Source organism: Xenopus laevis, chromosome 7L (genome assembly GCF_017654675.1).
Source record: "Xenopus laevis strain J_2021 chromosome 7L, Xenopus_laevis_v10.1, whole genome shotgun sequence".
Taxonomy (NCBI): Eukaryota; Metazoa; Chordata; class Amphibia; order Anura; family Pipidae; genus Xenopus; species Xenopus laevis.
The window spans coordinates 24,772,143-24,916,321 of NC_054383.1; the positions used below are offsets into that span (position 1 = coordinate 24,772,143).

The 144,179-nt window shown below is 39.9% G+C and overlaps 1 protein-coding gene across 3 annotated transcripts; it reads right to left on the reverse strand.

The window, feature by feature from the left end:
- Positions 1 to 21,686: 21,686 nt before the first annotated feature.
- Positions 21,687 to 91,275, reverse strand: trim8.L (tripartite motif containing 8 L homeolog). 3 transcript variants are annotated; one of them, XM_018241673.2, is made up of 7 exons: positions 91,042 to 91,275; positions 88,753 to 89,897; positions 40,080 to 40,175; positions 29,094 to 29,327; positions 28,152 to 28,183; positions 25,147 to 25,262; positions 21,687 to 24,033 (listed from the first exon to the last, which is right to left on the reverse strand). In XM_018241673.2, the coding sequence occupies exons 2-7, from the start codon at positions 89,320 to 89,322 to the stop codon at positions 23,426 to 23,428; spliced, it is 1,656 nt and encodes a 551-aa protein (XP_018097162.1). In that variant the 5' UTR covers positions 89,323 to 89,897; positions 91,042 to 91,275; the 3' UTR covers positions 21,687 to 23,425.
- Between the last annotated feature and the right edge of the window lie 52,904 nt (positions 91,276 to 144,179).

The window sequence follows — 144,179 nt, forward strand, 5'->3', positions numbered from 1 at the left end:
ACAATATATCACTGTTTCCTTGGTAATTAAATATTCTGTCCCAGACAGATATTTTTAGTGTCATGTATGCTGCTAAAATTAGCCCAAATGTCTAAACTCAAATCCTTTTTCTGAAAACACCTAATTAATGCAAGAAACTTCAAGTTCCTCAGTGGTGTGTCTAGATATCAAAGAAGGACAAAAAAGGTAAAATTGGCCTGGCAGTTCTATGGATTTGCTCTGAATTCCTTTAAAAGACTGCACATTGTCCATAGATATGTTTTACTTTTTTGTCTCTATCAAAGGACAACACCCCTATATAATAAAAGGCATTACAGGCCTTAAAGGGATTCTGTCATGATTTTTAGGGTTTTGTTTTTATTTTTAAATTACACTGTTTACACTACCATGTAACATTTCATTTAACCAACAAGTGTATTTTTTTTAGTTGTAATATTGGTGTATAGGCAGCAATCTCAGGTCATGGTGTCTGATCCTAGACCCAGCACTTCACAATGGAACTACTTTCAGATAGCCTGTTGTTTCTCCTACTCAATGTAACTGAAGGAGTCACAGTAGGACATGGATTTTTACTATTGAGTGCTGTTCTTATATCTACCAGGGAGCTGTTATCTGGTTACCTTCCCATTGTTCTGCTAAAGGGCTGCTGGGGGTAAAGGCGTGGACTATATTACTCCAACTTGCAGTAAAGCAGTAAAAAGTCACATGACTGGGGGCACTTGGGAATCTGACAGTATGTCTAGCCCCATGTTAGATTTCAAAATTAAATATTAAAAAATCTGTCTGTTCTTTTGAAAAACGGATTTCATAGTAGAAGTGTTCCTTGTCTATGGTCGCTGTGCAGGAATATTGCTGCATCTATTCTGCCTATAGATATATTTGGAAGTGACATTTCATAATGCTTGATTCAAATTAAGCCTTCGGAATCAACCTGGAAATTCTGATCAATACAGATATTTGTTCTGCAGGTCAAGTTACTGAGAGTCACCACAGCAGTGGTTGTTGGATGTTTTTGGTTCAAGCCCAAATTAGAGGACACATCTTTGTTCAGGGTCTCCCTTAGCTCAACCTGCGATAGTAACCAATCAGTGATATGGTTTTATCAGCCAGCTGCAGGTACAACAATGAAAGCGAACATCTGATTGGCTGCCATGGGTTACTGCCCAGGTGCAAATTTGCCCATTGTTTATAATTTTCCCCCGCTGTGTTGATCCATTTCAAAGGTATATTGGGGATGAGTCTAGATTTATCCATTAGAGATGCTGTTGGCAAATTTTCTAAGATGAACAATTGCATGGATGCTGCTTTTGGGGGTACTGGGTAAAGAAGCTGGGGGATGCTGACTTTAGGGCTTTTAGATTACCATGACTTCCTAAAAGTAATAATACTGACACAAAGACACAAATTCTAAGCAACTTTCCAATGTGTTCATTAAAAAAAATAACGTTTTTAAAGCTATTTGTAAATGTAATAAAAATAGTTTATTCCAGTTTTCTGCTTCTGTTTCTTAAAACAAAGTAGCAGAAACCAGTTCTCCTCCAGGTCTGCTGACTTCTGCTGTATTGTTTCACCAGTCAGATACAGAAGTGCAGAGAATATAAACACACACGAAACCACTGAAAATGTGAATATCGATGGAAAGTTGCTTAGAATTCTGTTTAGTTTCAGCATGAAAAAAACAGTGGCTGGGGAGAGATCCCCTTTAGAGACAAACCTAATTAACGGCCTTGGGGTAAAATTGGGTTGTGTCTGTTATTTTTCCTATAACAGTGTACATACGGCATCTTTCTCTCTTTCTTTCATGTGAAGAGTCACTTTAGGTTACATTATGGCCATCAAGGACGAGGGACCAAGTGCAAAATGTCCTTACAGCTCCTATTATGCCCAAGGCCCTGCTGACATTTTGTGGTACTGCACAATTATTTATAGTAAATATAATCAGCCCTGAGACATATGGTGCGTCTGATAATGTGCTAAACTACACAGGAAAGGGTGGGCAGCTCTGGGCTAAATCGTCCCCCTCTCTGGAGCACAGACGGAGGAAGTCCTGTGCAGTTTCCGGTGCAGTTTTTAGATTATTTATTGGGGGGGGAGTAGGATTTCTTTTCTAAAATCAGTATAAACCCAACCAAAAGCTTTCTGCTGAACTTAAACCTAAATGTGCTGCGTTCCCATTCATAGAGGAAGATTTTCAATATGTAAAATATCTATGTTTCTTGGATATCTAAAATGGTATATGCTTTAGGGTATGAGCAGGGGGCTCACAATTTCTAACCAGATGGGGAGAAGATTGCTGCTTTTCCCTTTAGCTGCCAGAATTAACTCTGTATCAGGAGACAAGAAAAGGAACATTTGTCGATGGCTACGTGTTATGTTTTTTATTCTTTTCTCTTTTTCAGGCTGTAAAATAATATGGATAAGAAGCTGCTGCTACTACTGGACATAGGTAAATTGTTAATGGCAACTGAAGCTTCCCAACACTGACTATGGCTGCTGCTTCTATATGGATTCCATGCCTTCTGCCTCTACAGCAGAGATTGTTGGACTTTTCTGGTTCAATCCCAACTTTTGAAGAATAAAACCTTGCTCAGCCCCCCATACTCATAACAATGTTGCAGATATAGAAAAAAATTGAATTGGTGAATCCTACATTTAGACATAGTTACGAGAATATCTAGCACAGCAAATACGTGTTTTCCTAAAAAGCTCATCCTAACTGACCTTCTAGCTGGGTTTTCAGGTGTATCTAAGAGAGAAATGGCACATTATTCCCCAATCTCACTCTTCATGTTATCTTTGGCAGTGTTGGACTGGCCCGGTAGAATACCGGGAAAAAACCTGGTGGGCCCAACCCTCATGGGCTCAAGCCGGGCCAGATCCATTCTCTGGAAGACCCCTCTCTACAAAAAAACTATTTTGCTGCGCAGCGTATGCGCACCGAGCGGCGCCGTCAGGCATGGTGCCGTTCGCGCATGAGTGCCTCCATGCATGTGCTCGGCACGTCCGAGTAGGAGGTCAGGGTGCCCTTGACCACAGTCCCGATGGGCCCCGGGCCCCCCAATCCGACCCTGATCTTTGGTGAGGGGTATATCTGCTGTACGTCAGGGCCACCCTGAAGCCACTTATGGCATTATATAATAAAATGCACTAAGTTTGCCCAGGTGCAGTAACACATAGTAACCAATAAGTCTATACAATATAATATCTATATCTAGGGATTTATGTTCTCTGAAGGCCATACGTGACACAATCGGACTCAGTGTGCTGATGAACACACATTGTCCATTTCTAGTGTGCATCCCTCTAAAAAACCAGAGATAGCACAGAGATGGCCTGGTAAAAACAAATAAATATAATAGAGGATAGAAGCGCAAACAAAGACTCAGGTTTTCATATAGGGCACAGGTGCAACAGGTGTGTGGTGGGGCGTAATTCAGGCTTGTTATGATGACATGAAAACAGCCATGAAAATGACAAGAACGGAACATTGACATAACAAAAAGACATCCATCCCCGACAAACTGAAACTGTCGCTAAGCAACCGCTACAGGGGAACAAGCTGCCAATGCACAGATAAGAAGAAACCCCTCGATAATCTATTGTAATCTGAGAGATAAAGGCCCAAGGCCTCACAGCCTACATAGTAATGCTATGAACAAAGAAATCATTCACTACAGCACAGATGAATGAACACGAAGCACAGGAACAGAACATTTTAGTCCACTGCCCCAATCTGCATCAAATCCATACTTTTGGATACCTGCAAATGCCAAATGGAACCTTCCATTGCATATTTAAAATGTGATGAAAATTACAGAAACCAATTTGGCATGACATTGAGATGTCCACACACATTTTTGGATTCCGCTCAGGCCGGCCTTCAAGGATCTGGATCTGGTGCATCCCCACCAACGATCCTCATCACCTCATTCTGTAAGATTATACTGTAATTGTGATATCCATTGAAAAGATTAGAAAGTGTTTACTCGTACCTGAATGTAGAATGGTGTGTTAAGAAGTGTAATTTCTGGAAAAATTGTATTTATTATACTTCTAGGGACTTCTTCTTGCATGCTCTCCTAGATTTCATGTCATGGTTTGTACTTCCCTCATGGCAGGGGATCCCCAACCTTGAGCCACATTCAAATGAAGAAAGAGTTGGGGAGCAGCACAAGTATGCACCTGGGGGTGTCAAATATGGGTTATTTGGTGGACTGGCAACCTACAGGAGGCTCTGTTTGGTAGTACACCTGATATTCGTGCAACCAAAACTTGCCTTGCACTTCTGGGTACAGAATTACCACAATCAAACCCCATTTAGAAGCTTGCTTGAGTCTATTGGGGTTATGTAATGAAAGACACTAAGTTTGCCCTGGAGCAGTAACCCATAGCAACCAAAGGTAGAATTTACTGGTCACCTGATTAAAAGCAAACCTATTTAAAATAGGTTACTGGGCAAACTATGTGCATTTTATTACATATGGGGGTATCTATTACTCTTTACTAATGTCAAGCACAGATTGTTTGTGTTGTTCCAGCTATATAACAATGAAATAAGACATTTTGAGTAGAGAAAAAAACATATAGGCCCAAGGAAGTCATGTACTGTCCTTGAAAAGGAGGTAAGTACAGGGATTCCTTTGCTTGCTGAGCCTATAGGTTCATGACACTGCACACTCTGGAATGCCTACATCGGTATCCATCCTCATTCATGAAATACATCAGGTGCAAGGAGTCATGGGTACAAGTTATGAAGTTCTCAAAATGATGTTGCAGAAGTCCTGTTTTCAGTGGCGGAACTAGATGTTACTGGACCCCACAGCAAATTTATTTTAGGGCCCCAACATATCCAGAGGTTGTCCTGTTTTATTCCTGCTCATGGCCCTGAGGAAGCCAAGGAATTGGCGAAACGCGTAGGGCAGGTGGCATAGGTGGACAGTGGGGGACCAATTCCCACTCGCTCCCCACATAGATAGGCATAATTGTGGTGGGGAACGGCTTGAAAAGGAGGGGGTGGTGAAAGATTTCTAACAGCCATACTAAGCTGCCACGTCTACTTGTTACATTTAGCAGTTTTTGCTTTACCCCAACGATCCATTATATGCCCGAGGCAGTTTTAATTATATGTGTTTTAGGGACACGGCCCCACACTGCTTATTAGAGTAAGAAACAGTGGTTTGTTTGTCAGTAAGTGTTTGCAGCATGGATTTTGAATGACTTTTTGACTACTATTATTAAAAGCTAAGTCTTAATTAAGTTAATATTCCGTCAGGGTCTGAACTGGTTAGCTAGGAGACCACTGGTGTTGCAGGATCTGGTTGCAACTAATCTAGTGTATCTGAAGGTGTTTTGTTATCAGTTTGATCTATAAATACTAACCTGCGGATCTATAACTCATGTAAAAAATATTTTTGGCTTATAACCTTGGGTTTAAAGTGATACTGACACTAAAAAAATATTATTCAAAATATTAATATACATCAAAAGTTACCTATAGGTCATGTTGATCGATTTTTCGCTGATGGGGCTGCTTTTGTAAGTAATTGTTACTTGAAGTTCCTAAACCTGACTGTTTTGCCAACCTGGCTGTACCTTCTCAACAGTGGGTTCTGGCAAATGCCAGATGGGCTGCTGTACGGTTGCATGGAAAGTTACCATATAGTGGGCTGTTTGGGTCTCTGTGTACTTGGAATGACAGGGTCCAGACCTACTTCTAAACATGTCAATGAGGCCCCCATACACGGGACGATAAAAGCTGCCGGGAGCTTATTGGCCTGTGTGTGTGGGGCCATCCAACGGGCCTCCCCGACCGATATCTGGCCAGATCTTGATCTGGCAGGTTAAAAAATCATGTCCCGTATCGGATCCATTATGATCCGGTTGTTGGGCCCTAGGGCCCACGATTGGATCAGCCCGATATCGCCCACTTCAATGTGGGCATTTCGGGGAGAGATCTGCTCATTTGGCGACTTAGCCAAACGAGGGGTTCTCTACGTCAATGGCCACCTTTAGAGTTTCTAATGCTAACAGACTGCTGAAGCTCAAATATGGCAGCCCCCCTCACAGAGGAGCATGGGGGGGTCAGATGGGTAATGTAAAAGCATCTGTAAATACTTTTTCTGGCAAAATTATAAATAGCATTCGAAGACAATATTATGATAGATGTAAAAAAAACAGGTTTAATTTCTGGTGTCAGTGAGAGGTGTCCATTTGTAAATCTTGCTTATGGTTTTATCCATGCAATTGGTATCAATGCTGCTGAAGCAAATATGTTCTCATAAATGTCCCCCATTCTCACATTTGGTAGAAAAAAAAAGAGTGAATGTTAGTACAGTGAGGTTTCTGGACTTTACACCCAGTCAATGGCCAGGGTAAAATAACAGGATTTCCCTGCACTTTTTATTGGTTCTCAATGCTCAAAAGTCATATGGATACCTCGCTGTGTAAATAACCGTAGAACAGGATCAGGTTGACGTAAGAAAGCTCAGCAAAAGCCCAGGTAACAAAGCCTGAATTAGTCCGGTCAGGCCCAATCATTTTTGTGGTCAGAAAAGTTAATCCTGTGAGTATGGGACAAATATGGTTTATGCTGCAGACTAAATTACGACAAATTGTGACTATTCGTTGTGACACTTAAGTGATGACAAATGTCGGTCAGTGTAGCATAAGAGCAGCTGGAAACTGCAGATAATGCCCTACTCTGGATCCTTATCAGTAGATTAAGGTTGTAGGAAGAAAAGAACCAGAGTTATACATCATATCTGTGCTCTTTTTGTTAGTCACTGAAGGGCTGAGACCTGTCGTGCTATTTCAGGTTGATGATTTATACATTTTGCTCAGTTTTATTTTTTATTTCTGACATCCCATAAAACCTGGCCCAGATGTAGCTAAAATTATAAATACAATGTAATTTATAGCATGAAATGCAACAAAGTAATAAGAGCTAAAAAGCCATTGCATGCTCCCTATCACAGAAGAAATATGTTTTACAGGAAAATTGATAGCAATAAATTAAAAGGCAATGTAGCTGAGACATACACTAACTTTCCTCAGAATTATTGCTTATTTACTCATTACCTCGCTTTGCACAGAATGGACCAGTACTGCACAGCAAGTCATCTTGGTCATAAACATAGGGGCTCATTATTTGCCCCAGCTAGTAACCCCTAGCAACCAATTAAATGCTTGCTTTCATTGTTTAACCAGCAGCTGCCTGAAAAAGGCCAATCACTGATTCGTTGCTATGGGTTACTGCCCATGGGCAAATTTGACCAGTGTTTTATACATGAGCCCCATTATTGACTTAAGCTCAGCAATATCTTATTTAAAGGACAAGCAGCACATTTGCATGCCAACAGTGAAGAAATAGTTAGACATTGTTTTTGTTAAAGGAGAACTAAAGCCCCTTTAGCAAAAGTCCCCACTGGCCCCCCCTCCCTGTCTCACCCCTGTCTTACCCCTGAAGAGTCTGCGCTTTGGTATTCTTCAGGTCTTCTTCCTTCCCTTCGGAAATTTCCATTACTTTCTGCGCATGTGCAGTTGTCGTGAACCAGAAGACTGCTCCAACTGCGCATGCGCCAATACGGTGCTCACGTTATGAAGAATACCGAATCACCGAAGATGGCGCCTGTGAGCTCCGCTATGCTGACTTTGCATGTGCGGCCAATATTTCTAGAGGGGACCCAATTTAGGGGTAAGACTCATACATGTCACTGTCTGAATGCATCAATGACTGGGTCAATAAGTTTATGGACTGATGAATGCATCGAAGTGATGTCTATGACTATACAATATTGATGAACATTCCTCAGCCAATAGGCCACCCCTAACCAACTTGGCAGCTTATTGAGGCCGTATGGCACAAAAAATATGGCCTCTTCAGCTTGTGGTTGAGGCTTTTCTAGAAAATCATGCAAGAGTCACATTGGGTTTAGGATTGCCACCTGGCCAGTATTTTACCGACCTGGCTGGTAAAAATTTTGGTTGATCCCAATGTTATTAATAGGGAAAAAAGAAAAAAATATAGGTGCTTTTTTTCTCAGAAAAGCTGGCAACCCTAATTGGGCTGTGGATGTGGTCTTCTCCTTGTCTAGATAGACGTCTAGACCCCTAATGTGATCTTAACATGCTCAAACAGTTTGAAGTATCACCAAATGAGTGGATGATTGCAGGTAGGGCCAGCCTTTTACTTAAAGGGCACTTTTCATATTAAAATAGTTTCCCCTACTGGAGGTGCGAGAGACCACAGTCTGGTTATGGGGCACAATACTATTACTCTGAGCCAGCGCTATACTATATGCACCAAGGAAGAGCACCCAGTGTGGGTGGCCATGTTTGGTCAGACAAATGCTTATAATGAGTAACAGTGCCGCTCTTGCCATGATGTAAGATGAGAACAATAGTGTTCTCTGCATTAGCAATGCCACCCCCTTGACCTGCTTGGATGCTAGTGCCAGACAATGCAGAGCTTTTCTCCTCTCCTCCGCTGCTCATCTGCTGCTCCATGTCTCTGCACCCTAATACATTGCCTCGGCTTGGGTGCAGACAGATGCAGCAGATTTCAGATTTAAAAACTGGAGATTTTGCATTTCAAGCCGAATTCTGCTACATCTGCCTGCACCCAAGTCGAGGCAATGTATTCAGGTGTAAACACATGGAGCTGCAGAGCAGCAGCATAGTCCGGCATTAACATAACAGGAGTCAGTTCTCCAGGTCTGGCACTTAGCTTGCCGCATTGTTTCAGCAGCAATTGCATTTACAAATACCATTGGAATGTATACTGGTAAGTATATTTTGTTACACTCCACATTAAACAGTTTTTGGGTGGAGGATCCAAACTTGCACCTTTCTATTGTAGACAAATTAGACTTCATTAGCAAAGACCTTCATAATAATCCTTCTCTGGCTGAGCTAATCAGTGCTAGGGAAACAATAATATTCCTTGCCATTTCCACCAAAGATTCGCAAGGTTCTTTAACTTTTTTTTTTTACTTTGTTCAGTTAAAACAACATCTGTCATTCCAAGGAGTTTCAGTCAACTTCAGTGACTTTTGGCTCCATCAGTCTTTACGGTTTATTTACAGCTTCCATGTTGTCTCTCAGCAAAAGCCCCCCAGGCTCACCCCGAGCCATTAGCCACAGTTTTTATAAGTCACTCATCTGAGAAGTATTGAAAGAATGCAAACATTTGTCAGAATGAAGCTAAAACAAACAGCATGACAAAATCAGACACACCCAAAGAACATAGGGGCATCTGCGCTGTCTTGTTTAAAGATGGCAAAATAAATCAGTTGTAAAGAAAGAAAGAAAACTAGAGAAGGCTGCACTTGCCTTTAGGGAATGTTCTGGGAAAAAAAGAAGGTTAGTGACAGAGAGAATGGGGACTTTTTGAAAAAAACAAATATTTTCAGTCATGTTTCAAAGGCAGTGACGATCCATCATCCTGTTCCTAGAACAAAAGAAGCACCAGAAACTGGCATGAAATGTATAAACTAGAGTTTATATATATATATATATATATATATATATATATATATATATATATATATATATATATATATATATATATATATATATATATATATATGGAATTTCGAATACGCCCCAGCAGTCTCAGCAGTGTATCTGATGTTGGTCTCGGTGTACGTTCCTATAGGGGACCCCGTCACGTCCCTACTTGATATACAAAAAGAAGAGAATAAAGCAGCACATGATTCTTTACAGTGTATATTAAATATCACAACATCAGTACAGCGACGTTCCGTCAAGCTATATGCCCTTTATCAAGCCATATAAAAAAATCAGCCAGGGCAGCCATCAGGGGGGAGAGTTGTAGGGTAAGGGGGGGCCCGGCCACGCCACACTTTCTTGATTAGCCAGGCCCCCTGCTTTCTGAGAGCTGCTGACTTCGGGAAGGCAGGGCGGGAGCAAAAGGGGAGGTATCTTCTGTCCATTACTTCCTCTTATTGGTCACTGAGTTTAAGTCCCAGTTGAGCTGCTCAGGGATTGGATAGCTGAGGTTTGAACTTCTCCTCCAGTTCATCCAATCACCATGCAGCTTTACCAGCTTTACCAGGACTTACGAGGAAACTTCGGGCGACTTTGGAAAACGAATCGCCGCGTGTGATTAGTGCCGGCGTTTTTTTCATTTTAGCCGTCGCAGAGTCAGGGAAGGTGTTTGGGGATATTGGTCACTGCTTAAAAGAGGCGATTAGTCGCCAGGTGACCAAATCTCCCCAAAACGCCCAGTGTGGCCTGACCCTAATGGAAAGGGAGCAAGCAGCAGCTCACAGCCCATCCTCTTGGATACAAGATAAAAAAATGAAGATAACTGCTTTTGAGAGAGGCGAGAAAAGGAGATCCCTTGTCCTGAGCCCTGGACTTTTGCCCTTTTTCTGCCTTTTACTAATATGTCCGTGCATGTGTAGCCTGGATATCAGAGAGAATTCTCTTCTCCTCGTGTTCCTCTTGGTTCTCCTTGTCTGAGTTTTCACATTAAATATCATGTTTTGTTACAAAATAATGACATGATTTCCCTAGGTAAACTTTAAGAGGTCAGCATACCAATATTCTGTATAATCCTATATAATAAAGTTAAAGTGTCTCTGCGTCCAGTCCCTGTGTCCGTGGGATTGCGCTACTGCGCATGTGCCCCACGGACCATCTCTGGCGAATGTTTGACTACATATGTTCTAGCGCCCGTTAACTAACGAGCTTAATGTCTAGTAAATAATATTCTGTAGAACACGCTGCTTTCTTTCCTCACATGAGAAATGAAGAATTTATACCAGCCTTTCAGTTGAAAAGGTAATTTAGCAATCCCTTTAATTACAGCACTTGCAATATACTTATAATTACCGAGATTCCTTTTTATTACAGATGCTCACTCCCTTCTGCACAGTGAACCATGGCAGATGCTGATAAAAAAAAAATCCACAAATCACATTCAAGGTTCTAATGCTGCCCTCAAAGTAAAAAAAACAAAACAAACATACAATATACTATATATATATATATATATATATATATATATATATATTTGGGATCCTATTTGATTTTGTGGATATTCTGATGGGATTTTTTGTATGTTTATTCACCTACATAGAAATGCAACTGTGCGCTTTAGAAGAAAGAAAAATGATCGGCCTAGAAGTGAAGTTTGGTACCCCTAGAACTGCTTGGGTTTTATAATGATAATGCAGGAGAAATTCCTGTGGATGGACATACATATTTTATCTTTCCATTAATTCATGCCCTACATTAGGAAGTGTAGAGAAGCTGCAGCTCCTCTTTGCTCCATCATCTGCCAATAAGTGAGACACAAGCCAACATCATGCATAGACAGGGGTTAAATGCAATCATTTATATACAGAATAATATAACGCTATTTTAAAAAATAAGGATTTTACAATTCACATTGGCGTTCCTTGAACACATAAATGTACAGGTATGGGACCTGTTATCCAGAATGCTTGGGAACTGAGGTTTTCCAGATAAGAGGTATTTCTGTAATTTGGATCTTCATACCTTAAAGGAACAGTAACACCAAAAAATGAAAGTGTTTTAAATAGGGATGATCCGAATCCAGGATTCGGTTCGGGATTCGGCATTTTTCAGCAGGATTCGGCCGAATCCTTCTGCCTGGCCGAACCGGCTCCGAATCCTAATTTGCATATTCAAATTAGGGGTGGGGAGGGAAATTGCGTGACTTTTTGTCACAAAACAAGGAAGTAAAAAATGTTTCCCCTTCCCACCCTTAATTTGCATATGCAAATAAGCATCTTTGCTTTGATTTGTTTACTGCTCATTTAACACCAAACCAGGAATAAGCTTTAGATTTGAATTGTGTGTTTAGAAAAGCAATGCCATCATTGTCTTAAACATGAGCCCTCCCAGTAGTTATACAGCAAACGTGATGATGTTTCCATTGTGTGCTCGAATATTTCCACAGCTTCATTATTTCCACTGCACTTAAGAAAGCGGCCGCGACAGCTTGTAACCTACTTAATACGTTTCATTTATAGCTCTGAGTCATTTATCGATGCACGACTTGCGCATATACAGGTGCAGAGTATTACCAGGGTTGACCTTGCATAATGTAAGTGAGTGAGATTTCAGAAGTGGGGGACGCACAGCTCCTTGAGAGATGAACTGGAAAACGGACGTGGCAGTTTCTTTGTTTGTTCCCTGGTGTCGCAGAGATGTCAGGCCTATGGGCAAGGACACCTGGGTGATTGATTACTGCTTCTTCTATTGGTAATCAAAACCCCAGCTTCTCATTGCGGTTGATTCATATTGACATCAAAGAATAAGTGCATAGGTCGCCCCTGAACAATGAGTACCCAGAACTACACACACTAGTAAAATTCTCAGGCAAAATAGCCAATGTGGCAGTGCCCAAATGCCCTCTTGTTGCTGTTGAGCTCCAGTAATTCTTCTAGACAGACAAAGGATAACTGTATTTTCAAGGCTGATGCAAGAAACACACCTTGACACTGACAACACAGTATTTAACAGATTTTAGAATAGATTTTAAAGAGCATTTGATCTTAGATTTGCTCTCTCTCCTGTTTAAAGGGATCCTGTCATCGGAAAACATGTTTTTTTCAAAACACATCAGTTAATAGTGCTACTCCAGCAGAATTCTGCACTGAAATCCATTTCTCAAAAGAGCAAAAAAATGTTTTTCCCATGATAGTATCCCTTTAAACCCAGACATATCTTAATTTGATATGCCAGAAGGTTAAATTAGATAAATGCCACAGACGGTGCAGCTTGCCTAGTAATTACAGGTATGGGATCTGTTATCCAGAATGCTTGGGACCTGTGGTTTTCCAGATAAGCGATCTTTCTCGAATTTGGATCTCCATAACTTTGGTCTACTAAGAAATTATTTAAACATTAAATAAACCCAGTAGGATTTTTTGTTTTGCCTCCAATAAGGATTAAATATATTTTAGTTGGGATAAAGTACCAGGTACTAGTTTATTAATACAAAAACAAAAATACATTTTCAAAAATTTTAATTATTTGATGAAAATGGACACTATGGCAGCCCATAATTCAGAGCTTTCTGGATAACAGGTTTCCAGATAATGGACCCATACCTGTTCTAATTACCCAGGGTTACTGGATTACAAGTTGATCCAAGGACTGGTCTGATTTCTCTCTAGGAGTCAAGAAGGATTTTTCCACCAAACGAGGCCAATGGGAAGAGGCTTTTTTGCCTTCCTCTGGATGAACGAGCAGTTAGGCAGGTTCTCTATTCTCGCGAATTCTAATGCGAGAAAAGGAATCATTTAGTCTCACTCTGAGAGCACAAGCTGCACAGAAGGTGGTGGTGCAGCTTGGTATTGGTATTATAATAATGGAGATTCTAGAAAGATAGTTTCCATAATATCTATCCTCTTAAAGGGGTTGTTCACCTTTAAATTAACTTTTAGTATGCTGTAGAGAGTTATATTCTGAGACAATTTGCAATTGGTTTTAATTTTTTATTATTTGTGGTTTTTGGCTTATTTAGCTTTATATTCAGCAGCTCCCCGTTTTGCTATTCCAGCAGTCTGGTTGCTAGGGTCCAAATTACCCTAGCAACCATGCACTGATCTGAATAAGAGACTGTAACATGAATAGGAGAGACCTGAATAGAAAGATGAGGAATAAAAAGCAGCAATAACAATACATGCGTAGCCTTACAGAGCTTTTGTTTTTAGATGGGGGTCAGTGACCCCCATTTGATAGCTCAGGAAAGTCAGAAGCAAAAGGCAAATAATTCAAAAACGATAAAAAATAAATAATGAAGACCGATTAAAAAGTTGCTTAGAATTAGCAACTCTTAAACACACTTAAAGTCAACGTGAAGGTTAACCACCCATTTAACCACTTAGAGCGCCATTATGAACAGGATCCTTTAATCTACTTTAAGATGCTCTGCTCAAAGCAGAACGATGGCCCTAGCGTTTGCTTTGCATAATTTTCATATTTAAAAATGTGGGTTACCAGGAATTGCAGCTTGTTGAAATTATTTATATTGAGCAAATGCATCCAATTAGGAGGAAAGAAACAAGTTGATAAGTAGGGCCCAGCTGTCCTCTCGTTAGTATTAAGCAAAAAATTTGCTGCTGATAGATCACTGTATATCTCCCAAACAATGGCTCCATTGTGCTGCATTGGGAAGTTTGTATCAATCAGGCGGTAATTGCTTCACAAGGGCATTATGTGGGGGCTGTATGGCAAATAGATTTATTTGATGAAGCACAGTCGCTCTTCATTTTTGACTTGTTAATCCCTTGAACTTTCCTCCCCTATATTATTAGGAACTCCTCATTAGTGATGGGAAGTGACCAATCCATTGTATGAGCTCTGATACCAAGATCTATAAGAGCAATACTACTGAAGTCTAGTGTTAACAATCAAGTAGGTGGCAGTTAAATGAAAACCTTCATAAAGTGACCCAGGTGATTAAATGAACACCTTGACATTAACAGTATAATATTAGATTTTACAAAAATTTAGGGCATTTGATTTAGGTTACCCCTAGAATTGCCACCTCTCCTGTTTAAATCCAGACATGTTTGTTTCATGTGCTTGAAGGCTGACAAATAAATGAGATGCCGCAGCCTGTGCAGCTTGCCTCTGCACTAATTACTAATTAGTCAGGGTTACTGGAATACAAGTAAATCCAGGGACTGGTCCCATTGTCCTCTTGGAGTCAAGAAGGAGTTTTTTCCTGCCATACCGGGCAAATTAGAGAGGCTTTAGATGGGGTTTTCTTTACCTGCCTCTGGATTAGTTAGCCGTTTCATTTAGACGATTCTCGATAGAATTTTCAATTTAAATGAATAGGCTAGTACAGGTATGGCTATCCAGAAAGCTCAGAATTACAGAAAGCCTGTCTCCCATAGACTCCATTATAATAAAATAATCCAATTTTTTAAAAATAATTTCCTTTTTCTCTGTAATAATTAAAAGGGAACTCCGGCTTCCAAACCAAAATTTGACAAAGAGACCCACATAGCACAGAAACCCCTAATATTCCCATCACAGTTACCTGTTTCTTCAAACAGTATGAATAAATGCCATTTTCTATGATGAAATCCAGCTGTTTAACAGTTCTTCTCTTTCTGCATCATTTGAAATCCTGGCAGGGAAGGAGGGACTAAACACTGATGTTACAAATTGTAACAACTTCTCCACAGCTTACAGACAGCATGCAGGAACTACATAACCCACAATGCATTGCACTGTGATGTTCTGTTCCTTATTGAAATCACGTGTGCAGGGAATTGTGGGGTTTGGAGGATGCAGGCTGAGGACAGCTGGCTGTTGATACAAAGTAAGAGTAGTCAGCCAGCTCAGCAAAGTAGTCAGACAGATCAACAGGAGAGCTGGGGGCTGGGCTCAGGGAATTGTTCCAAACCATTAAAAATCATGAAAAGTCTGCATTTTTTTTATGTATATTGCAAAGTTGCTTGAAATGTACTTTTAAAAAAAGCTTAAGTTATGTTTTTGTGGAGTTCCTCTTTAAATAGTACATTGTACTTGATCGAAACTAAGATATAATTAATCCTTATTGGAAGCAAAACCAGCCTATTGGGTTTATTTAATGTTTACATGATTTTCTAGTAGACTTACAGTATGAAGATCCAATTTATGGAAAGATCCGTTATCTGGAAAACCCCAGGTCCCGAGCATTCTGGATAACAGGTCTGTCTGTATACAGAAAGTGCATCTAGTTTTGAAGGGATGAGGTGTCACCACCAATACAATTTTTCATATTTAATGCGTCTTTATCCCTAATATACATGGTGGTGTTCCGACAGTGTTTGATCTACAACTTTCAGAATCCCATTAGTAGACAAAAGTTGGTTAGCCAAAACCACATTTTAAATGGAACAGAAGACATCCCAAAGCTCCAGTCCATATATTCAGGCTTTTTTATTGAAATTCTGAGATCGATGGGCGACTAATCTCCCCAAATCTGAGCGTGTGTCTCTGCCATTAAACAAATAATTGAAACAATACAATGTTGGGTATTCCATGTAATGCTTGTGCTATCTGTGTATCCAATGGGCTGATTGGCCAGAGATTGCCTGTGTATGGCCAACTTAAAAAAGAAAAACTTACTGTACTGTACCATATATATATAGATATATATATATATAAAACAAGGGAAAGTTGTGCTCACCACTATTTTTTAAAACCATTAGGCGGGGATGCAATGAGGGTGTGACCACAAAATACATATAGACAAATACAAGAGTCCTCTGCACTCAACCCATTATCAATATATTTAAGACAGAGACATTTTGTGCATACTGCTACTAAAAAATGCCTTACCCTTTAAACAACACAGGGATTGTTTGTCCACATATTGCAATATATGGACAAACAATCCCTGTGTTGTTTAAAGGGTAAGGCATTATATATATATATATATATATATATATATATATATATATATATATATATATATATATGCAGTAGTAATGGATCAGCACACTCATTTTAGAAGTGATTAAAGTGTCTTTATTGGTAACACAGCATTGTTATCCGACGTTTCGGTCCCACCTGGGGACCTTTCTCAAGGAAAGGTGGGACCGAAACGTCGGATAACAATTCTGTGTTACCAATAAAGACACTTTAATCACTTCTAAAATGAGTGTGCTGATCCATTACTACTGCATATTATGAACATTTATCGTGCACCTCTACTCTATTGGAGATCGAGTGCGGACACCCAAAGCAACTCTATATATATATATATATTATGTAATATATTGCCAGTAATGCCGCGCTAAGTCAAAGGGAACATATAAAATGCATTTTCCTGCCATGATAAGCTGCAAGCTGTTAGAGGAAATTTACTTCTCAGCTTTTTAACCAGATTGATTACATATTTAGGATGATGGATTTATATTTTTGGGAAGTGAATGAAATGCATTCCAACAAACAGCTAGGTAATCTGTCTAGACATTTGTAATTGCTGGGGCTTTTTCGTTTGTTGTTTTTTGTTGAAACTAATAGTTTGCTTGCTCTCCTTGTGTCACAGTAGAGCAGTGTTTCTTAACCATTTTCTCAGAGGAGCCAAATTAAGACACTGAATCAGCCTCTTGACCCAAAAATTGGATTAGAACCAGTTACATGCCTTATAACAATTACTTGCTCTTTACTGTAAAAAGAAACTTTGCATGATTAAAAATGATCATTCCCTCCTCCCTCTAAACAGCACCTATAGGTAAAGTCTCATTGCAATAGGGTATTATTTAACTATTTTGCCAGGTCTATGGGAAATGGTTCATATTTTTGCAAGAGAACATTTTACTAACCAGTTACACCTTTTGTAAGTATTTAGGCTACTGCAACACCAGGCTGATTGTCACCCTGTGGATGAACACAGACCAAGTTGTGTTGGATTGCAAATATTATTTTAATTATTTTGTGACCCATGCAGCTACATCGGACTTGTAGGAACGTGTTTTGTTGATCCGGCACCATTCTACAAAATCTCCCATGTTGTTTAGCTCTACAGGTTCAGGACTTTCCATAGGCAGCTTCTGCAAATGCTAGGAAATAATTAGTAATCCTGCAAGCACATAACAACAGTGGAGCTTATGTAGCTAAACCATGCTCATCGCAAAATTATTGGAATGTGAACATTTCTAGGAGTACCCAACCTTTCCTGCGAGGAATGCAGTTACACTCACAGGGTGGCATGTATGCATAGAGACAGCAAATTCTCTATTAAATATGCACAATCCTTACAATGTAAGATAGGGGTGTGATGTTTTCCTCTATTGTTCTCTACCCCTTCATGTAACCAACTAGCAAGTAAAAATATAAAAGCTTTGAAATGCCTTGTGCAGGGATAAGTGCGTCATACCAAATCATATACAGCATCGACCTGACTGGCACTAGTAGGATATTGTACCATAGGCCATACAAATTATGACCTCCTTTCTATCGTTCAGTTCTAAACAGCTGGCATTGAGGAGGAGCTGTGGTTTCTCTTTGCTTCTTCATTCACCATATACTACCCAACATGGCGGCCTGTGAAATTTCAGTCCAAATTACCATTTCAACCATTCATTGATTTGAATGAGAGACTGGAATATAAATTGGAGAGGGCCTGAAAGTCATAAAAAGTTGCAATAACAATACATTCAGAGCCTTACAGAGCATTTGTTTTTTTAGATATAAATTTATAAATATAAATTTATGGAATTTGGCTTTAAATGTGTTATATACACCGAGTGCTATAGGAAGGTCCTTTTTTTTTCTTTCCCCTACACTAAAAAAAAAATGGAATTTTTGATTAAAGGAATGGAAGGTTCTGCTATAAAAATCGCATGGAGGGTCACACCCAGGGTCGGACTGGACATTGGGGCCCCCCGCACACATGCGCCAACTCTGGGCCCCTGTGCGCATGCGTGAATGGCGGCACGCGTGTGCAAACACTCATGCACAAAAACCGGCACAGCGTGCAAATGCCGACGCGCAAGGTCCGGCTATCGCCGCCACTGTTTGTTTTTTTGGGGGGCCTAGCAGATCAGGGGTCAAGGCTGGAGCCCACCAGGTTTTTTCCGGGTGTCCCGTTGGCCCAGTCCAACCCTGGTCACACCTGGTCCATGGGCTTCTAGCTAGACAGCCCTGATCTAGGTTACTGAACAAAATGAGAACAATTGAACGACCAAACCTGCACAGTCAAAAATATTCTAAAGATACAGGTGGAATATAAATTGCATTTCTTTGGGTTGCACAAGTAAAATGCATCTTCGCACCCAAATAACAAAGACTCTGGTTGCCCCATACGGACCAAAATAGACTCAAACAAAAACATTGTCCCCTTGCTAACGTTCATTGATTTGAGACAAAGGAATATCCGCATTGCTGCTGGAACTGCATGCTGATGACTGGGTTGTGACCTACCTGAATATTAAAAGAATGACTTCCATAGTAATATTCACTGGTATTTCAATTCCGGAGTACCCCCAGAGGGCACAGCAAAGTAGGCTTAGAAAAAAAAACTAATAAAAATCAGGGCCCAAATTACCCCAGCAACCATGCACTGATTTGAATCAGAGACTGGAATATGAATAGAGAGGCCTGAATAGAAAGATGAGAAATAAAAAGTAGCAATAACAATAAATGTTTAGCCGTACAGAGCATTTGCTCTATAACATACTAATTAACTAAAAGGTGAACTACCCCTTTCACCCAGTCCAGATGATTTTAAACAGCGAAACCCCCCAGTCAATGGTCGACCATGACACTTTCTTATATTCCAGTTCTGGAAGCTATAGAATGCATCTGGGCTGCAAACCTCAGCAGGGGTTTTCTGGATAAATATTTGGATTCTGAAAAAGTGCAGCTACTGCACATAAGGCATTGCAGCAAATACTTCATCTGTTCTGCACAGTTTGACTTCATAGGCTGCAGATTTGATTCATCAGTCTCCCTGCCAGTTATACATTTTGGAAATAGAAAGAGGGACAAAAAAGATTTGTTGCGCAGATCGCAGCAAAATTGTTTTTTGACCACACCCATGTGTATGGCCACACCCCCTAATTACCATGTTCATTTTACAAAATTTGCCAGGTTATGAAAGTTTGAACATATTTCTGTGGTTTTTATGTTATTACAGTTTTGCTAATAAAGGTGAATTGCCCTTTAAGCTGCAAGTAACAGTTTCCCCAAGAGACCTGCTTATCTTAAATTGTTACAATTGCTTATCTTAAATTGTTACAAAAGTATCTAAGTGCACCTGCCATGTATTCGGGGCTCTGCCATAAGCCAATTAAGTTGAAAATGGGGTATCTTACTGGCTGTTCAGTGCAGAAGATCAGAGAAAGTCGACATTTCAGCAACAATCTGGGACTGCAGGTTGAGCTGTCAAAAATTGGGACTGTCCCGCGAAAAACGGGACAATTGGGCCCTTTGCTGTTATGTAGTCTAGCCATTCATACTGGCATCTCAATATCTGACAAGCAATAAGTGGGCAAGAAGAAAGCTTCCAACAGGGTTTATTGTCAGTGGGGCACACATGGCATTTGCCCCTATACTAGTAACACTAGTGACATATCTTGGATTGGTTTCCATTGCAAGTAAACCAATCAAGTCTAATTGCTAATAGGCTGCTGACCAACCAGTGTTAGTATATGTAAGTGTTTTAGCTGGAATGCTGTTGAGGCTGCAATATGCAGGGTCTCAATACTGTATTGCTCATTACTTTCTCATTGGGGGTTAAATAGAGTTGCCTATGGAGGAGTTTCTTGCCTTCCTCTAGAAAAGCAATAGGAATTTGTGCTGGAGGCTAGAACTTGTGGCTATTAGTTCCCAAACAAAATGGTTTACAATTGTAAGTTATTCAAAGCCTTGAAAGTATATATATTAGTGATGTGCGGGTAATGGTCTGAGCTCTTCTGCCTGCTCTCCCCGCCCGCGACCTTACACTGCCGGCTTCCGGCTTTATAGACGCACGCCTGCTCGTCCCGCCCCTTTTATGACATTATCAGCAGGGCAGATTGGCTCTGGTCTATAAAAGTAAGGGGGAAATTGGGCTTGGATTGAGGGAGGTCAGGTCCAGGTCGTGAAAGCTTGACCCACACATCACATATATAGTGAATACAGTACCCCCTCTTGTAAAATATAAGGATATTTTAAGTTACAGAGGAGTTTCATAACCAGATAAAAACACGAGGCCTAAGGCCGAGTGTTTTTATACAGGTCATGGAACTCCGAGGTTACTTCTAATATCCTCATATTTTACAACTAGGGGTACTTTTTTTATTATAATACACAAGTTTTAGTGAGTCATGTGACAGAAATGACATCAGAACTCACTGTTTATAACTGATGACATCAGAACTCACCGTTTATAAGGATATAATTTACAAGATATTCATGGCTTTTGTGTATTATATATATATATTTATTTGATAGATATAAACATATAATTAAACAAAACCGCACATCTCAGGACTTATAAAAAATTACTGTATCTTTATTTGGCACAAGTATGTGCCGGTATTCTAATCTTGCTGTTTAATAGATATAAGATATAATTAATCCTTATCAGAGGCAAAACCCAGCCCACTTACATAAATACCTATACAGAAAGCCTCGCAGCTGCTGGTGGGCACAGATTGTGGGGTTTTACTGCATCATAGTCCCCCAAAATCTTTTACCTGGCGCAGTGCTTGCCTGGGAGGTGTGGTGCGAGCAGGTCGGGGGGGGGGCAGGGGCGGACTATTTTTGCCAGGTCACCTCTGAAGATTTTTTGGTTACGCCACTGACCCAGCCTACTGAATTTAATTAATTTCTAAATGGTTTTCTAGTAGACTTAAGATATGAAGATGCAAATTATGGAGAGATCAGTTATCCAGAAAACCTCAGGTCCAGAGCTTTCTGGATAACGGGGGGGAGGGGTGTGTGTGTGTGTCAATTGTAAATTATGCAATGGCTTGAAAACTTGAAAACAGAAATACATTTCGAAATCAGCCAGTGAACAAGGTTCTATCATAGATACCCTTTAGATTTTCTCTATTAGCCATGCCGCTTGTATTGCTGGATCCATGAGCAGAAGAGATTCACTTACACCTGGGACCGGGTCACCTCAGACGCCACCTAAAGGCTTAGCCTAAACATTGGACCAATAAATCACGTAACCAGGATGAGATCAGGCACCGTTTTCGTTTATAAAAAGAATTTTATTTACTTTTTTTTTTCTTGTTTGTTTGTTTTGACCGAGTAAAGCGGGACTGCTGTTTTCAGAGGAGCATGATATGAGAGAGAGTTTACCGCTAGGTCCAACACTATGAGAGAGGCAGGAGACACAGGATGACGTTACTGCAATTGATGCTGCTGCCATGCAGAACTCTCGAATCCCGTTGTCCATTTGTTCGGTTTGTACCTCAGCGCGTGCCGTCCACTGTTTGTTCTTTCCATTATCGTCCCATAGCAACATACAGTACAAAGTCTTATTGCTGTAATATTACAATATGGCATTAACTGGTTTTGTTTATCTTTTTAATAATGCTGCCAAAATAAAAAGGGAAAAAAAGTGCTTGGACCTTACGCTGTACATACATACATTTGCTTGAAGCTTTTTGTTCCTTTTTTTAGTTGTTGTTGTTGTATAATTATTATTATTTATAACTGTTGTGGCACTCCAGAACTGATAACCTTTATTTATTTATTTTTTTCTATTTTTTTTTTTTTTTAGTGAAGGAAAGTTTGAATTGCACTTTTTTTTTTTACATGGAATGTTAAAAATGCTCTTTTAAATAAAGTTTAAGAAATGATTGCTCTACTATTTTTTTTCTTTTTTTTTAAGCTAAAAGACCATTTACCAATATGGGCCTCATAAATGCCTGCAGGTACATATCGTTTGGTTTTTTTTTTGAATGTAACCTTTTTCCATAAATTTGTATATTGAGAAAGATGAACTTTTTTGCTCTGTTTTTTGTTTTTTTTAAATCTTTTCCCTTTTGAATTTTTTTTTTTTTAATAGTTAAACTACCTTTTAAAGAATTACATAAAGAACTGAAGTAAGAAAACATTACCCTGTAATTCATTTCATGTTATATACAATGTTTTTCTTTTTAACACATCTCCGTGTCCCTGCATTGTTTGGTAATTCTGAACATCTGCAAAAATACAGAAATATTTGTGTGATCGGTTTAGACTACTATTCACTTCCCCCCATGCTCGGATGCAGGAGGGAGAACGGATTTATTGGTTGCCACGTATTAATTCATTCTTACTGCAATGGATCTGTGTTGTAAATTAACACCCGCACCATAAATAGCTTTAAACAAGCAGGAAGTCTGAAATTCTGCATCTCTGTTGTATACCGAGAATTCGCAGGGACAGATTCTCTCCCTGCAAACAAATTTCCGCTTGTTTCATTCCCTTTTTCTTTCGTTCTATAGTTTGCATTATGCTCTGATCATTGTGTATTTACACATCTCTGAAACCCTGGTATTAAAAAGAAAGTGGCTGCATGATAAGTGGCCTTTTAACTTAAAATGCTTATATCACAAATGACAGTTCAGTTATCCCTAAAAGCAACAAAGTAAAATCAAAACGGAAGATAAGAAAGAAAAAAAACACACCAGGAAACATCAAGGGCTGTTTTGCATCAAATGATAGACATCGGCAGAAAAATTACAAAGCATTAAAAGAAGAAGAAAAAAGTAATAATTGGGTTTCGTTGCTAAATGAGGAAGGGAAGAAGAAGAAAAAAATCACCCTCAAAAATGATTGGAATTTAAAAAGAAAAGTGAGAGAAACAGAGCTCCTAAGGTAACCACATTTAGTAGCAGAGTGGCACTCATTAACTAAATATGTTAAGTTTGCTCCATTTCAGTTTTGGGGTGTTTTTATCAATGCATACGTAACAAGCCTAGCTTGCTCTAACTTATGGTTAACTGGTGACATAGTGCTTGGCGGCAGGCTGCCCATACACCCGATAGAAGTCTTGGCGGCCATGCTGTTGGGAAGCATCAATCCATTCTCTGACAGCAAGTCCTGGAAGCGACTGAGTTACTGAAGGGGTGGGAGGAAGAGGATGAGAGTATTCCTGGGAAGAGACTGTCCAGGGGAAGTGGCCAGACCTAGGGTAGGGCTGATGGCCACTATGGTTGGACACAGAGGAACAATAACAGTTGTCCACAGAGCAGACCAGAATCTTACGCCCTCCATACTGGGAGAGCACAGACTGTTGAGATGATGTGCTGTTGGGGTAATGGGATGGATTGAAGACAGAATTAGAGTGGACTGGCTGGGGGCCACTGGGAAGTCCAACTATGTGCTGGGTGGAGCTGCAAGGCACCATGGGTTGTGCAGACTGGCCCTCACCAGAGGAAGAACCCTGGTTTATGTACTGGCCACTAACAGTTCCCGATGCGGAGTCAAGGAAGTTGCCCTCTGGAAAGGCAGCTGAATGCTTGCGTTTCTCTGCACCCGAGCTGCTCACACTGCAAGAGTACATTGGGATGCTCTGTAGAAACGGCACTGGGGTGTTGAAAGGACCTGAGAAACAAAGAAAATAATTATTTTATCACAGATGATAGGGGCTAGAATCATTTTGTGAAATCTTTGTGACAGCACATCATCAGTCTGCAGCTATTCAATCCATAACTTAAAGGAGTTGTTCACCTTCCAACACTTTTTTCAGTTCAGTTGGTTTCAGAAATTCACCAGAAATAAAGACTTTTTCCAATTACTTTCTATTTTCTATGTGTGACCGTTTTTCTAATACTGAAGTGTAAGTCTAAATTTTCACCTTTCTAAAGCAGCTCTGGGAGGGGGGGTCGGCGACTCTCTAAACTGTTCTAAATGGATACATTTAGTTGATACATTTCTTTGTCCCTGCTGAACAGAATCCCTGAGTTTCATTAAAGGCAGCCGTTAGAAATGATAAATAGTTGCTAATATTGCACAGATGCTGCTGAGAGATGTATCAACTAATGTAGTAAAGTCAGTTCAGAATCTGCACCTGAATTACTGAGCTTCCAGACTGAAACACCAGAGACAGGAACCTTAAACTTTCAACTTAGATTTTAGAAAACCTGTAGAAAAAATAAAAAATGGAAAGCAATTGAAAAAGTGTCTTTATTTCTGGAGAGCAATCAGAAAACAACTCAACTGAAAAAGTGCTTGGAAGGTGAACAACCACAAAAATACAGAATGGTTGAAACCAATGCTCTAGAATTAGGCCAAAGTAAATATGAAAAAAGAAAGAGGCACAAAGAGAGAACTACTCTGTTACTTGCTATCTTACGGATCCTACATAAATTCTGCAGGTTTCAAATAGAATGTAATACATGTTATTATAACTGATCTGATTTGTTTTCATATTTGTTCAATATGTTTTGTGTAAAAACACAATTGTCATGATGAAGTAGTGTTGTGCTTTTGGTTACCCAGGGTCTTCTGGTGCTTTAGGTTTGCAGATTTTTCAGGCAGGTTCTTTTGTGACCTCAAGCTTCTGTATATATTTATGTGGATCAGTCAATAAGAACATCAACTCAGAGTCAGAACTCAGAGGAGCACTTGCCTAGTAACTTGGGGCTGCAGTGACAGTACTTGAATCATCAATAAAACTTTCTATGGGTGTCCACAAACAAGAAAATCACAATATACCTTCCAGCATCTTCCGCAACTGCTTCTCTTTCTTGGCAATCTCGTTCAGGAAAAGCTTGGAGTTCAGGTGGCCAATTTTGGGAGGAGGAAGGCTACCTCCTGTGCAATTCTGAGTCCTGTGATGTAAAGAAATAACAAATATGTGGTGCCGCTATTTAATGTTACAAAATGATATGGAACTCTACCTCGCCCTACATCCAAGCACTTACAGCTGTGTCAGGCACAAAGCGATCACAACTTGACATTGTGTAATATCTCTGTGCTAACTATTGTCTGTACTACACAATTTGAGCAGAGAGGTACAACACATAAAAGAGATCCAGTAACCTAAAGTAACCAATCAGATGTTAGCTTTCAAACACCAAACAAGTAAAATGGTAAGCAATGGTAAACTTTGCACCTGTTTTTATATTAACCCATACTTCTGGAAAAGGATGTTTTGTACATGTGCTGCACAGGGAGATAAAGTAACCTTATGGCAATAATGAAGATGTCTACCTCTACACTTGTAACAATAGCATGAGGTGCTCCAGAATACCATTGGATTAGTGATGTGCAGGCCGACCCCATACCCGTCGGGGGGGGGGTTCGGGCCGACCCAGAGCACTCTTTTCCAACCTTCCAAATGCTGGCTTCCGACTTCCGGGTTGCATTTTTATAGACGTGCGCCTCTCATCCCACCTATGGGTCGTCGCGGGTCTATAAAAGCGACCTGGAAGTGGGAGGTCGGGTTGCAGACGGGTGCGGGTCGGGAAAAGTCGACCCGCACATCACTACACTGGAGAGCTCACTGTTGCAGACATCATCATAATTCACAATGTGAATTACAACCAGTGAATGAAATGTGATCATCGAGCTGCACATGAAACATGCTGGGCTTAAAGAGAAGTTGGTGCTATGGATGGGAATTTTAGAGCATTCTATATCCACTGAGATGGGACTACTGTGACACAACTTTAAGGGGCACATTTACTTAGCTCGAGTGAAGGATTAGTAGGAAAAAACTTAAGAATTTCAACGTTTTTTTTTTGACTACTTCGACCATCGACGATTCAAACTAAATGTCGAAGTACTGTCTCTTTAAAAAAAACTTCGACCGCCTACTTCACCACCTAAAACCTACCGCGCACCAATGTTAGGCTTTCTAGGCAATTTGTGATCGAAGGAAAATCGTTTGATCGATGGATTAAAATCATTTGAATCGTTAGACGACAAATCCTTCAACTTCGATATTCAAAGGATTTAACTTCGATGGTCGAATATCGAGGGTTAATTAACCCTCGATATTCGACCCATAGTAAATGTGCCCCCATGACTTTCATTTGTGGGTGTGCATTTGCCCTTTAAAGGGGTGGTTCACATTTAAGTTAACTTTTAATATGTTATAGAATGGGCAATTCTAAGCAACTTTTCAATTTGGGTTCATTTTTGATTTTTTTTTTTTTTTTATATATAGCTTTTTCATTATTTGCCTTCTTCTTCTGGCTCTTTCCAGCTTTCAAATGGGAGTCTCTGACCCCATCTAAAAACAAATGCTCTGTAAAGCTAAACATTTATTGTTATTGCTACTCATCATTCTATTTAGGCCTTTCCTATTCATAATCTAGTCTCTTATTCAAATCAGTGGATGTTTTTTAGGGTAATTTGGACATTAGCAAACAGATTGCTGAAATTGCAAACTGGAGAGCTGCTAATTAAAAAGCTAAATAACTCAAAAACCACAAATAATAAAAAATTAAAACCAAATGCAAATTGTCTCAGAATATCACTCTCTAAAGGTGACCCAGTGACCAAAGCTGCAAACATTTAATCCCAGGAGCTAGCAGTGCAGTATAACTTGGAAGTCATGCTGTTCTGCAGTACATGTGCCCAGGCCAAGATCCTGAAAAGAAAACCTGAGACCTAAACAAACTTGCTCCCACTGTGCTCTGAAACAAAGTGCCCTGGGCCAATTAAAAAATAACAACCCTGGTCAGTGCCTAATGCAGTGATCGCTATTGGTTTTTTTACTTTAAAAAAAAAAACATTGTCACAGGGGTGCATATGCAAGAAAATTATAAAACATTACAACAACAAAATATACATTTGCTGGCATGAAAAAAACACTATTATGGGTTTATTTATAGTAATGCAAGTTTTTTTCATTTTATTTAAAAAAAGTCTGACCAAACTAGAATTCACAATTTGACCTTATTTATTATTTAAAAAGCTCGATTTATTCGGATTGCGGAAAAATTATACGTGTTCTTTCACAAATTGTACGGTTTTTTTTCAGGCTTTTTCCCAAAAAGTCCGAATTTTTCGACTTTTTGCAGGAAAAAGTTCAATTTCCACACTAGTTGCAGCACAGACCACAGAAACTTCCAAATAGGATAGGGACCTCTCCCACTGACTTATATACAACCTCTGAGTCTGAGATGGCGGGTTTTCAGATTCAGACTTTTTGCATCCTTGGGTATAATAAATCTCTAAAAATTTGGATTTCAAACTAGTTTTTGGCACTCAAACTTTAATAAATAACCCCCTTAAAGTCTCCCTCCCAAGCAGCTAATCTCAAGAACAGTACATTAGATCTTGCAACATGTAGCATGCTCTTTCCCATTCTCCCACTAATAGCATTGCCTAGTGAGGATTTGTACCCAGAGCAAAGAGGACTGCATAACAGGTTAAATGGTGATTCAAATCTGTATAACTCCAACTGATGGCCTGTAGGCCTATTAGTCGGGTAACCCCAAAAGTTATCCCATTTATCTAAATTACACAAGACTTGTCAAAAGAGAAAAAGGGCATAGGGTAAACAGCGACTAGTCATATATGTCACAATGCAGATAACAAAATATACTGAAAAGAATGACTGTTTTATTTACTTATCTTATGCTGTGAAGGAAAAAAAAAAAAAAAAAAGATTGCAGATGAAAGGAATTCACTACACAAAATATAGTCAGGGAACTCAGGGGTAAGTCAACAATCTGTGCAGAACACAATAACACACTGTAGAGACTTACCTGTCCATCAGGATTTTCACAGACTTTGTATTCTAGAAAGCAAAGAGAGACTCAGTGAGAATGTTGCAATGTCACCTGGGTTATACTGGTGCGAAATAGCTGCAGGCCCCCCTAAATGCCATGTTTAGGAATAAGGGGAATATGTTGATGTATAGAAGATTTTAATGCACCCTGTATTAAAATAAAAAGAGAAGTATTTGAGAACCTGGCTCAAGAACGTGCACCAATGGTTTAATGTGAATTATATCACATTGTCCTCCATTACAGTAGCCTTATTGTGAATTGAAGGAGTGCTTGACACAGCACTGTACTTCTCAATTCTCTTTGAGTACAGATATTGTTAGGCTATTTTTGGTAGCATGGTCTAGCTAGGGGAGCAGTAAAGCGAAGCCCTTATGGCGTGCACAGAACATTTCTCATTTATGTGCACCAAGGATGAAGTTTCTTTAGCATTCTAATCAACAGCTACTTGATAATGAGGGTCCCTTGGTGTCTATGGGCAGCAACATCAATCTGGGCCTTGGCCAAAATATCCTCGTAGTCCTCAATGGATTATCTGATCATTGGCCGAGAATGTTGCAGGCCAAATTAGGCCTAAATCTGATTGTTTGGTGTCCTTGCCAAACAAGCAGATCTTCACATGTATGACCACCTTAAACCTGAACAGATCTTGATAGGAAAAGGTGTTTGTGACCCCTCACATGGTTGAGTGGTCTCGGCCACCAAAACCAGCACCTTACACTGAAACTATGACTGTACAACTCTGTAATCATTACCTAGCTTACTACTTCCATATACCGTGACAAAGGGTTATGGCAAAAATATAGAATTCACCTAGTGAGTATAGCTGTTTTCAGTTTAAGTGCTGACCCATTTAGGCCTGTGTACAGAGCAACATAGGATTATAACCAATAAAAACGGCAAAAGAAAACACATCCGCACCTTCATGAAGTTGATATCTTCTGTTTTGTCAAACATGACCTGCACAGAGCTTAGCAGCTTTTTGGCCTCTTGCATTCGCTCGTTGAGATGGAGAACTTGTGCTGCATTCTCATTGCAAAACTTGGCTTGTGCCTTGTCAAGAATATCCATTGTTTTCCGCAGATCCTCATCCAAAATCTGGTGCAGTTTATCGTACTGCTGGCGCACCTCGTCTTTCAGCTGGCTGACTTTTTCCTGTGTAGAAAACAAAACAAAAAAAAAGAAATAAAAAAAAATTTGCAGCATTTGTACCCTTGTTTAATTGAATGCTGAGGTCAAAAGGGACAATAACGGTGAACTACAACTTCCAGTATGTTCAGCAAACCAGTGGCTGGCACATCAACCAGACTGGACTTTTCTTTGGGAGTTGCTTGGTCATGCCCCGACCACTCGCCCAATCATTCTTCCAGTTCGGCCCTTGTATCTCAGGTTATTTCAGTTAGGCTATAGGCCATTTTAACTTCTGGGGTTAACTGTAGTGTAGAATTATTGTGGGCAAAAGAGGGTGACGTGAGTTGACATCCTGGGTGTTGTGTTTCACATAAGGATGACATTAGGGGCCTAACTACAGAGGAAGCAGACCCTGCGGCTGCAGGGGGATCCAAGAGGTACAGGGGCCCCATGAGGCCCTAATTCATATATAATTTCAATAAATATTGGTTAAACAGGTCAACTTCTACACATTTTGGGGGGGCCTAAAAAATTATTTGCTGTGGGGCCCAGTAATATCAAATTATGCCATTGCATCCCTGGCTGAGAGAATGCTAGTCCTCTCTTTAAAAAAACAGCAGTTCTAAAATAATTAATAAACTGTTCAGAGTGTGTTTGGTCACACATGATTACAATGTAATTCTCCTACCGCACACCTGTAGTTCACCACTCCTGCAAGCTGGTGGTGCGTTCCTTCCATTGACCCGGCCGGGTCCCTTAGCAACCAATGTGTAAAAGAAAACGGATCCGCACACACCGATTAGTGCAGTCGGGGATTATCCCCTTTTATTTGTTTGGTGTCTGAATAAAAGGGGATAATCCCCAACTGCACTAATCGGTGTGTGTGCGGATCCGTTTTCTTTTACACTTTGGTCACACATGGACAGGAAGCAGAAGGAAGGTGTGTCAAGAGTAACTTCCTGTTGTTCAATGACCTACTGCAACATGCTAGACCAGCTTAAAGGGGGTGGTTCACCTTTGAGTTAACTTTTAGCATGTTTTTTTTTTTTTTTTTTATAGTTTTTGACTTATCTTCTTCTGACTCCTTCCAGTTTAAAACGGAGGTCACTAACCCCATCTAAAAAAAACCAAATGCTCCGTAAGGTAACAAAGTTATTGTTATTGCTACTTTTTAATTACTTATGTTTCAATTTAGGCCTTCTCCTATTCATAATCCAGTCTTGTATTCCATTTAATGCATGGTTGCTTGGGTCATTTGGATCCTAACAACCAGATTGCTGAAATTGCCAAATAATGAGCTGCTGAATAAAAAGATAAAGAACTAAAAACCCACAAATAACAATAAATGAAAACCAATTGCAAATAGTCTCAGAATATCACTCTCTACATAATACAAAAAGTTTATTCAAAGGTGAGCGGCCCCTTTAAAGGACAAAGAAAGTTAAACTAAAGAAGTAGCTAGAAATGTTGTACATTATGTTTTCGGCTTCTGTACCAGCCCAAGGCAACCACAGCCCTTTAGCAGTAATGATCTGTGTCTCCCAAGATGCCCCAGTAGCTCCCCATCTTCTTTTCTGCTGATTCACTGCACATGCTCTGTGCTGCTGTCACTTACTGAGCTTAGGGACCCACTCACAATATACAGTACACATAGAATAGAAATGTCACAATATAAGGCTGATTAGTAATTAATACAGATAGTTACTACATGGCAGCACAGAAACCAGTGCAATTAGCATCAGAATTTAATAATCAGCTTTGTAGCATCAGCTTATATTACAGACCAACCTCATTTTCTGCTTGATAATTTGCGACGACCCCTAAGCTTAGCTTCTCAACAGCTGCTCAGAGCCCACTGAGCATGTGCGTGTCACAGACACTTTCCAAGATGGTGACCCCCTGTGACAAGTTTGAAGTCCTGGATCATTGCTGAAACTTTACGCTGGAGCAATAAGTTCAGTTCATAAAACATGGCATTTTTAGCGCTATTTATTTTTACAGTTTAGTTCTCCTTTAAGGATAAACTGTAGCCACAAAGCTGATTTTTAGATTCCTTAAGTTGCCATACAAACAAAGTGGGTTGTGATAGAAAACCTCCAGTGTATGTGCTGGTGCAGTGGTAGCATTGTTGCCTTGCAGTGCTGGGGACCTCAGTTTGATCCCAGCCATTGCACTGGAGTTTGCATGTTCTACCTGTGGCTGCTTGGATTTCCTTTGGGTACGTCAGTTTCCTCACACACGCCTAAAACATACAGGCAGGTAACTTGGCTCCTGATAAAACCGATCATAATGTATGTGAATGTGATAGGGACCTTAGATTGTAAGCTCCTCTGGAGCAGGGACTGATGTATTATCTCTGTGAAGTGCTGTGGACTATGCCGGTGCTATATAAAGGAGAAGGAAAGCTACCAAGGCAGTTTATTGCCAATAGATTAGCCACAACAGGGCAAGCTAGAAAACCATTTTTATTTTTTAGAATGCTTTTCCATATCTGAGTAAAAAGCTCTAGACACTGTCTTTGTTTGTTTAGGATAACAGTTGCAATATTAGCTTGCTGTGACATCACTTCCTGGGAGGGGGAGAGGGGCAAACTGAGCATGCTCAAGCCCTTGAGGTTTAAGCTGAAAACAGGAAGTCTGATATAGAAGCCCATGTGTATACAATAGAAGGAAATAAATTTGGTGTTTCTTTTGACAGCGGGTTTACTGGTGTATTTATATAGACCAGTGATCCCCAACCAGTAGCTCGTGAGCAACATGTTGCTCTCCAACCCCTTGGATGTTGCTCCTAGTGGCCTCAAAGCAGGAGCTTATTTTTGAATTCCAGGCTTGGGGGCAAGTTTTGGTTGTATAAAAACCAGGTGCACTGCCAAACAGAGCCTCAATGTAGGTTGACAATTCACATTGGCCAATCACAGCACTTATTTGGCACCCCAAGAACATTTTTAATGCTAGTGTTGCTCCCCAACTCCTTTTACTTCTGAATGTTGCTCACAGGTTTAAAAGGTTGGGGGATCCCTGATGCAGACCTTTCTGCTAAAGCTTGCTTAATTTTAACCTTTCCTTCTCCTTTAAAGGATTATAAAATACCACAGTGGCTTCTTACCAAAGTGGCAAAGTTTGGTGCTAAAAGAAAAATCTATAGAATGTGATTTCTAATTCTGTATGTAGCTGCAGGACTCTGGGAGGGGTGGGTGCAGTTGCCAAACAAATAAAAGGGATTGGGGAGGAAGGATATGACAGCTGACCTAGAAGAATATTAAATTGAGGCAAGGAATTTCCACATTTTAGAAAGTTGACACAGTGACTCATTTGTGAACAGATGTTACTTGCAGTCTTACTAATCAGCCGAATGCCAATGCTCGCAAGGACGTCAGCTTATTGTAACAACATGCAAAGGGTATTGTGCCTAACAGACTAGATGTGGACCGTTGGGAGGGTTCTGGATATTATGCAGCTTACACACTCACTCGTTTGCACGCTACATTTCACATACAGTGGAAACATTGTTACTTGCTTGGGCACAATTATTGTGTTTATGCAAGAATAAAAAAAATCTAGTACTGATATGAATTTTCCAGAAACCTTTCCATTACTTACATTGGATAATATGACCCACATGCCAATGCTTATACAGGGGCAGTTGTGTTTTTTCAAGAAGCCCTTGTGTGCCTCGTTTAAGGCCTTGTGGCTGTAAACCGCATCTCCCAGCATCCTCAGTCAGTAATACGAGTTACAGCAAGTAACTTAAAGGGGTAGTTCACCTTTATGTTAACTTTTAGTATGTCATAGAACAGACGATTCTAAGCAACTCTTCAATTGGTCTTGATTTTTGTCTTTTTTTTTTTTAATAGTTTTTTAATTATTTCCCTTCTTCTTCTCCAACTTTCAAACACCATATAAAAACAAATGCTTTGTAAGGCTACAAATGTATTGCTATAGCTACTTCTAATTACTCATCTTTCTATTCAGGCCTCTCCTATTCATTTTTAAGTCTCTTATACAAATCAATGCATGGTTGCTAGGGTAATTTAGACCATTGCAACCAGATTGCTGAAACTGCAAACTGGAGAGCTGCTGAATAAAACACTAAATAACTCAAAGCCACAAATAATCAAAAATGAAAACCAACTGCAAAGTGTTTCAAAATATCACTCTCTACATCATACTAAAAGTTAATTTAAAGGTGAACAACCCCATTAAATCGCCCACACCAGTGCTCCAATGTTTTTATTCATCTGGACATTTCTGGCTGATCTTTATCATTAGGCATCTATGTGTGGTCTTCCCTAATGAGGGACTTAACAGATCAGACACTGGAGTAATAGCAACACAATTTATTGGCCAAAAGGGAAGCAAAAAGGCCAGCACTTTCATAAAGCCATCAAACTGATTAGTGCACAGTTCTGCTGTTAGGAAGAGAATTCAGACATTTATAGCGGTCAAAGCCACGTGGGTAGCTGGCAGATGTCTAGGGGGATAGGAATAATATTTTTGCCCAACGGGTGCCCTTTAAGCCTTTTACTGCTACACCTCCTACATATGGAAGAGATGAAGGAAAAATATATAATAGGAAATACTTCATAGCATATAAATCCTCAACCATGGATAAAAGAGACAAAAATTGCAGGGATACACCAAATCCACTATATGGGATTCGGCCGAATCCTTTGTGATAGATTCTGCCCGATACGAACCCTAATTTGCATATGCAAATTAGAGGCAGGAAAAGAAAAAGTGGAAAGAATGTTTTACTTCCTTGTTTTGAGTCGAAGTCACGTGATTTCCCTTCCCACACCTAATTTACATATGCAAATTCGGATTCAGCTTCGGTTCAGCCACACACAAGGATTCGCCAAATCCGAATCCTGCTGGAAAAGGCCGAATCGCTATATAATTCACTATATAATGTATAATTCTTTTTACAACTCACTCTCTGACATCATATGCTCTGATCTATTTAGCAAACACAGAGTAAAAGTTTCCTGCTCATAGAGCTGAGTGAGTCAGCACAGAGATATAAATAAATAGAAACATGCAGGTTTTTTTTTAGATCTCATGAAGTCACAGACTCGGAAAGTAAAACAGTCGTCACATGGAGAGGGGCAGGAAGTCTTTAAATCATGTTCATGCTGAAACATAGCCCTTCTTAAAGCATGGCACAGCTCAACCCTCACAAAGAATGTGCTCTTTAGTTACTATACTGCAATGAATTGTTTTCTATTTTTTTTTTTACTGTTTTTCTAAACAGAAAGCCTGGTAGCGGAGGATTCATTAGTTTATTTCTATAAGTTTACTCAAGGCTGTTAAACGGGTTGTTCACCTTCCAAACACTTTTTCATTTGTTTTCAGCTTGTTCACCAGAAATAATGACTTTATTCAATTGTTTTCCATTTTGTACAGTTTTTCCAAAAATGTAGGGGCTGATTTATCAAATGGTTGAGTGTTAAAGGGGTGGTTCTCCTTCAAACAACAAGTTGTTTTCAGATAGATCACCTGAAATAAAGACTTTTTCCCATGACTACGTGTGACAGTTTTTCTAATATTGAAGTGTGAAGTATCATTTTTAACCTTCTGAAGCAGCTCTGGGAGGGGGGTCGCCGACCCTGTAATCTGTTCTTAATGGATACATTTAGTTACATTTCTTATCTTTGTCCCTGCTGTGCAGAATCTCTGGGTTTCATTACAGGCAGCTGTTAGAATTGATACAATAGTTAATATTCCAGAGATGCTGCTGAGAAATGGATCAACTAATTGTTGCAAAATTGTAACAGTTTAGAGTCTGCACCTGAATTACTGAGCTGCCAGACTCAACCAGAGACACGGACATTCAACTTTAAACTAAGATTTTGGAAAAACTGTAAAAAATTAATAATTGAAACTAATTGAAAAAAAGTATTTAATTCTGGGGAACAATCTAAAAACAACTGAATTGGAAGGTGAACAACCCCTTTAAGAGTATTTTTTTTTTCAAATGAACTCGAATGACCTTGAAACTTGAATCGATTTGTTTTGTTTGTTTTTTAACTCGAAAATGTGAGTTTTGACCAAAAAATACAACTTGAATACTAATTTGCTACATTAGTTGATAAATTTCTTAGCAGCATCTCTGGAGTATCAGTAACTAACAGCTGCCTGTAATGAAACTAAGGGATTCTGCACAGCAGGGACAAAGATAAGAAATGTATCAACTAAATGTATCCATTTAGAGCAGTTTTACAGGGTCGGTGACCCCCCTCCCAGAGCTGCTTTAGAAAGACACAACAAGGTGACAAATGAAACTTTAAATATAGAGAAAAAGTCAAACATAGAAAATGGAAAGTAATTGAAAAAAACCTTTATCACTAGTGAGCTGTCTGAAAGCAACTGAAAAGGTGTTAGAAGGGGAACAACCTATTTAAGCAAAAGATACAATTTGGTGCATTAGCTGCAACTTCACAAAAAGAGATTATGCTCAGTAAACAGACATTTAAGGAAAACAGTACTCTTCAAATAACGACTTTTCTTAGTTGTTCTTTCCTTTCCTTTGAAAACAATAGGGCCTATTTACAATGCCCCATGCAGTGTGCAAAGGGCAAAAAAGAGTGCAATCAGCCATTTTATTCCAGTTTGCCCACTGTGTGGAGCATTGTGCAAATATTCGAAGGCCTCAGCACTTCATTTTAGAGCACAGAGACAAGCAGAATGTGCTTTGAATGAAAGACTGGCTTTCATTTTACTGAATTTTATCCTCCTGCCATGAGGCAAGTTGAGAAAAATCAAAGGTAAAAAAAGTAAGTGAAGGGACTATATGGGAGCAACAACATTGGGTAGGCCATCTCATAACTGATCTTATCTTACACATTTCCTTAGGTAAAAAAAATCATAAATATGAATGCCAGGGGTCTTCTGAACAGTTTGATGACCAACATAGATAGTAAAGACCCCAAATTGAAAAGCAGGCATAACATTTTCATAGATGACACTTGGCTACTGCAAATTAAGCATGGTTTAATATATGTGTGCCTTTATTTTGCTCTAAGGGATGAAAAACCAAATGCTGGATGACAAAAGAGGAGCTGAACCCAAAAAGACCTCTGTCCCTAGAGATTAATATTTTAATACTCAAAAGGAGTGATTCACCTTTGAGTTAACTTTTAGTATGTTACAGACTGGCTAGTTATAAGCAACATTTTAATTGGCCTCCACTTTTTCTTCTTTTATGTTTTTGAATAATTTGCCTTCTTCCACCTTTCAAATGGGGGTCACTGACCCCATTTAAAAACCAATTATCTGTAAGAATTAAAAGTTATTGCTACTTTGTATAACTCTTCTTTCTATTCAGGCCTCTCCTTTTCATATTCCAGTTACTTATCATAATCAATGCAGGGTTGTTAGATTCAATTGAACCCTAGCAACCAGGTTGCTGAAATTGCAAACTGGAGAGCTGTTGAATAGAAAGCAAAATAATTCAAAAACCACAAATAATAAAAAAAAAAAAAAAAAATGAAAACCTATTGCAAATGGCCTCAGAATATCACTCTCTACAGCATACCAAAAGTTAATTTAAAGGTGAACAATCCTTTTAATAAGAATTGAAAAAAAACAGCCCATCACTGTCCTACATTAGGAAAAAAAAGGTCTTTGTCTCCCTTTGTTATTTAACAGCTTTTCCTTGTACTTGTTCAAGAATTCAAACTGGTAATGGATTGCTAGGGTATTAACCAGGCAGTGGGTTAAATTTAAAGAGACAGCCATAATAATCCACTTCCTGCTTGCTAAAGGCAAACTAAGGGAGAAGAAGTTTCTGAGAGTTGTAGTTAAACAACAGCTGACTTAATTGGCCACAGATAGTAAATGACAGGATTCAAATGCAATTTACAGTGTAACAATCACCTATGGATCACATGCCAATTCTTTTTTTCGGAGAGCGATGTCTTAAATTAAAACTCTTCCCATTGCCTCACCCTACAGGCTGATAATGAGGTATAGCTGGACCCTACTCAGAAAATAAAGGCAAATAATCTGTCAGAGGGTTTGGCTGTTTAGCACTTGTGACATCATGCATGTTACACGCGAGGCTTAAGGAGGCACGGAGAATGGGGCTCTTATTTCTCTGTACGGACTGGGAGCAGAGCTTGGGCGCAGCGTTTTGCCAGATTAGTGATCCAACCTTTAGACACAGTCAGGGAGGATGAGTGACACCAGCCGGTCTGTCACACCATCTGTGCAGGGTGTCATTGTTTATCTGCATGTACTTACAGTACGAGGGAGACGCCAATTATGTAGTAACGTTTGAGATTTGAATGCACCCAATTATACTCGCAGACATATGATTGCATGTTCCCATACAGAGAATGATTAGTCGTCCATATCAGTACCTGGCAAGCTTTAGCCCACTATCTAATTTCACTTCTACATAAAGACAAATACCAGCTTAAATTTTATGAGAAGCCACTAATCTACCAATATATTTTGGGATTTGGGCAGAAATGGAGAACCTGGCTCAGACACAGGAAGAACATTCAAACAGTCCCCATGCAGAAAATACCGGACAGGTAGCGATAGTATACACTTTTCAGTGAGTCGTGACAGAAATGACATCAGAACTCACCGTTTATAAGGATATAATTTACAAGATATTCATGGCTTTTGTGTATTATATGCACATATAGGACCCTACAGTGGCCCTAACTGGATTCAGTCAGACAGCCGGTGTTTTATCATGCACGGAGCGGTTGTATAACTGAAGTGTGCTGCAGCTCTATGCAATAGTTTCTATACACTGTATATAGCAGACATATGAACCAAAAGGAAAGTTACGGATATCCTGAAGAACCACGCATTTGCCATTTGTCAGAGCCTCAAGATCCAGGCAAACACTCAATGCTCAGCGCAGAGAGCTCCACTGATTCCATGACTTCCATTGTTTTGGCTGTGAAGAGAGTCTTTCTGAAAGCGATCTGCCCATTCAAATCACATCATTGAAACACTGACAGCTTAAATTAATTGCCTTTCCCCAATTCACATTCATTTAAATAGCAAATTCAATGATGCCCTGTTTCTGTTCCTGAAGATAATAGTCTCCAGCACAAACCAACGTCAATTATGGATGATAATGACAGTTGCTGAGGAACATGTTTTGGAGCATAACAATGGGGAGAATGCAGGGTACACGTCGGTAAAAGATACTCGCAGGTACTGCAGTCTATATGCAGCTCTGCAAGGGAGGCTTGCCTGGCAATCATCAACAGCTACATGTATTTTTACAAAAGGGAAATTTCATAACAAATATAGAAAAACAAGATTTCAAGAGGAAAATTTTATTTAAAAAATATTCAAGATGCTGTTTATTTCCATAAACCAAAACTCCTTCAGTGCCAAGTCTAAGCCCATACTAAAATAATAAATCACTGTTTATAGATTTTAACATATAACAGTGGACTTGCACTGCCTTTTTGAAGAGGATGTCTGTTGCATAACTGTACTGTGCATGTAATTAGCCTCCCTAATGAAGTATTGTCCTCTTAGGGTCTGGCCACACGAGCAGATTCGGGGAGTTTAGTCGCCCCAGCGACCTGGACCCGCCTTCCCACCTCCATTTATAGACCTGCGTTGGGGGGGCAGGCGTGAGCCTATAAAACAGGAAGCCGGAAGTTGGAAGTCTAAGGGACCTGCAAGAGGAGCAGCAAGATCTTCCCAAACCCGCCCAACCTGCGGATTTTGAGCCGGCCTGCACATCACTAGTTCCCAATGTGTATATTCTTGGTTGCAGCAGGTACAGCTGCAGAAATGTTTCACTTAAAGGAACAGTTCAGTGTAAAAATAAAAACTGGGTAAATAGATAGGCTGTGCAAAATAAAAAATGTTTCTATTATTGTTAGTTAGCCATAAATGTAATGTATAAAGGCTGGAGTGACCGCATGTCTAACATAACAGAACACAAGTTTCTGTTTTCAGCTCTCTAACTCTCTCGACTTGAAGGGGGCCACTTGGGACATAACTGTTCAGTGAGTTTGCAATTGATCCTCAGCATTCATCTCAGATTCAAAAGCAACAGTTATGACCCATGTGACCCTCCCTCAAGTCTCTGATTGGTTACTGCCTGGTAACCATTCAGTGGAAACCAAGAGAGCTGCAAAGCAGGAAGTAGTGTTCTGGCTGTTATGTTAGACAATCACACCACGCCAGCCTTAATAGATTACATTTTTGGTTACTATATTGGAATTTTTTTTTATTTTGCACAGCCTATTTACCCAGTTTTTATTTCATTTAAAGGGTTAATTTAGGGTAATGGTTACTTGCAAGTGTATTTTCATATCAATTAAAATATACTGATTTATGTAAAGGCTCCACCAATAGTCCGCTGGAAGCATGGCTGTACTAATTTGCAGTACAACTTCTCACCTGCTTTGATGGGGGGGCAGGTCTTTATCAAAGCATGGGATAGAATAAAGGCAGGCACTAGCTATAAACAGACAAATGATTGTTTTATTTAAAAAAATAATTTTACTTTAATCAACTCCCAGAAATGATAGCATCATTTCAGCAGCCAAAATGGCCCCTACAGTGCATTAGAGGCCAAAGGGGGAAAAAAAACAGGGAGCGTGAAAACAATGTTTTTGCCTTGGACAAAAAGACAGGAATTTGATCTGCTCATTATCCAGCTGAATGGATGCATCTGAAAACACAGCCACACCCCATTTGACAATGAAATGAAAGATGTTCTTTGAACAAGATGCACCATTAAGGTGCCCCATCTGTACTTGCTGAAAGCCTTTCTGAAACATGTACCCACCTCAACCAGTCTCTTGTCAGATTCCAGTTTATACAGCTGGTCTTCAATATCCTGCTCCCTTTCTTCCAGTCGGTCCTGCTGCTTGATCAGCATCTTCTGCAAAAGCAAGACATTGCGGGTCAGCACATTACCCAACAAAAGCTTCACACAAAGGTCTTAACAACAACACAAATGGCAACGACATATACACAAAGCTGGAATCTTACTAAATACAAAAACTGTCCTTTCAACAAGTCATAATATTTTTTCAGATTTGATGTTGGGAAAAAAATTAAGTGGGGCATATTGTCAATATGTGTGGGAATAGGTTACATATGCCCCTGCAGCACTGTACCCATAATGAGGTTCAATAAAGAAACTTAAAAACTAGAATAGAACATTTTATAATCATCATTGGTACAACACCAGTTAAGAATTATGGGCTTTTACAGAATCATAAACATTCCTCAGAAAAATAAAATGCAAAAAAAAGTGAGACAGGCACTTACAATGAAAATGCTCGGGTCTATAGTAGATAAATAACTCTGGAATATTTATCAACGAAACATCCTTAAAATTGCCTGAAGCTTTATATGCAACAAACACTTAAATGGGATGTGCACCTTCCAAGTGTTTTTTTTCAGTTGAGTTGTTTTCAGATTGTTCCCCAGAAATAAAGACTTTTTCCAACTGCTTTCCATGTTTTATTTTTAACAGTCTTTTGTGGAATTGAAGTCTAAAGTTTTCATGTTCCTGCCTCCAGTATTTCAGTCTGGCAGCTCAGTAATCCAGTTGCAGATTATGAACGGTTACAATTTGCTACATTAGTTGATACATTTCTCAGCAGCATCTGTGGAATATTAGCAACTATTGTATCAATTCTAATAGCTGCCTTTACTAAAACTCAGGGATTCTGCTCAGCATGGCCAAAGGTAAGAAATCTATCAACTAATGTATCAATTTAGGACAGTTTACTGAGATGGCGACCCCCCCCCCTCCCAAAGCGGCTTCAAAAAGACATAAGAAGGTGAGAATGGAAACTTTAAAATTCAATATTAGAAAAACAGTCACAAATAGAAGGTGACTGAAAAAACTTTGAACAATCTGAAACCAACTAAACTGGAAAAAGGTCTTCAGGGCAAGGAGCACATCAATAATCCAGCAGTCAAGATTTTTTTTTAAAAAAAAAAAAAAAAAAAAAGTGATTTTTAGATCAGTTTGATCGATATTTGGCCAAATTTCACCCAGATATCGGTTGGGTAGCCCTGTCGGATTGTCTTATGCAAGGTCAGATAAAAAGTCAACTTGGACAGAAGGAGAAGAATCAGCAGCTGCAATCAGCCCATGTATGGCCACATTTACTCAACAGAAAAACAATTCATTAATTAAAAGTGAAAAGACCATATAAAACTGTTTTAATGTCTGACTAGGATATTGTGACTGAGTAATGTAGCCCGCTCGCACACTCTGGCCTTCGGGAGTTCAGCGCCTGGTGCACGGTGTTGGAGGGATCGGCACCCTCCACAACAATGATCCAAGAAAACACTGGCACTCAAGGCAAGCAAATGCAGGGATATACCATTGCAAATTTTATTCTGTAAACGTGCAACGTTTCGGGGTCAAAGGGGTCCGACCCCGAAACGTTGCATGTTTGCAGAATAAAATTTGCAAGGGTATATCCCTGCATTTGCTTGCCTTGAGTGCTAGTGTTTTCTAGGATATCATGACCCCACTAGGAAAACTTCAAGCCCAAGACCCACCTTCCACAATAATTTACAGTTTCTCTTCCTTCACATTCCTCCTTCTTCTTTGTGTTCTCCTCTTTATATAACGCTCTCCCTTTATGTTTTCTCCCCTTCTGTCTTTTCCCCCTTACCCCACATTTCTTTCTCTCTTATGGTAACGGTCAGAATTCTGAATGCTTGGTTCCCCTGGTGGTCTAGTCTGACCCTGAACTATTCACCTTGCTCTTAGCCAGAACAGGGCCCAGTCTATCATGTTGGAATTACTGTGGCCTGTGATAAATAAATTCTCCATGATTTTCATGTTCCTTACTTAATCCCAAAATGAGATGAGATAGTCTGTAGGCAGTATGGGGCAGAGACCTCTTGCTCCTGCCTTTGATTCTATACACATGCTGTACCTCATCATATATCTGTTGTTCGCGTTAATATAAATACAGCACAACATGTGGTGGCACATGAATAAAGAACACAAACAACGCAGCTGAACTAAGAGCATATTCCCAGCAGCGGCGTGACTCATTCCGCCAGCTTTATGCACACCAACAGAAACTAAACCTCATGCTTTTGTACGTTTAATGGCAAACATTCTGGGTGTAAAACAGGTGAACGTCACATGTCCCCCCAGCTGCTGCACAAAACGCCAGTTCTTTTGTGTATATATACTGCCTTATGTTAAAGGGACATTATCCTGACAAAACCTGGATACAGAGAACAAAAGATTTTAGGCATTTTAGCAAGCAACCCATTTCTCTTGATAACTTGGCCATCTGAAGGCACTGTTTTATTAGTGCCTTTGCATTTAGCATATAAATAACAAAGCCACCTATGACAATGTGATTTACTGTACATATATAGAATGCAAAGTGAAAGCTCATCTAAAAAAAAAAAAAAAAAAAAAAAATATAGGCTAATTTTCCTCTAAAAGGCAAAAATAGTATGAAAGTACACTTGCTTAGATTGCTCTTCTGAGCACTTTTGTCAATGTTTTTGCTCAGCAGGTCCAATTAAGAGAGCAACCCCATGGCCACCAAAACAGAAGCTATGAGAGAAAACGGCTGAGCCCAAAGCCGGACATTTTCATTACAAAGCTGCTCATTTCTTAAAATAGACAATTTAAGTAAACTGCAAAAGTGTCCAGAAGAACAATCTGAGCAAGTTTAACATTTCAGTTCATTTTGAATAAAAATTGGGGCCTAATTTTCTTAGAAAGGATTCGCTTTCACTTTGTATTGCATATTACTTTTGCCTTTTAAGTCCTCTTAATACTGTAAAGCTGGCCATAGATGTTGAGATTTTTAAAAGATCAGATCCTCATTGTGAGACCACGATTTTCTCAGAACGATTGTACGAATTGACCATCAACTAAAAAGACCAATTTGCCAGGAAAACAAAGGGGAGCTGCCTGCTTGGCCCTGCAAACATAGATAGATTGCACTGGGACCAACAAAGATTTTTTGACCTGGCCGATCAATTTCCTGACAGATGTCGGCCGAAAAATCATAAGATGTACGATCGTTCGAATCCCACTAACCACACGATAATTTCGAAGGATTGGTCGGACTACACTAAAATCAGTCGTTTGGCAAGAAGAATCGTCACGTCTATGGGGAGCTTAACACTTCGATTCCAACAGAGCTTTATATCCGTGCTTTATAAATCTGTGCATAAGTGATGATTTACCCTTGTTTCTTTAGTTTACCTCACATATCTAAATCAGTTATAACAACAGGTTTTTAGATACTGTATATTCCAAAATATGTTACCTATGGGGCTGCATGTAACATTTATTTACTCTGCACTTTGTCATATTTGAACACAGAGATTATAAAAGCCTCTGGAAAGGGGCTGTGGGGTGAGAGACAAGATAGAAGGCCAAAATGGCCACACCAAAACTTTATATCCAAGCTGGTCAACCTGTGGCCCCTTAAGTTCATATAAATAAGTATTTTGACCCAGCGCCTGCCACAACTAATGTATACGCCAATCCAATGACCAAAGTTGCAGCACTGTGAAGAAGTACTTTTGTGCACACACCCCCAGAGGATATTTCAGTGACGGAAGGATTTAATGAGGCAGCCACTGCCACTTCAACACAATGCTTAATTGGGAGGGATTTCCAACACCTGGGAGGTGTCAATATTTGCCCGAGTTTCACAGTGGGGGGAAAATCGTAAAAGACAAGTGATAAAACCTGTCATTAGAGATCGGTTTATTCACAAGTGCATAATAAGCAGATAGTAAATCTGTCTTACCATTTTTTTTTTATTTACAAAGATACATATGAATTCTGTAGCATCTGGAGTGTGATTTATGTAATAACACTAACAGGTGTTGATACAAGAAACTATAGCAGGAACATATTTGGGGTTACCTCTTTAACATCAGACGCAAAAAAATCTACGCGCTGAAAGGCTAATATGGAATTAAATTCATATTTCATGGCTGGTTGTTGTGTTATGAAAGGGGTTGTGTACACCTTTACATGAACTTTAAGCATGATACATAGGGTGTTATTCAGAGACACTTCTGCAATTGGTCTTCATTTTTTATTAGACTTTTTTAATTATTTAACATTTTCTTCAGCAGCTCTCCAGTTTAGAACTTCAGCAGTTATCTGGTGGCTAGAGTCAAATTTACCCTAGCAACTAGGAATTCGTTTGATTGAGATACTGGATAATGAATAAATAACAATAACAATAAAATTGCAGGTAATTGCAGTAATACTTTTTGGCTGCTGGGGTCAATGGCCCCCATTTGAAAGCTGAGAACAGACAAAAAAAGAAGGAAAATAAAAATTATAGAAAATGAAGACCAATTAAAAAGATGCTTAAAATTGTACCACTCTAACATAATAAGCTAACTTAACAAATATCTGCAATTACAGCACCAACTAGCAAACACATGTAAATAAAAGACGTGTAATTTTGCGTGTAAAACAGATCATATCCCACATGGTTTAGGAATAGGGGAACTATAACATTGAAATGTTATAATTATGCCATTGCAATGCTGTGCCCCCTAAGGTCCCATGTTCTTTTTGTTGCCACAGCCCCTACAACCAAAGTTGGACTGGCCCACCAGAGTATTGAGAAAACGCCCAGTGGATGCCAGAGCTTTATTAGAGAGAATAGAATTCTATCTTAGTAAGAGAGGGAGAAATGCAAAGATAAGAGAGGGATAAACAGGAGATGCTGGGTAAGTCAATGGGTGAGCTGGAGAAAAGAGTGAGCATGAACTGAAAAACGAAGGAATACTAAAGAATGGTTTTTGGTAGGGGTATGGCAGCCAGCTGATACCGACTGTTTCCCATGTACTACAGATATCTGTCTGTGAATCAGGCCTGTTTGAAAATCGTATCTGCTGACGGTGCATCAACAGAGAGGAAATCTGCAGCTCCTCTTCATTTCCCTCTGTATGACCGTTTTGTGGGTCAAGAGCGGTAAGATGGGATGCACAGGTACGGTGGTCTATTCTCCAGAATGCTTGGGACTCAGAATAACAACAGAATAAGTTCAGGGACAAGGGTAAGTGTGTATGTTAAAGACAGCACATGGCTAGATTTCTGTGAGTTCTAATCAGTTACACAAATTGCAAATGAGGATATAAGAATAATTAAATGAATACAAAGATCAATGATGTGTGTAGATCAGTAAAAAAATAAGTGTTGTCATACTTAAAGGGATCCTGTCATCGGAAAACATGTTTTTTCAAAACGCACCAGTTAATAGTGCTACTCCAGCAGAATTCTGCACTGAAATCCATTTCTCAAAAGAGCAAACGGATTTTTTTATATTCAATTTTGAAATCTGACATGGGGCTAATCATTTTGTCAATTTCCCAGCTGCCCCCAGTCATGTGACTTGTGCCTGCACTTTAGGAGAGAAATGCTTTCTGGCAGGCTGCTGTTTTTCCTTCTCAATGTAACTGAAGGAGTCTCAGTGGGACATGGGTTTTTACTATTGAGTGTTGTTCTTAGATCTACCAGGCAGCTGTTATCTTGTGTTAGGAAGCCGTTATCTGGTTACCTTCCCATTGTTCTTTTGTTTGGCTGCTGGGGGGGGGGGGGAAATGGAGGGGGTGATATTCCAACTTGCAGTACAGCAGTAAAGAGTGACTGAAGTTTATCAGAGCACACGTCAAGTGACTTCCCCAAGTCCCCCAAGTATGACAATTTGGTGTCTAAAGCTGGCCATTGACACAAAGATAGAGTGTGGAGAGTCCCGACATTTTTTGTCCCATGGTGATTGTTCGTTTGGACGATCGGATTGCTGTTAGGGGCAGAACATCGGCTGATCTGTTCTTTTACTACTTTATTTAAACTCGGGAGATGGGGAAGTCCGATCTTTCGAGGATTCAAACTATTGGATCTTTGCGTCTATGACCAGCTTTAAAGTGTTTATTATACTGCTGGGGGTGGGTCTTGGTATTATTTGTCTATTAACTATAAAATGCATCGAACAAAAGGCTACATTTGTGTTATAATTGCTTATCTCCCTGTTTATACCCTCTGTTATGCATTCCCCACAGTCTGCCATCCAAACTATTCTGTGCAATTCAGACTCACGTTAATAAATGATAAATGCCTTGTTAAAGTGATACTGGCATCATATGCCGCCGGAGATTCTAAATAGGCCCTGGTATTGCCAGAACATCAGGCCCAAACAGCCTGATAAACAGGTACCATTGTATGGAAGTTTATAACAGCCCCTCTAGCATTTGCCAGAATATCCAGATTGCCAGTCTGGGCCTGACTGCCATTCATTTTTTAGTAAAGCTTGACAGCCGACAATTACATGCCAGCTACCATTTGGCTGCAGCATGTTAGGAAGACTACAGCAAATACTTTTACCCGTTATTACATTATATTATTAGTAAACAAATGTTATTCCGTCATTCAGGGTTGGGAGAGGGCATGATGCTAGGAAAGGCTGGGTTCTAATTCCATTTGTAATCCAGCCTATTAAATCATCTCAGTGACCCCAAGTCACCCCAATATGATTAAGAGTTATACAGCTCCACCATCAGGATACAATATGTCTATAAGCAAAGGCATTTTATGAAAATATCTTCTGTAAGTGGTTCTATCACTTTTAAAGAGACCACCAAAAAAAAAAACAAAACACTAATTCTAAGCAACTTTCCAATATACACTAATGAAAATTTTCCATGGTTTGGTTCGGACTTCTCTAAAACATTGTAGCAAAAGCCAGCAGAATAACAGAGAAAGCTGACTTCCGATACATGTTTCAGGAGACAAATACTGTTTTCAGTAGCAATGATTTTTACAAATCATAACTAAAATCACTGGCATATCCTAATGAACGTATATTGGATAATTGCTTTGGATTACATTTTCTTTCATTCCTACATTAATATATTAGTCTATATATCGTATTCACTACTCGTTTTGCAAGAAGTCTTTGTAATTCCAGATCTTCTTTGATCAAAGAAGCCTAAAATTATTCTTATTTCAATCATCTGTTAGAGGAAAGTTGAGGAATAAATTCATATAACCTGCAAGTTAATGTAGAATCCTATAATCATATGTATGTGATTTTAGTCACAATCTTAGACAAATGCACATGTATACAGAACTGATAAATAAAATATTACAAGGGTTTCCAAGAATGACAGAAGTAAACAACAGTTTACATTCAAGGATGATTAATAAACACCTACAGCCTGGGCACCTGTGCGTTGCCTCACTGACGGTGGGAGGAGATCCCTAGATCCATCTCTTCAATTATTCTCCCAATCCTTGGAATGCCTCAGAACGCAATAAATAATGTAACTACTTCCATACATAAATAATCAATTGAGGACTTCAAATACAATAAAGCACTTAAAAACAGCCAAACAGGATAAGAATACTGTGATTTTTACATATCTGAAAGAACAGGAAAAAAGTTTGACAAATAGGTAAATAATGCCTTATTTTGAGATTGTTAATTAACGGTGCATGCATTTATTTGCTTAATTAGCAGCCATTTTTTCTGGATCATTCATCCTTCCTTGAAGAGATGACAATGAAATTAGTTTGGTGCCTGAGGCATAACAGGTACGAGCCAGCACATGGCTAAGGTCTTAAGGAGCTGTTCCTTCAATATGGAGCTCCTCCTCATCGCAGAAAAGGCAGGAAGATTCCAGTAAATATGCAATGTTCCCTGGCCAGATTTTCCAGAATGTTCACATACTAATGAACTTAGCACTATAGCAGCACAGACACAATATGATAGTTGGATATCAACGCATATAGCTGATATAATACATTTAAACTAATGTGGACTGGATCACTGCACCACATGATATTTTGTTCAGTACAGATGAAAGTACCTCACTCACGCTTATTAAAAGTATATGTATACTATTCACAATAAGCAACATACATTTTCAGTTTAAGCAGCTTAGTCAAAATTGGTAAACTCTGAGCAACAATCCCAATGGCATTTATGAGAAATTAAATGAGGCATTTTAGTATATATATTTTAAATTCTTTATGTAAAAGTGATAAGATCACTTGTGTTACATGAATACACAGGTAACATGCACCTTTTCCATTGCAGATTAAATAGTTAACACAGTCTGTATAATGCACCTTTTCCATTGCAGATTAAATAGTTAACACAGTCTGTATAATAATGCCAAAAACAACTTCACACTTGAGATCAAGTTATAGTCCACATACTGCCTGCATGTCCCTGACGGCCCCAAAAAGTCACCTAACCCTTTATACATAACCTTTTCAAGTGGGCTGAGCAGGGGTGTGTGAAGGCAATTTATATTGTTTTACTGATGATCACGAATACTAATATTTTTCTAATGATTAAAACCAATAGAAAATATGACCTTAAACTAAACATCTGCCTCTTAAGAGACAGGACTGACAATGAAAAGCAAAAACAGAGAGGACAATTTGCAGAATATTGTGAAAGAAATCGCAATGTGCGGATAGAAGATACTAAAGGCACAAAGTGGGTGTCCTTAGATTATTGCACCGACCTTTCTGCAATGTGCAAGCCCTCTTTCTTTAATGCCGTCACTGGTTTGAAAGATGATACATTTAACATATTTAAATATCACCATTTTGGTGTGAGTTGCTCTAAGGATATAAAGTGCATAGGACGGATCAGGTTTATATTCCATAGTACTGAATGAGGCAATACTTTTTACTCTCATTTTATAATGGGTTACTGCACTGGGCAACTGAACAGCAGCAATGTTGGAGCTGAAGGCGTTATTAGCTGAATTTTTTTGTTTCTTTTTTTAGATGGAGCCAAAGTTCAGATACAATGCCCCAGGCGCTGTCAAGTGAAGCCCCTCACAGCCATCTGGGAGAACAGTGCTCTTTCACTCTGCTGCCCTCTACCCTGTCAGCTCTGGATAAGGACATGGCAAATTTAGCTAATGGGTTAATGGGGAACTGCAGGGACAGTAATGGATATTTGAGCCTTGGTACAAGCACATTCCTGTCTAAAAGAAAATAAGAACCCCACTGCAAAAAAAAGGTGGCTAGCATTCTCACAAAATCTGGCATTTCCCCAGTAAGTATCAAAGTACCCATAACATTTTCTCTATATTGTTTATTGCCTCTCCTGCTTGTGTTTCCTGTTCCTTCCTGTCAGCCATCTTTGTTGGTTTTCTGCAACCATAGCAACAGCATTTGCTTTACTGACATATGCCTTCATTCAAAGGGAAACAAGTGTGTAACCATACCTATAATAAAAAAGTGCTAATTATCTATGCAGATAGGAATGATGATATCAACACACACACACTAAATAGATAACTGACCGACAGATAGATAGATAGATAGATAGATAGATAGATAGATAGATAGATAGATAGATAGATAGATAGATAGATAGATAGATATAGAGGGGGTATAGATAGAATCATTTTAACAATCTACAATTTGTGCATTTGCTACTTGTGTTTACCTAGAAGCTTATGTAATTAAAGGCACCAAATTTGCTCTAGAGAAGTAACCAGCAAGAAGCATTTATTGGTCACCTGTTAAAAAGTAATCATCTTATTTGTTGTTATTGGTCACTGCTTCTGGCTAGGCTTGGGCGAATTTGCCCCGTTTCGTTAAAAATTAGCCGCCGTCGAAATGTCGCCGATGCCCATTAAAGTCTATAGGCTTTAAAAATGTTAACACTATACAAGTCTATGGGCATCATTTCAGTTTGTTCTAGTTCAAGCAGAATACATATTGCTGGGCACCAGAAAGCAGTAGGTCTAGGAAGGGAGAGTCTGGGAAAGTGTAGTAATTCACAACTAAAAAGTAGGACAAAATGGAGACGGTATCACATTCATTTAGGGGCATATATATCAAGATTCGAACTTTGAAATTCGAATTCATAAAGACCAACCAAAATGAAGTCGAATAGATTCATTTTCAATAAAATAGGTCCGTATTCGGGCAAATTCGAATCTTACGAATCGAAGGAATAGGAATTTGATTAAAAAAAAAAAAAAAAAATTAGATTTTTCCACCGATTGACTACAAATAGGTTCTAAGTCCACCATAGGCTAAAACAGCAATTTGGCAGGTTTTAGATGGCGAATGGTCGAATTTTTAAAGAGACAGTACATGATAAATTTTGATATTCAAATTTTTTTCAAATATTCCCTAGTCGACGTACACAAAAAACAGCAATTTGTTTTCATTCGAGAATTCACCTCGACCTTTGATAAATCTGACCCTTAGTGTTGACCATTCTGAAGCTCCTTATCCTTTTTCTAAGAAAAGAAAATCCGTTTCCATTGCAAGCCTTAAGGTAGCGGAGATCGCACTGCATTACAAAATCTGTGGCGCTGAAATAACTCCCTACCACTGCCAATTCAGAGGTGAGATGACCCAGGCAGCCCAATCAATACAACTGCAGTATCCATTAACACAGTGAGACAACACCCCATCTGCCATCACAGACCTTGGCTCAGTTTTCACATTCAGTAAACAGTCAGATGCAGCTCTCTTTGCCTTCTGAAAATGCAACTGTCTCTGGGTAGAAGCTTGGAATGAAGATGAAGATTTCCCACAATTCCCTCCCTCTCATTCATAATAACCATTAACATGGCTGTCTGTGATTCTAAACACCAACTTCCATTCAGAAAAAAAACCTGCCTTATTTAGTTCTAGTAGTCCTTGAAACATAGGGTCTGCCCTTGACAGCCGATGCAGTAAAAAGTCATTTAATATAAAATTATGCCAAAATATAGGGTGTGCATGTATATGAAATGCAATAGGAATTGCCAAAGTCTTCTGCATTAAGATAATTTTGTGTGTGTGTCTTTGTGTGTATTTGTGTGTTACAATTCCCGACCGCGATCTGTAATTTGCCAGAGATGAAGGTTTCCAAATGTCTGCTTCTCCTTCCCCCTTGCAGAAAGAGGCATGGTCTGCGAGTGCTGGAAAAAAGCCACGGGAAATGTCACAGTTTGACGTGTTCTCTTTCATGATGCCAAAAGAGCACATCTGACTTTATAATCAGCCACAGAATTGTCTTACAGACACCTCAGCTGGCCTCTCATCTAAAGCCCAGCTCTTCTGCTGTTCCACAAGAGAAGCATTCCATAGCAGGGAGGGAGCAGCAGCTAAACAGAGCACAGCTTATCCCCTGCCCTCAATCCTTAGCTATGCACAGCAATGCCTTGGCTCTTCCCCATCAACTCCACTGTATATTAAAAAGGTAAAATAAAATAACCTACAGTTTGGTAAAAATTAATTAATCACAATTGCCTTTTGCTCAAACTGCTGCTACAACAGGCTGAAACCCAAAAATTATAGTCTGACTAGTAATTAGGGTTGCCACCTTTTCTGGAAAAAAATACCGGCCTTCCTATATATTTAACTTTTTTCCCTATTAATAACATTGGGATCAGCCATCATTTTTACCGGCCAGGTGGCAACCCTACTAGTAATGGTGGCTTTGCAGAGAGACTACCAATCCATACCCGAGTGATCTACCATAGCATTTGTTGTACAGTGGCCTAGCCCACAATTCCTCTTTAATAAATTAGACCTGATGAGTTCAGAAGCATCTGCTGAATTATAGCCGGTGTTAAATCCCACTTTTCAAAAAGTAGATTTCTACCGCATGAATCATACAGGGAAAGGAGCAGATATGAGGGGAAAAAAGTGTTCTGGCTCTAATCAGGTTACATGTTGCCTTTCTTTCTTTCCGAATGGAGGAGTTTGTTTGCCACAGATCGTACTGCAAGGCCTCACTTACTAGAAGCAGTCTGTTTTATTTCTAAACAGAGCTCCAAAATGGCATAAAGACCATTTTGTCCTCAGTAGACCTCTACACCAAGTGGTTTTCCGGATTTAAGCTCCATTATATGGTTTATCACTTTGTCTTCTCCTCAGTTTGACAAATATCCAGGGCCACAAATGAGAATTCACCCTTTACCTCACTCGCAAAATGCTAAGCATCCCCTATCTATTGCGTTGAGTCAACAAGCAGTCCCAAAATATGGAAATCTAAGCTCCATTGGTTAGACTGACTTCCACTTCTGTCAATCCATACAAAGAGGTACTGGTCCACTCTAATTTAGTCACACAATAAGCAGCAAAGATCAGGCAGGGACGTCCATCAACTACAATGTTGTAGACATGAGCGATAAAATCCTATCTTTGCCAAACTGGTCAGTCAAAATGCATGTTACATTATCCCATGAGTGTTGTGGGGCCAACCAGAATGTCAGTCTGCACCTGTCCACTGAATAAGTCCATAGGAAGCCACCACAGCTGCTGTAGTCAGCAGTTAATGTCAAGAGCAGCTGTTAGCGCCCTAGATTTCATTACAGGCAGCGATTAAATGATATACATTTATATTTAGATGATTTGAATGCATTGCTAAATACTTCTTTGTGATATGTTACCAAAGGGGTAGAAGAGAATCATTGTAAAATGTAAAAATAATCACTATAGCAGATGTCCCAGACTATAAATGCAGTAAAGGAACAATATCATATATAAATGTAACATGATAGCAAAGTTTCAGAACCAAAGCCTACGGTATTAAGATATGTTGAGATAAAAGTGCTGTATAACACAGTGGGGCTCATTTATAAACACTGGGCAAATTTAAACCTGGGCAGTAACCTATGGCAACCAATCAAATGTTTACTTTTATTATTCAATTGGCAGCTGCCTGCAAAAAGACACTGGTTGGTTGCTATGGGTAATTGCCCAGGTGCAAATTTGCCCAGTGTTTATAAATGACCCACTGCTCCCTCCACGGACAGACATGGGAGTGGGTAGATGGCAATGTGGTCTACTGCCACCATCCATTTTATCATTGCTGACATAGTACAAACTGCATTAAGCAGTGTATGCATGCCTTGGGGGAACTTAACAGCAAGAGGATTAAAGTCCTCCCCACTATTCTCAGTCCACATTCAATCAGTTTATCTGCCAATATAGTCTATTGAGAAAATAAGCTGTATAATGCCAGTGGCTACATGGAATATTCAGAAGTAAAAAGCCAACAGATACTGGGGTTCTGCAACAGCCAAATTCATCCCAAGGACTAAGAAAATTCAAACCAATTTATTGTAAGGATTTTCGTAATCTACTTATTCCAGCTCCAGATCCCCCTTTGAACCTTTCATATTGTGGTCAGCCCAGACACTTGTGTAAGTGACACTGTACATGATCAGTGTGCTCTAGATTTCCGTAGGTACTTTGTATATTATCAAGTGCTGGTCAACTCAAATCCTGCTGAATTCACTGTATCCCCTCCTGTATTGTTTGGCTGAACTTCTGCAACTTACTGCTTTCTGGAGTTCCAAATCAACCGCCTTTCTCCACGGCAGGCTGTTTTAACCCATGCCAGTGGCACCCCAAAATATCTAGAGCTGTTTAACCTGTATTTATTAAATTGCATATGAATTAGGGCCTTACGGAGCCCCTATACCTCCAGGACCCCCCTGCAGCCACACCTCTTCACCTCTAGTTACGCCCCTGGCCCCTACTACTTGACTCATCTAACATTGCGACTGGCTCTAAATTTGCTCTATCCAAATCCCTGGCTCCCTATTTCCTGCACATAAATGAAAAGAAACAGTGGAGGCCCTCAACAATGCATCCCCCCTCTGAATATTTTACCATCTCCATACAAGATGTCATGCTTTTGACCTTTGACTCTCTTTCATGTCTATAACCTTTTCCCCTTATCAGCTGCAAGTCTTCCCTTACAATCTGGCCTTGTCTCTGGAATCCCTGCCATGTCCTATCAGATTTTCCCATTCCCTTCAAGCACTCCCTGAAGCCCCATCTCATCAAGGATGCCTGTCTGGTCTCTCTGGGTTCTCCAAAGTCAACATACAACACAATGAATAGAGAACACATCTTAACAACTATATAATTTTTTGTGCCCTTTAGAGAGTATTCTACTCTTCAATTTCTTTCAATTGAATTCCCCTTACTAAAACTCTTCATAAAAAAGTGCACTTAAATAATAAATGTTTATTTGCAGTAAAGAGACCTAGCACTAATATTTTGCATAACTCAAATCTGAATTTAAACACACAATTTTGAAACTTTACATACAAGACCATGATCATGCAAATAACCTGTATTATCATTCCTCATCAGTACTAAACAATGCAAAGGGACAAAAAGCACGATGCAAAGCACACAATGGTGCTGATAACACCATGCAAAAAGTTTCTAAATCCTATTGCTTCCTGTAAGTGATTTCAGCTGGCACCTAAAACTGCTTGGATAGAGGGTTTTTTTCTGCCCCCCTCTAGTTCCACTTTATTTTGATTGGCTGTTGAGAACTGCAAAGGAATAGATTGTAATCTTCATGAATCCCATCGTTAGAGCCCAGCCTGAAGAGAGCCTTTAATGCAGCAGCTGTTCCGTAGTGCTGCCAAATGCATCTGTGTATACTAGGCAGAACACTGCATCCAAAGGCTAGGAGGGATAGGGCTTATATGCTGATACTGACAAAAAAAAAATTAAGAAGAGGAGGATGTGAATGTATTTATATAAAATCACCCCCGCACATGGGGTTATTAACTAAATTCATTGTCCATGGGGTTTATTAACTGAATTAATTGTCTGTTTCGGCATATGACTTTCACAACTAAAACAATTAAAAGCTATATTGATATTTAAAAATGAACAACAGCACTGGATTCCTGACATTGTTAGACCAAAACTTAACATACACATGCTCATAGAAGCTACTTATTTGTCAACACCTGGGACTGTCTACCCAATGGATACCAGGTTGAAAATCATCCAGATATCTATCGAGCAGGCAAGGAGTGCATATCAGTCCACTCATGTGGTCCTTACCAAAAAAGTCCTTTAAGGCTTGCAGAATGATCCAGTTGTCGACCCTTGGACCAGATTTTTATCAGCAGGTTAAAAAATCTAATTAGTCAAGGACCGCATTAGTGCGTTCATTCTGTCTTCATTTTCCCATAGGCCCAAAGAATGAACCAATCGATGGCCCCCGAGCCAGATATCTATTGGCAGGTTTAAAACTCACATTGGACAAGGACCATTCATCTTTTTATTGTCCTTACAGAATAATCCAATCATTGTCCCTGGCCAGCGATCAGATCAGATCAGTCCAATGTAATCCTGTCCAATGGTTGCCAAACTGGGCAAAGATTATCTCATTTAGTGACCTCACTAAATAAGAGGATCTTTAAGTGCATGGTCAGCTGAGGAACAAATATTCAGAAAAAGTATGTAGGGCTCATTTACAAACATAAATAAGTGCAAATCTCAATCCAAAGTGCCGGTGCTAGAAATAGGCAATAAAAGAGGTACATGACTCGTATCACCACCCCCATTGCACCCTAGGCATTTGCCTCTCCTGCCTACCCCCTAGTTCCAATATGGAAGACAAGGCTAAACCAGTAAAGCACAGGAATAAAACATGTTAACGGAGAAGGAAAAGGATAATCACTAGGGGGTGCCAATGTTAGGCACCCTGCAGTGATGATAATCATACCCTGGGCCAGTGCTTCTGTTTGCTCATACAAGCGGTGGCATCAGACAGTATGAAGAACTACTAGGTGCTCACTGCATAGTGGTTTTGCCTACCTTCCACTGATGGCTAATGATGGTTTCTTTTGTGTGCAACACATTATGTGACAAATATGTAGCAAACCAAGAACACCACGTTAAATGTATTTTAAATTAATATATCATAATCAAAAAAACTTATGCTTTATTGTAAGAAGCAAAAAGTCTGGTTGGCACATGCATTTCACATTTTTTTAAAAATTAATCTTTAGCACTTTTCCATGAAGATATGATGAAACAGCTTTAAAACATTTGTATCTTTAAAATAATATATTTATATTTTATACACAGATCTCTATAATTCCTTAAACAGTTTGTTAGCAAGTTCCTGCTAGTCATATGACTATATAACGCCCTACCATTTAAATGAAGCAGAATACCCATGCTAGTTGGGTGCAATGGCCACACATATGGAAATCAAAGTTGCACAGGTTTCAAAGGTTTCCTTAGTACAGCTCTCAGGTTGAGCTCAATAAGTTAGGGTGCATATATAATATCCTTAACAACCTTGGGACTGTACACTGTGAGATTTAAAAGTAAAACAGAGACAAATATTTTTTCATAACTAAATGCCAAGCCAACTTAATAGTATTGAACCCGAGTTTATAAATATCTAATTTTTATTATTACTTGGAACCTTGGGTTTTCCGGATAGTGGATGTTTCTGTGATTTTGCCATACCTTAAATCTGCTAAAAATCATTTAAACATTATATAAACACAGTAGGATTATTTAACCACCAATATGGATTCATGCAGCTCAGTTAGGGTCAAGTACAAGGTACTGTTTTATTAGTACAGGTATAGGATCTGTTATCCAGAAAGCTCAACATTTTAAAACATATTCCTTTTTATTCTGTAATGAAAAAAACAGTACCACATCCCAAGTAAGATGGAATTAATCCTTTCTGGTGGCAAAACAATCCTATTCGGTTTATTTAATGTTTAAATGATTTTTAGCAGACTTAAGGTATGAAGATCCAATTACAGAAAGACCACTTATACGGAAAACCCCCAGGTTCCAAGCATTCTATATAACAGGTCCCATACCTGTACAAAAAAAAAAATCTTTTTTTAACATTATAATTATTAAAATGGACTCTATGGAAGATAGTCTGCCTGTAATTTGGATGTATCCCATACCTGTACAATCTACAATCACTGAAAAGTCCCCACTTTAGAGGCCCGTTCAGTTATAAGCTCCCTGGTCCCACTCTTTATGCCATACATGTCGGCGTAGGACAGTTTAAGGCTCACTTCCTTCTTAAAAAATGAACAAAAAAGGTTTGTTAGTCTGATAGGATATTACAGTGGCAAACTATTCAACTGGGGAAACAGTAAAAATATACTTTTCCTTAAAGTATTCTGCACCCTGAGACAATGGCAGTTTAGCCAAGACTAAAACTGCAAGATGAATCAGAAACACCCTCATAGAACCAAGGGGAAACTATAAAAGAGAAGAATAATTCCACTTTCACTTCTTAATTTTTCCATTAGCCAAGAGGAATGAAATATGAAGGTAGTGTTTGCATTATACAGGAGCCAAACCTGAGCGCAATAAATGGATTCTTCCTCCAGGAATAATTTATGTTTATTATTGAATGTGAAAGTTTAATAACCCTTATACTTTCCATACCCACAAACACAGCCATGTTCCAAAAAAGTAGAGCAAACATTAGTCTTTTTTTATGGGAACACAGCTAAACCTTGGCTGCAGAACACTGCTTAACGGCTTGCAAAGGTCACTCTGAGTTACCATTGAATGTAAGAAATGCAGAGGAGTAGGGATGTGGATTTTATAGTTTAATCATACAGGCTTCCAAGGCATTTGCTCACCTTTCTGTAGAATAAACATTTACTATACCTGGGGCAAAGATTATATGGTCTTTAATCTTTTGTGTTACATGTTTACCATCCCTTCAAATAAAAGAGAGCTCTGTTCTTTAGTTAAAGGAGAAACATTGCTGGAAAAGCAATTTCTCTAAAACACGTATCACTACAATCAGGCCTGCCCCAGAGTCTCAGAGATCCTAGCTTACCCCGAATTCCTGCCCACACCGAGAGGCTTGGAATTCAATTGAATCCAAAGTACTTAAGGGAAATAAAAGAGAACTTGGTGCTGTACATGTTGACAGACACAACAGTCATCTTGTGCAGGGTTTGTGCAGCGTTTATTTAACGTTTAATGATTTTTTTTTTAGTAGATTTAAGGTATGAAAATCCACGTTAAAGAAAGACCCCTTATCCAGAAAACCCTGTGTCACAAGCATTCTGGATAACAGGTTCCACACCTGTATTAGCAAATATGGAAATGAGATGTGCTTTCAAGAACATAACTCATAGCTTTTCTGGCAAATTGATATGTATGAAGAAACAAGTCATGCAAAACATTTAGAAAACTGTTAATGCTGTAATATCCTTGTTTCAGACATTTTCAGCCTTACAAGGTTACACAATAAAACAAGAACATGCCTTCCTGAATCAGCACTTCCACCACTCCACTTGTTTCCAGTGCTGCCTGTTACACAGGTGCTTAAGGCAAACATCTTGCTGCTTTATCCTTACAATAATTAAAATATGCCCTGAATGATTTCAATATGCACTGTCCTTCAGAAGGAGTAGGGAAATCTATTGTAAAAAACATTCAAAGGCTTTGCTCATAGGCATATGAACCAGGCCTTCCTGTGGAGTGCTTGCAGCAATCTCAGATCATTGCAAAAAGAAAACCCGATTGTGTCACATTTTCACAAAGGCCACAGCGGTTGTTATATGTATGATCTGCCCCATAAAGAAACCGTGACATATAATCCTTGCAGTTTATTCTGCTAATATAGGTAATGGGATCCGTTATCTGGAAACCAATTATCCAGAAAGCTCAGAATTACAGGAAGGACATCTCCCATATTTTAATCACATAACTGTTTTTTTTTTTGTATTTCCTTTTTCTCTGTAATAATAAAGCAATACCTTGCACTTGATCCCAACTAAGATGAAATTAATCCTTATTGAAGATAGAACCATCCTATTTGGTTTAATTAATGTTTAAACAGGGCGACAATCCATCGTGCGGCGATCGATTTCTTCTCCCTGCCACACGATGGATCGTCATCTTGTTGCCGTTTCTGAAGAGGAGCACAAGCAGAGAATCGGTAAGTAATTTCTTAATAAAGACTTAGCGAATTGAAAGTTAAAACTGCCTTAGTGTTTTTTTCCGTTAAGTAGAAAGTCATTTTTTAAATTACTGGTCCTTTGGAGACATGAAGATTTAAATTACAAGAAGACCCCTTATCCGGAAAGCCCCAGGTCCCAAACATTCTGGATAACAAGTCCCATATGTGCATTTTATTTCTGGTATATCTTGAGAAAGGTTTAACTGAAATGTTAACTTAAGATAAATATTTTTTTGCACACTTAGGGCAGAGACACATGCAAAGTTTCTGGGATATTTAGTCGCCTGGCGACAAATCGACTCTTCTTCGGGCAACTAATCTCCCTGAAAAGCCTTCCCGCCAGCTAGAATATGAATCGCCGGCGGGATGGCACTCTCTTTTTCTGAAGTCACTCGAGGTTTCCTTGTGAGGCAACTTTGGAGAATGAAATGATCCAAGTGGCATCTCGCCGGCGATTTAGATACTAGCCGGCAAGAAGGCAGTTTGGGGAGTTTGGTGCCCGAAGAATCGATTTATCGTTGGGCGACTAATCTCCCGAAATAGCAGCGTGTGCCCTTACCCTTATGTCCCATGAGTGCTCCTCTTTTGCTGTATATATTTAAAGAGTGTGAGAAAGAGAGAGAGAAACAGAACGATAAAGATAGAGAAAGCAAAACAAAGATCAGATGTAGAAAAGGAAGTTTATCCTTGAAATGTTTATTCGGCAGGATCAATGCTCACTCAATAAATGAACGGAATAAAAAGGTTTCTATTTTATTTTGGATGTACTTCTGCAGGGAGGGAATCCTATAGTTCTTTCCCGTAACACTGGCTTGTGTTGATGCATGTTGCTACAATGCATGTTCTCGCTGCCTCTGTTGAAATAACTCATTTCCCCTTAATCAGCCATGACATCCTGTCCCCTGTGAGTGCCCTCGCAGGAAACAGACGATCTCTTATGATGTCATGAGGAATTACTTTGCTGTGCAGACACTTCCTGATATTGTACTGCTGGAAGTCTGGCTACAGTCACTATGGCAACGACAATGTGTCCTACATTATTCTAGGGTTGCCACCTGGCCTTCGTATACATGCTGTATTTTTCCCTATTAATTCTATTAGCACACAGTATATTTTTAACCAGGAGGCAACATACAAAATGTAACCCTGGAAGTGCCAAAGATTGCAATATCTATAGTGCCCATATATAAAGTCCATAGCCCAGACACCACAAATTTTACTTAGTGCCAACCGCCAGTATATACAGCAGTAAATACAAACAAAACATTTAAAATATTCTAATGGGCAAATTCCCTAAGCGCGGCAAATTCGCTAGCGACCGCTTCGCCCACTTCTTAACACTTCACCAGGCATAAATTCGCCAGGACAACACTAAATCCCTAAAATGTGAAGTTGCGTCCAGGGCGCGAAAGCTGGCGAAGTTGCGCTAGCTTTGGTTAATTTGCATATGGTGGGAAGTGAAAATTGAATGGACGTATATGTTGCAGCAAATACATTACATTAAACAATTACATAAAACAAGGGCCAGGGAACCTTAATAAAATAAAATGAAGTTGTTATATCGGCCTACACATGTGCCCAGTGTATAGTTTATGTGCCCTATGTTAGGAAATGTAGGGGGGAACCCGGGTACTCAAAAAAATTTTTACAGTCTTTTGCAGGCTATCACCCTGAAAAAAGGAAAAGACGCCAGCGTTTTTTGGGACTTAGAAAATTTTTCAACAAAAAATTGGGGAAGTCCTATCCACTCCATTGCACTTCGCCTGGTCTGAAGTGGCGAATGCAAGTCTGAAGCAAGAGGTAAAGTTCAGTAAAATCTGCATCTTACTGAATTTGCTGAGAGCGAAAATTCGGCTGGCGTTAGAGTGCAAAGCAATGCTAGCATCTATCTCCTTCGCTAGCGAAGTGACGCCTGCGCCCGTTAGGGAATCGGTGTAGTTACGAAATGACGTCACTCTAGCGTTAGTCACTTCGCCCTTTAGGGAATCTGCCCCTAAGTGTATAAGACATCAAGATGGAAAAAAACAAGCCAAAAATTGATAAACACAGAACTTCTGCTACAAAAGGAAGACCAATGGAAATTAATCAGGCAATCATCCCGAATTGCTGGTATTGTACTCACCCACTTCATTCCCAGCCACGCATGGACCCATTCCTCTGTAGGTGAACTGGCAACTGGGTTCAGCAGCTGTGCTCCGTATCATGTGACTTCTGTGTGCTCCTTTGAGCAGTGGTAACTCAAGCATCTAGGGCCCTCCCTCAATTTCTCAGACTGAATAATGGATGGAATGATTAAATTACACTAAAAGCATTACTAGTCTTGAGTAAAGTGGTCATTTTTATTTGTCAGGTCTAGAAAAAAAAAAAGCTTGTCTCAAAAATGACAGCCCTGTACATGCTCATACATGGCCCCTGGAAACAAAGTATTGGACTGTCAGGCATTAGTTTTGTGGGCAAATAACAACCTATACAGTGACCGTTCTATATGTGATCAGAGTTACTGGGCAAAGACGAGGAAGCAGTTAATGAAGGATTATAGTGGTAAAATAACTGGATGATGACGACTTCTGCTACAAGGCATTCCTTGTAAACTATTATATGTAAGATAAATGCATTGTGCTCTGGGGGCAAAGCAAAAAAACGTGTGACGTACATTTCATTGTGTAGTGCGGCTCTGCATAAATTGTAATGGGAACATTTTATAGGACTCCCTGGATGCTTCTTAAAGGTTACAAGAGCAAACGTACACAGTAACAGTCTTTGTAAACTGCAGTTCAAATCTCAAGTCTCTTTGTACTACAGATTACAAACTGCCGGCATATGATTTGATTTGATCAGGGGCTTGCAGAATTGTTGGGATATCATTAAATATCTGACCCAGACCCAACCAGATACCACAGGGCATTTTGTCCACCGCTCAGACAAAATGCCCCTTGCCAGTCTGTCATTACTCTAATAATAATTCTAACATAATACAAAGGAACATAACACTCCCTTTTAAATGCACAAGGAGCAGTAACCAATGGACCTTGACGCTGAAACGAGCATTCTGGGGATGGCACCACTCCTTATGCATCAAATAGGGAACTTTATATTCCAAATTATTAAGAATACTGACAGGGGGTTGGCATTTTCTCCATGACAGTTGACAGCAGCAGTCTCCATGTGTGCCAGTGGCCTGAGTACAAGGCAATATAAAATTAAATACAACCCACAGTGGAAGGGTAAGATTTCAAAACAGAATGAACATTAAGTTGTAATGGGCTCTCCATGCTACCAAAGTATGGGTTTAAGGTGAGAGTGGGTGTGGGCATTTTAGGAGAGCATTAGAGGAACTACTGATCAACATAATAGCTTTTCTGTAGAAGATAATGGGAGTTATCATCCAGCAACAGCTGCAGTGCTGGGAGTTGCCTTTACTTTTACCTTTACAAAAAAGCCAAGAGGCAGCACCTTATAGAAGAACAATCTGTAGAACAAGGCCACATTATTTCACGCTGCTGTTAGATGACTATCTTGGGAGTGGGAGTCTGGCTTAGAAAACGGGCCAAGCCCTTCTCTTGTAAGCCGAGAGCATTTTTCCACATTAAGTTGCAGAGTAGATGCACAGACAGCACCGCATACCTATACAAAGATATCTCAGCAAAAACTTTCCCACAGGTTTACAGGAAAAGTTTTGTAAGACACAAAATCATCTGACCAACTGCCCAAAGCCCAGGGCATGGCCATTATGTATTTTACTTCTCAAAACGTTACAGCTGTCTTTTTACAACAGTCTTCTCTTTGCATTCTGGATAAACAATCCTCTAATTGTGCTGTTTGTTCATAATTCACATTACCAATCGTGACAGGGGCAATATAAAGATACCAACTTTAAATCACAAGAGGGGTCAAAGCACAATTTAGTTCAAATTAGTGGCATGATTTCTGATTTGGGCAAGTTCCCCATGATTCCTTGCAAGTCACGGTACTGAGACAATATCTCCAGTATATAATAATGCTCCAGCGCACAGCTGGGTAGCCTGTGGCAAGCCATCTGTTACAAAGTATCCCACTTGGTACCCCCATGCGAGGATGTTGGGAATTCAAGTCCAGTAACAGCTGTGGTGGAATACCTATATACGCACACAGTATACTTTTATTTGTGCTGGCTCAAAGGAGCAAATTTCACAGCAGAAATGCATGTATATGCATTTTCACTCCAAAATCCGATTCATGTATCTGCACCAAGGCCGATACAGTGCCTCTCAGTGCAGACACGGTTGCAATCACTGGCCAAGAATCAGCCCCGTGTAAAAGCAGCCTTAGGCAAGCACTACACCCAACAAATACCATAATTCGACCCCATGCTTGCAGTCTAGTAGACAAATGGTCTGGAGCTGCATACATACATTTTATAAAATATACAGAATATATAAAATATATAAAAAGAAAAATGGGCAAAGATAAAAAAAAATGTTACTTTTGTATATGTAGTCTGAAAAAATATACATTTACCAATAATGTGCTCTTCTGGAGCTTACACCAAGTGGAAGGGAAGACATTGACGATGAAAATGGTACTAGGAGCAGAACTGATCTGTGATGTATCCTTAATCCAAGCCACAAGGAAGTGTTAAGAGGAAGAGCAGTAAAGATGCAGGGAATTTTTGGTTAGGAACAATATGCCATGATCAACCAGGATCACAATATCATCGGTCTGAACTGGTCCCCAACTAGCCATATATGCCCAGATGGATGGGCAGTATGGTTAAAATGGACCAACTTCCAGACCATATCTGGGCACATATGGCCAGTTTAGGTTCCATCATTGTTCATGGGAGTGCCAGCTGAATGAGTGAAAAATGGCTGACCATCAGCCAGAAAAAAGCACAAATGCATTGGGGGGGGGGGAGTATTTTTTTTTATTATTAAATTATATACAGGGTTATTTATTATTACTCCTTATTGCTTGGTTGATGGGGGGTTGATACACTTGAGAAAAGTATTCAAGGTGGCTTTAGGGTCAGGCCACACAGGGCGTTTTGGGGAGATTTGGTCACCTGGCGACTAATCGCCTTGTGAGGCAACTTCAGAAAATTAACCGCTGCGTGTGATTAGCGCCGGCTTTTTTCATGTTAAGCCGGTGCAGAGTCAGGGAAGGCGTTTGGGTTGCCGCAAAGACAAGGCGATTAGTCGCCAGTCAACCAAATCTCCCCAAAACGCCCAGTCTGGACTTACCCTTAAGGGCAAACTATCAGTTTCATCTTGGTTTCAGCAGATATATAATCAGAGATTTGGCTATTCATGTGGATGGTCAAACAGCACTGCCTGGGGTGAATAAGAAGATATGGATTAACGTTAGATGAGGTTGCAGCTCCTGACTTTAGAAGAGGCACAGATATTTCAGACTTGGGGGTCTGGAGAAAATGCTTTCTTTTTTACAATAGATGCATAAATGAAAATTCTGACTGTCAGCTCTGGGGTCTGGACAGGTATCATTTTCCACTTCATAATGTTCAAGCTTTACAAAGATTACAATACATCATATGTTTGATACTACTTAATATCTACCATTGCTTCAACATTTTACTTTTTCCTGTGTGACTACAGAATTTATTCTCACTGTTTAAATAGACGTATGAAGTATCTATATATGTTTTAAAGTCGATATTACACATGAATTTCTAAGCACAGAGCTGGAATAAGGAAACCATGGGCATATGAAATAGGAAAATAATTCATTGTTTCATTCTCAGCTGATGACACATGAGAAAGCCCCTTGACATAATATAAATGTTCTCAGCTGGCTAAACAAATGGCTCAGAGCTGTCGTATACTTCTTTCCCACTAGGACTACACTTCATTTATCAGATAGGAAGTAGGTCTACTAATGCCCCCCCCCCAAAAAAAATTTACTTGGCAATGTCTAGGAATAGGCAATAGACGATTGTGCAAAGACATTTCCAGAACAATATGTAAATGCAAACTGGATATATAACACTGAAATAATAGCTGCACTACACTAACAGCAAAAACACCCACCCACACCCAATAGTTACATAGCTGAAAGCGTAACTGCACATGCCCCCCTTTCATTTTAAGTATAAAGGTCAGCAATATGACAATATTTAAAGGGCAAATAACAGAAAAACCCAAACAGTCATACTACAAATTTATTAGATGATGTTTGGTCTGGTATAGATTGGGCAGGCCCTTCAAGGAACCCCATACACAGGCCTATAGGCTGCCATCTTGACCCATCTTGGTCCTATAGGCTCCTGGCTGCCAACTTGGCAACTAATAGCCTATGCATGGACTCAGGCAGATAAGCAACCACCTTGACTGGAGAGGCCAAGCCAAAAGCTTTGATGGACAAAACTGATGTATTTCAAATAATTTAATTGGTTATCTGCAAGTAGGGCCCTACAGCACTGCTATTTTCCTTCTACTTCTGTCATCTATGTAAAAAACCCTGTGTAAACTATTGTGTTCAGTTGGACTTTAGGTGACCAAAATGGCAAGATATTTTATAGTACACTTTATATTTTCCAGTAAGAATGCCTTTTTTTTCTTCTAAATATATATATATCCCCTTTCAGCAAACACTGCATTTTACGGACAAATGATAGATTTAGAAGACTGTAAATGTGTTGTATTGCTCATATTGCTGTGTAGAACAATGGCACAACTGCCACGTTAGTTTATAGTTAAGCATTTAGTGCGCCAGGTACGATGTTCTTAGGGGGTGCACATAGATACTACTTCCTCCTACCAAAGAAAATGCTTATGCCAATACAATTGCATCCATCTTAAATTCAGAGAAGCAATAGGTGGCACGTGTCCTGTACATAGGGTTGCCAACTTTTCTGGAAAAAAATACCGGCCTTCCTATATTCTTACAGTTTTTTCCTATTAATAACATTGGCATCAAACATAATTTTTAACGGCCAGGCCGGTAAAATACCAGCCAGGTGGTAACCCTACCTGTACAGGATGGTTTTGTCAGCATAACAATCCATTTGCAGTCGACCTACAATTACAATTAACAATTCCTTAGTTCTGTTCCTTTGGATATACTTCAGTTGTACAGAAGAATGCTTGCCATTTATTACCTATATTCCACACACACAAAATCTGCAGTGCAGCACGATAAAGTCAATAGCATTACAGCAGCACCCCTACGCAGGCAGTGAAGGTAAGAGCATCGTCCTCAAACAGAAGCCCCATCGCCACTAATACAGAGTACTGCAGTGGGTAACATAGTGGGAGGCTTGGTTTATCAAAACAATAACTACATGGGCAACCGACTACTGCCGCCACTCTCTAACTATCCAAAACAACTCCCAGCAGCCCACTGTGAGCTCAGTGGCAGGGTGCTTACTGGGAGTTATACTGTCACAATACCCAAAGCAATTATTGTTACCTATCCCTGAGCTTGTATGACATTAATACTTAATATACCTCTATAATACATCTTTATATGCAATTTCCATTAAGGTATAGCTCCAATGCTTCTAAAATTTCATATTATTCTTTGGCAGCTAGACATCCATTTGTTATACAGGTATGAGACCTGTTATCCAGAATGCTTGGGACCTGTGTTTTTCCAGATATCCTTAATTTGGATCTCCTTTACTTAGATCTACTAAAAAAAAATGTAAACATTATTTAAACCCAGCAGGATTGTTTTTCCTCCAATAAGGATTAATTATTACAAAGAAAAAGGAAATCATTTTTAAAAATTAGAATTATTTGATTAAAATGGGAGATGGCCTTCCTGTAATTCAGAGCTTCTTGGATAATGGGTTTCCGGACAACAGATACCGTACCTGTACTTCACACAGTTATGCTTAAATGTTTATATGTTTATTTAGACATTACCCGGTTATCAATCCTATTTAAGAATACTGGAGGGGTAAAGGAACTGAAGCTGTTTCGTGGAAAGGTGCATTGGTTTCTTCCCTTACCACACCCACATTCTACAGAGCTGATTATTGTCGATTCCTGGCACTATCATCCGGTGCCATGCCCAGCCAGGAGGACAACTAGGTTCAACATTGAGTCAGGCTATTTTCAAGCTTGTGCTTCATGAAACCCATTAAAGGAGAACCCTTAAAAAAATGGGTAAAATGGTTTATTTTAAATACTAAACTTACTGCAACAAGTCCCAGCAGTAATGATTCAGGCCTTGTGCACAGGAGCTCCCCATCATGGATTTTGTTAGGAGTGTCCGTGACACTGCACATGCTCAGTGAGGCCGGGGCAGCTGTTGAGAAGCTAAGCTTAGGGGTGGTTGCAAGCAGAAAATGAGGTACACGTCATAGAAAATGATGCCATGTGGCTGATTTCGGAGCTGCCATGTAATAAGAATCTAAATCAATTACAAATCAGCCTTGCATTGTGACTTATAGTGAAAACAGCACGAATCATAATTAATGGTTTATTTACCAAGGTCATGTTGTGTCCAAGGGACAGGTCTAGGCTCCAGGGCAAAAAAAACCCACCCAAAATGCAGTTTAATTTGCTACTTTAAGTGAAGCAAGGGTTTTTTTCCCCCCAATTTTTACTGATAAAATTACCTATAAAATGTACAGCGCTGCTGCACTGATTTCAGCACGAACGCCAGTTTTTTTTTTTAAGGCATTCCAAATTCAGTGTCATCGCTCAGAGGCTTCATCAAGTGAGCATGTAAGACAAGTTAGGGCAGAATGAGAGGAGGAATGGATTCACAGATGAGATGTCTGATTTAATCGAACGGCTCATCGCCCTTTCTCCTTGAAAAAATAAATAAAATATTTGCTCGTTACACAGGCAGAAAACGCATAGGAATGTTCTCTCTCTCTCTCAAAGGCCTGAAGCAGAAAGCTGCATTGGCTCACAGGCATACCAAGACAAAACATGCACAGGAGGTGACAGCACAGAAAATCCCTTTCATAAGTAAAACTTTAACAGCACAACATGTTTTGTTTGGTTACACGTTAACTGTTCGCAGGTAGGGTTTGGGCGTATTGATTGGCAACCTGAGTGCATTATTAGGTATGACCATGTCCAGACTGGAAAGTGCAGACAAACCTGTCTAAGAATAGTTTAATTGCCCAAGGAGAACTAAACCCTCAAAATTAATATGGCTAAAAATTGCATATTTTATATACTTAACTAATTGCATCAGCCTAAAGTTTCAGCTTGTCAATAGCAGCAATGATCCAGGATTTCAAACTTGTCACAGGGGGGTCACCATCTTGGAATTTGTCTGACTCTCACATGCTCAGGGGGCTCTGAGCAGCTATTAAAAAGCTAAAAACTTAGGCGTCGTCACAAATTATCAAGTAGAAAATTAGGTTTGTCTGTAATATAAGGTCATGCTACAGGGCTGATTATTAAATTCTGATGCGAATTGCACTGGTCTCCGTGCTGCCATGTAGTAATTATCTGTATTAATTACTAATCAGCCTTATATAGTGACATTTCTTTTCTATTCTATGTGTACTGTATATTGTGAGTGGGTCCCTAAACTCAGTAAGTGACAGCAGCACAGAGCATGTGCAGTGAATCAGCAGAAAAGAAGATTAGGGATGTACCGAATCCACAATTTTGGATTCGGCCAAACCCCAGAATCCTTCGCGAAAGATTTGGGCAAATACCAAACCAAATCATAATTTGCATATGCAAATTAGGGGGGGAAGGGGAAAACATTTTTTACTTACTTTTTTACTTCCTTGTTTTGTGACAAAGTCACACGGTTTCCCTCCCCGCCCCTAATTTGCATATTCGGCTGGGCAGAAGGATTCGTCAGAATCTGAATCCTGCTGAAAAAGGCCAAATCCCGAACAGAATCCTGGATTCAAGAAGCTACTGGGGCATCTTTTGGGGAACAGATCTTCCCTGCTAAAGGGCTGTGGTTGCCTTGTGCTGGTACAGAAGCCCAAAACATAATGTACAACATTTCTAGCTACCGTATATACTCGCGTATAAGCCGAGTTTTTCAGCACCCAAAATGTGCTGAAAAACTCGACCTCGGCTTATACGCGGGTCATACGCCAATCCCTCACCGGATCCCTCACCTCCCTCTCCCATATATACTCCGTATATACGCCAATCCCTCACCGGATCCCTCACCTCCCTCTCCCATAGCGCATCAGGACTCTGTGACTGACTGTCACGATCGCCGCCCGGAGCAGGTCCAGGAGCTCCGGGCGGCGCGTCCTTCCCTGCCGGCGTCGCTCCCAAAATGGCGGCGCCCATGGCCGCCACGTGGGTAGCGGCGCCGGCGCCTCTACCCACGTGGCGGCCATGGGCGCCGCCATTTTGGGAGCGACGCCGGCAGGGAAGGACGCGCCGCCCGGAGCTCCTGGACCTGCTCCGGGCGGCGATCGTGACAGTCAGTCACAGAGTCCTGATGCGCTATGGGAGAGGGAGGTGAGGGATCCGGTGAGGGATTGGCGTATATACGGAGTATATACGGTATTTGAAAGAAAATAACCCCTACTTTCAGCACCTGGGTGTGTCATTAGTAACTCCTCACTTCATTGATATTCATAGGCTCACAAAATGGGGTGTGGGGACCAGGGCCCTTTTGTATAAAGTGTTGTGTTATTTCCCAGCACCCACTGCTAGCCCTGTATTCTATATGGATTATCTTCTCCCTACAGGAACCAGCATGGCAGCACCAACTGCTAAACAGGGGCTTATTTATAATAATGGGATTATTGGACCCCCTTCCCCCATCCAGGCCATATTCTCCTAGAAGAGTTTGTGACCAAAATAAGCAGAGGAATTTCAAAGCTCTTGCTGCGGACTGTAAACATTTACATGTGTCCTGCACACTGTTGGGGCCGCAGAAGGAGCCTCGTATGTAGTTGCTGCATCTTTCCATCTCTCTGCCCCTGGTTGAGTTATAAGTTATTTTACTGTGACTGGTGTGCTTACAATTTTTTTTTTTAAACTGTGGGCAGGCCTACCTTTCATTGTTATTCAGTGGGTGCAGGTACAGATTGATTTTCAATCAGCCCCTAGGCTTATACACGAGTCAATAAATTTTTCCAGTTTTCTTAGGTAAATTAGGTACCTCGGCTTATACACGGGTCGGCTTATACACGAGTATATACGGTACTTCTTTAGTTAAGCTTTAGTTCTCCTTTAATTGCCTACCTTTACCAAGCAATTATTCCAAAGGCTACTGCCACGCATTGGCAGTTTCTCACCTTGCACTTAAGCGCAGACCGAGAAACTGCTCTTCTGCTACGATCATGTTTTATTTGAAAAGGACTTTTATTACACAGCTTTTTATGTCTGGGTGATAGGTCCGCTTTAAAGGTGAACAACCCATTAAAAGGTTTACTTTACAAGGGTAAACACTGGTTGCCATCATGGCCACTCTTCACCAAATGAAGGTCTTTTAGCAAGCTGGGGAATTCCATCATCTCAGGCTTTTGAAATGGATACCTTTGTGATCTGATCATTGGCCCACGTGCCAAGCAATCAGGACCTGATTTGGCCCATCCTTTGTGCTGCCATAGCCGGGCAAAGATCCATTTTTTTGGAGCTGTAACCAAATCATAAGAACTTGCCACATATTGGCCAGTTAAGCATTGACATTATATATATTATTTTAAAAAACGTGCAATTGTGTAATCGAATAACTTCATAATAGCAGCGTTCATATTCAGTTTCAGGCAATTTGTCAGAATAAATACAAGGGCGTAGAAATAGCAGATCTGAACACATATCAGGGCACACCATTAATATAATCAGTAAAAAAACCTAAGATGCAAAAAAAAAAAAAAAAAAGATTCGGCATTTATGGAAGAGAAGAGCACTGCAGGAGTCGCTGGGTATGGTGCAGGCGAGCAAGAGGTCGGAACTTATTATTCCAGTGACCTTGGCTGGATCAATTTATTTTTGCACTGACATAAATTAGACTGTAAGATGCAGCAGAGGAGACCTCGCTTAAAATATGTATGAGGACAGAGTACCAAGTCATTTTATATGAGTGAAAGCACAACATTTGAATTCAAACACACCGACAGAATATTCTGTGCTCAGAGCTGGCAGGGGAGGGAAAAATGTAGATTCTGGGAGTTGTAGTCAGACAAAAACTTGATTAGTGTCCAAATTGTTGGTGATACGGAGTCGTATAAGTGTTGATTATGCAGACATATAGGAACAGAAAAAGAAAAGGTGCTCTGGAATATCAATATAAAATAGCTTACCAAGTACATCCATTGGTCCAGGTGCATCAGCCCCAGACCTTCAGCTTCAGGGAGCGGCAAACTAGTATGTACAAACAGAAAAAAACAGAGCTAACCGGCACTCAAAGCAATCCACAGAACCAAAAAATAAAGTAGAAAACTATATTACTAGAATTTAAAAACATCTCCATGGGCCTACGCATTTCGTACACTAAGGTCACTCAGTCATTTTATTGGCCCTGTGGATTCCTCCGAGTGCCGGTTAGGTCTGGTTTATTCTGTTTGTACATACTGATATGCAGACATATACACAGTCTGTGGCATATGAGATGTTCAACATGTTGGCATGAAGGTGCCTTATGGAGCATCAGCCTTCTGGTTTCCTATCTGTTACCCAAGAACGGTTTTACACCACCCCAATGACAGCATTTGATGTATCCAGAATGCTTGAGACCCGGGGTTTCATTGGTTAAGGGATTTTTCTTTTCCAAAAGATAGTACCACTAAATAATTATAAAATTGTACCAATAAGTCATTATTACCAACAGATTGATGATGTACAGGTATGGCATCCAGAATGCTTGGGACCTGGGGTCTTCCAGAATTTGGTTCTCCATACCATAAGTCTACTAAAATAAATCATTTAAACTTTAAATAACCCCAATAGGATTGTTTTGCCTCCAATAAGGATTAATTAGATCTTAGTTCGGATCAAGTATACTGTTTTATTATTACAGAGAAAAAAGAAGTCATTTTTAAAAATTAAATATTGAATTATTTGGATAGAATGGAGTCTATAGGAGATAGGTTTCCAGTAAACGGATCCCATACCTGTATCATTAAATTATTATTATGTTATATAATCACTTAATGGACTAATAATACATAAATTATAAATACAATTATGAACAATAATTTTTTTCCAGTAAGCATCACTGGACAAATAAAGTTAAAACGTACCAAAATCACCATTATTAGAATCAGAAGTTTCCTCTAGACTTTAGGAAACTTTGGAAAAGAGCTTAGGTGGCAGGGATGCCATATTACGGTAAGCAAAAATATTTTTGCACCAAAAAAAAAATCCACAATTACAGGAGGGATCACAGTTCAGTAACTTGGCTCTAGTGGGGGGCTATCCCCAAAACAGCCAGTGTACCGTTAAGTTCCTATTTGGCTGCACAAAAGCCTATGTTCACTCATGTAGATTTCAAACCATAAAGTTATTTTTGCTTAAAGAAAGGCATGGAGAGAAAAGAAAACCTAATAAATTCACAAAATGACTTTTAAAAAAAAACAGGCAGTTTTAAAGCCCCAGTTAAATTTACTTTCCATATCAAAACACTGTCGGCACTGGAGAACAAAGCAATATGTACATTGGAGTCCCTTTGTCTGGCTCCAGGAACTATTGTCTGTTCAAGCAGATGCAGTGGAATGAGCTGCGTTTTTATTATGATTAAATGGACTACATTACCTAGGGAGGGGGGATCCCCATGTATAGAAATATGTCCAACATTAGGACCTTCCAATATTGTTGCATTGCAATTTCCAGCATCCTAATGGCAGTCTTTGGCATTCAGAGGAATGCGGGGAGTTGTAGTTTATTTTACAGTTACCACTATCCTATCAACAGTCAAAATAATTCCTTACGATTTGTACTCAATTCAAAATTATATAAATATAAAAAAGAAATCTAGAAGAGGTTGCATTATAAAGGCATGGTCCCTGTTATCCAGAATGATCAGGACCTGGGGTTTTCCAGATAAGGAATCTTTTGGTAATTTGGATCACCATACCTTAAATCTACTAAATGTCATTTAATTTTGAGAAAATTTGAATTACTTGATTAAAATGCAGTCTATGGTAGATCACCTTCCCGTAATTTGTAGCTTTCTGGAGAACAGGTTTCAAGATAACGAATTCCATACCTGTACAGTCATTGCTGAACCTCTATATAGAGAGGCTTTGGGTAACGGAAGATAAAGACTTAGTGGGAGGACAATCGCATTCTTGAGTACTGAAGAATGGGGGTTAATTAAGGGGTGGTTCACCTTTAAGTTAAGTTTTAATATGTTATAAAATGACTAATTCTAAGCAATGTTCCAATTGGTCTTTGTTTTTTCCTTTTATTTTTTTTTATAGTTTTTGAATTATTTGCCTTCTTCTTCTGACTCTTTCCAGCTTTCAAATGGGGGGGGGGTCACTGACAAAAGCCCTGTAAAGGTATGGTTATTGCTACTTTTTATTACTCTTCTTTCTATACAGACCCTCCCGTGTTTATATTCCATTTTTTTATTCAGATTAATGCAGGGTTGCTAGGGTAATTTGGACCCTAACAACCAGATTGCTGAAATTGCAAACTGGAGAGTTGCTGAATAAAAAACCACAAATAAAAACCAATTGCTAATTGTCTCAGAATATCAATCTCTATCTACATCATACTAAAAGTTAATTTAAAGGGGAACAACCCCTTAAGTGACTATTCAATAAACTGTATATCTATTCTATATCTATCTATAGCTAATAATTTATACAATATAATAAAAGTATGGCACCTGTTATCCAGAATTCTCAAGATCTTTCTGTAATTTGGATCTCCATACTTTAAGTCTACTAAAAATCATTTTAATATTAACCCAATAGGACTTTAATCCAATAAGGATTATTTCTTAACTGAGATCATTTACAAGGTAGCTTTATCATTACATACTGTAGATAAAGTAAATCATTTTTAAAAATTTGAATTCTTTGATGAAAATGGAGTCTAAAGGTAACAATTACGATCTTTCTTGGAAAAGATCTTTCCAGGAAAGATTGCTTGTTTTAATACACACGTGTACAGCTGAATTGTCAGATATACAGGTAGAAACAATAGAATTTTTCCTGTCGATCTGACGATTCAAAGGCACCCGATCAAAATTTTCCATCCAGCCTGATTAACGAACCGACCGATACCCAAGTCTTCCGCCGATATCGGTCGGCTCTTTTCCCACCATACACGCACTGAATATCGCACGACAATTAGTTTCGTACAATATTATCTGTGCGTCTATGGCCACCTTAAGGAAAATGGCCTTCCCGTAATTCGGAGCTTTCTGGATAACAGGTTTCCAGATAACGGATCTCATATCTGTAGTATGATGCTACACCCACACCCTTCCATGGGTGACCAAGCGAGGGGGGGGCGGCAAAATAGGGAGCCATAAAAAATTTTGTTTTTTCATTTGTAGGTTGGTTTATCCCAAACTACTAAACATTTACTCGAGTGGGGAATGTTGTAGCTGAGCACATTATACCTTCAGCTAGTGTCACAAGTAGCGTTTTCTCCGCAGGCGTATTTATGTCATGTGTGGCAATAGCCTTAGGGCCTGACTGTCAGAAGAACTAGCCGTCACTGACAAGCCTTAGCCCCACAAGGAGAGAATTGCTCTACTTTGGAGTTTACAGCAATTAATGCCATAGGAAAAGTCACCCCATGACTAATTTATCAAGTGTATTGAATAATATTACATAGCTCTGCCATTTTAGCGCTTCTATCCTTTTAACTGAAACGACAGGAAAGAAGTAAATGCAAACAATATTTAGGAAGCTCTGCTTGAGCTGTTGTGGGGGTTGAGCTGTAAAAATGCTATGACTCAGTATGTCTATTTCTGTCTCTCAATTTAGGAAAACAGACCACACGTGGGAAAGAGAATCTGTATGAGTTGGTTTCATTCAGGGGATTATGGACTATCTTAGATAAAGAGGTCATTATCCATATCTCTAGCATTTGTAATGTGTCTGGGCTGAGGGGTGGATTCTGGGAACTGTAGTGCATCACCATCTGGTAGGATACAGGTTGCAAATCCCTTGCTTAGGCTAAAATCAATATTTTGGAACCAATACTTAACTAATCACAAACAGTGTTGCAAAACTTATCACAGATGTCCCCCATTAGAATGATTGCTTCTTGTCTGACAGGGGCTAAAGCAAAGTGAATCAAGTCATGTCTGCCAACACGCCTCCTCTAGACCAAGAAAGCAATCTATTGGCTTTCATAAGGGGGTCTTACCGCAAAGTGATGTCACAAGCAGGCGCGGTACATTGTAACGTCACCTCTATAGACATCATGCACTTGCACCAATGGGAGCAAAGAGGTCAGGTGCCAAGTGAGGCACCAGCCCAAGAAATACGGACCTAAATGATGTGATCATTGGTGTGATGAAGATACAATCAGATCATCCTGATTAGCCCCAGCATGTTGGTGGTAAAGACCACACACAAAGTAGTAGATATTACTGTGCATACTCAGTTCTACAGTCATAACCATTGAGAGCCAGATTCCCCATTTTACATTTTTCAGGAGACCAGAAATAAAATAGTGTAAAAGCCAGGACATGCATTATATATCGGTGGGACCACAACCAAAAAAAACTATAAAATTAGCTATTACCGTACCTGAATGGACAGGCAGGAATTCTCTGCCGGCTGAAATACATCGGTAGAGAACCATTGTGTGTCATAGGCATTAGAGTACCCAACTATAGTGTACTCAACATTGCAACACACAGCAAAAGGTTTATACAATTCAGAGCGCTGGCGATTTCTTTCTGGGGTTTGTATACAATTACAATTCAGTCGTTTCTGGAAAAGGTTAATAGCAATTAGTCCATGTGTAAATGTTAAAGGGACCATATACACCTCTTTTCAACTATAGCTCAATGAATAGGGCTTGCGCTGAACCTACTTTATGCCTATTGTTTTCATTAAGAAATAGCTATGCATACCTCCCAACATTCTGGAAATAAAAATGTTGCGTAGAGGGGCAACATTTTTGACCACGCCTAATTTTGTGGCCACACCCCTAATTACCATGTTAATTTTACAAAATTTGGCAGGTTATTAAAGTTTGAACATATTTCTATGTTTTTTTTCAGTTATTACAGTTTTGTTAATGAAGGTGAATTGCCCTTTAAGCTGTGAGCCTAACTTTTCCCAATGGACCTCCTTAACTAAATTGTTACAATTACTTATTTGCTTATCTCAAAAGTGTTACAAAGGTATCTTAGGTGAACCTGGTGGCTGTTCTGAGCTCTCTGAACAGCCAGAAAAAGATAAGTTTGTATCTTTTTCTAGCTGTTTAGTGCAAAGAACGTCAGGGCTTTTTAGAACAAATGCGGGACTGTGGGTTGAGCTGTCAAAAGCAGAATGTCCCGCTGAAAATTGGACAGTTCTCTGTCTTCCCGACCGGCTAGAATGGAAATTGCCCGCAGGACGGCACTCAGAGTGCTTCATTTTCCGAAGCAAATCGCTCTAAGCGGCGTTCCAATGGCGATTTTCATTCTATCCAGGAGAAAGACAGTTTGGGGAGATTAGTCCCCCCTGAAGAAGAGTCGTCTGCCGAACAATCTCCCTGAATCTGCCTGTGTGTCTCTGTCCTAATACAAGCAAAAAAAAATAGGAAAATCAAATTTAAAAAAAAAAAAGAAAAATTAATTAAAACACTAGTGCTCAATTTTAGTGAAGGTGAGAAGTTACGTACGTTTTTTGAAACAAAATAAGGGAAGTAAAAATTGTTCTTTTCACTGTTTCCCCTCCCGTTCCTAATTTGCACAGCTTTGGTTCGGTATTCGGCCGAATCTTTCATGAAGGATTCCCGAAAAAAGGCAGAAACCCAAATAGTGGATTCGGTGCATCCGTAATAATGTCATATACAAATGGCGGTGCCTTGTTCTGGTGCACCTAGCTCCTTCTGGGGTATTTACCGAATCACTTAGTTCACAAGTCATTCTGTAGTGCACTAGTTCTCACGCACAGGATATACATGCAGCCCATGCACACGTACAGTTCTCCGCCTGCACCCTGCCATTCAGTTTCTAAAAACAACACAACGACTGATTTCCTGTGGCAACTACAGATGCAAAAGCCTCTGCTCAAATTACACAGCTCTGCATAGCTCCATTTGGTAAGAAAACACACTTGCAAGCAATAACATTGTGCACATACACACAGGTAGCATAGCTGTTAATCAGCCAGCTTCTACTACATTGTTCCAAGAGTCGGAACTAGAAGTGCAGAAAATATAAACAACCAGGCAGCTAGTCCACTAACAATTACATTTACAGACCATTGAAAATGTTTATACTGGAACGTTGCTTTAATTTTTTTTTTACTATACAAAAAAAAAAAACAGTTTTTGAGTGCAGGTACCGGATAATGTTTAAAATGAACATCCCTTTAAATAAACACAACAGAGCTCACATGCAAGCGCTTCTAATGTGTTGAAGCTTATGGATGCCCATGGAGATTAATGTACGAAGAACCCGAGGGGATTATGCCAGGAAGTGGGTATGGAGGAATTGCATTTTCAATTATGAAAAACAGCAGAAAACAATGGAGCCACTAAATGCTTACGGATATGGGTGCACCATGTTTGCTCATTAGATTTATCTTATTTTATCATTTGTCTTTGATCAGAGCTTTCAGCCTCCCATTCCCAGCAAACAAACTAGAAGAGCAGAACCTTGATGTGGTTATATACTGTGATCATATCATGGAACTAAAAAAAGTCTAATGGATAGTGAGATTAGTCAGCGCTGCAAAATATGTTGGCGTTTTATAAATACATGTTAATAATAATAATAATTAGACAAAGATGGATATGCACCAAAGCTTTGTGCTTATGCCAACTAATGTGCTGGCCAAATTAAAAGGCATGTTCACCTTTAAATTAACTTTTAGTGTGATGTAGAAAGTGATATTCTGAGACAATTTGCAATTTTTTTTTTTCATTATTATTTGTGTTTTTTGCGTTAATTTGGCTTTTTATTCAGCAGCTCTCCAGTTTGCAATTTCAGCAGTTTGGTTGGTAGGACCCAAATTACCCTAGCAACCATGCACTGATTGAATAAGAGGCTAGGATATAAATAAGAGATGGCCTGTATAGAACGATAAATAATAAAAAGTAGCAATGTGCAGCCGCGTATCTACCCTAGCGGTTTAAGCTTAGGCAATGGCACAATATCGCTAGCGTATACGCGGGGGCTAACATGGCACAGATTGTGCGGAAACCACTCACTACATCTGCATATGTGTCCAGAGCATTAAAGCTCTGCTAGCTCAGGCGTTCCTAACTTATGGGTCGGTACCAAATATGCGGTTTAATTCCTCTGAATACAGTAACAATGGCTCAAACAAAACTTAAAAGCCAAGGGACAAAGTCAGAAAGGGCATACACCTAGTTCTAAACTAACATTTAGGCTTCTTACACGGGTGGTTTTTTTTTAAAGGGCAATGCAATCTATGCCTTTTTACACATTTAACGTGCTTTTCTAAGAACAGAGAAATCCTGCATGTAAGAATCCTAAAGGTAACAAAGATAATTTCCCTTTTAATTTGCTTCCCACCAACTGCCAAAATCAAAGCTTGAGTTGCACTCGTAATCAGTACGTTCATATGAGCGAAAATCATAGTGGCACATCCCTGTTGCCATACAAGGAATGTCCGTATTAAAAAAAACCATACCCTGGCTGACCCTATACGGTATCCGACTGTACGCTGATTGAGGATCCATATACAATATGGCTGCCTTACTATCGCTCTATTTATTTAGCCCGACGGCCTGAACAATAATGAAGATGAGCTGCAGCATCTCTTCACTTTATTGTCTTCCAATGCACCATGCCTGACCAACAAACCGAACGATGGTATAGTCAGTGCAACATACACATATAAAATATAGCATTATGTGTATGGCCGTCTTAAATGTATACATTTTCTTCATGGTGTTCTTGAGCCTACCAGCATATTGTGTCCTTGTACCAACCCCTGCACAGCACAACTGTTGGTACAAATACAAAAAGATCTGCTGCAACATCCTGCCGTGCATGTCTTTAAAGTAACCCAAGGCAGTACAATAATATTAGTGTCCATGTGTGCAATGCTGATAAGTCAAGGGAAGAAAACACATTCTGGTCTTATCCTTTGTTTCAGTGGTTTAGGCCAAATGCACACAGGAGCTGCTATATACTGGGCTCTGTTTGGCTCAAAAGAATTTCCACTGCTTGATCTGCCGAGCTGTTTTCAGCTTCCTTCCATATCATAAATTTCCTGTGTTAGCAGAAAAGGGCAACAAATCTTGGGCCCCCAGTATCACAGGGGCCCCTCTGAGGGAAAGAAAGCTACAATTACAAAGGATACATTATAATATTTTAGTTCTTTGATAGTTGGGTTTCCAGGTTGTACCATTTGTTTTTCTCCAATGTGCCCAAGCCATTTTTTGTAACACCTACAGCCCCCCAAACTCTGTCTGGCCCTGTAAGTGAAATGTGGGTCTGGAGAAAAAATAGAAAAAAAACAGAGGGAACAGATGCAGCAGAAGTAGGTAAGAGAAATGTATCTGATGCCCTTTGCTCTCATAGGTACATGCTTTAGGCAGGCCTTTTTAGACAAAATGAATTCATGTTTCCTAGCACAAAAAAGGAAAATACCCTGGGTCCAATGACCAAGCCTATTTAGAGGTTGTGAGAAATGTAAAGAGAGAAACTAGTTCAATTCACAGGAAACGTACAATCAATTCCACAAACAAATATGGCCTTTTCTTGTTTTACTGTATATCATAGGGCTGCTATTCCAACAGCTCTGTGCCTAGGGTTGGCATCTTTTCTACCGGTGCAGGGGACGTGGCTACGATGCGGCGATCACGTATGAATTATGGGGAATCCTGCCCGGTTTTCCTAATTTGGAAACCGGGCAGGAAGTTTTGACCCAGGCAGCCCTTCAAATTACCGGGCTGTCCGGGTCAAAACCGGACAGGTGGCAAACCTATCTGTGCCACTTAAAGCCCCCAGTGCAACCCAAAATTGTCTATTGGGTTCCTCCAGCTTGGCCTTCCTTCTCTACTTGCTGGAATTAACCATTCCCAAGGTGAATGCAAGTTTCCTGCAGGGTGGCTTGCTGACCAGATGTAGAAGGAGCCAATGCACACCATGGGGCCGATCCACTAAAGGTCGGAAAAGTGAGTGTTATTTATAGCATGCCTTAAAAATGATATCACTTCTTATATTTTTAGAATTAACGATCGATTCACTAAAAGTTTATTTGTCTAATTTAAGAAGCAATACAGTATGTTTACGTTCATTTTAGCTGAATTGTGTGCGGTATTTTATAGCATGCGCTATTTTGTGCGATATTTTAAGGCATTTGATATCGTCACACGTTATTAGTGCAATCTATAGCATCTAGGATCGGACGCCACTGGCAGAGTAGAAGTCTCTTTTTACAGTATATTAGTCATTCCTTTCCCTGGGAAACAATATAATTCCATGACATTGAACAATCCATTCTGGACCTGCCCAAGGTATCATGAAAATGTGTTAGTGGCTGTAGGTAAGGCTCTAGTTCCTCATAAAGGTCTTTAATTGCTGCCCTACAGCTCCTCACTACATTTTACTCTATTAATCCATCTGATGTTGTTTAGTAACGCCTAATCCTGGGAGGTGTTAAATTTCACAGTAATTATCGCACTATTTTATCGCTTACAAGATGTTAGTGAATAATGCTTTAAAATTAATCCTATTCTACAAGTGTCGCAGAATAGATGCATTTAGAATACCGCTGTGCAGAAATGTAGCATTAGCGCATGCAATATGTCTGTTAGCACATGCGAAAATACTTTGATGAATCGTTCCTTAAATAATGCACAAAACTGCGTTAAGGAATAACGACCTTTTGTGAATCTGCCCCTATAAGTCTAGTGAAAATATTCCATTTTATTATGGGCTTTAGTTGCATTTTTTTAGTCATCTTTATTCAGACCACAGTAGTGATTCGGGGTCATAAAAAAAAGTAGCAATTGACGCCAACCTACCTTCTCCCAACTTGCACCTGACTTGGCAAGCCATCACGATTTATAAATCCATGCCCAAGCTGCCCATCACTGACATCACCAGAGAGGTCAGAGCAGACAGGAATGGGTAAATAAATAAGCAGATGGCAGGCTGTTGAAAAAGGGGGTTAACATTAATGTTTTGGGCAAAGGGGGCTGTGGGCAAAGTTCAGCCCTGCCACCCACTATGGATGTGTTTTGCTGGCCTGAACTTGCCTGACCTGTGGGTTTTGGGTCAGCCAGACCATTACTAGACCCCAGTGGTCCTATCTAAATCCTAGAGTTCAATTTTTATTATGTTTCAGATCAACCTATTGTGTCACTTTTTATTTGTTCTTCACGTACAGTATTTATTTATTTTTCCTGCATTATTTGCCTTCCTATTCTGCCCATCTTTCATCCTATAACCAATAATGCTAGGTGGTTGTCAAAATCACTGACCCTAGCAACCAAAGTATTATTCTTCTGAGAGTTGTTACTGCTTATCTGTCTTTAGAGAACTTCTTCCCCATGTATATACCATTCTGACTTCCAAACAACACCATGCTTGCTTCCATTGAGAATGGAACCCTAGTAACCAGATAGCTAGCTACTGATATAGATAGTTACAAAACAAAAAGTTATAGTTTTTGTAAAAAGTACAAACTATTTTTTAAAAAGGCAGGCAACTACAAATGGATTTAGAATACAGGTAGTGGAGTGGTTATCCAGAATGCTAGGGACCTGGGGTTTTCCAGATAAGGGATCTTTCAGTAATTTGGATCTCCATACATTAGTTCTACTGAAAAATAATTTACACATTAATCAAACCCAACAGGGTTTATTTTGCCTTCAATAAGGATTAATTATATCTTAGTTTGGATCAAGTACAAGGTACCGTTTTTTTTTGTTGTTTTTTTTTTAAATAACTGTTTATTGAGAGTTTTATACACAAAAAGAAACCATAAAAAGGGGGGTAAAACAGAGGGGGGAGTATGACATGGAAGGAAAGGAAAATACAGTGCTGTAGATACAAGCCACATCGGAATCTCCATTACAATAAGGTACCGTTTTTTTATTACAAATAATAATAGTTTAAAAAAGAAAAATTATATATTAAAAAATTAATAATTGTTTTATAATAAAGTCCCATACCTATACTTTAGTCTGCATCATAGAAAAAGATCATTTTAGGTTTAATCCAGATTAATGAGCACAGTCACAGCAATGCAAAGGAAACAACTACACTGTGGTCTTATAATTTTATGGAAACTGGGACAGGAAACTGCACAGTTTTTACATGAAATGCAAAAAAATATCCTTTAAATCCAAAATCTTCCTCTGTAACTGGAGAGGAGTGTGCATTTTCCTGCTATTTATATATTTAGTGCTGAGACAGAGATTGCTGTTCTGCATATCTGCCACACATTCATGGTGCCTTTCCCAGCTGTACAGATAATGTTAATAACCCTCTCCAATCAGATCACACCACAGGGTACAAAGCATTTCTGGCTCCTGGGGGATTCAGAAACAGAGGGCATGCTGAACAGTGTCTGATTTACAGGACTCGGCCTATAGATGATAGCAGGAAAGGTATTAGCGTGACTTATGACTCTAAAAGAGCTGCTTAATCACAGGAGCCACGAGAGAGCAGGACAGACAATGTCCACCTTGGGATTTCCCAGGTTTCTTGATTGGTCCCTGATAGCATATCCACAGGCAAGCTTTGCTCAGAAGGCAAAATACACAGGTACGGAAAGAGTCTATTTATTTCAGGTTACACATAAAAACCAATGTTCTCTTCAAGCGCTGGCTATGATGAAGTGTATTCGACCCATATTTTCCCATTTACAATGGAGAAGTGCACTTTTAAAAGGATAGACATATTTATAAATGGAATAGCATTGAAATATTATTTTCAGCAAATCAGAGGACCGGTGAGCAAACATCAGGCCCAAAGCCTAAAGCACATTTAAAGGGGTGGTTCACCTTTGAGTTGATTTTTAGTATGTTATACAATGGCCAATGCCAAGCAACTCTTCAATACAGTTTTTTTTTTTTACCGTTTTCTAATTATTTTTCTTCTGACTCTTTCCATCTTTCAAACAGGGGTCACTGACCCCATCTAAAAAACAAATGTAAGGCTACAAAAATCTATTCAGGCCCTCTCCTATGTGTATTACGGCCTCTGGTTCAAATGGATGCAGGGCTGCCAACATAATTTTGACTCTAGCAACCAGATAGCTGAAACTGCAAACTGGAGAGCTGCTGAATAAAAAGCTAAATAATTAAAAAAACACTGATAATAACAAATTAAATCCAATTGCAAATTGTAACAGAATATATCACTCTGTATATCATACTAAAGGTTAACTCAAAGGTGAACAACCCCTTTCTGAACTTTCTATCCAGTGAAACACCTGAAAGCTCAGTGATAGCTTTCTCTTAGAGGAGGCAGAACCAAAGCCAAGCAACTTACATGGGACTCCATTAATAATCATTTGCCAGCTGTTACTGAACTAGAACTCCAGCCTTCAACTGTTCATAGATGCTGGGAGATTATAGTTTGACAACAGAATTAGTTTTTTTTTGGCCAGTCCTAATATAAAGAATAACTGCCACCATGTTGCCAAACTAACAGCATGTAGTCTAGTTATGCATGGTACAGACCTTGCCATGACACCATCTTGCATTGTTATAAACATTACCCTTCAGTTACTCCCCCTACCTGGACACTGGTTTGCTTTACTATACACATTATTCAACAATAGCAGCCACTGTCCACAACAAACATAAGTGTAGCGAAATCACGTGCACACTCAGGACCTTCTATAGATTACCGCTGGTGCCGTCACCTGACTAAGGGGGAACGCCCTCCGAAACGTTGTATGACGCAATAAACACACCAGGGGTAGAACCCCGTTTAATTGCTTTGTGTGCCAGCCTTTTCTTTCTTTACACAACAAACATAAACCTTCGCATATATTCTATATCTTCCCTCAGTGAGCCGTGTATAGAATGAATGGAAGGGTAATTCTACCTGCTTACCCACTTTTCAAGCTAGATCTGCCAAAACGTCGTCAGTGAGAATATATTACTATTGTAACCACTCTTTAAAATTTACCAACAGTTTATAAATCAGCCCCTATATACACACCAGGCAAGAGTGTAAAAACATTTACTCTGCAATAAAAGCCATACAGAACATGTACATAATGTCCTCAGAACCCACGGGCAGTGAAAATGTAAATACGGGACAGTATTTATAATGTAAACAAACCAGTTTTTTCAACAGTTGACTGGATACAAAAGAACAGCAGCTGCCAAATTTCTGTCTTTAAAAAAAAAACTTGAACATTTAGCCCTTGCGCAAAACAAATTAAGAGGCCTGCTGTATTAACTCACACCATTACTGGTTTAGTGTAATTGCAATAAAGGGGTTGTTCACCTGTAAATTAACTTTAAGTATGATGTAGAGAGTGATATTCTGAGACAATCTGCAGTTGGCTTTAATTTTTTATTATTTGTGGTTTTTGAGTTATTTAGCTTTTTATTCAGCAGCTCGCCAGTTTGCAATTTTAGTAATCTGGTTGCTATGATCCAAATTACCCTAGCAACCATGCACGGATTTGAATAAAAGACTGGAATATGAATGGGAAAAAAAGTAGCAATAACAATACATTTGTAGCCTTACATGGCATTTGTTTCTAGGTGGGGTCAGCCCAGTAAAAGCTCCTGCTGAACAGGTTGATATGAGTTACTGGACCGTAACAAACTTCTGCCCAACTTAATAAAGATGCATCAGGAATGTAACGGGAAGGTTACTTGCTGGAACAAATTGCATGTTACTTCATCTACTTTTTCAACACTTGGGCTTAAATGGGAAGTTCACCAAAAAAATAAATGAATAAATAGTTAGTTTAATGGGGACAATAAATTCTTACACCATCTGCAATTGTTTGTCACTGTTTAATAACCCATTCTTCCTCTATTCAATTTAAAATGTAATCTGGTTAATAGCTAGCAGCAGAATTTGGATTTTGTTGGTTTTACTTTTGGCAAATGATTTGGTTTAGTTTCTCTCCTATTCATCATCCTGTCTGTCATTCGGATAACTGCCTGGTTGTTAGGGTCACGGATAACCCTAGCAACCAGGCAGCAATTTAAATTCTTACACTGTGGAATGCTGCACACGCTTAATTAAAATGACCCAAAAACAACGAAGGTCGTGCTCAATCTCATTGGAAAGAGAGATTTGAATTTGTACTTACATTACATCAAGATAGAGAACCAGCAGTGCAGAAAAGGACTCAAGGACTGCTTATTAAGATGTTTACAACCTTAAAACCAGTGAAAAAGTTTAATTTATATTGGAAAGTTGCTTAGAAATTGTTTTTCTTTCATGATAGAAACACAATTTTTAGATGGAGTTCTTTCCAAAAAAGAAAAGAAAAAGCTATCAATACAGTGTTCTTTATACAGGCTAAGCCATACAATCAAAATTGGGGTGTTAACATGCACCATGTGTCAAACCGCTTTAAGCTGGGCCGAACGATCGGATTACAACGAGAAACAATGGGTCGGAAGCCAACATAATCGAGAAGATAAATTGCCGAATTGGTCTAAAGGACTGACATCAGCAGCTTTATGTGCCTTTGTCTGGCCACCTTAAGTCACTAGGATCCACAGTGGGTGGATCAGCCAGATATCGATCGGTCAAGTTTGATTTTTTTTTGTACGATCCAGGACCGCATCGGCTAGTTGATGCGGTCCTGCGACCCGTCGGAACCGAACATTCGGATTCATCCGATATCGCCCAGCCGTTAGTGGGCGAGCCCAGTCAGTGGGTTCAAGATCCACTCGTTTGTCGACCTTGCCAAACGAGCAGATCTTATAGTGTATGGCCACCTTAAGAGACTGGAATATGAATAGGAGAGGGCATGAATAGAAAGAAGAGAAATAAAAAAAAAAGCAATAAAATGTTTAGCCTTACAGAGAATTTGTTTTTAGATGAGGCCCGTGACCTCCATTTGAAATGGAAAGAGTCAAAAGAACAAGAATGCAAATAATTCAGAAACTATAAAAAAAAAAAAAAAATGCAGACCAACAGAAAAGTTGCAAAGAATGCTATTACATACTAAAAGTTAACTGATCCCTGTTATGGGCGCATCAGATACTCATGGGGCCGACTGCTGGTATTGCTAGGTGTGCAACCTTTTCTTGTTGAAGCGCTGTCATTTTCCAGCAAGCCCTCCCCTTTGGTGGCATCATCCAATCAATGATGACAATGGTGCGGCGGAGGAATTTTGGAGTTGTAGTATACAACAGTTGTTGTAGCTGTGCCTTGGTTTACAGCTGCTATAAACGTCTTAGGTACCTTGCCTAGTAATGCAATCAGTACAGAAGAAGCAATGCCATGTTTGCATGAAATGCATGAGATGATTTGTGAATATTAGTGCAGGAGTCCCTAATACACTTCTTGACAGATGGGTTTGCATAACACACCTTAGGAACATGTGATTTCCAGTTTGCTCGCCGGCGGAGATTATGACTCACCAAGTACAAAGAACATGGCTGATATACACATTATCTAAAAATATAGTTACAGGCCCACAGAGCAACTACTGCCTTGGGGAAAAAGTACTGGATATTTCCTAATATTACCCCATTTACAATAAAGCCGTTTTAATCTGCACACATGGCACGTACAAATTAACTTTTCCTTGGCAAAAGTCCTATTTTATATGAGATATGATTTTATATATCAGACAGTTCCGCAGAGACTAATGAAAGTTGTTTGACCCGGTTATCTTACTTCCTGTTTACTAAAACCAGCATATCTAGTATCTACTGTGTATGTGCCCAGTTTCAGTGTGAATACCCCTATGGTATTATTTATATGAAATGTAGCAGTGCTTCTGAAGCAAACACAGCATAGGGGAACATAAAATTACATTTAAGTGCATATAAAAACCTTCGACTTTTTGGTGGTCCTTTAATTAAAAAAGGGTGGGGTTTGAACCCTATTACTTCCTGTTGGGACATAGGTTAACAGGAAATCTGCCTTAAAGAATCCATGTATATGGCAATGCAGAGGCAAACCATACTTTAGGAAATATTTAATAAAAAACTGTAATCCAATGTGAATCTTGACCTACGTGTTTGCATTTTACTGCAATTAAACATGGCATTGAGATGCATGCAATTCTGTCTACATCCCACGCACATGAAATGTTCTTGTGTGGAATAAACTGTATTCGCCAAAATAAGTGCAGTCTATATGGCTGCTAATGTAAAAGGCCTTATAGGAGAAACAAACCCCTTATTAAAAAAAAAAAAACACCCAGGCCCCTCCTTCCCTCCTCCTCCACAGCCTAGCTGCCCCCAGGGCAAATGCCCCTAACTTTATAGTTACACCTCGATGCAGATTTAGGGATCAGAGTTCACGGCAGCCATCTTCAGGGTCTTTGTGTCTTCTTCCAGCGGTCCATTTCAGTGCACGCGCAGTTGTTGAATAACGGGAAATTGCTCCGACTGCGCATGCCCCACCGGTCTCATTCTCAGATTACCGAAGACCCAGAAGATGGCTGCCGTGAACTCTGATCCCTGAATCTGCACCGAGGGGTGAGTAAAAAGTTAGGGGCATTTGCCCGGGGTAGCAGCTAGGCTGGGGGAGGAGGGAGGGGGTCTGTGTGGGGTAGGCCTTTTTTTAATAAGGGGTTTGTTTCTCCTTTAAAATGACATCTGCATATTATTAAAAACCACCAAGACGGTGAAAAGAAAGGGGTCTAAAGAGATAGAAAAACAGATTGACAGAATGTAGAGACATAAAATAAATCAATTTCATAAAGTTTAGTAATTATGGCAATTCCTAGGTTCACAACATATGCCCGTAATCAAAATACAGTGCTACTCCCATTTTACAATTTTTCAGGGGACAGAAAAAAATCCAGCAAATGCATTATGCATTAGATATTGGTGAAAGAAAAAAAAAAATAGTATAAAATTCAGGAAAACTTAAAAACAGGGGATACAAAAATTGAGGTTCCGTTGTATGGAAGACATCAAGAAGAAGAAAAAAACAGGCTCCTAATATCATGGATAGTTTATTAAAAGGTGCTAAATTGGACAAGTGCCGTTGCCATTAGCAACAAATCAGCAATTAGCTTTGAACAGTCTACTACAAGTGAGAAAATGAAAGCAAAGGTCTGATTGGTTGCTATGGGTAACCGCAGCAGTGGTGCAATTTAACGCCTATGTTCATAAATCAGCCCCACCGTCATAACTAAAGCAAAGATATGGGGGGGGGGTTGAAAGTAGGGCAGCCATATTGTTTTACACCTGATCTAACTAGCAGACTTCCTGAAACATTGATCACAATGGTAAAACTTAATAAACAAAGTGTGGGTGTTTTGTTTCCTCTCTGGACAGTACTACTAGCCCTCAAAATGTGGGCTGCAGTTGTGGACTGGACCTCAAAATAGGCCCTGGCATTTCAAGTACACAGAGGCCCAAATCCCTCCCCCACTAAACAGTGATGGTCTATGGCACATTACAGAAGTCCCTCTGGCATATGGCAGAACTCACAGATTGCCAAATCTGGGTCTGGTGTGGTGTATTCCATATTTATACCAATTTATTTATATTACTTTTTGTTTATATTAACAAATTAATCCACGTAGAAGAAAGCTGGGCAGCAGTTGAAGGTACTTACCCTTATTTCGTTCCGTCGTATCTCCACATCACATACAGAATGTCCCTGGTGGGCTCCACTGTAGTAACAGCAGAACTGGCATACGGCCACCTGTTCTGCGTCACAGTGGTACAGTCGATAGGCATTGTGTTGGGGACAACTCCAGGCCCTGACATCTTCTGCTTCCACCAAAAGGTGTCCACGAGCTGTGGACGGCTGCTGTAGGTGGGTCTGCACATGAGACTGGCAGCAAGGGGCTTCACACCTTAGACAGATCTTCTGAGCAGGAAGAGGCGGCCCCCTCCTACAGAACACGCAGTGCAGTATGGAAGGTGCTCTATCCACATTTAGAGAGTTGAACTTTTCTACAATGTTTGTGAGTTTCAGGTTCTTCTCAAGGGTGGGTTTCTGATTGTAGGCTTGGTTGCACTCTGGGCACCTAACCATGCCAGTCTCTTTAGCCCAGGCCTCGCTGATACACCCTCGGCAAAAATTGTGCTTACAAGGGAGTTGGACAGGTTCAATAAAAACATGCAGACAAATGGGACAAATAAGCTCCTCCTCAAAACAGTTTTTCCAATTTTCAGCCATTTTGTACCAGTATATATATTATATATCTGTATATAGATCTTATAAATGCAATGATTCAAAGTTGGGGGGGGGGGTGACAATCAAATGCTTAAAAACAGGCTGATTGTTTGCTAAAATATATATTCTCTTGTAAATTCCAAGCGATTTCTAAGAAAATGTAGACGATCCACAAAATATTAAAATCCCTTTTGGGAGCATAGGCAGTTCATAGGGAATTCACCCCACGTATTCCAATAAAAAATAGGAATTTTTGTTTTGGTTTGATTTGTTTTTGTTTTTTAAAGGCCAAGGATCAGGCAGATTTTGAATGTTCCGAAAAGATAACTAAACAAACAAAATAAACCAACAAAAAAAATCCCAAGATAAAATCGTAAGAAGCCGCATACATGCAGGGAAATCTGCTGGAATATCACAGGGCTTCATGAAATGCAAAAGGCTTCCTTGAAATTAGCCAAGCAACCAAATTCTTGAGGTTGTTTCCATAGAGAGTGATCCTGGATGTTGCTGGAGAAGAGACAGTTCAGTCTGGCAGATCAAATTCCAGCCTGGAGCGAGAAAAGTCCTCCCACCGCTTCCTTGTTTCGCAAATAAGAGGAGAGAGGAGGGAAAAAAAAGGCACAAGAAAAACACAGAATTAAAGCTTATCGAGAAAGGAACTGAATAATACAGATAAAAAAACCTAATGATTTCCTGCCTCACCTAAAGATTAAAGGGGAAATAAACATGAGAAGGATAAAAAAAAAAAATAGAGAGAAGTCCTTTGTAGGGAAAGCCATGCCTTGATCAAACTGAAAAGGAATTTCTCAACTGCTAATCACTGCCCTCCCCCACTTGTCTCTCCCCCTACTGACATGAAAGCCATTTCAGCCTTTACATTCAATCAGGGAGAGCGGTGACACAGGGGCCAATGTGGGAGATGCAGAAAAAAAACGAAATATACTTGGCGTTAAGGACTGGATTGCCGTTTTTGCAATTCACAGACATGGTCCCCTCCCTGCACCCCAGTCCCCCACCAAAAAAATACCGATTTCTGCTGTTTTTATTGCCCCAATTCCCTGACAGCCTTTTAATATAAATAGAAGTGATTCAGCTCAGTGGAGAGAGAAACTTCAGATCCTGCAGCCCCTGAGCCTTTTGGCTTTATCATCTGGTCAAAAAAAAAACATACCAATGCTACCATCAGCCATCTTGGTTTCTTATTTTATCTGTTCAATAAAAATAAAAACCCAAATCTTCCCTATTCCATCAGGACTGTGTTAAACAGATAAGAGCAGTATTAAGGTGCTGCAATCTTTGCAATGCCTGGAGTCACCTTCCCAATAGCAAAAACGACATGGGCAGCCCAGCATGGCAGCAATGGGGGGAAAGCCTGGGGCTGAATAGAAGCAATAGTACAGATTGTATGAGATATACAGTGACATATAATAGGGATTTCATTATACAATACACAATCTCTTGTTGTTTGGCTGCAGCACTTGTATATAAGCACATTGTGTTCTATAGGCAGTTGAGTCAGGGTTAGAATAACATACAGTCCCCTACAGATTCAGCTAGGGACAAATCGATAGCGATCTAGAAGATTTAGATCAGGATCGGTTAAAGCGATCCCAATACCAATAGGGAGGGGGTGGGGAGGTTTTTTTTATTTAAAGTCGCTGTTTAAATGCCCCATTGCATAATGAGCTAGAGACCCCCTGCCTCCCCTTCCATTAAATCCACCTCTCTTGCTCCAAGGCCAAAGGCGCATCAGAATCACGGGCACCGTCACGACTCGCTTCGACCACCTTCGGTTTCCTGATCCCCGCTGCTGGGTGTCCGGGCTCGGGCCAAGTACATTCAGAGGAAGGGAAAGCTCGAACCCGTGTCTCCGCCTCTGCCTGTCTGTACTGAGCCGAGCTCCTTCCCAGCCTGACTCCCAGCTGGCTCACCCTCCCACCCTCTGCTTGCGTCACTTCTTTCTTTCTCCTCTTTATGCAATCTCTTACCACAAGCCGCCGCCTACAACAGTTTAACAGCGCCCCCTGTCTTTACTTTCATTTCCAGCGACCCTGCAATGAGAAGCAAACTCTACCGTCTCTCCCCCGACCCCGTCCTATTTAACCCTTTAACATATCTGCATCCCAGGCAGATACTTTACAAATGAACTGCGCACATGTATGTGTTACTGAGAGTACTGAGTGTCAGCTTCAGGTCTGGACTGGCAGTCAGAATAGGCCCTGACATTCCTAGTACAGAGAGGCCCAATCAGCTCCCCACCAGACTTTCTATAGAATCTATAGATGATTCACTTTTTTTAAAGACCTGATTGGTGTAGTCTTTTCATTGTGTTATATGCAGGTGCGTAACTACAGAGGAAGCAGACCCTGCGGCTGCAGGGGGGCCCAGGAGGTACAGGGGGCCCCATGAGGCTCTCATTGATGAGCAATTTGAACATATATTGGTAAAACAGGACAAACACTGGATATGTTGGGGGCCCTAAAATTAATTTGCTGTGGGGCCCAGCAACATCTAGTTACGCCACTGGTTAACTGGTTATATGTATATATATATATATATATATATATATATATATATATATAGATATATAGATATATAGATATATATATATAGTGATAGAATGCTGATGCACACCAGGATTTTCTTTTCAAAGTTACTTTATTTAATCGACGTTTCGGTCCACGTCTGGGACCTTTATCAAGACACATTTCAGTACAAGTGAACACATTATATAGAGACTCACCCATCTGTGACCCTTCACCAGACCACACCCATTTCCAATTACACGTATTAACCCATGTGTGCAGTCGTTATGCAGTTAACATGTTATGTTCCATTTAAGGGCGTGACCTGTGAATCAAACATATATTGTTTCAATTTATAACTTTAAAAACATGTTAAAATTTGTACAGTGATACATAATAATCAACTTGATGCCACCCTTGTGGTGTTTAAATATCCAAATATATGAATGTATAAATATAAATATAAACATGAATATAAATATATAATTGTGTAAAAAGTTTAAAACTTAAAACCAATATAAATGTCGAGGATTTTTCTGAGAAGCGGCTATCTCAAATTATATGATATTAACAAGGAACCTACATAGTTTATGTTTCTAAAAAAGATACAAAGGAACAATATTCATTTAGACCACGGGGGGCTAAAGTGTCAAGTGTTCTGATCCAAAAAACTTCCTTCTGTAACAATAAACGATCCCAATCCCCTCCTCTATTTGGCTCTGGGACTAAATCTATCCACATAAACCTTAGGGTTGGGAGTCTATGACCTTCCCTTAAAAAATGCTGTGGAAGGGGTTGATCTGCTACTCCTGTTTCAAATGCTTTTTTGATGGATGATCTATGATTTCCCATTCTAATCCGAAGTGTATTTTGAGTTTTACCCACGTACGTTAATCCGCACGGGCATAATATAATATAAATTACATGAGTAGATGTACAAGTTATCCGATGTCTGATATTAATTGTTCTCCCTGAATGGGGGTGTTTGAATGTATCACCAGGTATCATAGATCTACACGTAATACAACCTGCACATTTATGACATCCTTTCTTAAGTTTACTTAAGATATCTCTTTTTTGTTCGTAGCAGTTAACTGGGTCAGTCTGCATTAGTAGATCTCTCAGATTTGGCCCCCGTTTGTAACCCCACATGGGCATTTGTGTCAGTGTTTTAGATAACTTTTTATCGCTTTGTAATATTGGCCATTGGCTATCAACAATGTCCTTCACTTTTGGTGATCCTGTGGTGTATTGAGATGTTACGATAAAGCGATTTTGTTTATTAGGGGTAGTTTCTATTACCTCCTGTTGTGTCATATGTGTACGTGCCTTTTTCAATGACGTATTAAGTACATGTGGCTTGTACCCTCTCTGTACAAAACGATTAAATGTTTCCCGTATTTGTATCTCGCAAGTGTCATCTTCCGAGTTATTGCCTTTGGTGCGCAAAAACTGTGAAAAAGGCACTGCTTTTTTTGAGCTTGGTGGGTGAAAGCTTGTAGAATAAAGCAAAGTATTTCGATCTGTAGTTTTTCTATACAGCTTATAACCCAACCTATTGTTCTGTTTAAAAATTTCAACATCCAGAAACTGGATTTTTTGCTCATCATGTGTTAATGTAAATTTGACTGTAGAATCTAAATTGTTTAGACTTTGCACCATGTTTATTAAGTCTGTCTTTTCTCCTTGCCAAATAATTAGCACATCATCGATGTACCGCAGATATAGAAAAAGGGAGTCCACTGACGTCACTTCCTCTTCCCCCGAATCGCCGGAACTGTCAATGGTACTCACAGCTCTACCATGTTGTTTTCTCCATTTTGGAATGCCTCCGCGCCAGCCCCCAGTGCCTCCGCCGCCTCCAAGCCAGCGGTACACGTGGTGCTGCGAATAGTCATCCTCTACTTTGCGCAGTTTATCCCTCTTAAAACGCAGTAAGTCCATTCTGAAATGGATATATATATATATATATATATATATATATATATATATATATATATATGTAAGGCATTTATCTAATTTTAATGTGTCCCCCTCCTAGAAACGGAAACCCCAAGATTTGTAGTTACGTTCTCTTGGTTAGAGCCCCGTCTGATTCTGTATTTAGGGTTATTTATGCTATGGCAAACATGTAGGCCATATGTGGTGCGGTGAACTTAAAGGGATACTGTCATGGGAAAAAATTTTTTTTTTCAAAATGAATCAGTTAATAGTGCTGCTCCAGCAGAATTCTGCACTGAAATCCATTTCTCTAAAGAGCAAACAGATATTTATATTCAATTTTGAAATCTGACATGGGGCTAGACATATTGTCAATTTCCCAGCTGCCCCAAGTCATGTGACTTGTGCTCTGATAAACTTCAATCACTCTTTACTGCTGTACTGCAAGTTAGAGTGATATCACCTCCCTTCCCCCCCCCCCCCAGCAGCCAAACAAAAGAACTTAGAATGGGTGTTGATGCTGGTAGGACACATCTATGGACACAATTTGTGCACCACTCAAAGTAAAGGAGCTCAGTCAGGCGCATGTTTAAGGACCGGCTGTATAGATTATATAGTGAATAAAGTAGGGATAGTATAAGATAGTATAAGTTACCAAGGAGTTCCATAGCCACACAAACCGTTTGTTTTTATACAGGTCATAAAACTCAGAGGTGACTTCTAATAGCCTCATATTTTGTAACGGGGGCACTTTATTATAACACAAGCTTCAGTGAGTCATGTGACAGAAATGACATCACTAAGCTCCAATTATAACCGATGACATCACTAAGCACCATTTATAAGGATATAATTTACAGGATATTCATGGTTCGTGTGTATTACAGAGCGATAAAGTAGGATTTTTAAGATCACAGCTAATCTCTGTGAAAGTGGAGATATGCGATAGCATCACAGTCACTTTAGATTTTAACTTTCCCTTTCCACGAAAAGAGCTGAACCATTGTGTAACTCATTAACCCAGGCCGTGCTTGTATCTTTCTACTGTGGTTAATATTACCCTGGACACAAGTTACTGTCATAAAAGTAAAACAAATTGCATTTGAGCCTGAGACTGCAGTAAACCACAAGTAAGACTGTGTTATTGGGCTAGAAAAAAAAAATATTTTCCTCTAAAAGAGAGAGAGATTGTTGTTACAGTAAAGCTGCCCATACACTGCCAGATATGCTTGTTTGTTAAGATTGGCAAATTAGTGGATTTGGGTCCAAATTGATCGAATACACAGGGCCAAATAAGACTGATTCAATCGTTGACCAGGGGTCAGCAAGCAGATGATACATAGGGGCCTACAAGCTTGCTGCATGAGGACCATATCAATACGTGTATGTGGTCCTCAATTGGTGGTAAAATCAAACCTGCCTGATTGAAACAGGTCAATACAGACAGGCCCATGGGCAGGACCAATACATCGGCCAATAAGATTGCTGAAACAATCCGAAAGGCCAACAATCAGGTTATACAGAGGCCGCTACAGAACAGTCAAATGGCCATCAGAAGCTTTTCCCATCAGACAGGAAAATTAAACCTGCCCAATTTTCGACCAGATGACAATCAGACAGGTCCATCGATGGGCCCCAATAAGCTGCCTACTTTGTCTGGCAGGAGAGACTATGACAGTGACAGACAATGGGGTGGGCAGGGCCGGCCTTAGGCCTATTGGACCAATTGGGCCCAATAGGGCCCCGCACCTCTGGGGGCCCCGCACCACAGATAATATTTCCCTCAGCACATGATGCTGCCTGGCCTGCCCCCAACTTTGAGAGTCCAGCCCATCTCCAAATCCATAGGTCCAGCCCACCCCCAACTCTGATAAGACAGCCTATCCCCCAACTCCATAGGTCTAGCCTGCCCCCAACTCTCATAGGCCCAGCTTTCCTCCAACCTTGATAGGCCCTGCCTGCCCCCAATCCAACCAAGCCTGCTCCCAAGCTGAATCAGCCCAGCCTGCCCCAAACTAATTGACCCAGTCCACTCTCCTATTTCCTCCCTCTCTCTCTTACCCTGTGTGCCCCTATTTCATCCCTCTCACTCTCTTACCTTGTCTGCCCTTTCCTTTCTATTTTGTGCCTGTATGCCCTTATTTTCCTAAATACTTGGTGTGTCAGTAGCCAGCAACACTTTGTCTAGGGGCCCCGCCAACATGGTCCCAATTGGGCCCCACATTTGATAGGATCAGCCCTGGGGGTGGGTGTGCCCTTTTGACATCCATGGTTCTCCCTGAGGGTATCATGGCAGGTAGTATGCCAAAGGCCTAAGGCTAAAGGCACGAGGGACACTTTGGTCGGTTGTGTAAAAGTATGGCTCCCCAAGGGTGACAAAGCTCTGAGAATGAATATCCTTTGCAGTGCACTTCCCCTAATTGCCTCTATTTAAGGGGTTGTTCAACTTAAAATTAGCTTGTAGTGTAGTGCAGCCCATAGTGTGTGTGGTCAGAATCAGACCTTGTAAGCCAATACTTTTTATGACAAGAAGACTCACTTCTGAAGCTCTAAAAATAAACTTTGACTTTGACCATTCACCATCTAAAACCTGCCAGATTGCTGTTTTAGCTTATGGGGGACCTCCTAGAAACTATTTGGAGTCAATGGGGCAAATTCACTAAGCGCCGAAGCGCTGAACGCTAGCGTTAATTCGCTAGCGTTTGGCATTTTCGTTACTGCGCAAATTCACTAACGAACACTGGCGTAGTTTCGCTAGTGTTACTTCGCACCCTTACGCCTGGCGAATTTTCACTAGCGACGTAACTACGCAAATTCACTAACTTGCGCAGTGTACTGAACACTACCTTTTACGCTAGATTTCCTTCGCCACCTCAGACCTGGCGAAGCGCAATAGAGTAGATAGGGATTGTTTCAAAAAAAGTCAAAATTTTTTCTAAGTCCCAAAAAACGCTGGCGTGTTTTCTACATTATGGGTGATAGGCTGAAAAAGATCGAAAACATTTTTGGGGCTCCCCTCCTTCCCCCCCTACATTTCCTGACTCATGGCATTACTTCGAAATTCGACCCTTGATAAATCTGCTACTAACTGATGGTCAACGAGATGATCACTACCTAATTGCACCAAATTAATACATATATAATATAGTATAGAATTAGAAAGCTTTGTAAAAAAAAAAATCACATCAAAAAAGGTGTAAAATTTAGTGTAAAATAAATTGCATATTTATTTTAATGTGTAGTGTTTTTTCACACCAAACTCTGTAATTTACATAACTATTTTACACTATCTCAGACCTGGCATAATCCTTTAAAGTCAATAAGACAAATTGAGGTGGCAAAAAAATCTGGTGTAAAGCAGTGGCTTTTATTTTATGCAGAATTTTACGCTCGGTTACACAAATATACAGAAAAACAAAACACAGCTACATATATGGCATTAATGCGTCAATGCTTGGTTTATTTTGCTGCCGTTTATGCATAGTCACATATTAACATTTAGTAAGAAAAACTCAGTTCTGTTATTATTTCAGATCATTAGCAACTAACAACAATAAGGGCAATGGCACACAAGTTGTTTTGTCACCTTTGTTAAAGTGTGGGCATCAAAACAAGCAAAATGCCTTGCAATGTAAATTGCCACAGGTAAATTTTTCAATTCACATAATCACGCAAAAATACCCTCTGGGGCATTTTCATTTTGATTTACATAATAACATAGTAAGTTAGGCTGAAAAAAAGGCACACATCCATGACGATTTTTAGTGCCAGCAATGGAATTTGAATTATAAAAATGGACTGCAATTACTAATGTGTATTGAAGGCAGTATTAGCTTGTTCTGTGCTGCAGTTGACTCTGACACTACTCCAGGCTATAGATACAAAGATAAAGTCACACGAAAATTCGCTTTGTGCGATTTTCGGACCATGTGTGACTTGTCCTGACAATATACACAAGTGACAAGCCAATAAAGCTGCAAATTATGCCTGTCCACAACAAGGACTGTCCAACCGGCCAGATGTCTATCGAACAGATTTTAAAATCCTATCAGAAGAGGGCCACAAAGGTACAATGAGTCGACCCCCACTCCTGGAATACAATACAATCAGGCAGCCCTAGCCCTGGGCCTAGGGTGGCACATTTTTCAGGGCGGCATGCCGTCCAGGTGCTCTTGCACCTGTGTGAAGTAAAGCGGGTGAGCAGTAGGACCATGCGGAACGCGCGGCGTAGGGGCGCCCGCCCAGCAAATTAATGTAAATAAGGAATATATCTTTAATATATCTGTTGGAATATGATCTTTGCAGTTATTGGCCCACATAAAGAGGACCAAATATACAAAACATTTAGTTACATAGTTAAATCAGTTCAACCCCTCCAAATGAAACCCCACTATCCATACACACACCCCTCCATACTTTCACATAAATTCTATATACCCATATCTATACTAATTATAGAGCTTAGTATCACAATAGACTTTGATATTATGTCTGTCCAAAAAATCATCCAAGCCATTCTTAAAGGCATTAACTGAATCAGCATCACAACATCACCCGGCAGTGCATTCCACAACCTCACTGTCCTGACTGTGAAGAACCCCCTACGTTGCTTCAAATGAAAGTTCTTTTCTTCTAGTCTAAAGGGGTGGCCTCTGGTACGGTGATCCACTTTATGGGTAAAAAGGTCCCCTGCTATTTGTCTATAATGTCCTCTAATGTACTTGTAAAGTGTAATCATGTCCCCTCGCAAGCGCCTTTTTTCCAGAGAAAACAACCCCAACCTTGACAGTCTACCCTCATAATTTAAGTCTTCCATTCCGCTAACCAATTTAGTTGCACTTAGTCTCTGCACTCTCTCCAGCTCATTTATATCCCTCTTAAGGACTGGAGTCCAAAACTGCACTTCATACTCCAGATGAGGCCTCAGCAGGCCTTACATGATACTGTTTTCAGTTAGTGGGCACACATTAATGTTCTTTCATACATCATTCACTGAACCTATTTGAATCCATTATATTCATCTCCTTATACTTCTCTCCTTCAACTCTTTTAACCAGCCTTTCCTGCAGCTCACTCCATACAGACCAATTTTCCATCCTAGGTCCTCTCCTTTCCTTCCTACTTGCGAGATAGCAGACAGTAATGGTTTGTCAAGATCACTTGCCAATGGCCACCAACAGATTGTGCAGGGAATCAACAGTTGACCTGAAAATACAAATGTCTGCTTCTATATAGCAATCCTTATGGGCAGCTATATACTATATAAAATGGTCACTCGTGTTTAGCCTGTGACCCCAAGCAAGAATGGTGTTACGGTCTGTAGATAAGGAATCAACATTAGTCTTCCCCTACACACTTTTGGGGCCCTTCCATTGATTTGAATAATATCTGCTTGCATACAGTCACATTCTGAGGTCGGCCCAATTACATGAAATCAGAGTTATTCAGGCCGACCTCCGCTGTGTGAGATTACATGCAATTGTATCTTATTCAAATCAGTGGAGGTGGGGCAAGGAGCATATTAATTTCTATGCTATTTTTTTGAGGCTGAGAGCAGCAGTCTCTCTCTCTCTCCATCTGCCCTTGGCTTTAGGTCTGTTAGATGTGGTGTTTTTATGCTGTGTTATTACGAAACTGTAATGCAACATAAAAAGCCTCTGGAAACTGTAATAATGCAATGTGTAACAATTACAAACACTTTATAGCAGGCCTGGTCTGGGAGTCAAAATAGGCCCTGCCATGCCAAGTACACAGAGGCCCAAACAGCCCCCTACCAGCCCACTATATGGTAACTTTCTATGGAACCATACAGCAGCCCCTCTGGCATTTGCCAGAACCCACAGATTGCCAGTCCTGGACTGCTTTGTAGAAATGGATAACTGAGCACTGTGTATTATATTGGTATTGGTATATTGGTATTATATTGTGTGTCTTCTATAGTAATCCTTCTTTGGTCTTTTTACATGATATTAGAACCTCCCAATCATGGCTGCCATTAGAAATCACGGGCCCCCTACAGCAATATTTTCGGGTCCCCTGGGCCCCGGGCCCCGCCCATCCTGGTGCCCAAGCCCCATCCCAGACCCTGCCCACTCCACATCACAGTTAAAAGACCACACAAACATCAGCGCTAAAAAAGTAACCCTCCACACACACAAGTTATAAAAAGGGTATTGATGGTCGGGGCCCCCTTATAAATTTAAAAAAAAATAAAAAAAACATTGGTGCCAGGGCCCCCCCCCCATAAAAGTTTTTTAAAAAAAAGCATTGGTGCCAAGTAAAAAAAAATTGGGGTCCCAAAAAAATATTTTTTTAAAAAACATTAGCGCCAGGGCCCACCATAAAAGTCAAAAAAATTGGGGCCCCAAAAATTTCTTTTGAAAAACACATTGGCACCAGGGCCCCCGTACGAGATAAAAAAATTGGGGCCCCAAAAATCTCTTTTGAAAAAAACATTGGTGCCAGGGCCCCCCTTACGAGTTAAATAATACAGTGTAAAAAAGTGTGATATAGCCCTTACTGAAGAATTGTTTTTACAACAAATTCTTCTATCCCTTCCAGACTGTCCTCCCTTACCCCCCCCCCATGTACCCGTTTTTTTTCGGGGTCCTGCCCTGTCTGACTCTGGATAGCCCTATGTAGTCCTTAATGCCATTATCGTACTTTAACTATATTCATACTTCAGCTAAATGGATTCCCCTTATTACACTTAAAACACTTTGCCCTTTGTGAAAAATCAGGCTAAAGGATTAATATTCTTCAGCAGACAGTGATAATAAGATTACAAATATGCGGTTTCAGAGAGTGAATTAGAGTGCATTTGTGTTGCAGTGTTCTACTCATCCATTATCAGCTCTGTACATTAACAGTATATTAATGTTTTTCATATACCTTTTATCAGCTGTTGTCTGGGTAATGACTGTGTTTGTATTCAGCATTAGTAAAATAAATATTGGGAAGCTGCTTGAAGGCTTCATTGTGGAACATGGAGTATATTTCGATCAGCAGAGAAACATTTGCTGCCCCCTGTACTAACTGTCATTCAAATTAATGGCCTCTCCAAAATGGCAGTCATTGCACATGATAGGGTATCGGGCATTGCTCAGGCTTCTGCTGAAATGCACTGGCGGTGAAATTATATGATCATCCTCACAGTTATGCCCAAAAGTAATTAAATGTTTTAAATATTTTGTTGAACAATCTGTACAAACAATATGTACCTTGTCTGTCTTGCTCTGTAAGACAAGTAGGTTAACATTTTCTCCACAACATGGTCACCAAATGTCATAGACTTATTGTTATGTACGGCAGAGACAGGACCGTTCCTGCCATGAGGAAAGGTGAGCACCTTGCCTCAGGTGGCAGTGAACGGCCATTTACAAAGGGCGGCAAAAAGCCGCCTCCTGTAACTTTAAGAGCCGAATTTCCGGTTTTTAAACAGGAAATTCGGCTCTGCTAGTGCAGAAAGTGCAGTACACTCTTCTGCGCTAGCGATGCAGCCCCTTTTGACCCGCTTCGCCGCTAAACTTTTAAGCGCGGAGTGGGGGCGGCAGCAGCCCACGGATCGCCCCTGGCCAGAGATGTAACTGGTTGTGAAGGGGCATTCTGTAGATTCTGGCAAATACCAGAGGGACTGCTGTAAGATGCCATAGACCAATGATCCCCAACCAGTGACTCTTGAGCAACATGTTGCTCTCTGACCCCTGGGATATTACTCCCTGTGGCCTCAAAGCAGGTGCTTCTTTTTTAATTCCTGGCTTGAAGGCAAGTTTTAGTAGCTTTTAAGTGACCATGGGAAATCAAGGGATCTTTGGAAACATGGAAGACCAAGCCCCAAGTCTTTGTTAAAAATTTCCCTTTCACTCGAGGTCCAGCACAAACATATCGGAACATTGATTCCTATCTATACGTTCACACAGGCAGATATGTGAAAGTAGAATAATTACTGATAGCAGACAGTTCACGCTGTAAATGAGCATTTGTAGCATCATTGTTTTTCCAAATATCAGTGGGGACCAGTTTCTTCACATATGTGCACCTTGTATTTCTATAGTACGGCCCCATTGAGCCAATAACCGCATCACAGGTTTAAAAAGCATATAGCATTGAACATTAATGATTCTGGCAGTTGCTCTCTATATAAGAACTTTGCATTCAGCTACGATTTGCTTTCCATGGAAACAAACACCTCTCAGGCAATTATGCAGAGGAGAGAGGTGAGCAGGCTCAATTAATTATACTGTACATCCCCTAAAGATAAAAAAAAAGCACATCTCATAATTTTTGCGTGCGCTCAACGACCCAGAAATGTGAGAAAGACAATGCAAAAAATGTGCACCATCTAAGCAGATTTTCTTTTATGTCAACAGCAAGAAGCAGCTCCAGAAATATGGCTCAATATTCCGATGTGTATGCCCCAGTGACTGTGAAATGTACCATGTTAATTTATAAATGGGGGGAGGGAGACACAAAATTGTACTAATTCCCTCAGTGACAAATTGGCTGGTAATGCCTAGCACAGGGACTTACAGGCAGCCTCTGTAGGGGACCGCTAGCTGTCTTACATAACCCAGCTAATATATGCACCTCTTATCAGCAGGAATGGACAATTTTTATGCTTTATAATGACAAAGCCAAGAGCTTGCACGCATTTCACATAAAGCACCCTACTTGCTTTCTGTTTGGCCATTGATTTTTAGCTATAGTTTCATATGCTGAACTGTACCAGAGCTGACCTCCCCCATTATTCCCTCCACAGGACTTGGTCTTGCCAGCTTCTAAATATGCTTCTATATATTAAATCATTGCATTTTGAAAACCCCAGTAAATTTTCAGTTATTATACTGATCCATGCACACTGACACAGGCAGCAGGAAAAAAAGATCACAGAAGGGCAGCTAAACTCATTAGAAGGATGGATGATGTAAAAAGGGGATCCTATAGGATGTGTGATTAACATGTACAAAGATACAGGTATGCGATCCGTTATCAACAAAGTTCCGAATTACAGGAAGGCAATTCCCCATTATGATCAAATAATGCAAATTTTAAAAAAGTATTTCCTTTTTCCCTGTAATAAGAAGATAGTAACTTGTACTTGGTCCAAACTGAGATATAATTAATCTGTATTGGAAGCAAAACAATCCAATTAGGTTTAATTAATGTTTAAATGATATTTTAGTAGACCTATTGTATGGAGATCCAATACACGGAAACATCTTTTATCCAGAAAACACCAGGTCCCAAACATTATTTACAGTGGCTCTTGTGTATTATACTGTATATATATATATATATAATAATGATGCAACAATAAAAGATTATTTGTTTTACAGGGAGTGCTGGTCTGGAAAACTTTGGTAATTATATATATATATATATATATATATATATATATATATATATATATATATATAAAACACACATACTGTATCTGTCCAGTGCTGTGTGTTGGCTCTATATAAATAACTGATAATAATAATAACATATATTTATTAGTGATGGGCGAATCTGTCCGAAAAATTAGCAAAACGCATTGAAGTCAATGGGCGTCAAAATGATTTTTATTCATTTATTATTTATTTTTATCATTATTATTAATTATTTTTACGTGAGCGTCAATTTTTACATGCACGACTTTTTTGTCCAAATGCATTAAAGTCAATGGGCGTTAAAATAAGTTTGACGTGTAACAATTTTTATGCAATCGACAATTTTTACACGTGCGACTTTTTTGTCCAAATGCATTCAAGTCCATGGGTGTCAAAATGATTTCCATGTGCCACAATTTTTACACGAGCGACTTTTTTTGTTGCGGCAGATTTTCGCAGCACTTTCACAAAACAATTCGCAGGTGGCGAAAATCGGAAATTCGCCGCAAATCCATGCCTGGGTGAAAAAATATTTCCAAAATATATCATTTATAGGAGTGTGTCCTTATCTCTTTAAAAACCCAACCCAGATTTGACATTTATTTACAAGTTGTTTACGTAATTTTTCTATTGTTCAGAAGCCAACACAGTCTTAAAGCTGGAAAAACCAGATGGCAGATATTGGTAGTAGGGGAATGAATATACAAACTGTAGGTCTGACAAAAGAATCATAGGGGCCGATTCACTAACTTCGAGTGAAGGATTCGAAGTAAAAAAACTTCGAATTTCGAAGTGTTTTTTGGGCTACTTCGACCATCGAATGGGCTACTACGACCTTCAACTACGACTTCGAATCGAACTATTCGAACTAAAAATCGTTCGACTATTCGACCATTCGATAGTCGAAGTACTGTCTCTTTAAGAAAAAACTTCGACCCCCTAGTTCGCCATCTAAAAGCTAGCGAACTCAATGTTAGCCTATGGGGAAGGTCCCCATAGGCTTTCCTAAGTTTTTTTGATCGAAGGATATTCCTTCGATCGTTGGATTTAAATCCTTCGAATCGTTAGATTCGAAGGATTTTATCGTTCGTTCAAAGGAATAATCCTTTGATCGTTTGATCGCACTATTTCCGCTAAAATCCTTCGACTTCGATATTCGAAGTCGAAGGATTTGAATTCCCAGTCGAATATCGAGGGTTAATTAACCCTCGATATTCGACCCTTTGTGAATCGGCCCCTTAATGTATTTTAAAATTCAGGACAGGGGCCCAAGCATACAGAAGGCCCAGTGGGGCTCTATCTCAGGTGCTATAATCTTTTTGGAGTTCTGGCTGTGGCCCAGTAAGTTTAGGTTACACCGTTGATCCCGGATGCTGAAATGAACACATTTGAAGTCATTATTATGCAAAGAATGATCTGTGCAGACTTTACCTCTTAATATGACTGACACGAAATGGCAGAGCACTTTTAAAAAGTGGAGCACCATGCGATGCATATTGATTAGGGTGACCCAAGGACATGGGGAAATAGTCCAAAGACTGGGCAACTGTCTGAATAACTAGTCTATAATACACAAAAGCCATGAATATACTGTAAATTATATCCTTATAAACGGTGAGTTCTGATGTCATCAGTTATAAACGGTGAGTTCTGATGTCATTTCTGTCACATGACTCACTGAAACTTGTGTATTATAATAAATAAAGTACCCCCAGTTGTAAAATATGAGGATATTAGAAGTTACCTCGGAGTTCCATGACCTGTATAAAAACACTCGGCCTTCGGCCTCGTGTTTTTATATGGTCATGAAACTCCGAGGTAACTTATAATATCCTTATATTTTACAAGAGGGGGTACTTTATTCACTATATAATAGATGTGCAGAATTTATAGGAAAACTGGGATTAAACAGATTTGTTTAAATTGTATGCTGACCAGAGCTCCAACACGAGGGGGCCCTCCTTGGCCAGAAAATATTGTTGAATTACCATTATTTAAATTCAGATTTTTAGCTCTCATGCCAGGGACAGCCATCATGCGGTCTTCAGCTGTTGCTGAACTTCAGCTCTCCAAAGGACGTTGTTGGGATGCTAGAGGAATACAGGTATAGGATCCATTGTCCTCTCATAGACTCCATTTTAATCAAATAATACAAATTTTTAAAAATGATTTTCTTTTTCTCTATAATAATAAAACAGTAACTTGTACTTCCTCCTAACTAAAATATAATTAATCCTTATTGGAGGCAAAACAAGCTTATTGGTTTTAATGTTTTTTAGCAGACTTAAGGTATGGAGATCCAAATTACGGAAAGATCCGTAATCCGGAAAACCCCAAGTCCTGAGCATTCTGGATAACAGGTCACATACCTGTACTTATAAAACACTGTACTAAAAAATATGTTACCTACTCTCAATTATAGCTTTCCAGAACTTAGAATGGAGCATAAGTGATTCATCACTCACTGAGCCAGCTCTATCCACATTAGAATATACTGACAATTAGCAATGATGCAGAGAGACCTGTAAGGTGTGGAGCAGGAAACTCAATTCGTATGATCGTACGATCGTTCTGAGAAGATTGTGGTCTCATGATCAGGATCTGATCTTTTAAAAATCTCAACATCTATGGCCAGCTTTAGGCTACAAATGGAATGTTATTGCTACTTTTTATTTGCTTGTTTTTCTATTCTTCTATTCATATTCCAGTCTCAGGTTGCTTAGGTTTTTGGACCCTAGCAACCAGATTGCTGAATTTGCAAACTGGAGAGCTGCTGGATAAAAAGCTAAATAATTCAAACACCACAAATAATAAAACATGAAAATCAATTGCAAATTGTCTTAGAGTATCACTCTCTACATCATACTAAAAGGTAGATGTTATCTAACACCATGCCATTCAGTCCTAGATTTTATCAAATAAAATTCCTCTTAAGGCTAGTAAAACACACTAAGATTTGGAGAGATTTCGTTGCCAGGCGACAAATCACCTCTTCTTCGGGCGACTAATCTCCCTGAAAAGCCTTCCCGACGACTAGAATCTAGATCACCGGCGTGATGGCACTTGGAGAGATTCGTTTTCAGAAGTCGCCCAAAGTTTCCTCTTGAGGCAATTTCGGGCGACTTCTGAAAACGAAGCATTCCTCCATCCTGTCGGCAATTTAGACTCTAGCCGGCTGGAAGGCTTTTCAGGGAGATTAGTTGCCCGAAGAAGAGCCGATATGTCGCCGGGCGATTAAATCTCCTCGAATAATCACGTGTCATTAGCCTTAAAACATAAGAAGTCCCTACAAAAGCTTGAGTTTATCATTATTACCGTAATGACATGAGGTTAGTTCACATATCTGTGTTAGGGACGTCATTGCAGTCCACAGATCACATCTAAATTAACTATTTACAGCCATTCAGGTAAAGGGGTGATATGGCAACCCTTGATTTAGTCATAAAGCATCTTATATGGTCATTTTGGTTTTTGGTTGGTAGCAAAGTTGCAAGCAGCAGCAACAAGCTAAAGTCGTAACCAGCAGTGCAGGGGTTAGCTGGTCTTTGTACTGATATCAGAGCCAAGAGCTGAGTGCTTTAGATCCAGGATCTGGATAGACAGGGGAACACTGAGAGAATTGCTGTACTGTTATGGGTTGATTCGTTTGCTAAACAAGTCTGGCCATAATCTGACACTGGTGCAGGAAATGACTCACAATGCAACACAGCTGCCTCTTTCATTTACATAGAAAGAACCCAATACAATAATAATAATAATAAAAAAATCGGAACACGCCCTTTCTAATTATGCAGTCCCTACCTAGCACAGACCATCATTCTCCTCCAGCCCTTTTCTATTTAAGGTCTCGGAGGAGATGTGATCTCCATGAGTTGTATTTATAATCATCAACGTCAAATAATTAGCAAGGAAGATGCATGTCTTGCCGGTCTCTTAATGTCTTAACTCTTTGCCTTCCATAAGCGTCTGCTCAGAGGAACCATAATGGCTGCAATATTCCTATTATGCACCTATAGAAACCAGACACGTAACCTCCAATATGCGCAATGCACATACATTATCAGCAGCTATTTCAACTAACTCCAAGTCACAGTTAGAGAAGCTAGTTAGTGAAGGATAACAGTCCGTTCCTTTTTTTCTCCCCTGTTCAGAGAGGGCAATATCTTTCGGGTGACCATTAAGCAGTCAGTAAACCATTATAACATCACTGATTCCTTTTGCTTTCTATTTGTCTACTAGTACTGTTGAAAAGGGAATGTGTCATTTCTTTCTTCTTCTTTTGTTTCAAGATGTTTGTAGAATTCTTTTACCATAGATATGATTTCTGGGAGTTGTAGTATGGCAACAGAATTCTGGGAGCTGTAATGCAGCAACACATGGCATGAGTCGTGGGACATAAAGTAACCATTAGAGATGGGCGAATAAATTTGCGGTGAATTTCCGTGTTTTGCTGCTGGTGAATACATCCGGCGCTTTGAAAAACTTTGGGCGCGTATAACAATTATCACGGGCGTCGAAATTGATAATTGAAAATAATTTTGACACCAATTGGCTTAAATGTGTTTCACAATTTTTTCACCGAAGCAAAACGCGACAAATTCACCAATTACTAATAACCATACTTAAACTTTCTGACTCTCATTCCCGTTTCAGACTTGCAATGGAACTATTAAGGGCAGAGACACACACTGCAATTCGGGGAGTTTAGTTACCCGGCGACAAATCATCTTCTTCGGGGCGACTAATCTCCCCGAACTGCCTCCTCTGCCTTCCCGCCGGCTAGAATGAAAATCGCTGACGGGAGGGCACTCGAAGTGCTTCGTTTTCCGAAGTCGTCTGGCAACAAATCTCCTCTTCTTCGGGGCGACTAACCTCCCGAAACTGCCTGCCTTCCTGCCAGCTAGAATGAAAATTGTTGGCGGGATGGCACTCGGAGTGCTTTGTTTTCCGAAGTCACCGGGTAACAAATCTCCTCTTCTTTGGGTCAGCAAAAGAAGAGGAGATTTGTCGCTGGGCGACTAATCTTCCCGAATTGCATTGTGTGTCTCTGCCCTAAGCCTGTAGATACGAGGAACTATTTGCACTGAAAGATCAAACAAGTTCATGAGTATATCTCATTGTGTGCCCATCTGAACAGTTGCCTTTGCATAATGTCAGGCCTATAAAAAAGATGTATACAGCAATTTTTTTTCTCTTGCATGTACCTGGAGCTGCAAATTTAAATACGTTTAGGATGAGGATGGGGAAAGCGCCTGGGCTAATTTCATATTAGCCCAGGCCTTTAGTTCTGGCAGTAGTCTACTGAGTATTTGAATGCCATGGAGGGAATATAATTTGCTAATCCGGGAAGGGAATTCCAAGAATTATATAAAATAATTTAAACAAGATGAAACCCACCCGTGTCGCCCTCAAATGCTGGGGTAGGAACACTGTACCTGTAACCATAAAGCCTGGCACCTAACCATAGATTTGTTTAAAGCTGGCCAGAGACGCAAAGATCTAATCGTACGAATCGAGGATTCGTACGATTTTCGAACCGTGTGTGGAGAGTCCCGACATTTTTCATCTGGCGGAGATCGGTCGTTTGGTCGATCGGACAGGTTAGAACATTTCTGTCGGCTGCCGATATTATCTCTGCGTGTATTGCCGATCATACGATTTTCAGTGGGAGACTGTCACTAGCTTTGGTTGGACATAGATATCGTACGATTGCTGTCAGGGGCAGAACATTCCTGATCTGTTCTTTAACTACTTTATTTGATTTGACTGGTATGACTTTGAATGGTTAGTGGCACGTCGGGAGATAGGGAAGTCCGATCGTACATTGATTTGTATGATCGGATCTTTGCATCTATGGCCAGCTTAAGGCCCAGATATGTAGCCTCCTGGAGAAATGAACTGGTCTCACAATGAACAGAATGTCATCTGCAAATGCTGTTCATTTCACACGATGGCGACCTTTTTGATTTTATTTAAAGTGGGAGCAGTAAGTCGGTGCTTTTGAAAGTGATCAGGTTATAAATTCAAGACCATTGCAAAAGCAGGGATTCCTGTCCGGTCTTCTGCAAGAGGCTGAAAGAGGAGGAAAAGTTTCTGATTTGCTTTGATAAGACCATTATCATGTTGTGCTTCCCTTCATGGACATAGGTCAAAAATAACTGGAATATACAATTCAAAATTTTATCTGGGGTTAGACTGACAATAAATCTTCTCTTTGAGAATCAGATAAAATTGAACAGGTGTAGGATTCCTTATCTAGAAACCCATTATCCAGAAAACTCCGAATTATGGGATGACAATCTACCATAGACTTCATTTTATACAAATTATCCGTATTTTTATAAACTATTGCCTTTTTCTCTGTAATAATAATATAGTACAGGGATGGGATCCATTATCTGGTAACTCATTATCCAGAAAGCTCCAAATCACAGGATGGCTGTCTCCATAGACTCCATTTTATCCAAATAATTAAAATTTGTATTAACTATTTACTTTTTCTCTGTAATAATAAAATAGTACAGGTATGGGACACATTATCCAGAAACCCATTATCCAGAAAGCTCCTAATTACGGGATGGCTGTCTTCCATACACTCCATTTTATCCAAATAATCCAAATTTTTCAAAATGATTTCCTTTTTCTCTGCAATAATAAAACAGTAACTTTTACTAGATCCAAACTAAGATAAAATTCCTTATTGGAAGCAGAACCAGCCTATTGGGTTTAATTAAAGTTTACATGATTTTCTAGTAGACTTAAGGTATGAAGATCCAAATTACAGAAAGATCCATTATCCGAAAAACCCCAGGTCGCGAGCATTCTGGATAACAGGCCCAATACCTGTACCTTGTACTTGATCCCAACTAAGATTTAATCAATCCATATTGTAAGCAAAACCAGTCTATTATGTTTATCTAATATTTATAATTTTCTGATGAAGATTCAGATTGCTGAAAGATCCCTTATCTGGAAAAACCCAGGTCCCAAGCATTCTGTATAACAGGTCCCATACCTGTAGCAATTGCCAGGAGGATAACTATGGCTGACTGCGTATTGTGGATATTAGTCATAATTAAAAGTTATGTGCATACGAAAGAAGCTTTTGCCCACTTTCCCAGTGATTATTTTATCAATGCAAACTCCAGGTCTCACCGGCAGGGGACAGAGAAGGTTATTTAATAGTGATGGGCGAATCTGTGCCGTTTCGCTTGGCAAAAAAAAATTGTGAATTAACTGAAAAATTCACGAAATGGCGAAAAAATTCACGAAACGCATTGAAGTCAGTGGGCGTCAAATAATTTTGACACACGGCATTTTTGACGCAAGCAACAATTTTTATACGCACAACTATTTTGTCCAATTGCATTAAAGTCAATGGGCGTCCGGATAATTTTGACGCGCAACATTTTTTTGTCGCGCCGGATCTTTCACTGGCCAATTTTCTCTCGAATTTATTCGCTGCCGGTGAAATTCGCTGCAGAACCATGCCTGGCGAATCTATTAGCCCATCACTTTTAATTAATCCTTACAAAAGTGCCATATTTACGAAATGGATTAAGACTTTTTCTGATTTTGAGTTTTTTAAATGCCAGTTTAACTTCAACAATATTTCCCATTTCAGTTTCCGTTTACTCCACTGAATTCCCCCTGGATTTAGCTGCAGTACAACTGTAACTTCTACTGGCTGAGGATGCTGTATATTGTAATTTATAAGTACAGTCATTCTGACCTGCTTTGGACCTACTTCACTTTGTTTTTCACGATTGCTATTGGGCATCCACATGGTAGATGAGACTTTTTGAAATTTTGAAAGGGAGTTATTTATGTATAGATATTACAGTAAGTGATATTTTCTTTCAAATAATTCCTCCCACAAATAATTAATTTCATATCCGATACAGCTGTATTGCTTGCCTCAATTTGCACAATTTATTTATTACAATGGTGTACAACTAGTTTGTTTTGCTGCAGGATTGGGTTGGTACATCACCCATTTTGGGCATTGCCCCACAGTGCAGTTCTAGAAATCTGAAAAATGGTCTGGACATTCAAACACCTGGAACATTTAAAATTAGGGATCTACTATTTTGGGATTTGGCCAAATGCTGAATCTTTTGTGAACAATTCGTCCGAATACCTAACCAAATCTGATCCCTAATTTGCATATGCAAAGTAGGGGTATGAAGGGCATGCTTTATGATTGTGTGACGAAAAGTCACATGATTTTAAGGATTTGGATTCAGTTCAGCATTCAGCAAGGATTTGTCCTTTTTCATTAGGATTCGGCTGAATCCACGTGGCCAAACTGAATCCCAAGCCTTAAACTCTTGTGGATTTGGTGCTTCCCCATTTAAAATCAGCATCTTGAACTTTCACCTGTTAATAAATACAATTTTAAAAATCCCAGGAATGAACAGAGTGTGAGTGAGCTTTTATTTATTAAGCTCTAAATTCACATTTTGTTAAATCTGCCCCTTGGTCTTTTATTTGGATGCAGTAGCGCAGACTTCAACAGACATCAACATTTTATTATAATCTGGCCTACTATAGCCTAGCTTTTCACATGGTTTTTAGATTTTGCTACCAATAAATGTTGTGCATCACTTCACTCAAGGTTATTGCCATGTCTGAATGGCAAATTTACTGTACTACTATTGTTATAATGTATGCTGAGTTGCCCCTATATGTGACCTTTTCCCAGAGGGTTCTTATGTAAAGAAAATATATATATATATATATATATATACAGGTATATGTGTGTGTATAGGGAAATAAATCATTCTTTACTCTAAAAAATATGCGAATATCATTACCTGAACCTTTAAAAGATAATAGTGAAAATTCATATAAAAACAGGGCACATTTTTCTTTTCAAATTGATTTCTGTACACATTCTGCAGAATTTTGCTTGTGCATTTTAGGCAGCCCAAGCAATTCTTTCCTGCAAGGGAAAGCAAACAAATTATTTTAAGATGAAGAATTGTTTGAGGCAATGAGGGCTGAAGAACTTTGCCCTAGACAATAAAGCTTGAGTCGTTTCCAATCTGTATCAGGGATGAAGCAAGCTGGGTTGCATCAGGCGCTGTAAGGATTCTTTTATCGAGGTCCGCTGTCTGCCAGGCACCTGGTTTCTTAAGGCTCCTGGCTTTTGTTTTCGCTTCTCATCCCCCTCCCATAAGCTAACCCTTGTCTGGAAGGTCAAGAGCATGTAAGCCAATTACCATGTCCTGACGGCTCCCTCTTCTACTAGACTAAAGGGCTGGACTTCCCATCCTAGATCCTCCATCAATCAGGCTGGCTCAGTGAAGCCTGGGTAATGGAAAATAGGTTTGTGTCATGCAGGGTAAAGCCATGCACTATGTATAATATGCCGTTGTAAAAACTGTTATTAACCAGCTCATTACCTTAGCAACTGAACACCGTGCATCACAAAGTGCCAGCAGCTCAGATCGTATCTGTCAGTTGTGAGAAGACAAGCTGGCTCACTGGTGCAAGGGCCTGCCAACGGTTGCTAAATTACTGCCAGGCTGTGAACGACTCCATAGTTAAAGGCACAGCAATGCATTGCTCTGTGACGGCTTGCAGGACGTATTAGGCACAAGACATATCTCGAAGCCTTATAAATGATGCATTCTGTCAGGCTGCATTAATACCAACACTGTCTGGCTAGATACATTTTTCATAAGAGATCCTTGTGTTTAATGTAAATCGCATGGCATTTCATGTGGGGGTTGTATTGCAGCACCTGCCACTGCACTGGATTGGACTTTATACACAATTAAAGGCCCAATAGTCGCTGCTAGGGTGGAAATTATATTATGATGAACATTAGAGTGGGATGACAATCACCTATTTTAATGAACCATTTTTAATGGGTAACCAGTAAGTGGGATTAAAACTAACGAGAAACCAAACAATGCTTTAGACTGTTCATCCACAAAGCAGAAAGCGATGCTGGCATTCTCTTCCCATCCCTCCAGCTGTTCAGGCCTCCGACCCCCTTAATTGATTTTGTTACCAGTGCAGAGAATTCTTCCCTCACTCTGGGCTGGGGTGAAGGGCGCAGCAAAATTCTCTGGTGTATGAATGTAAAGAGTATAAAAGCCTTTCCGAGGTTTGCCTTGCCTCCCAAGCAGGCCCGGATTTGTGAAAAGGCCACAAAGGCCCTGGCCTAGGGTGGCAGAATTTAAGGGGGGGCAACATGCCCAGCCAGACCCACATTGGTTAGGAAACACTGGGGATTCACAGGAGATAAAATCGTTTTCAAAATGTCTTTTGCACCAATCCCCAGTACTCTGAACCCGATGCCGAAAATCTGAACGTGAGCACAAAGGAAGGGGAGGAGACGGAGACGATGAATGGCGGCAGGCCTAGGGGTGCCTGCTATGTAAATCCGGCCCTGCTCCCAAATCAGCACAATGTCAGGACAGTTCCACCTCTAGTGCATGAACCTTATCATGCCTTACCATGAGTCTTCATAATGGTACCTCTGCAATCAAAGGTCATTACATGTCCCATCTGAGCATCAAATACCATAAAAGTAATTTCCCCTATGTTCCATGTGATAGTTTTGTGCCGTTACAAATATCTAGATAAATGCACAATTTGCACAATTGCGGTTAGGGGCAGAACATTGTCTAATCTGTTCTTTTACTATTTTATTGGATCTGAATGGTTAGTAGCAGGTCGGGAGATTGCACCGCTCAATCGTTCGACCGATAATGAAGGTATATCTGCACGTCTATGGCCATCTTAAGCGCAGTCTCACCAGCTACACGGATCTATTGTTTTTCTTGTACGTTTGAAGCAGTGCTGGCTAGAGCAGCTGCCCTTCCATTGTAGTTTACATGTACTTCAATTTGCTCCCACAACAACACAAACTAGGACAAACAAATGCTGTGTATGGGACCCTGCTGTATGTTCAGTTTCAGTATATACTGTATGTACAAAATAAGCCATCTGGTGGAGATTGTAGGAAGTTTCTCAATGTTTTTGCAGTGACTTTAGGTTGTGTTCTTTGTTGGTTTTGATACAAATAATCTACAGACAGTGTATAGTCTATGGGAGCATATTTGGTTTACAGGATTTTCTAACAAGGATAACTGAAAATATTTTGCTGGCAGCCCTCTGCCAGGGGCGATTTGGGTCAGGCACCAGCCCCAATTGACCTCCCTTCATGACAGAAACAACAACCTTATGCTTCCCTCTCTGATTTTGATATGGACAATACAAATCACAACCTAAAGCGGAATGACTGAAATGAACTGCATTCGCTTCATCTCGTGGAAATATAATCTAATAATAAAGTAAAAAATAAAACATTCTGTACTTGTTATGTTTTCGGTAGCCGAGGATGAGTAGAGTATAACAGTGCTTTTTTAGCAGAGTCATGCAGGCATTACACAACAGTAACTTAAACTCTAACACTCTCAAGCTGTACAGAAAGTCCTGTGTATGCACAGTACAAGTCCTGTGCACAGTGACACCCGCAGGCCATTTGTATAAACACCACAGTACTATTTCTGAAATAATCCAGTTACTCTTCATTATCCCACAATCCACAAAGTGTCTTTCTTCATGCAGGAGTCAGATTTTGATTGACAGGTAGGTCAAGTATATTGGGGTGTGACCCCTTTGCCTAGATATTGTATTAAAGGAGAAGTAAAGCCTAACTAAAGAAATGTTGTACATTATAATCTGGGCTTCTGTACCAGCCCAAGGCAACCACAGGCCATTAGCAGTAAAGATCTGTGTCTCCATCTTCTTTTCTGCTGATTCACTGCACATGCTCAGTGCTGCTGTTACTTACTGAGTTTAGGGACCCACTCACAATATACAGTACACATAGAATAGAAAGGTCACAGTATAAGGCTGATTATTAATTAATAGAGATAATTACTACATGGCAGCCCAGAAAACAGTGCAATTAGCATCAGAATGTAATAATCAGACCTGTAGCATCATCTTATATTACAGGCCAACCTTATTTTCTGCTTGATAATTTGCAACAACCCCTAAGCTTAGCTTCTCAACAGCTGCTCAGAGCCCACTGAGCAGGTGAGTGTCACAGACACTTTCAAAGATGGTGACCCTCTGTGACAAGTTTGAAGTCCTGGATCATTGCTGCTATTGACAAGCTGAAACTTTAGGCTGGTGCAATAAGTTCAGTATGTAAAATATGGCATTTTAAACTATATTCATTTTTAGGGTTTAGTTATCCTTTAAAAGCTAAGCTGTCTTTCAAAATAACAGACTCCGACACAAATCTGCACGTAAATAAACAGATTGCTGTGAGGGTGTAATTAGACTATTTCATAAATGATTCGACATTTTTAATTGGTTATATGTAGAAAGTTCCTTATTTCCATGAGACGAAGCTTCCATTAAATTTACATTTTCAGGGGTATTGGGATAAGGTTTACATTTATTTATATGTATGGATGTTAGAATGTGTCACAGAAAGGGTCCCTTGTCTGGCAGTGGGAGAGATAATCTGCCTAAACAGAACCATGTAAGAGAAGTGATCTGGAGACAGGAGGGGTAGAAGAGTGCAATGTGTGTGGGAGGGATACTCAGGATCAGCTGCACCCCTTGGGGCTTCTGAGCCTTTGTAAATGTTATTCCTCTTTTGAGGGTGTTGAGTCGAGTTGCAGCAAGAGCATCAAGAGGGCTACAGTATGGGTATCCTTGCTAAATGTATATTGTATATATATAAAAAACTTTATATATGTTACTTTGTAATGTGCCCTAGAAGTGCCATCTCTGCTGCCCTGCAAATAAATAAGCAACTGACAATATAAATACAGAGCCAAAATCACGTTTACATGGGACAGGGCCCAGTTGCAGCCTGCAGCCACCACCACTCACTAACATGCACGTCTGGGAATAGGTAGTTGGGTAGGAGTCTGCCCTTGCATGAATACACTGCTGACAAACACAGGGAGTGCTGTATTCATGGGGACAGATACAAGTCTCTCATTGAAGCAGAAAGTGCACGAAATTGAGAACTGTGCCTGTTTTTTGTACTTTCCAAACACCATTCCAGTTTGTAAAGGACTCATTTATTATATAGGTATTATTCTCAAGTCTACAGATAATCCAGGCTCACATAAGGGAGACAGGGGTCCCTTGTAACAGTTTGTATCACGTAAAGGGCCAGTAATACTATGAAGCTTTGTTTTTTTTTTTAATATGTTAACGTTTTTTGTCAGTTTGTTCCACACTGGCGAATAAAATCTAGCGGCAGCTCCAGTCCTTTTTTATATGAGATAGGTCGTCAGTCTATAGATTGCAAATCGATAATAAAGGGCTGGCACATACCAGACCACACTCTGTGAATTGATGTAGTAAAAAAAGTATTTATTTAAGCAAAAACATCACAGCAAAGGCTAACGCGTTTCGTGCCTTAGGGGCACTTAGTCATAGGCTGAATAAACATGTATTCAACCACCAATCCAAATAGGCAGTAATTGGAAAAGGACCAATCAGAGACATTTTTTGAAAGGCCAATCCAAGACATCATTACAGATTAGGTACAACCATTAGTTAACCTATATATATATGATATTAAAGTACAAAAGTTAAAAGATAGAGATATTTTTGCAGAAAAAAGATGTTGTATTCTCAGCATGAGTTTTTTTTTGGTCAAAAGCCACCTGTTAAACTCCTTAGTTGTGTTGAAAATGAACCCTAAGTGATTTTTCTGTTATGAAAAAGTATGGTTCAGGACCTGTGAATATTAATGATGTATATCCTATGGCACAGGGGGTGGCCAAGATGGGGTTACATTAAATATGCACTGGTCTAAATAAGAGACTGGAATATAAATATAAGAGCACCTGAATAGAAAGATGAGTAATAAAAAGTAGCAATAACAATGAATGTGTAGCCTTACAGAGCATTTATTTTTGTAGATGGGGTCAGTGACCCCCATTTGAAAGCTGGAAAGTGTCAGAAGAAGAAGAAGGCAAATAAATCAAAGACTATAAAAAAAAGAAAAAATGAAGGCCAATTGAAAAGTTGGTTAGAATTAGCCATTCCAAACGTACATACTCAACATACTAAAAGGTGGACCAATTAGTTGCTCAGTACTGTAGTGGAAGGCACAGAGGACTACATTACCCAGCAGTCCTACAGGTACAGAATACCAAGTGTGCTACATTTATAAACACACAGACTGTACATACTGTATACATATAGTGTACTTAAAAAATCTAACTTTTATCACTATGGTATATTTTACTTTTCACTTAAATCCTGTCTCTTTCTGTGGTGAACTGACCATAAAAGTTATTTAGAAATAAATAAATCAGGCTTATTAAGCTAGAGTTGCCAGCTGTCTGGTTTTGACAACCCAGTATTTTGAAGGCCTGCCCGGTTTTCCAAATAGGGAAAACCCAGGCATTATTCCCCATGATTGACACGCCGATCAGCCAATCGCGATTGATGCGCCATAGACCCGCCCATCAACATCACAGCACCGCCCCCTCAACGTCACGGCCCTGCCCGGTCTCCACCAGGGGAAAAGATGGCAACCCTATATAAAGCCCAAACTACTTTGTATTTGTCTCTGAATATTACATGCAATTAGGGAAAAAAGTTTTCTTACATTATAACAGTTACAGTCCCTTTGTTGCTATTTTTTAAAAATAAATTTAGTAGTCAGCTTATGCTGGCTGGGTGTGGGGATGGGCCAATTATGTAGGAGGAGACCCAGTAATGTAGGAGGATGGGACAATTATGTAAATGGAAGGGCTTAATTACTTAAGGGGTGGGGCTTGCTGTGGACTCAGGACCATCTCACAGAAAAGAGGAAAAATTGGGGTGAATCAGGGCTTAATTGGGTGGGCCAGGGGCAGAACAAGAGGGTAGATTTGTAATACTCAACAATGACATTACAGACGAACTTTAACTATAAAACACTCAACAGAACATTGTTGTTCCTGTGGAGTTGGCTATTCAGATTTAGGTGCCTCTTCTCAAGTCGAAATCATCAGCAGAGAAAACACTACTGTGCCATCAGTCTTAAATTCATGGAAACAGGGTATTTTTAGTAAGAGAAGGTATGAAAACAAGAAATGAAAATATTTTAAAACAGAGAATTTCAGTAGGATAGAATATACAATGGACGGTGTAAGCAGTGAAGTGTGAGTGGGTTGTGGGGAAGGAATTTATAGATTATGAACATCTGGTGCGCCACGGGTTCTGCTGTAAGAAGGAGCAGCAATCAAAATGTAGAGGAAAGGGAACAATTTTTCTTTTTTTGGACAGCCATAGCCCATCATGAACACTCGCAGCAGAATCCAGAGGTACAGCCAATAGGTATGGGGGTTTCTGTCAATCCCCTAATTAAGATACTTTGGGCCCCAGAGTTCCTGCATTCCCAAGGGCCCTCCTATTGCCTCCCTGCTAGCCTATCTTTGAAAAATAGCATTTTTAATATCCCTGTGATTCTTTTTTTGTTGCATTTTTCTTCTTTTGTTTTAGGACCCCCCCCGGGCCCCCCCCCCTTGCCTGGGGTTCATCCGTTCATCCCTCCAACCCTCCAGGCCCATCTATATGGGATAATAAATTTCTGGCATGTACCTCCCACCTTCCTTATTCCTATTCTGCAAGTTTCATGTGCTCCACTGTTTGCACTGAATTATTATGCACTGTGCTGTGTGTAGGCTGTGCCGTTAACTCCTCCTGGGCCAGCAAGTCCTGCCAACGCCAAAGCATGGTACAATGATTCCCTATAAATATACCAATCAAGTCAATGTGCACAGTAGAATGTACAAGAAACATTATTATAAGTGCAATCCCTAGCCCACTATATGTATATTTTGGCAGCATTTCCCAGTCACTGTGAGCTGTAAGATGTGCCATTCACAGTGTCAGTGGTTGTACAGAATCTGCCTAGGGTCATAATTACTTCTGGCATTAAAACATAGAAGGTTTCTATTATTAGAAGGTTTTGACCCTGCCCAGACAAAGGAATGCATTTCTGATTTAAATATCACGGAAAAGGGGATAAGGGCACACAAAGGCCCGGGCCTAGGGCAGCAGAATTTCAGGGACGACATGCAGCCCAGCCGCATCCAAATAGGAGCACTGGAGACTGGCATGTGGGCCGGGTCAGGCTGGGGGGCTTGGGGCCCACCGGGGCTGCTGCCCCAGCGCCCCCCTGCCGTTCCAACGAGCCGCGTTTGTGCAAATGCGCGCAACGCAAACAATGGAACATTGCAGGGAACCCGGCTACCATGGATCTCACTCCATTGTACGCTTCGCCGCTGAAAGTTTCTAATGAGCTGGAAAGGCTCAGTCTGCTCATGCGCAAGATTATCAGTGTTGCCGGCATTAGGAAGGCACCAGGTTTTTTCCTGGTGTCCCGTCGGCCCAGTCCGACCCTGCATGTGGGAGATTAGAAAATATCATGCATGTCTCCAGTGGCGGACCAGTTCTACGCGTGCACATTCTACATGTGCGCACATGCAAACGTAAAGGAAGTGGACAAGTAGGGGAAGGGGGTAGGGAAGGGGAGGGGACAGGGAAGAGAAGGCGATATGGAAGGGGAGGGGACAGGGAGGAGAAGGGAAGGGGCGGGGGCAAGCAGAGCCGGCCTAGAGGCACCTGGATAGTAAATCCAGGCCTGCACACAAATTCATTTCAAGCAGGGTTGCCACCTTTTCGACCCGTGGAATCTGGGCAGGGGGCGGGGCTGTGATGTGTTGGGGGCGGGACAGTGACGCAGTGGGGGCATGGTTGTGACATCTGGCGGGGCTATCACCGATTGGCCGGTCCTTGTGTCAAGGCCGGTTGCCGCTTCAATTATAAGGGGCAGCCCTTCAAAAGAATGGACTATCTGGGTCAAAACCGGGCAGGTGGCAACCCTAATTTAAAGCCTGGGCACAACGGAGGAGCAAGCTGCCCATGAACATAGCGTTGCCACCCTACTGGTATTTTAACAACACAGTTTGTAATAATAATGCTTAATGCTAATGTTAGTAAAGGACAAGGAAAGTGGTATTCATTGACCCAGAATCTATAGAGGGCCATCTGAAGGGTGGCAATTTGTTAGGCACCCGCCTCGGTGAGTATAACCCCCGCCGTCAATGAAAAATGCACCAGCCCTGGGTACATATCCTCTAAGCATTTATCCATCTTCAAGGCTTTCCCAGGATCCCTCGCACGGTAGATTAACACTGCATTTTGGCACATCCGCAGTATAGTAGCATGGGGAACTTTACTCTACTGACAACAGTTCCAGCCACAAGGATCACTGGGAAATCCGCAAAGATCAGCACTGGCCTGGAGTCCAAACCTAAAATGAAATACCTAACAAATTGGCAGAATCACAGTAAATAACACTTTCTTGTCCTTTAATATGGAAGAAAGTTAACAGATATAGAAAGGCTGGTTGACTGACAACCCTACAAATAAAATCTGCTTGCTCAGTAATTTGACCAAATAGTACAATTTGCGTAATTTGGCCACCCAATTCTAAGTGATCCCATTGTTCTGTTTCTAAATTATAGATTTCTTAAAGGGATTCTATCATGGGATAGCATGTTTTTTACTTAATGCATCAGTTAATAGCACTCCTCCAGCAAAATCTTGCAGAGTGTATACATATATATATATATATATCATATGTATATATGTTATGGAGTCAAACATGTTCTTAGTTTCCTAGGTGTCCTCAGCCATTGGACTTTGGCCCTGATAAACTTCAGTCTCTCTCTAGTGGTAGATATGAGAACAACCCAAGTCACAACTCCTTCAGTTATATTGAGTGGGAGAAACAATAGCTTATCTGAAAGCAGTTCCATAATAAAGTACCAGTTCCTTCTGAAAGCACAGGACTGGGCACAAATACCCAATGTTACAACAATAAAATTACATTTATTGGTTCAAGAATAAAATTTTAAATGGTAGAATGAATTACTTGCAATGTACACAGTGTAATTTAGTAATAACAACTTTACCATAAAAATCATGAGAGAATGCCTTTAAAACACAACTCCCAGAACCCCCAAATATGTAGAGCTCGGAAATCCGGGCTAAGAATGGAACACATTGCTTCAGAGTTAAATTAATCTTGTTACATTTCATGTCAATTGTTTTATAGAGACTGAGTGGACTGTTGAACTTTTGTCATGCTTCCAGAGCATGATCACAAATATGCAGCCAAGGTCAACTGCAGATTTTTTTTTCTTCGCTTAGTATCATTGAAACATTAAGAGGTTAAGGAAGCATTATTTTCTTTCACTTCCCTTCTCAAGTCTCTATGATGGATGTATTAATGGTTCATTTTACCATTTAGCTTTTGCCTAAAACTTCTGCTGGTCCCATAGTCTTCCTATTGTGTTATAATCACTCAACATGTAGAGGCAACTCCTTAGGTTTACTTATTTCACAATAATTCAAGAATGCCTGAGGGTATAGTGGACTTTAAAAGGGCCAACATAATATAAAAGTTGAACCACAAGGAAAAGGCATCTTGTATCAGTCACAAACATCCATGTAAGAGTTCCTGTATCATATCAGAGCTTAAAATATGCTTGTGAGTAACTGCCAGCTGGTGATATGTTTTATCTGCCATATTAGGCTTTCAGCCTCTCATCCTGCAAACTTACAGTAGATAGAATTGGTCCCCGTGATCACATTCTTAAAACTAGCAGCTCCCGTCTTTGCAGATAAATGCACTGCATTATAGGTAAGTGCCAGTCGTAGTGCCTTTAATAGACATTGCAATCAGTAAGACAAAATAATGCAGCAATTACCCCTATTAATTAATAAATTCATTTATTACAATCTGATAACTTCCTTTCTTCACAGGCGACTATGTGAGCAGAAAGGAAAAATCGAGGGCAAAGTAACATGATACAATGACACAGATACCCAGACAGCAGAGAATGCCTCTCTATGTGCTAGAACTTTCCTGCAGGGAACCCATGCCCCGAGCATTTTATTAAGCTGCAAAGAGAAAGGCAGGATTTTTTAATGCATTAACCCCCGGCAGGGTACTTAGCAATTCCTTCACGTCATTCTCATAAAGGAGAACAAATGTGAAAGGCATAAATTATGGCAGAAACTACGAAGCCTGGCCGACATTTGGAAACTATGTTGAATGTGTCCGGGAAAAGCTTTATTTGTAAATGTGCTCTCAGATATCAGGGTGGAAAATGGAAACGAGAAAGTAGGAGTTGCATTACTTCAACATTAGCACATTATTGTGATTCAATAGAATTGTAATGGTTTTATTGGAAATTCAGTGTAAGATTTAATTGTGGCTTTGGTAAAATCACAATGTTGCTCAAATCAGCCTTCACTCATGACATTGTTATATTATATGAACCTGGGGAATAAATGTTATTAATCCTTGGAGACCACCTTCAATGAAACCTAAGCCACTGCCATGAAACTACCACAAGGCCGTGGTCTCTAGGAAGGCTCTTACTAGTCGTTATGGTAGTCAGATTGGCAGAATAATGTTTAACATCACTTGTACAACATCAAACTGACATTTAAACCATATTCTATCAGTTAGGATAAATAATATCTTGAATCTTCAGCCCCAGGTCTTTTATAGGTGATGTGCTCAAAAATAATCAGTTGGTAAAACTGAACTGCCTTTCTGCTATTTATATTAGCACTGCTGCTGCTTCACTTGTCTCTTGGTATAACATTTAAGTGGCTGCACTAGTGATACAAGTATGGGACCCATTATCTAGAGTCAGGGCCTCCATCAGAATTTGGTGTTCCATACAAAAAAAAACAAAAACCAGTGACCGTCCCCCCCAAGAAAGTAGTAGTTTGGTGGCCTGGCCCCCCCATAAAAAGTAGGGTTGCCACCTGGCCGGTATTTTACTGACCTGGCCGGTAAAATGAATGCTTGATGCCAATGTTATTATCAGGGAAAAAAGATAAATATATAGGAAGGCCGGTATTTTTTTCCAGAAAAGGTGGCAACCCTAAGTAATAAAAAGATGGCCATGGCCCCCCTGTAAAGATAAAAAACATTGGTGGGCAGCAGTGTTGGACTGGCCCACCGGGATACCAGGAAAACTCCCGGTGGGCCAAGGGGTCAGTGGGCCCTCCTGCTTCTAAACTATTGGCCTATTTCATGGTCATTCTCTATTTCTTTATGGGAATAAAGAGGCTTAATAATGGAAGAATAGAGTATAGTATGTAGAAAAAAGAGACTTGGAGAATAAAGAAGTTGAGTGAGGAGAGGAGGTATAAAAGTTTGGAAAGTGGGCCCTCAGCCTAAGGTTTTCTGGTGGGCCCCTGGTATCCCAGTCCGACACTGGTGGCCAGGATCCCCCCCCCCATGAAGATAAAAAAAAACATTGGTGGCCAAGATCCCTCCATTATGATAAAAAAACATTGGTGACCAGGATCCCCCCATAAAGATAAAACATTGATGACCTGGGTCCCCATTAAGAAAAAAAAAGACCATTGGTGTTTAGTGGAACTTACCTTTCAATTTTTCATACCCTCATCGGCTCCCTTCGTTGGCCAAAGCTGTTTGGCTGTCTGGCTCCTACATCAGTGGTTCGATTCCTACATCAGTGACACAAGGGGGGCCCGGCCGTACTGCGCTTCCTAGATGAGCTGGGCCCCCCTTGTGTCGCTGATGTTGGAATCGAACCACTGATGTAGGAGCCAAACAGCCTTAACACTTAAAAGCCGCCGGGATGGTGGCACTATCAAGAATGCACAGCACCTGGGGTTTTCCAGATAACAGATCTTTTCGTAATATAGATCTTCACACCATCATCATGTAAACATTAAATGAACCCAATAGGCTGGTTTTGCTTACAATAAGGATTAATTATATCTTAGTTTGGATCAAGTACAAGCTACTGTTTATCATTATTATTATTATTATTGATAAAAGGAAATTTTGATTATTTGGATAAAATGGAGTCTATAGGAGATGGCCTATCCTTAATTCAGAGCTTTCTCAATAATTGGGTTTCTGGATAACAGATCCCATACCTATATATCGTATTAGTTTAATAATATAAAGTATTCAATTATTAGATATTTTTTTTCTTTTATCTTCTCCCTGATTTTAATGCATTTGCACATGTTTGTTCCTTCTCCCTTAGGCATTTTTGACTGCTTCTCATGCAGCACTGTGAATGGCTGTGAATATCTTGTCAACAATCAGTGTTTTGTCCAGCAAGGAATGGTGGGTCAGGCTTCAAGATCCAGGATTAGCAGGAATACATATTTGTAAAAGAAGAAAGAAATGAAATCCTTTCCTTATGAAACACATTTTCATGTACATTTTACAGGGGCCAAGAGAAAGTTTCTCCATAACAGCTTAAATACAGATTTTCTTTTCTACAGCAGTATAACTACCCCAAACAAAGTCTTCTTCATGACCCAATCCCAAAAAGCATGAGGTTAGATGATCCATTGCAGATTTCCATATATTGAAACTGTTCATTTATTCTCCAAATAAAATAGTTCATATTGTTATTTATAGGGGCAAGGATTTAATGTGGTTCTATAACATTTCTTTTTTTCCTGCCATAGTTTATTACAACCCTTTAGTAAGAGAGTGATAATTTCAAATATGATTCCCCCATCTCCTGAAAATGTATTCCATATGGAAACCTTTAAATGAATACATGTACAGTATATTTATCAACTCAGGAGGTTATGTAATAAAAGGCACTAAGTTTGCCCAGGGGCAATAACCTATAGCAACCAATCAGCATGTAGCACTTAGTGGTCACTTGTGTAAAAGCAAATATCTTATTGGTTGCTATGGGTTACTGTTCTTGGGTAAACTTAGTGCCTTTTTATTGGATATGGGGGGTTAGAGTCCAATTATTATATAAAATATGCACTGCTTACCCATCGCATGCTGACAAAAAGAGTTAAAATTGAGAAACTGGAAATAGATGACACATTTTGCTGTAAAAATCTTAATTTTTGTGGATTTCCTGTAGAGCCTGACTAATGATGAGTCAGAGCCCACCTACAGAATTAGTTTCCCAAAAGCTCATTAGAGCCGGATAGAATTACTGTCCACTATCTGAGTGGGAAGGGATGAAAGGAAAACTGACAGTTAGTGATTACTAGTAATGCTCTCATGCTTTTCATAAATGACTTAAGAATTCCTGTCACTTTCCCGAACCGGAAAATATACAGATACTGTACATATGGACCAACAAATTCCACCAATAAATATGGCGAATGGTTTTGCATTGGTTGAGTGAATTAAATGTAGGTTGAGATGTAAAGGGAGACACACTTATGAACTTGTTGTTTATCACAGATGATACGCAATGAACACTGTTACATGGACAATAAAGAGCTCCTAAATCCAGATTAAAGGGGCAGTTAAGGATCAAAAACAGTACAGGTATAGGGTGCATCTCAGCCAGGCCCGGATTTGTGGAAAGGCCACCAAGGCCCGGGCCTAGGGCGGCAGGATTTTAGGGAGTGGCATTCTGCCCAACCACACCCACATTGGTTAAAAAACTCTGGGGATACGCAGGAGATACAATCGTTTTTTAAATTTCCCGTGCGGCCAATACCCATTGCTCGGGTCCCGATGAAGAAAATTTGCATGAAAAAGGGGAGGGGATAGGGGTGAGGAGCGGCAGTGGGACTAGGGGCTCCCGATATGTAAATCCAGCCCTGATCTCAGCAACTATTATTCTGAGCATCACTGAACAAAAGGGTTAAAGGAAAACAAAAGGGTTAAAGGAAAACAAAAGGGTTAAAGGAAAAGGAAAGGCTAAAAATAAGTAAGATTTATCAGAAAAGTCTATAAATACACCAGTAAACCCTCAAAGTAATGCTGCTCTGAGTCTTCTGTCAAAAGAAACACAGCATTTCTTTCCTTCTATTGTGTACACAAGGGCTTCTATATCAGACTTCCTGTTTTCATCTTAAACCTCCAGGGCTAGGGCTTGAGCATGCTCAGTTTGCTCCTCTCTCCCTCTCCTCCCTGCTGTAATCTGAGCCCAGAGCTATGAGTGTAAGGAAGGCTTACCAGCATGGCTGCATTCCGTCCCAAGATGGCAGCTCCTCTTCCTTCCATGCGGATCGTCCTGGGCACAGTTCTGTGACGTCATCATCTAGACGCCAGTGTGATGACGTCACCACGTACATTTTTGGCGCCAATGAAGGGCTATTTAAGACACCAGAGCACTCCAGACTTTGCCCTACAATAGGTTCCACATAGTGAGTTCCTATATTCTTCTGTTATCTGATCCTGATCTTGACCTTGCCTGTTTATACCGAGTATTGAACCTTTGCCGCCTGTACTGACCTTATTGCCTGGACCTGTCTTTGCTTTCTCTTAACCCCTTGGATACCTCCATCTGGTTAGACTGTGCTTCCTCCTTGGTCCGCTACCTCTGTCTGAGCCTTCGGGCCCCTTACAATGAGTGAGCAGGGAGAGACTCAGGCAGGAAGTGATGTCACACCAAGCTAATATGGCAGCTGCTATTCTAAACAAACATAGAGAGCTTCTAGAGCTGTTTACTCAGGTATAGTAAAGAATTCTACATAATAAATATAGCATTCTAGCTTGCACTATTGTGGTTAATCTATTGGCAGTAAACTGGCTCGGTAGCTTTCTGTCTCCTTTAAGGGCAGATATAGCCTCTGAGACCAAAACAATCCCACTCCTCTGTTCACATGAAGCATGTAGTTGGCTGGAAGTCCACCGTTGCCTATGTAGGCATTTCATTACCAACCATACTGCACAGGCCAATCCATTGACACAATTGCTGCCCCAATAGTGCAAATGTTTGGATCAGCCAGGTTTGATTCACCATGAAAAAATTTCACTTATCACAATTAAAATTGGTTGATCAGTATTCTCTTAAGGGCTGGGCCCCTTGAGTAATTATCAAAAGCACCATGTTTATAAGTGTCAATGATGTTTTTGTTGAATCCAAATCAGAACCTAGAACTTCAACTTCATACCACATGATCATGGTTTCTGTTAAATAAATCTTTTCCAAAGAACATGCGGAGAATAATTCATATTTAGGGAGACCATTTACTCATTGTAATTATAAGTTCGCCAAAGGAAAGACCCCGAACAATGTAGGTCTCTATAAAAATAAATTGCATAAAACAGCTCATGTATAAAACCCTGCTTCATGTAAATAAACCATTATCATAATAATATACTTTTTCAGTAGTATGTGCCATTGGGTAATCCTAAATAGAAAATTGCCGTTTAAAAAACAATAAGGGCCGCCCCCTGGGATCGTAGGATTCACGGTGCACATAAACAAACCATACATGTTAGGTCGCATGAGCCAATTAACAGGCAGAGTTCTGTCTTTTGCTTACACACTTCTTCCTGTTACAGTAAGGGGCAGATTTTTCCGAATTAACATTTTTTTTTGTGTACTTCGACTAGGGAATAGTCCAAATTTGATTCAAATTTGAAACAAAAAAAAAAATTCTAATATCGAAATTTATCATGTACTGTCTCTTTAAAAATTCGACTTGCTGTTTTAGCCTATGGGGGACCTCCTAGAACCTATCTGGAGTCAATTGGTGGACTTTGAAAAATGGAAGGTTTTTTTGGTCGAATTCGATCGAATGCGTTATTCCGTACAATTCGAATTCAGGCAGCTGGGAAATTGACGAAATGTCTAGCCCCATGTCAGTTTTCAAAATTGAATATAAAAAATGGTCTTTTGCTCTTTTGAGAAATGGATTTCAGTGCAGAATTCTGCTGGAGTAGCACTTTTAACTGATGCGTTTTGAAAAAAACATGTTTTTTCTGATGACAGGATCCCTTTAAGTGTTCATTTTGGGTTATAGTTTTCCTTTAATGAGACAATACATTGAAAATCTACAGCAGTTCCTTGTAGTATCATTAGAGATAGTATTCAATAATTACCATCAGTCCCCATATTTTACTATCTATTTAGGGAAAAAAAGACAGACTGTTTCTTAAAGAAGCTGCATTTTCTCTTTAATAAGAAGGTGCTTCAGGACTCCTTGAAGTAACTGGTGGCACAATTAAGTGCTTTTCCCTGTAAAAGAACACAGATGAATTAAACCATTTTCTAAAAGAACATGCAGTCCAAGTTTGGTTCCCAGATCACATGCCAAAATGCTAATTCCCCCCCGTGGCACTTAGATTGGAGGGACAGTGACTAGGGCTGGCGGATATATAGCTGGGTCCCAGCAGAATACAGATGGGCTGGAGAAGCCACTGAAGGAAAACATTCTTTCATTTTCTCTTAATCATCTGAAATTTGGAATATAATTCACTCTCTACACTAGGCAGTCATTACATTTTACTTTATACATTGTTACAGATTACCATAAAAATCGACATACTATAAATAATATATTACCAGTATAGGATATATTATCCCAGGGTCGGACTGGGGGGGCTTGGGGCCCAACGGGGCTACTGGCCCTGGGCCCCCCTGCTGCTCCAGCGCTCCTTCTTCCTGGATTGCCCGGTGTTTGGCGGCGCATGCGCAGTAAAAGCATTTGCCGATTCAGCTCTACTGCGCATGTGCCAAAAGTCACGAAGTTGCCACAAAAAGAATCGGAAAAATTTGTGACTTTCGGCACATGCGCAGTAGAGCTGAACCGGCAAATGCTCCTACTGCGCATGCGCCGCCAAACGCTGGGCAATCCAGGAAGAAGACCGCACGGGAGAAGATGGCGTCTGCGAACTCCACGGGAGAGGGGGTGGGTCGGGGGGAGGTGGGGCCTATGGGGGGGGGGGGTTTGCACCGAAAGGGTTTCCTTCTCCTTTAAAGGGATACTGTCATGGGGAAAATATTTTTTTCAAAATGAATTAGTTAATAGTGCTGCTCCAGCAGAATTCTGCACTGAAATCCATTTCTCAAAAGAGCAAACAGATTTTTTTATATTCAATTTTGAAATCTGACATGGGGCTAGACATATCATACCTCCCAACTGTCCCTTTTTCGGAGGGACAGTCCCTCTTTTGACAGCTCAACCCGCAGTCCCTCATGTGTACTGGAAAGTCCCTCTTTTCTATGCACTGAACAGCCAGAAAAAGAAACAAAGTTTCTCACTTAATTGGCTTTTAGCAGAGAGCCCAGAACAGCTAACAGGTGCAAATAAGATACTTTGTAACAATTTTGAGACACAAAAACACAGTTTAGGAGAAATATTTTCAAACTTTCTTAACCTGCCAAATTTTGTAAAACAAACATGGTAATTAGGGGGTGTGGCCACAGAAAGGGGTGTGGTCAAAAAAATTGCTGCGCTACGTACGGGAAAAAAATTTTTGTCCCTCTTTTTACTTCCAAAATGTTGGGAGGTATGACATATTGTCAATTTCCCAGCTGCCCCAAGTCATGTGACTTCTCCCTTAGACTCCATTCTATTCAAATCAAAACTAAGATATAATTAATCCTTATTGGAAGCAAAACCAGCCTATTGGGTTTATTTAACATTTACATGATTTTCTAGTAGACTTAAGGTATGAAGATCCAAATTACAGAAGGATCCCTTATTCGGGTGTGTTTATAATGTAGAGGGGCGGGAGCACTGCACGCAACGGCCTGAGGACGAGTTATGGAGGGATCCTTGAAGAAAAAAGATACGTGTCGGGTAGATTGGGGGTTGGCCAAGGGCTAATCTTAAAGGTATTACACATTTACTGTAAATTTGTAATACCGGCCCTGACCGGTGTTATATCGGAATTTCGGAAATACCAGCGGGTGGCAAACCAAGGTCCTGAGCATTCTGGATAATAGGTCCCATACCTGTTTTATGTTTTCCTTGTGTTCCTAAAGAAACATAAACGGGAAATGTCCCCTATTGATAAGGTACAATAACCGAATAGGTATGATTTCTCTTTAAGGGGAACATAGTGTTTCCAGCTGGGTGACAGAATGCTGTCTCTATTAGTTCACACATAGACAAAGGTGTCTCAGCACATCTGTATTGTAGCAGGTTTAATCCTCGCATTGAGGGGGAAGGGCAGGCTTCATGCTTATTAACACTATAAACTAACATTCCCTCGTTCCATAAATCTCTCTGTCTTGGATCCTCCCAGCAAATTTAGGTATTGCTAGAGACCGGCCACCAAGGCATATATATATTTATATTTAACACAAACTCACTTTGTATGTTGGTTTTTATGCCATAATTCCCTGACATTTACAGAAGAATCAATAATATTATTATTATTATGTCTGGCTGGGAAAATGTCTGGATCCCTTAGGGTAATAACCAATGATCAGTTGCCAGCTCAGTCCAAATAACCTCGCTTTTGTTTTTAATTATCTGCCAAACACCTCCTGGTATTGTCTGCACCGTCACATTGGACTTTATTGCAGCAGCAAATACAGTTCAAGTGAAATATGTGACAGAAGGGAATGACAGTAGGACATTTGCTTTTCTCTTGCAGAAGTGATGCTGGTCTGTCTCCGGGATAATCAGGACCTGCGTGGATTCACAGCACAGCACTGGTCAATTAAAGGTGCAACGTGCAGGCAAAAAGCCAGATAATAATTATTGTGGTTGTTAGGCAACACACGTGGGAGGTGTCCTTAAGAACAAAGGCAAGAAAAATTCATAAAAAAAAAAAAATTCATAACCTTGAGCCAGTGTCGGACTGGCCCATCGGGATACCAGGAAAACTCCCGGTGGGCCCAGGTGTCAGTGGCTCCTCGTGCTGCTAAATATTTGGCCTATTTCATGGCCATTCCCTATTTTTATGAGAACAAAGAGGCTAAATAGATGGAATAATAGATTATAGTATGTAAAGAAAAGAGTCTAGGAGAATAGAGGTTGAGTGAGTAGAGGAAGAATAATAGTACTAATTGGTGGGCCCCTAGTCAAAGATTTTTGGGTGGGCCCCTGGTGTCCCAGTCCGACACTGGCTTGAGCGTCAGGCCCAGACTGGCAAACTATGGGTTCTAGCAAAAGCCACAGGGGCTACTGTAAGACATACCTCCCAACATTTTGGAAATAAAAAGAGGAACAAAAAGCGTTGCATCTGTGAAATTTTTTTTACCACGCCCATTTTTGTGGCCACACCATGTTCAATTTACAAAACTTGGCAGATTATGAAAGTTTGAACATATTTCTGTTTTTTTTTTACAGTTATTACAGTTTTGCTCATGAAGGTGAGTTGCCCTTTAAGTAACTTCTCCCAAGGGACCTCCTTATCTAAATTGTTACAATTACTTATTTGCTTATCTCAAAATTGTTACAAAGTATCTTAATTGCACCTGGTGGCTGTTCCGGGCTCTCTGCCAAAAGCCAATTAAGTTAGAAACTCTGTTTCTTTTTCTGGCTGTTCACTGCAGAGAAAGTTTGGACTTTTTAGTACAAACGTGGGACCAGAAAATACCTTGCCATAGACAAAGTTGAAAATTGCCTCTTCCTTAAACACACATAGTGTCTTAGCAAGCCAACTGTAGCCGTGACAAGTTGCTGCTACTAGTAGCTCTGTGGTTGAGTGGTAGAAGGAGGAGGGGTGGCCTCAAGACAAAAAAATATGCCCCACCAACACACCAGACCTTGCTCACTAACGCCCACCATTAAGGTCATTATTACTTTATAATTGATCTTGAAAGCTGGAATTAAATATGGCCGCACCATTTCATGATGTAGTGGCCCCAGAATTTTATCATACAGTGTGGCCGTGTCCCCAGCATTGAGCCACATAGTGGCCCCCAGTAATATATGGCAACAGATATTTTTTTAAACAGTGGCCCAGGATTTCATTGTACCATGGTCCCATGATTTTGTAGCACAGTGGCCCCAGCATTTCATGATACAGTAGTCCCTGAATTGTATGGCACAGTGGCCCCAGCATTTCATGATACAGTAGTCCCAGAATTTTATGGCACAGTGGCCCCAGCATTTCATGATACAGTAGTCCCAGAATTTTATGGCACAGTGGCCCCAGCATTTCATGATACAGTAGTCCCTGAATTGTTTGGCACAGTGGCCCCAGCATTTCCTGATACAGTAGTCCCTGAATTGTATGGCACAGTGGCCCCAGCATTTCATGATACAGTAGTCCCTGAATTGTATGGCACAGTGGCCCCAGAATTTCATGATACAGTAGTCCCTGAATTGTATGGCACAGTGGCCCCAGCATTTCATGATACAGTAGTCCCTGAATTGTATGGCACAGTGGCCCCAGCATTTCATGATACAGTAGTCCCTGAATTGTATGGCACAGTGGCCCCAGCATTTCATGATACAGTAGTCCCAGAATTTTATGGCACAGTGGCCCCAGCATTTCATGATACAGTAGTCCCAGAATTTTATGGCACAGTGGCCCCAGCATTTCATGATACAGTAGTCCCAGAATTTTATGGTACAGTGGCCCCAGCATTTTATTATGCAGCAATGCCAGCATAATGTCTTCCTTGTCTGTGCCAAGTTCAATGTTATTTCTAATGCAAGGAATGCCAATTAATCAATGAAAATACAGTATCTGAGCAAAGGTAGAACAGGATCTGTACCTCACTAATGACTTAAATTGAAGTCATATAGAGTGTGAGCTCCTGTAGGCCAGCTCTCATTACTAATTACCTCGATTTGTCTGTATGTGAGTCTATGCCTATCCATGCTGTTAGATTAATAATAATATAGTTCATTAAAATGAACACAAACAGCCGTCGTACCTTATCTCACGTTCTTGATCTTTATTTATTTCTTTGAACACAGAGATTTTGGAGTGATAAGCAAACAATCAATGGCAGCACCATTTACATAATTCCTCAGACATACTTTGTGCATTCATGTGATTGAGATGCCAATTGTGGAGCCATGTTTTCGTGTATTAATTTGATTAAGGAGATTCAGACTTCATTACCATATGCATGAGGTTACGGTTTGCCACTGGCATTTGAAATAATGGATCAGAACAGGCTGCATGGCGAAATCTTGCCACGGATCGTGATCCTACTCCTTAATGTAGGCTTTGGTGTTGTTAATGTTATATAAAGGAGCAGGATCACAGGCCTTCCTGGCTGAGCTGGCAGAAGCATAAGGAAAATTAAATATAAGGAAAAAACAAGGGCTCAACAGAATTTCCCTTATCACCTAATTAAATTCCTCTTGGCTGCTTTAATACCGATTTTCACCTGCCTCTTTCTCTTGCCTTTGTCCTCTGGCAATTCTCCCATCTGTCTTCAAACAATTCCTGACATTTCTTAATTCCAATTCTCTGTAACTATCTGTCTCTGCTTAGAAAACGCTGAAGGACGTGTGCTCAGCTGAATTGCTAAATGTCTACCTTTCTCCGTGACCCTGTATGGGCCTATAGACCTTCCAGTGATATTTAAACAGATACAGCCAAGGCCCAGTTCTGTTAGAGAAGCCACATAGGAGATTGCTTATTTTACCATTATTTACTGTTGTGCCAGGACAAATCTATATTTCTTTGATCAGCTCCAACATTTCATACCAAACCAAATACTAATGTTTCCATTTAAATAAATCAATTCTATATTTTTTCAGTGTCTTTTACAATCACTTATTTGGCTCAGTAATATTAATTTCTGAAAATAATTAGTCTGAAAGGTATACGTGACAGTTTTAAGATGGCATCAGATGTCAGGAAAGGGACTCCTCTACTCATGGCTTCACAGGGGCCACGCTTGCATACATCTAGGAATTCATAATCATTAGAATGACCAGTCATAAATATGCAAGGAGAGGCTCAGGCATGGAACATAGATAAAAGGAGAGATAAGGATGATAGATAGATGATAGACAGATAGATTGATAGATAAAGTGTAGATAGACAGGCAGACATGGACAGATAGACAATAGATAGATAGATGATAGATGATAGATAGATAGATAGATAGATAGATAGATAGATAGATAGATAGATGAGAGACTGACAGGGATAGACAGAGATAGATAGATAGACAGACAGACAGACAGACAGACAGACAGACAGACAGATAGATGATAGATAGATAGATAGATAGATAGATAGATAGATAGATAGATAGATAGATAGATAGATTGATAAATAAAGTGTAGATAGACAGGCAGACATGGACAGATAGACGATAGATAAATAGATAGACACATAGACAAACAGATAGACAGACAGACAGACAGACAGACAGATAGATAGATATATATGCAAGGCCCAATAGAGGCTCAGGCATGGAACATAGATAAAAGGAGAGATAAGGATGATAGATAGATAGATAGATAGATAGATAGATAGATAGATAGATAGATAGACAGATAGATTGATAGATAAAGTGTAGATAGACAGGCAGACATGGACAGTTAGACAATAGATAGATAGATAGATAGATAGATAGATAGATAGATAGATAGATAGATAGATAGATAGATAGATGAGAGACTGACAGGGATAGACAGGGATAGACAGACAGACAGACAGACAGACAGACAGACAGACAGATAGATAGATAGATAGATAGATAGAAGAGAGACTGACAGGGATAGACAGAGATAGATGATAGATGATAGATAGATAGATAGATAGATAGATAGATAGATAGATAGATAGATAGATAGATAGATAGATAGATAGATAGATGATAGATAGATAGATTAAGTGTAGATAGACATGGACAGATAGACGATAGATAAATAGATAGACACATAGACAAACAGATAGATAGACAGACAGACAGACAGACAGACAGACAGACAGATAGATAGATAATATATAGATAAATAGATAGATAGATAGATAGATAGATAGATAGATAGATAAAGGGCATGCTGAGAATTAAAGATAATTTCAGATAATAGCTGGAGGACTTCAGATTCACACAAACCTGTCTCCTGACACATTTGGCCATTGTACTAATGAAATATTATACATATGAACTATTCATTGTTTCTAATAGGAATGGCAGAGAATATCTGTTCAGATCAACATGAGAAGGAGGAGACACTTGGACATGGTCAGGAGGACAACTCTACACTGGAAAATACTGCATGGTTCAGCCTGACCCCTATAATCCTGCTGTGATATGATGTGAATTACCAGTGCTGAGTGTCAGATGTAGCTAAATGGCAGCTCCCTCCTGTTTGCCAGCACACCGAGCAGATCGCTACTATCACAAGGCAGATATTTCTGGTCAATTTCCCAGGGAAAGTAGGGGGTGTGAATAACTCAGGCCAGAGTAAGTTAATGAATAAACCCAATTAAGCAGATCTTGACAAACTGGCAATCTGGGCAGCTAAGTGGCAAATAAGATTCAATGTTGATAAATGTAAAGTCATGCACCTGGGATGTAAAAATATCCAAGCCACTTATACCCTTAATGGGACTGCACTAGGCAAATCCATTATGGAAAAGGACCTTGGAGTCCTTGTAGACAATAAACTTGTCTGTAACAAGCAATGCCAGTCATCAAGGGCAAATAAGGTCTTGAGCTGTATTAAAAGGGGCATAGAGTCAAGGGAGGAGGGGGTCATTCTTCCACTGTATAGAGCACTGGTAAGGCCCCATCTAGAATATGCCGTACAGGTTTGGTCTCCATCACTCAAACAGGACATTATTGTATTAGAGAGGGTACAGAGAAGGGCAACTAAGTTGGTGAAAGGTATTGAAAATCTTAGCTATGAGGAAAGACTGGCCAAATTTTGGATGTTCACCCTAGCAACCATGCATTGCTTTGAATAAGAGACTGGAATATGAATAGGAGAGAGTCTGAATAGAAAGATGAGTAATAAAAAGTAGCAATAACAATACATTTGTAGCCTTACAGCGCATTTGTTTTTTAGAAGGGAGTCAGCGACGCCCATTTGAAAGCTACAAAGAGTCAGCAGAAAATAACTATAAAAAGTAAATAATGAAAACCAATAGAAGAGTTGTTTAGAATTGGCTGTTCTATGACATAATAAAAGTTGCCTTAAAGGTGAACCACCCCTTTAAAGTGGACCTGTCACCCAGACATATATATAATAAAAGTCCTTTTCCAATTAAACATGAAATCCAAACTCTATTTTTTATTGAAGCATTCATAGCTTTTGTAAACTCATTTAAAAATATCAGCTGTCAATCAAATATTGCCTGCTTCTCATATATGCCTTGGGCATAGAGTCGGGGCAGGCAGTTACTTTCACTTTCCATTCAGCACTTCCTAGATGTCACTGCTCTCCCCACATTCCCCCTCTCTCTTTAACATTTAATTGTGTAGTCAGGACATGCGGATGGACATCAGGTCCCCCATTCTGGTGCACAAACAAGATTCTGAGATGATGCAAGGCTTGTCTTAATAACAGTGTCCACAAAATGTCTGCTGCCTGCTTGTTAGAATTATGAATTCCCAGACTGAAGGAAACAAGATCAAAATAATTTATACAGTGTAATTAAAGTTTATTTTGCTTCACTAACGTTATAAAATAGGATTTTGAATATTTTTTTTAGATGACAGGTCCCCTTTAAGGTATGAAGATACCAATTACAGAAAGATCCATTATCCAGGTCCCAAACATCCTGGATAACAGGCCCCATACCTGCATTAGTAATAAGCATAGAAATATAAAAGAGGAAGAACATCGCCCCCTTCTGCAGAGATGCTGCACCTGCAGCCTCTGATTCCATTACCCAACTTGTCAATGGGGCTTAGAAAACACCCTGCATTAGAAATATACAACAGATTGCATTGGGGAGTTGCTGGACTATAACTGCAATACCTGGCGGGGTTACAATACAACAATCAGACCCTCTTCTCTTGCAGCAGCCGGTGGGGTTAATTCTGCTAGGCGCAAGCTATGGAGAAGAATATCAATTATTTCTATTTCTGGGTAGTTCACCTTTAAATGAATGTTAGTATGACGCAGACAGTGATATCCTGAGCCATTTGCAATTGGTCTACTTTTTAGAAAAGTTTGTGAATTATTTAGAGAAGCTCTCCAGTTAGAATTCCAGCAGCTGTCAGGTTGCTAGCTACCCAATGATCCCTAGCAACCAGGCAGTGATTTAAATAAGAGACCGGAAAATGAATTTAAGAGGCCTTAGAAGACAGGTGTCAAGACTGCACAGCTAACAGGTAATAAAGGTGACGTCTATGTTACTTATAAGGGCCCTGTCTGCTGGAAATGTATCATTAACAGGCTTGTCCTTTAATAAAAAGGTAAGTAATATACTATAATGATGAAACAGTAGCTGAGATACTGTGGGCCCTGTCAGTACAGTAAGTGACTCGATCTTGCCCAGGAGGAATGATTCCTGTGATTCTCTGTCACTGGAGAAAGGAAATCAGGTTCCCCAGGATGGAGTAGAACTGTCAATGGGCAGATGCTGAAAGACAGACATGATGAATATTTCATTGGTGGGGCCCCTTAAATTGCACAGACTCCTTTTGGTTACATTCCCTGCTATGAATTATGAAGTAGGGCTGTCAGAATCAGGCTTATTCCCTCTGGCAAAGAGGCGCGGGACATGCACAGACATCAGGCCAATACAAGCTTCTCTATGGGCATCACTGTCTCGCAGAAATACAAAGAGGCAACCGGTTAGGGTTAAAGGGCAACCCAATACCATGGAAAGGGACCCTAAGGCATCAAGCTCAATATCTGTGTCCCTTCTACTGTATCAAGTGGTACCCCCTTTTTTTTCTTTTATAAACTGTCATTAATTGTAACTAAAGTCAGTTCTTATCTAGATAATAAGCTGCTTCTGCTACATTGTTTCAGGAGTCAGAATCAGCAGTGCGGAGTAGAGTCCTGCAAGGGTCCATTTATTGGAACCCGTACCCACAATCTGCAACCCGAACCCGCAACCCGCACTCTTACCCGATTAGAACCGCTACCTGACCAGACCCGCAAGTACCTTATCCGCAACCTGGACCTGCGACCTGCTGACCATCAAGAATCAAGAAGTGCTGTCATTGTAAACCGGAAGTGACATCATCGGAAGTAGGCGTGATTAGGAAAACAAAGAGTAAAACAGGAAGTGCTATCATTATGAGACATCATCAGAAATAGGCGTGATCAGAAAAAAGGAGTAAAAAATCTCTATTGAGAAGACCCGCGGCCCGACCCACGACCCACGGAACCACCGACCAGCATCTAAACCTGCACCCGGAACTTTTACGCGCAACCCGCAGGGTACCACAGGGTTTTGCGGGTACCTGACCCACTGCAGGACTCTAGTGTGGAGAATAGAAACAGATATTGTCCTTCAGCAACCAGGACCAGGGTACTATTCTTGTACTGCACATGTGCACAGCCCAGGGCAACTGCAAGGCGGTTGGGAAAGGAGATAAGATGGCAGCGTAGCACTCGCTAGAAATAGTATAGTATAGTAATAGTTTTTTAAGATAAGTATGAGCAGTACCAGACACTGGGTCTGAGGTTATTGATTGTTATCACCTATTTTATTGGCTTCCCCAGTGGTTAAACCTTTCCTTATCCTTTAAAACACTGAAAGATTTTACATAATGTATATTATTTTTATGTGTATGTTTGGAACTATTGTTTCTTTCTAATGCAAAATAACAGTTTAAGAGTGGAATTGCCCTTTAAAGGAGAAGATAGATGCCGCCTGCACTGATTCTAGTCATTTACTTCTTTCCCAAAAGCTGACGATTCTCTTCTTCAAAAACACACCAGCCCAGGGTACTGTTTGAACACTGCTGTGCGGTCACATTGTTCTGGTGACCCAAGTATCCCCTGCAATGGCTTCAAGCTCAATACAGAACTTGGTTGGCTTGTGGGGCTGCTGCAGTTCTTTATTATCATGTCAGGGTGCGCTATTGGGGTTAGGGCAGCATTATTATTTGGAAAGCAGTCATTTATTCACCCTTTTATTGCACAATGCCTTGGAATATTTTGGTGCTTTATAAAAATATATTAAAGGGGAACTATCTTGAAAATTAATATGCAATATTCGCTTCTTCATACTGAAATAAGAAACTCTCTAAATACAATCAATTAAAAATGTGTAATTGTTTCAGAAATAATCAATTTATATTCACTATCCCTCTCTCAGCATCTGTTTCTCTTCATTCTGTCTTCATGCAGTAGTTGGGTGTCAGATGAATGATCCAATATATCTTATAGGGAGGTTTCCTTTCCTAGCAGATGTATTAGAGCTCACTCAAATAACCGATTCCAGTACAAATAAAATCTAACAAAATAACTGCCTTTTGCACAAGTTCTCCTATTAAAGTTCACCTTTAATAATAATAGCCATTATAATATCACTTGCACTGGGACACCTGTAGGATCAGTATTGGATTGGCCCACCGGGATACCAGGAAAACTCCCAGTGGGCCTAGGTGTGACAATAAATAGATGGAATAATAGATTAAACTATGTAAAGAAAAGAGACTAGGAGACTAAGAGGTTGAGCGAGGAGAGAGAATAATAGTACTGAGAGTGGGCTAAGGTTTTTGGTGGGCCCCTGGTTTTCCAGTCCAACACTGAACTTGTATGTTTTTGAAAAACTATATAATAAGTGCACCATAGGATGAGCCAAAGCTAAGCATTCAAGGCTTATAGATGTGTGACAGAAGAGACAGTCATTTGTGATTTCTAGATGTGTGACTGGGGAGTATTGTTTCCCTGCCACTGGTGAAACTCTTTTTAAAATGTTCCTTATATAACTCACAATATTTGTCCAAAGGAATCTAAAGGTGGCCATACATGGATAGATCCGCTCGTTTGGCGATGTCGCCAAACGAGCGGATCTCCCTCCGATATGCCCACCTTGAGGTGGGCAATATCGGGCAGATCCGATCGTGGGCCCTAGGGCCCAACGATCGGATCCTAGCATTCGGTAAACGGGCGGTCGGATCGCGGGACCGCATCAACGAACAGATGCGGCCGCGATCCGACGGGATTTTCTGTCCCATCCGATCGAGATCTGGCCGACTTTCGGCCAGATCTCGATCGGGGAAGCCCGTCGGGGGCCCCCATACACGGGCCAATAAACTGCAGACACAGTCTGTCGGCAGCTTTTATCGGCCCGTGTATGGCCACCTTTAAGGAGCCCTGTCCTTGCAGCCAAGTGGTCTGCGGATTTGGGTAAATGCCAGAGGGGCTGTTGTAAGATACTTATTTAATGGGCCTATGAGGGGCTGTTTGGGCCTCTGTGTACTTGTCACCCAGTAGCTGCCCCTGTGCACAGAAGGATCAAGGATCAGCATGCACACATATAGTAGAGGGGAGGTGTTGGATCCCAATTACGATAAAAAGAAAGTGAAGCAGGACATATCAAACAGCCTATTGCACAACATTGGGTAATGCAAGACACCCCATTTCTTCATTTAAATTTATGCCAACTGACTGTGTAAAGACTCCCTATAGGGGTGGAGATATAAACCAGTTACTGTTACAAAAAGAAGCCTTTTGGACACATGGATTGGGATGTGAGGCCCCAAGGGGACAGAATACTACACTCCAGTTGAACTGTTTTTTAACAGATAAACTCCAGTTGAACTGTTGGTTTAGGAACGGATCAGGTTCTGTCCATTATGAGGGATTCAAGCCTATTAATTATTAATTAAGGCACTGACACTTTAAAATGCTTTTAGGATTCTATTTATTTATATTAATATGGATTTTTTTTTTATATACATTGTTGTTGTTTACTAAGACTAAGGGGGTTATTTATTAAAGTCCGAATGCTAACAACTCGAAACAATTCAAATCCGAATCTTTAGAGGGGGAAAAAAACTAGAATTTTTCTAGATTTATTATACCTCCAAGTCAGAATCAAAAAATACTCTATCTTCAACCTGTCGAGGCCCTGTAGAATTCAATGGCAGAGGTCCTATTTGCAATTTGAAGATATTAAGGTTTGCGCTGGGTTTCGTACGATAATCTAAACATTTCGGGCTTTACCTCCGTTTTTACGAAAAATGTGGGTTTTTTGGGCGTCAATCCTAAAAAGTCGCACTTTTTGTCCGGCAATCAGAAAAAGTCAAGTTTTTTCTCGATTTTTTCATGCTTTTTACATGATAAACAAGGGTAAATTGTGGATTCTACTTTGGTCAGACTTTTTTTTATTTAAAACGAGAAAAATTCGGATTTTGATAAATAAGCCCCTTAGTTTCCAGCCATACAAGATTTAAATCTGCACTTGATATCACAGGCACTTTCATATTATGTGGGTGGAGGCTATTTAAGTGAGAACTATGTATGTATTTTCACCTAGAAAAAGGTCCCAATGGGGACAGAAATGTCAGTTGTACACACTATGCAATAAACATTACTTTTTTGACACTGCAAGGCCTTTCGGTGCTCATTTTTGATTATTTTATATTGTTTTGAGTCATATGCCCATGTAGAACTATTGATACACTTCAATGAGGGTATCTAGCAAGTACCCACCTTTTACCAATGAAGTGCACATGCTTAGCTATTGGCATTCAGTTATTTTGTAACGGTCATTTTAACTAATCTCTTCTACTGTAAAAGGCACAGGTCTATACATGAACTAATATTATTAAATATGATACCAACATTTACAGCCTGATTTGATATACCCTGTATCGTTATATATGATATCTCACTATAGATTTATTGTGATTTGTAAAACACTCTTTTTTTATTTGGCAATGGATTTGTCTACATTTCAGCCAGCAATAAGTAGTAATAGAGGTCTCATGCACACTATTGATGAGTGATTTGTTGGACATAAAAGCATTTATTTCAGATTTATACATTTCAGTAATATGCAACCCAAGTACATAACTGCAATTCTGCATATTAATGCACAACTTAGTTTAAATAATGTTTAATAGTCTTGCTAAGCGACCGTAAGAAGACATTTGGCCAATTTAAGTTTATATATTTTATTTAGCAGCAGCTAAGATTATCTGTCAATTTTATGATTTATCACATTTAAAATGGGACAACGTGGATTTCTTATACAAGTGTATAACCCAGTGGACACACAGTAATTGGGATAATGTCCATCATAAATTAATTGTTTTGATGACAATCTCTTTGATTATATTATTTGGGAATCATGTAATTTATTATAATTTGTGTGATAATGCTCCATGAAAACAGACATTATGACATCACAGGGTAGGGAGACTAAACCAATGATGTCATAATGCTGTTTCCATGACTACCAAGTGCAGGAAACCTAAACAAATGATGTCATAATGCTATTTCCATGACTACCAAGTGCAGGAAACCTAAACAAATGATGTCATAATGCTGTTTCCATGACTAAAAAGGGCGGGAAACTAAACCAATGATGTCACAATGCTGTTTACCAGCTGCTGTTGGAGATTCACTGGCTTAACTCACTTACTTTTTTTCTTTCGTTACAGGAGGAGTGTAGGAGTAACGACAGGAGAAAGTTATTTTATTTTCAGAAAATTCATTTTTTTTTCGAAGACTAATTTAACAGGTAAATTGAAGGACTTTTAATAGAGGGTAGAAAGAATTACTTTGCTTAAATATTTAACTTTAAAAAGAGATATTAGTATTTTTTTTACAGGACTGATATATCATGGAAAGCAATAGCTAGATAGGTAGATAGATAGAAGATATAGATAGATTCATATGTGTCCATGAAAATAGATCAAATACATTGTAATACTACAGAATAAGGCCACTAAGGGGCAGATTTATTATTTGGTGTAAAAAATGGCAACATAATTTGACACACACATCACCAATATTTTACAAAGCTTTTCTTCCGGCAACTTCTGTCGAACTTACTTACAAAGACCTAAAGCAGTGTAAAATAACAACGTTAAATCTGGCACAGTGTAAAATAAGACACATCTTGATAAAGTCTCCATTTACTTTACACAGCTTTTTACACCTTTTTATTAGCAAATTGCATTTTAAACAGTTTAAATAGCCCCTAAATGTGTGATGTCACAATGATCTTGTTTTGTTTCCATAACAACCCAGCTGTTGTTGGAGACAGGTTGGTTTAGCTTATTCACTTTTTTCCTCTTGAATTGAAGGAGGAGTGTAGGAGACACAAAAGGAAAAAAACGTTATATATTCAATATAGAAAACTATATTAAAAACAAAAGGTAAATTGAAGGGAAAAAATACACCTTTGAGTACTGAGATATTGACCACTGTTTTTATGGATACTTCACTATATTTTGTTTGTATTAAAACCTCTGTTTAAAACTATTGTTCATTCACAAACCAGCTAAAAGTAAATGCAGGTATGGGATCAGTTATCCAGAAACCCATTATCCAGAAAGCAAATTATGGAATGGTCGTATCCCATAGACTCCATTTTATCCAAATAATCCAAATGATGATTTCCTTTTTCTCTGTAATAATAACATAGTAACTTTTACTTGATCCAAACTAAGATATAATTAATCCTTATTGGAAACAAACCCAACCTATTGGGTTTATTTAATGTTTATATGATTTTCTAGTAGATTTAGGTATGGAGATCCATTATCCGGAAAACCCCAAGTCTGGATAACACATCCCATTCTGTACTGCTAAGGATCCAATGCCATTCAGATCATTTGTGCATTACCTTAAGATATCAATGTTTATACCTACAGCAGACTGGAAAACCTACTGTGAAAATGAAAATTCTGTGCGTTTCTGCTAAACTTGTCATTCTCTCTTTATTTTTAGATATTTACCATGAGTAATTTCGATTCACCAAATAATCTTTTTCCAAATGGAAATATCATTCTGACGTGGAATGGAAAGTCGCCCATTGGAGCAGGTCTACAAAATCTGGGCAATACATGTTACATGAATTCAGTACTGCAGTGCTTAACTTATACACCGCCACTGGCCAATTATTTGCTTTCCCTTGAGCATTCTCAGACATGTAAGTATGGAAGTATCTCTGCTTTCTCCCAAATTATCAGATACATTTAAAGAAATGAGCACAGCTTTCTTACATTTCGGTTCTATTTTTTTCTTTTCAGGTTCCCAAGGGCGGTTCTGCATGATGTGTTTAATGCAGAACCATATCACTAAGGTTATGGATAAACCTGAAGAAGGATATATTGTGCCAGTTGAAATCTACTACAACCTATGCAGTGAGTATACATCCGCGTCAACACTTTTAGGGGCAGATTTATCATTATATGAGTTTAGAAAAAACTAATTTTTT

Excerpts from the sequence above, each read along its gene's own strand:
- trim8.L (XM_018241673.2), bottom strand. The coding sequence starts at position 89,322 with ATGGCTGAAAATTGGAAAAACTGTTTTGAGGAGGAGCTTATTTGTCCC. Across the intron at positions 28,184-29,093 it reads AAGATATCAACTTCATGAAG|AATACAAAGTCTGTGAAAAT; the intron begins GTGCGGATGTGT and ends TTTGCTTTCTAG. Across the intron at positions 24,034-25,146 it reads GTTGCGGAAGATGCTGGAAG|GTCCTTTCAACACCCCAGTG; the intron begins GTATATTGTGAT and ends TTTGTTTCTCAG.